General features: G+C 43.9%; 1 protein-coding gene across 2 annotated transcripts; it reads left to right on the top strand.

The window, feature by feature from the left end:
- Nucleotides 1–38399: 38399 nt before the first annotated feature.
- Nucleotides 38400–125734, top strand: LOC140726661 (ferroxidase HEPHL1-like). 2 transcript variants are annotated; one of them, XM_073043330.1, is made up of 21 exons: nucleotides 38401–38678; nucleotides 53831–54075; nucleotides 56582–56794; nucleotides 60873–61052; nucleotides 62752–63006; nucleotides 64227–64395; nucleotides 66906–67045; nucleotides 67128–67259; nucleotides 69994–70205; nucleotides 78416–78566; nucleotides 79708–79920; nucleotides 82312–82519; nucleotides 91997–92136; nucleotides 93618–93758; nucleotides 94740–94846; nucleotides 96125–96347; nucleotides 96432–96571; nucleotides 98236–98398; nucleotides 102324–102374; nucleotides 103942–104042; nucleotides 124176–125734. In XM_073043330.1, exons 1-21 carry the CDS (start codon nucleotides 38527–38529, stop codon nucleotides 124176–124178), a joined length of 3339 nt encoding a protein of 1112 aa, XP_072899431.1. In that variant the 5' UTR covers nucleotides 38401–38526; the 3' UTR covers nucleotides 124179–125734. The 2 variants fall into 2 exon arrangements, with proteins under 2 accessions (XP_072899430.1, XP_072899431.1); XM_073043329.1 differs by lacking the exon at nucleotides 124176–125734 and having other exon boundaries at nucleotides 38400–38678; nucleotides 103942–104293.
- Nucleotides 125735–144179: the final 18445 nt, after the last annotated feature.

Genomic DNA, 144179 nt, shown 5'->3' with positions numbered 1-144179 from the left:
ATTACACACACACCAAATCCCGGGAGAGATTGTCAACAGCCCTTAGAGTTTCAATGAATAATGTCTGAGTGATTCAAGTAAAGACTGAGTCCAGAAAAAGTAATTTTACTACGAGAAGTACTTATCCACCGTTTTAGGAGGTCCAATCGGGTTCCGAAGATGACTGGATAGCCCGAAGACTTGCCACAAACGCTTCAGCTTCCTTCACTGATTTGAACCACTTGTATTTTCCGGTATTAAGCTTGATTCGTAGATCGGCAGGATTGCGAAGAGAGGGTTTGAAACCATGATCAAAAAGCACTTTCATAGCACCTTTAAACTCAGCGTGCATCTTTAAGGTCTGGGGTGCAAAATCTTCCACAAAGCAAATGGTTGTATCCTGGAAAGGAAAAGAACCCCTGCGACGTGCCTCTACAATCAGACTGTGTTTTACCTGGTATTGATGGAAGCACAAGATTACTGGTCGCGGACGGGAGCCCAGAATTCCGGGGGGAACGTAGACTCTGTGTGCCCGTTCGAGCTCAGGCGGGTTCGGAAGCAAATCTTTCCCGAATATCTCACAGAGAAACTTGGCGAAAAACTTCACTGTTGATCCCTGTTCGGTGGTCTCTGGTAATCCAAGAATTCTAAGATTGCAGCGTCTGCTGTGATTTTCGAGATCCACCATTTTGGAAAGGAGTTTGTTACATTTTTCCTCTAAGCTGGAACAGAGAGTCTCCAAGTATCGAACACGACTTTCTAAATCTTCAGAAGTCGAATCGATGCGAGATAGGTGTTCGGCATGCTTGTCCACTTTATCGTTGATCCGATCCAGTTTGTCTTCCAACTGTTTGAAAGCGGTTTTAAATTCCTTTAAAATTTCGTCTCGGAGCTTTCCGAGCGCAGCCAGGGTCTTGTCTGAAAGAGACGGAACTTCCTTTCTCCCGGATTTAGAACTCTTGCTAGACGTGGTAAGTTAGATATGTTCACAGGCAAGTAAGAGATACCGAAAAAATTCCTAACTAAGGTTTAAAAAATGGAGACATTTAGTGCAAAGATAGCGACAGTAACGGAACAAAAGTTCGGAGCAGCTAAACAATCGCCATCTTACCGGAAGTCCGGCAGCTTCTTTGGAAAACAGTACAGTTGATATTTCGGGCCGAGACCTTTCATCAGGAGGGTACTCTTTTACATAGATGCTGCCTGGCCTGCTGAGCTCCTCCAGCAATTTGTGAGTGTATGACTATCCTATCCAACTTTTCCTCCAAAGACAACCTGTCCATTTTATCTGCCAAGCTTAGATCACATTTATTCCTGTAATGACTGCACTGGTCCTACCCCTTAATACCCCACCTCCTTTCCCCTTGACAATCATTGCTAAATATCTAATCATCCTGAACATTCATCCTGTGCCATGTTTCTAATTATTTGTGCTGTGAAATTTTTCATCTTGTAGGGCATTAGCTTTTGTACCTTTAATTTTGCCCATTTACTATTTGTCAGAACTTTGACCTCATTTGCTGAGTGTCTTTGTTCTGGCTACCTATTTAATTTACACATAAAGTGCCTCGCAAGAATGGAAAAAAATAGGAGGCTGCAATGCACTGAGAAGCTAAGTCAGAGCCTACAAACTCCCAGAGAGTGCTTGAGTGATTTCTGACTCAAAGACTGCTTGAACATTTGCAACATCACCACTGAACCTTGGGAATTCCTAGCTCAAAATAAAGGAGTATGGAGAGGGAACGGAGAACCTCGAGTTCAAGGGGGAGCATTCAGAGCTCTTCATAAAGGTGGAGAAGAAAGCACCATCACACAAACACCAATCCATTTGCCCCATTGTGTATCGCCTGCCTTATCTTGAAAGTCTGCAGTTTGCATTAATCATAACTGAATCCACAAAACCAACATGCAAACAAGTCCTTGATCCCAAGTCACTCTAAATACACTGCATTTACGGCAAAGAGATACAACAGCTCCCCCTGGTGTCCAGGGACTCCAACTGCATGCATACGCAAAGCAGTCAATGAGGCTCCCAAGGTTACAATCCAATTAGGATATATCCGTGATACTGATGAAAATCACAGCCAAAATACTAACATATTGCTTCTCCCAAGAATCTTCTGGTAATCAATGTATGCTTATACAATGCACATGCATTTCATTTTTATCAGTCACTGGGTGAATAAAATATGAAGAATGTATGAGCTAGATTTCAGAGTACCAAATTTGATGGGATTTTCTCAAATACCCAATGTATCAATAGATGATTGATGGAAATTTTGGAGGAACAGCAGAGAATATCAGATCATGGGGTTGAATGTGATTCACTTGTCTTCAAGATTTTTGTGCCAGCCTGTTGCGTCCAGGTGGGCTGGATCAGTAAGCACTTCCTTTATAGTTACTGGGCCCTCTCTAAACTGAACAGCGGAAGGAGATCTGGATGCAGTGTCGATGGGTGAGACTCCAGTGAATTGTGCATCTGTTAGGTGGCACGTATGATTGATATTATTGCGAGGAGGATGAAGAGGGTGCTTTGCGTGCAGGGCGGTGTGAGTTAGTGGTGTGATTGGGAGAGAATCAAAGGTGTGTTGACACACAATAGGGAGAGGAATAGAAACTTCTGCCATATATAGGGACCATGAAGCAATAAGCCGCAGGAGAAAGGGGTTGCTTTCAAGGTCAACTCCTGGCCTTAATTCACCTGTGGGCTGATGTTGCAAGCTAATCTGATCGATTACCAAATCTTCTTAATTATCAAGTTTTATTTGAGTTTAATGTCATTATAGCTAGGGGTGGTAGTTAGGATAAGCTCCCACTATTTATTAAATGCTCCCAACAGTGTGCGCCTCAAATAGCCTCTGCCTACCAAGTCCAGCTCCTGGCCTTCACGTGTGGCTTAGCTTCTAAGCCTGATGGAACTGTTTCTACTGACAGGAGAAGGGGCAAAGGCAGGTTACTGGTGCCTTGAAACCTGTCACTTTGGGCAGATGGGGCTCATCAGCCATGGTTGGCAGTTCACCTAGGAGAAGGAAAACTCTGATCTCAGCTGCCTAGAGGTTATACCCACTCAAGGGGAAGGGGTATACCCACTCAAAAGGAAAAATCCAGAGCTGGGGTGCCTGAGGTAGAGTGGAGCACATTGATATTCTGGGGAATGTTGATATTAAAAAAATAGTTGTATAGAGTGTCTTAAAATATACTGTGGATAAATCCCCAGGGCTTGATGGAATTAATCTCAGGATACTGAGGGAACCAAGAGATAAGCCTTGAGAGTGATTGTAGTGTCCTCTTTAGCCACAAGAGAGGTCCCAGCAGACTGGAGAATGGTCAATGTTGTTTAAGAAGGGTTATAAGGAAAAGCCAAATAATTAAAGGCCAACAACCCTTGCATCAATGATAGGGAAATTACCAGGGAAGATTCTAAGGGAGAGGATTTACAGACCCTTGAAGGGTTAAGAACACTCAACTTGAGTAGAGCCGTGCTCATTCAAAGGGGTGGACTTGCTGGTTGGTGCAGGGCTGCAGGTATTTTGTACACTGGGGGTACTCTGCTTGCAGTAATAGCTGAGTGGTTGGGTTAAATGCCCTGGTCTAACTAAGTTTCCCTTGGTCGTGCCTTGCTTTTATTTAAATATATTGTTAGGTGACCGCATTTCTGTCGAGCAATCTGTTCAAGTTATGAACAGTTTTTAGGAGAAGAACCCTGACAAAGCCTGGGTACCACCTGTACTCGCATTTGGAAATAAAAATACATTAGGTGGGAAGGTCCTGCCTCACAAATTTGATCAAAGTCTTTAAGTGACAAAGATGATTGACAAAGGTCAAGCAGTGGATGATGTCTACGTGGACTTCAGTTACGCATTTGAAGAGGTCCCTCATGGTGAATTGGTCCAGAAGATTAAGTCACATGCCATCCATGGTGAGCTGATAAATTGGATACAAAATTGTATCCGAATTGTCATAGAAGACAGAAGATAGTGGTGGTGGGGGTTGGTGTAGTTCTCTGTGACCTGTAGGGTACAGCAAGGAAATGTGCTGGGACCATTGTTGTTTGTAAAATGAAGAAATAGTCCGGATGAAGATGTTTGTGGTCTGATTGGTAAATCTGCAGATGACACAATTGGTGTTGATTACTGTGATGAAGCAGGATGCAGATCAGTAGGGAAGTTTGGAACAGAATGGGCAGACAGAGCTGGATCTGGACATGTGGGAGGTGATGCATTTTGATATGTGAAATACAGTAAATGGCAGGACCCTCACGAACATTGACATACAGATGGATCTTGGGTTGGGAGTCCATAACGTCCTGAAAAGCATGATGGAAAGAATAGGATGGTAAAGAAGAGATCCGTACATTGTCTTCTATGGTTGGGGCATCAGGGAGTAAAGTTTGGAAGTTGGTTAAGCCTCATTTGGGAATGCTATACACTGTTCTGGTTTCCACACTACTGGAAGGATGCGGAGGTTTTGGAGAGAGTGCAGAACAGGTTCAGCAGGACATTACCTAGATTAGAGGGTATGAGAGGCAGGGACGACTGCCGCGGGGTGGGAGCTAGAAGCAGATGTGATAGCAATGGTTAAGAGGCATTTAGGCAAGCACACGAATAGGCAGGGAATGCAGGGATATAGTTCATGTTCGTGCAGATGGTATTAGAAACATAGAAAACCTACAGTACGATAGGCCTTTGGCCCACAAAGTTGTGCCGAACATGTCCCTACCTTAGAAATTACCGAAGGTTACCCATAGCCCTCTATTTTTCTAATCTCCATGTACTTATCCAAAAATCTCCTAAAAGACCCTATTGTATCCACCTCCACCACTGTTGCCGGCAGCCCATTCCAAGCACTCACCACTCTCTGAGTAAAAAACTTACCCTTGACATCTCCTCTGTACCTACTCCCCAGCACCTTAAACCTGTGCCCTCTCATGCTAGCCATTTCAGCCCTGGCAAAAAGTCTCTGACTCTCCACATGATCAAAGCCTCTCATCATCTTATACACCTCTGTCAGATCACCTCTCATCCTCCGTCGCTCCAAGGAGAAAAGGCCGAGTTCACTCAACCTGTCTTCATAAGGCATGCTCCCCAATCCAGGCAACATCCTTGTAAATCTCCTCTCCTTGTAATCAGAGTCAATCTCCTCTGATTAGTTTAGATTGGCATATGGTTAATGAGACAGGGCTTGTTGAATTGCCTGTTTCTCTGTTGTACTGTTCTAGTAAAATTCTCAAAATTCTTTTCTAGGTCAACAACGATGAAGTAATGAAAATCAATTAATCTTTTACTGAAACTTCACCTGCCCCAAGGCTCACATATGATTTTCACTCACTTGCTGAGTACTTGCCTCGGGCAGTTTCCTTCACTGATAAGACAGCTCAGAGATTTTGGTTTTGGAATCATGTATACAAGATTTTTTAACTGAAATAGAATCCAACCACAAAAATAATTAAAGGCACACAAAAGGAAGCCGAAAATTTTCATTTAGTAGTTTGTACTTTAGTATTTCATTGTTGCAGTAATGTTAAGTTTGTTGACATAGTAGCAGGGCATTGTGAAGAGATGTTCAGCCTCCTAGGGCAATGTTGTTGTATTAAGGAGATACAAGCGCCCACTGGAATCTGGAGCAAAGAACAAACCTCTGGAAGAACTCACAGTTCAAGCAGCACAGGGGATAGTCGATATTTCGGTTAAGAATTTGCAATATTACCTGCATTTGTACTAAACCATAAAGAAAATGGAAGACAAAAGGTAATGTGACAGATACATTGCTCAGAAGGTTGTGGTGGCAATTCTGGCCAAGTTCATTGCTCTTTGAAGTGCCAATAACTTTGGGATTCACGCAATCAGTCATTTAATACAGAAATTCATAATCGTTGTCAGTGATGCAGACATTTTGGGTTGACTGTATTATTTGCATCATTATGGAAAATCAGTTAAATTGGCATCAGAAAAGGAGGGAAGTTCCACCACAGAGATCACCAGATATTTGTTAAGAGTTTTTATTATATATCAGATCAACAAATGTCACTATTAATTTGTGACCTATGTATTTCTAGACATTGTTTCAAACTTAATGTGTTCATTAGGCTTCCAGGAAGATAGCTTATTTACTTTGTCCACCTGACAGTGGTATGCAGGAATTTACCAAAAGGAGCACTGCCAGTTGCAAACTTTTGCTCCTTTTAATTATCATGGAAGTTACCATCCTTTTCTCTGAGATGTTCCATCTCCACTGTGGTGAACTAGATATACCTGTCTGACTGCTCCTGTGGCTCCTCCCACAGACCCCTGTATAAAGGCGACTGTGGGCTGCTGCTCTCCCTCATTTTCCCCAGGATGTAGTGCTGTTTATTCTTCCAGTCAATAAAAGCCAATATCTCACTTCCTAAATCTCAGCGTGAGTTATTGATGGTGCATCATCCACCAAGTCTGTTTTCAAGATGAGGCTTTCCATTCCAGGACATTGGACATGTCTTCCTTCAGGCAACGTGGCTTCCCCTCTACTCTGGTTGAAGGACCTGCCTTTGCCCCATCTCTCAGACATCTGCTCTCTCCCCACCCCAGACAGAATAGGGACAAATTTCCCTTGGTTCTTACTTTTCAACCTACCAGCCTCCACATCCACCACATCAACCTCTGTACTTTCCATCAGCTGCAATGAGATTCCATCACCAGTCACATCTTCCACCCACCCCGCTCTGCTTTCAGCAGGGATCACTGACACCACGGCACCCTGGTTCACTCATCCCCACCCATTCTCTGGTACTTTGTTCGGCAGTCACAGGACATGTAACAGTTACCCCAAAACCCACTCGCTCACTACCAAGGGGCCGGATCAACGGATTTTCCTTCTATATCCTGCAAAAGATTCAAGTACATTTCCTCCAACCGCATCTACTGCATCCGTGCTTTTGAAGAAGCCCCCTCTGCATTGGCGAGATCTAGCGTAGAATAAGTCGGCAGTGGTAAATGTGACAACCATCTGCGTTGCGGTGTTGCTTGGTCCCCTTGTGTTCAATGTCATGCATGTGATCTCCTAAGAACAGAGACCATCGCTGCAGCCTTTGTGCTGTCATCACTGGAATGCCTTTTCTTGGGTTGAAGATTGACATGAGCAGCTGATGGTCAGTCAACAGGGTAAATTTTTGACCATACAGGTAATGATTGAATTTCTTGACTCCCCACACGAGGCTTAGGGCCTCTCTGTCAATCCGTGCATAGTTGCCCTCAGCTGAAGTTCGCATTCTTGAGGCAAAGGTTATTGGTCTTTCTGAGCCACCTGGAAACTTGTGCGATAACACAGTTCCTATCCCACGGGGTGAGGCATCACAAGCCAGCCGGATTGGTAAGGAGGGGTCAAAGTGGGCGAACACCCCTTCTGAAGTTATGAGTCTTTTATTTTCTTGAAACGCTTTCTCACAGCTCTTAGTCCACTTCCATTATATCCCTGTCTGTAATAGTGCACTTAGTGGGTGTAGGACTGTGGATAGGTTAAGCAAGAACTTGTGGTAACAGTTCACTAGACCAAGATATGCTGTCAGCTGAGACACATTTTCAGGTGGTGGTGCCTTAAGCACTGCTTCTGTCTTGTCTTGAGGCAAGTGTAAGCCATCCTTGTTGATCACATGCCCGCAGTATGAGATTTCCTTTTTGAAAAACTCACATTTCTGTTGATTAGATTTGAGCCCATATTCTCATAACCTGGTGAGCACTTGTTCAAGGTTAGAAAGATGCTCGCCGTCATCTTTGCCGGTGACGATGATGTCATCCAGGTAACAGTGAGTCCCTGGAATCCCCTGCAGGACCTGGTCCATTGCCCTTTGCCAGATTGCAGGAGCTGCTGCTATCCCAAACACCAACCTGTTGTACTGGTAAAGTCCTTTGTGTGTATTTATTGTCAGGTATTTCTTGGATGCTTCCTCGATTTCCATTTGGAGATAAGCCTGGGCCAAATTGATTTTTGTAAAATGTTCCCCTCCTGACAGGGAACCAAAGACGTAGAGGATACCGTACTGTGCAGAGAACTGGATTAACAGTCACTTTAATGTCTCCACATATGCGCACCTTGCTTGGTTTTCCTGGTTTTGTGCTGGAGGTTTTCTTCATCACTGGAACAATAGGTGTGGCCCATTCACTCCAATCCACCTTTGACAGGACCCCAGTCTGCACCAGGTTTTTCAGTTCTGCCTCTACTGTAGGACGGATTGCATATGGCACTGGTCTGGCTTTGTGAGATTTTGGACATGCATTTTCCTCAACCTCAGACTTTGCCTTCATGCCCTGAAGTGTTCCTATTCCTTTCATGAATGCTTCCTCAGAGTCAGCAAGTGTTTGTGACAGTCTCTCAGATGTGGCCTTGCTGCCCTCCTTTGCTGACGCATCTAGTGCCTTGATGGTGTTCTAATCCAACTGGATTTTCCTGAGCCATTCACGTCCCAGCAATGGTGGTCCTCCATTTTTCAGTACATAGAGGTTCAACTGCTGTGTTTTGTCTCTGTAGGTCACTATCACTTTAATTTTACCTTTGAGACGCACTTTCTGTCCTGTGTAAGTCTTTAGCAGTAGTTTAGTTCATTTCAGAGGTATGTGGAAAAACAGTTGTTTGTAGTCGTGTACAGAGATCACTGTTAAAGCTGAGCCTGTGTCCACTCCATTTTCAGTCACACGCCTGCCACTTGTGGAGTGATCCATATTACTCTTCGATCATCTGTCTATTTCACGCTGTGAAGTTGCAGACAAGACAATTCACTTTTGTCTGAGTTGTTTTCATCAGAATTGCTTTCTTTCATTTAGTGTACATTGTTATATTTTCCTTTCTGGGATGTCTGGTTTCTCTGTATTTTGTCCTTTTTCTGCTGTTTGCTAGTTTTGCATACTCTGCCAATGTGGCCCTGTTTGCCACAGTTTCTGCATTCTTTGTCTTTAAACCAACAGTCCTCAGGGTCATGTGACATGTTCCCACAACAGTAACATTTCTTTCCTTCATTTCTGTTCAGTGACATTTTATTTGTAGCATATTCCCGAGACTTTTGTTGTATCTCTGAAGCACCCAGTGCTGCTGTTTCCGTTGATATTACAATGTTCAGCACCTTCTCTAATGTAAGGTCTTTTTCACCCAGGAGCTTCTTCTGTGTGGTTTCACAGCGCGTGCCACACACTAATCTGTCCCTCAATGCATCCGAAAGACCCACTCCAAATAATAATCTGATAATTTGCACAATTCAGCACAATATTCAGAAATGCTTTCATTTTTGCTCTGATTCCATTTGTGACATTTAAATCTTTCAGCAATGACCAGTGGTTTGGGGTTTAAATGCTGTTGGAGAGTGTCTACTGTTTGCTTTAATGTTTTGTCAGCTGGCATTTCAGGGGTTAACAGCTCCGTAGCAGCCCATATATTTTTGCTTCCATAACACTGATTAAGGCTGATTTATACCTGTGCATTACATCTACACCATAGGTACCGCGTACCCTATGCCATACCTATGCAGTACCCTATGCCATAGGGTGACGTGCACCTCCCCAAAAAAGTTAACTCACGCGTCACGGCGACGCAGACCACAACAACTGTGATTGTCCCACTTGGCAGCATCGCATTTCCTCCTACACATTTCCAGTTGCTTCTTCTCCGCCATGTCTGTACACCGATGCGAAATAGATGAACCAAAATCGTCAAATCTACCTGCCGACATGTGAAAATGGTTGAAATGCATTTCCTCATCCATGTCTGTCACGAAGAAACTCAACACAGTGGCATAGAAACCCCACCACCAACTGCGTTTTGGTGCACACCAACGCATGCTGGCTATGGCATAGAGCAACACAGAAGTGAAAATCAGGGCTAAAGCATAGGCTGCGGTGTAGCCTGAATGCAAAGTATAAATCAGCCTTAAGACATAGGCTTTCTTTTCATTATTAACACCGTTAGCATCACAATATAACTCCATTCTTTCAATGTAAGTTACCCAGTTTTCAATGCTACAATAAAATGCTGTAATGGTTCCAATCATCACCATCTTTGTTATGTTAATTTAGTCCCATTCTTTCCCTTGTTTTCCTTCACGTGTCCTTTTTGCTAGCGCTACGAGCACACTCCATCTAGATGCATGTGTCGCTCCTTTTCATCTCTCTTCTCTCTAAAACATAAAGTAGTCCCTCATTATAATGTAGGCTGTACTGCCAATATCGGAGCCAAAGACTTCCATGTAGAGACAGATACAAGAGCTTTTACAGAGTTAGCTCAGTCAAGTGACTTGGTGAGACAGATCATTCTTAAAATGATTACCCACTGATTGGAGCTAATCGGGCATCTGATTCAACAATAAAACTAACATGGAATCCCTGAGCCTATCAAAATACAGTCGGCCCTTCTTATCCACGAGTACTGCATCCGCGAATTCAACGAACCGCGAATCAAGAAAACCCGGAAGTCTCTACCAGCACTTGTTGTTCGAGCACGTACAGACTTTTTTTCTTGTCACTATTCCCTAAACAATGCAGTAGAACAACCATTTTACATAGCATTTACATTGTATTAGGTATTATAAGTAATCTAGAGATGATTTAAAGTATACGGGAGGATGTGCGTAGGTTATCATGGATCAGGATTGAAAAAAATCAGAAGTTCTCTTAGTAAGTAAGTCGGAACAGGTACATCTGGTATTATTTAGCGTCAGTTAGTCAAAAGTTTGTCTTAGTATACAGTATACATTTTACCTTTCTATGTATATAAAACACTTAAAAACGTATGTTTCAGCGCCGGGCTCAGGAACGGAAGTTCCTAAGTTCAATCCAGTGACAGATCGCTATCGAGTGTGCTCGCCATTCGTGCCGGGTTGATGTGGAGGATCAAAAGCTCAAAACCCCAAAACCCAATAATTAAACCACTGTGCTGCTTAGTAATAATTGTAGCTTTCATCGGGGCAGGGCCTTTCTCACTTTATCCTTTAAAATTGTTTCGATCGTTGACCGACGTAGCCTAACGCTTTTACAATGACCGATGGCGTTTCACCTCTTTCTGATCACTTTATTATTTCCACTTTATTTTCAATCGTGATTGTGATTATTTTTGTGAACAGAAACACTGCTGCCGGGTCCTAATGTCCACTGCACTGAGACAGGTTAAATAAGGACTTGGGTTCCGCTGGGTCCCAAGGTCCACCACAAAGAGACAGGTTGAATAAGGGACTTGAGCATCCGCGTTTTTTGGTATCCGCGAGGAGTCCCGGAACCAATCCCTCGCGGATAAGGAGGAACGACTGTAAAATTAAACTTAAACCGAAAGCACCAGGACAGTGCATTACAAAAAGCGAGTTGCTCAAGAAAAACAGAAGAAGCTCTAAAACCATCAAGAACCATTAAGCAACAATTAACCAATTCAGGTACTCTAAAAATACCTCAGAGCCCAAAGCTCTCTGTTGCCCTGCACGGGCCTGAAGTCACTACAGGACCCCTTCCCTATAGATGGTACCTAATGGCCCAGGAAGACCTGAAAACTTGAGAGACCTGGGTAACTTGGGAGAGAGGCATGGGAATCCCAACAGACAGAGACTGGGGAATCCTGAGGGGCCTGGGAACCCCAACAGACAGAGACTGGGGAATCCTGAGGGGCATGGGAACCCCAACAGACAGAGACCGGGGAATCCTGAGGGGCCTGGGAACCCCAAGACTGAGAGACCAGGGAATCCTGAGAGACTGGGAACCCCAGCAGACTGAGAGACTGGGGAACTTGAGAGGCATGGAAACCCCAGCAGACAGAGACTGGGGAATCCTGAGGGGCATGGGAACCCCAAACAGACTGAGAGACCGGGGAATCCTGAGAGACTGGGAACCACAACAGACAGAGAGACCGGGGAATCCTGAGGGGCCTGGAAACCCCAACAGACAGAGACTGGGGAATCCTGAGAGACAGGGAACCCCAACACACTGAGAGACCGGGGAATCCTGAGGGGCCTGGGAATCCCAAACAGACTGAGAGACCGGGGAACTTGAGAGACTGGGAACCCCAACAGACTGAGAGACTGGGGAACTTGAGAGGCATGGAAACCCCAGCAGACAGAGACTGGGGAATCCTGAGGGGCATGGGAACCCCAAACAGACTGAGAGACCGGGGAACCCTGAGAGACTGGGAACCACAACAGACAGAGACTGGGGAATCCTGAGGGGCCTGGGAACCCCAAACAGACTGAGAGACCGGGGAATCCTGAGAGACTGGGAACCACAACAGACAGAGAGACCGGGGAATCCTGAGGGGCCTGGAAACCCCAACAGACAGAGACTGGGGAATCCTGAGAGACTGGGAAACACAACAGACAGAGAGACCGGGGAATCCTGAGGGGCCTGGAAACCCCAGCAGACAGAGACTGGGGAATCCTGAGAGACAGGGAACCCCAACACACTGAGAGACTGGGGAATCCTGAGGGGCCTGGGAACCCCAAACAGACTGAGAGACCGGGGAACTTGAGAGACTGGGAACCCCAACAGACTGAGAGACTGGGGAATCCTGAGGGGCATGGGAACCCCAACAGACAGAGACTGGGGAATCCTGAGGGGCATGGGAACCCCAACAGACAGAGACTGGGGAATCCTGAGGGACTGGGAACCACAACAGACAGAGAGACCGGGGAATCCTGAGGGGCCTGGAAACCCCAGCAGACAGAGACTGGGGAATCCTGAGAGACAGGAAACCCCAACACACTGAGAGACCGGGGAATCCTGAGGGGCCTGGGAATCCCAAACAGACTGAGAGACCGGGGAACTTGAGAGACTGGGAACCCCAACAGACTGAGACCGGGGAATCCTGAGGGGCATGGGAACCCCAACACACAGAGACTGGGGAATCCTGAGGGGCATGGGAACCCCAACAGACAGAGACTGGGGAATCCTGAGGGGCATGGGAACTCCAACAGACAGAGACCGGGGAATCCTGAGGGGCCTGGGAACCCCAAGACTGAGAGACCAGGGAATCCTGAGAGACTGGGAACCCCAGCAGACTGAGAGACTGGGGAACTTGAGAGACTGGGAACCCCAACAGACTGAGACCGGGGAATCCTGAGGGGCATGGGAACCCCAACAGACAGAGACCGGGGAATCCTGAGGGGCATGGGAACCCCAACAGACAGAGACTGGGGAATCCTGAGGGGCATGGGAACCCCAACAGACAGAGACTGGGGAATCCTGAGGGGCATGGGAACCCCAACAGACAGAGACCGGGGAATCCTGAGGGGCCTGGGAACCCCAAGACTGAGAGACCAGGGAATCCTGAGAGACTGGGAACCCCAACAGACTGAGACCGGGGAATCCTGAGGGGCATGGGAACCCCAACAGACAGAGACCGGGGAATCCTGAGGGGCATGGGAACCCCAACAGACAGAGACTGGGGAATCCTGAGGGGCATGGGAACCCCAACAGACAGAGACTGGGGAATCCTGAGGGGCATGGGAACCCCAACAGACAGAGACCGGGGAATCCTGAGGGGCCTGGGAACCCCAAGACTGAGAGACCAGGGAATCCTGAGAGACTGGGAACCCCAGCAGACTGAGAGACTGGGGAACTTGAGAGGCATGGAAACCCCAGCAGACAGAGACTGGGGAATCCTGAGGGGCATGGGAACCCCAAACAGACTGAGAGACCGGGGAATCCTGAGAGACTGGGAACCACAACAGACAGAGAGACCGGGGAATCCTGAGGGGCCTGGAAACCCCAGCAGACAGAGACTGGGGAATCCTGAGAGACAGGGAACCCCAACACACTGAGAGACCGGGGAATCCTGAGGGGCCTGGAAACCCCAAGACTGAGAGACCAGGGAATCCTGAGAGACTGGGAACCCCAGCAGACTGAGAGACTGGGAAACTTGAGAGGCATGGAAACCCCAGCAGACAGAGACTGGGGAATCCTGAGGGGCATGGGAACCCCAAACAGACTGAGAGACCGGGGAATCCTGAGAGACTGGGAACCACAACAGACAGAGAGACCGGGGAATCCTGAGGGGCCTGGAAACCCCAGCAGACAGAGACTGGGGAATCCTGAGAGACAGGGAACCCCAACACACTGAGAGACCGGGGAATCCTGAGGGGCCTGGGAATCCCAAACAGACTGAGAGACCGGGGAACTTGAGAGACTGGGAACCCCAACAGACTGAGAGACTGGGGAACTTGAGAGGCATGGAAACCCCAGCAGACAGAGACTGGGGAATCCTGAGGGGCCTGGGAACCCCAACAGACAGAGAGACCGGGGAATCCTGAGAGACTGGGAACCACAACAGACAGAGAGACCGGGGAATCCTGAGGGGCCTGGAAACCCCAACAGACAGAGACTGGGGAATCCTGAGAGACAGGGAACCCCAACACACTGAGAGACCGGGGAATCCTGAGGGGCCTGGGAATCCCAAACAGACTGAGAGACCGGGGAACTTGAGAGACTGGGAACCCCAACAGACTGAGACCGGGGAATCCTGAGGGGTATGGGAATCCCAACAGACAGAGACCAGGGAATCCTGAGGGGCATGGGAACCCCAACAGACAGAGACCGGGGAATCCTGAGGGGCCTGGGAACCCCAACAGACTGAGAGACCGGGGAATCCTGAGAGACAGGGAACCACAACAGACAGAGAGACCGGGGAATCCTGAGGGGCCTGGGAACCCCAACAGACTGAGAGACCGGGGAATCCTGAGGGGCCTGGGAACCCCAAACAGACTGAGATCAAGATACCTTGGGCGGAGCCGAGGGGGAGGTTTGGGTGTCTGAGATGGGGAGTACATTGAAAACCCCTAAACACATTAAGCCTTGGAAATGGTTGAAAACGAAAACCCTGGGAACATTGAGAAATATCCTTGGGAAACCCTGAAACCATGAAACTTGAAACCTAGAGAAGGAACCTCTTCAAATCTTGTTCAGTGTTTTATCTTCCACAATTTTGTCCAGAGACAGTTAGGATATACTCTCAATTTTACAGATCAAGCCAGCATAGCCAGGCTTCTTTCATCACTAAGATAGGTGATTCTCTGTAGATCTGTTTAATTTGCTACATGAAAGTTCAATTTTTCCAGTCTGTACCATGACTTTCCTCAAGGGGTTAAAAATACTCTTGATAGGGTTACTTTATTTGTGTATTCGCATATCCCAGACAGGGATCAGCTTTCAGAGTAGGGCTCTTCCAGAATTTACACTTGACTTGAATGTTGAATCAATTCATAAGCTTGCTTGAAGCACTCAATTGTTATGCAGACCTGAGTCACAGGACCACAAAGCTGGGAACCTGGATACTTGTGACTTGAAAAGCTTGGAATGGATACCGGAGAAACTCAATGTAGACTAGAGAAGCTCGGAAAGCAGACTCGGGACTTTCAGAATGCAGAGTCAGGACATGCACTCAGAATAAAGGCACCCTCTCCTCAAGCCACCAATGTCAAAACATCACTGTTCAAACTTTGCTGGGTCCATCACTTGGCAAGATCTGTCTGTCACGATGAAGACAGGAACAGTTTATACATAGAATGGAACTTTGTTGCCTCAATGAATCATTCTGACCAATGGATCTCATGGCCGAGGTCAGCTGCTCTCTCTCTGCTGGGTCCGTCTTTGTGCTTGTCGAGACTTGCTGTCACCAGGTTCGGATTATGGCCCAAGTTCAGAGTGAGAGACACTGAAGTGGGTCGATCATTCACGGACTTTAATGCTCAGTGTGTTAAAGGGAAAACAAAACAATAAATGCTAGACCAAACAGAGCCATTAACTAAAACACTCAAAATGGAAAACGAAGCCTACACTGCGGCTGAAGAGAACAACTAAATGTAAAACGAATACCGCTAGTCTTCAGAGTCAGTTGACTCGACAGTCCAATTTCTCAGGCAAGGCGGAATGGAGATAACGAAGCGTGGCTATGTCCAAATCTCGACAATACTACGCCAGAATGAGTGGAGTTAAATACTATCACAATTAAGTAATAATCAGTTAACACGTGCATATTCAGAAGCGCAATTTCCGTATCTGGTGCGCTGCTGAATCCGTGGTTGTGACAGGCGCTGAACCGAGCACCGCTGGTTTAATGTTTGATATTCTACGTGCTCTTCACTTGCTTTTCACCGTTTGCACAATTTGTTCTTTTCTTTTCCGTGTTGGTCGTTTGATGTCACCATAGTACCTTGTGATTCATTTTCTTGCAGATATTAACAGAAAATTAAAGAAATACAAAAGCACTTCTGAAAAACTATACATAAGCAAAGACTGACAAATAATGTTCAAAAGACGATAAGCTGCACAAATAATAATAACAAATAAGTAAATAAATGACGCTGAGAACAGGAGATGTAGTGTCCTTGAAAGTGAGTTTATGGGTTGTGGAGTTAGTTCATCATTGAATGAGAAGTTAGAAACATAGAAACAGAGAAAACCTACAACACAATACAGGCCCTTCGGCCCACAATGCCGTGTCAAGTATGTACTTACTTTAGAAATTACCTAGAGTTACCCACAGCCCTCTATTTTTATAAGCTCCATGTAACTATCCAGGTACTTACCCCTGACATCTCCACTGTACCTACTTCGAAGCACCTTAAAACTGTGCCCTCTCGTGTTAGCCATTTCAGCCCTGGGAAAAAGCCTCTGACTATCCACACGATCAGTGCCTCAAGTTATTCACTCTGGTTCAAGGGCCTGAGGATTGTAGGGTAACAACTGGCCCTGAACATGGTGGTGTGTGGCCTAAAGCTCCTGGAGTTCCTGCCCAATGGTAGAAGCAAGAAGCGAGCATGGCCTGGATAATGGGGGTCCTTGTTGCTTTCTGTTGGCAACACTCCTTGTACTTGTGCTCAGTGGTGGGGAGGGCTTTGCCTGTGATGGACTGGGCAAAATCTACTACTTTTTGTAGGCTTTTCCATTCCTCTGCATTGGTGGTTCCATGCCAGGCTGTAATGCAGCCAGTCAGGATACTCTTTGCTGTGCATTTATGCAAGTTTATCAAAGTTTTAGATGACATGCAGAAATTCCTAAACTTCTACAAAAATAAAGGCGCTGAAGTTGTTTCTTTGTGATGAAGACTAGCTTATGGGCTTCTAGCTTCCTCCTCCTGTAGACCATAATCAGCTGTTTGGTTTTGCGGATGTTGAGTAAGAGGTTATTGTTGTGGAACCATTCAATCAGATTTTCAATCTCCTTCCTATATTCCAATTTGCCACCACCTTTGATTCAGCTAATAACAGTGGTGTGGTCAACGAACTTAAATGTGGCATTGGAGTGGTACTTGGCTACACAATCATAGGTGTAACTGGAGTAGAACAGGGTGCTAAGCAAACAGCCTTGCGGTGCACCTGTGCTGATGCAATTGTGGAGGAGATGTTGTTGCCAGTCTGAATGGATATCGCATTGAAATTAATCCTATTTGCCAGTGTTTGGCCCATAAGTTTTTAAACCTTTCCAGTTGACGGACCTGTCCAACTGTCCTTTAAAAGTTGTTATTCTACGTGCTTCAGCCACTTCTTGTGGAAGCTGATCCTACATAGATATCATCCTTAGTGTGTGAAAAATGATTTCCTGAAATTCCTCTTAACTCTTTTCACTTTCACCTTATACCACTGCCCACTTGTTCTTGACATCCCAACTACAGGGAAAGAGATTGAATACAATCCCTCATGATATTATACACTTCTATAAGATCACCTCTCAGTCTTCTACCTTCTAAGGAATAAAGTCCTAGCCTGTCCAACCATTCTCTATAACTCAGTCTCTATAACCACTGTGTTGCTTAGTAATAATTGTAGCTTTCATTGGGGCAGGGCCTTTCTCACTTTATCCTTTAAAATTGTTTCAATCGTTGACCGACGTAGCCTAACGCTTTTACAATGACCGATGGCGTTTCACCTCTTTCTGATCACTTTATTATTTCCACTTTATTTTCAATCGTGATTGTGATTATTTTTGTGAACAGAAACACTGCTGCCGGGTCCTAATGTCCACTGCACTGAGACAGGTTAAATAAGCTCTTGGGTTCCACTGGGTCCCAAGGTCCACCACATAGAGACAGGTTGAATAAGGGACTTGAGCATCCGCGTTTTTTGGTATCCGCGAGGAGTCCCGGAACCAATCCCTCGCAGATAAGGAGGGCCGACTGTGGACAGTGCATTACAAAGAGCGAGTTGCTCAAGAAAAACACAATAAGCTCTAAAACCATCAAGAACCATTAAGCAACAATTAACCAATTCAGGTACTCTAAAAATACCTCAGAGCCCAAAGCTCTCTGTTGCCCTGCATGGGCCAGAAGTCACTACAGGACCCCTTCCCTATAGATGGTACCTAATGGCTCAGGAAGACCTGAAAACTTGAGAGACCTGGGTAACTTGGGAGAGAGGCATGGGAATCCCAACAGACAGAGACTGGGGAATCCTGAGGGGCCTGGGAACCCCAACAGACTGAGAGACCGGGTAACTTGAGAGAGAGGCATGGGAATCCCAACAGACAGAGTCCGGGGAATCCTGAGGGGCATGGGAACCCCAGCAGACAGAGACCGGGGAAGTTGAAAGACTGGGAACCCCAAACAGACTGAGAAACAGGGGATCCTGAGGGGCCTGGGAACCCCAACAGACAGAGACCGGGGAATCCTGAGGGGCCTGGGAACCCCAACACACTGAGAGACCGGGGAATCCTGAGGGGCCTGGGAACCCCAAACAGACTGAGACTGGGGAACATGAGAGATTGGGAACCCCAAACAGACTGAGAGACCGGGGAATCCTGAGGGGCCTGGGAACCCCAACACACTGAGAGTCTGGTGAATCCTGAGGGGCCTGAGAACCCCAAACAGACTGAGATCAAGATACCTCAGGCAGAGCCGAGGGGGTGGTTTGGGTGTCTGAGATGGGGAGTACATTGAAAACCCCTAAATACATTAAGCCTTGGAAATGGTTGAAAACGAAAACCCTGGGAACATAGAGAAATATCCTTGGGAAACCCTGAAACCATTAAACTTGAAACCTAGAGAAGGAACCACTTCAAATATTGTTCAGTGTTTTATCTTCCACAATTTTTTCCAGAGACAACTAGGATATACTCTCAATTTTACAGATCAAGCCAGCATAGCCAGGCTTCTTTCATCACTAAGATAGGTGATTCTCTGTAGATCTGTTTAATTTGCTACATGAAAGTTCAATTTTTCCAGTCTGTACCATGACTTTCCTCAAGGGGTTAAAAATACTCTTGATAGGGTTACTTTATTTGTGTATTCGCATATCCCAGACAGGGATCAGCTTTCAGAGTAGGGCTCTTCCAGAATTTACACTTGACTTGAATGTTGAATCAATTCATAAGCTTGCTTGAAGCACTCAATTGTTATGCAGACCTGAGTCACAGGACCACAAAGCTGGGAACCTGGATACTTGTGACTTGGAAAGCTTGGAATGGATACCGGAGAAACTCAATGTAGACTAGAGAAGCTCGGAAAGCAGACTCGGGACTTTCAGAATGCAGAGTCAGGACATGCACTCAGAATAAAGGCACCCTCTCCTCAAGCCACCAATGTCAAAACATCACTGTTCAAACTTTGCTGGGTCCATCACTTGGCAAGATCTGTCTGTCACGATGAAGACAGGAACTGTTTATACATAGAATGGAACTTTGTTGCCTCAACGAATCATTCTGACCAATGGATCTCATGGCCGAGGTCAGCTGCTCTCTCTCTGCTGGGTCCGTCTTTGTGCTTGTCGAGACTTGCTGTCACCAGGTTCGGATTATGGCCCAAGTTCAGAGTGAGAGACACTGAAGTGGGTCGATCATTCACGGACTTTAATGCTCAGTGTATTAAAGGGAAAACAAAACAATAAATGCTAGACCAAACAGAGCCATTAACTAAAACACTCAAAATGGAAAACGAAGCCTACACTGCGGCTGAAGAGAACAACTAAATGTAAAACGAATACCGCTAGTCTTCAGAGTCAGTTGACTCGACAGTCCAATTTCTCAGGCAAGGCGGAATGGAGATAACGAAGCGTGGCTATGTCCAAATCTCGACAATACTACGCCAGAATGAGTGGAGTTAAATACTATCACAATTAAGTAATAATCAGTTAACACGTGCATATTCAGAAGCGCAATTTCCGTATCTGGTGCGCTGCTGAATCCGTGGTTGTGACAGGCGCTGAACCGAGCACCGCTGGTTTAATGTTTGATATTCTACGTGCTCTTCACTTGCTTTTCACTGTTTGCACAATTTGTTCTTTTCTTTTCCGTGTTGGCCGTTTGATGTCACCATAGTACCTTGTGATTCATTTTCTTGCAGATATTAACAGAAAATTAAAGAAATACAAAAGCACTTCTGAAAAACTATACATTAGCAAAGACTGACAAATAATGTTCAAAAGACGATAAACTGCACAAATAATAATAACAAAAAAGTAAATAAATGACGCTGAGAACAGGAGATGTAGTGTCCTTGAAAGTGAGTTTATGGGTTGTGGAGTTCATCATTGAATGAGAAGTTAGAAACATAGAAACGGAGAAAACCTACAACACAATACAGGCCCTTCGGCCCACAATGCTGTGCCAAATATGTACTTACTTTAGAAATTACCTAGAGTTACCCACAGCCCTCTATTTTTATAAGCTCCGTGTAACTATCCAGGTACTTACCCCTGACATCTCCACTGTACCTACTTCGAAGCACTTTAAAACTGTGCCCTCTCGTGTTAGCCATTTCAGCCCTGGGAAAAAGCCTCTGACTATCCACACGATCAATGCCTCAAGTTATCCACTCTGGTTCAAGGGCCTGAGGATTGTAGGGTAACAACTGGCCCTGAACATGGTGGTGTGTGGCCTAAAGCTCCTGGAGTTCCTGCCCAATGGTAGAAGCAAGAAGCGAGCATGGCCTGGATAATGGGGGTCCTTGTTGCTTTCTGTTGGCAACACTCCTTGTATGTGTGCTCAGTGGTGGGGAGGGCTTTGCCTGTGATGGACTGGGCAGAATCTACTACTTTTTGTAGGCTTTTCCATTCCTCTGCATTGGTGGTTCCATGCCAGGCTGTAATGCAGCCAGTCAGGATACTCTTTGCTGTGCATTTATGCAAGTTTATCAAAGTTTTAGATGACATGCAGAAATTCCTAAACTTCTACAAAAATAAAGGCGCTGAAGTTGTTTCTTTGTGATGAAGACTAGCTTATGGGCTTCTAGCTTCCTCCTCCTGTAGACCATAATCAGCTGTTTGGTTTTGCGGATGTTGAGTAAGAGGTTATTGTTGTGGAACCATTCAATCAGATTTTCAATCTCCTTCCTATATGCCAATTTGCCACCACCTTTGATTCAGCTAATAACAGTGGTGTGGTCAACGAACTTAAATGTGGCATTGGAGTAGTACTTGGCTACACAATCATAGGTGTAACTGGAGTAGAACAGGGTGCTAAGCAAACAGCCCTGCGGTGCACCTGTGCTGATGTGATTGTGGAGGAGATGTTGTTGCCAGTCTGAATGGATGTCGCATTGAAATTAATCCTATTTGCCAGTGTTTGGCCCATAAGTTTTTAAACCTTTCCAGTTGACGGACCTGTCCAACTATCCTGTAAAAGTTGTTATTTTTACGTGCTTCAGCCACTTCTTGTGGAAGCTGATCCTACATAGATACCATCCTTAGTGTGTGAAAAATGATTTCCTGAAATTCCTCTTAACTCTTTTCACTTTCACCGTATACCACTGCCCACTTGTTCTTGACATCCCAACTACAGGGAAAGAGATTGAGTACAATCCCTCATGATATTATACACTTCTATAAGATCACCTCTCAGTCTCCTACCCTCTAAGGAATAAAGTCCTAGCCTGTCCAACCATTCTCTATAACTCAGTCTCTCAAGTCCAGGCAGCACCCTTCAAATCTTTCCTGCATTCCTTCCAGCTTAATAACATCTTTCCTAATGCAGGGTAAACAAAACTAAACACAGTACTCCAAGTGAGGCCTCAGCAGAGTCCAGTGCAGCATCCACAACCTCCCAACTTCTATACTCAAGGTCAGTGTGTCAAATGCCCTCTTCACCATCCTGGCTACCTGTGACTCCACTTTCAGGGAGCTCTGTACTTAAACTCCAAGGTTCCTCTGTTCTACAGAACTCTCCAAGTCGTTGCCATTCACTGTGAAAGTCCTACCTTGATTTGACTTCCCAAAATGCATTACCTCACACTTATCTGAATTAAACTCCATTTGCCATTCCTTGGCCCACTTACACAGCTGATCAAGGTCCCTCTGAATTTTCCACTATACCATTTATTTTAGTGTCATCTACAAAATTATTAACCATGCCTTGCATGCTCCTCTTCAGGTTGTTGATATACTGTAGATGACAAACAACAATGGGCCCTGAGGTACACCACTGGTCATGGACCTTCAGTCTGAGAAGATGCTGATTGACCTCTTGAGTTGTTTCAACAGTTTCTTTTTGCTCCATGTTATAGCATCTGCAGTCTCCTATGCCTCCATTAGAATATTCAAAATGGGTCTTGTAACCCAGGATGAGGTCCCTGCATGCATCCAGTTGTCCACCCATAAAAACTCTAAGCTGAGCTATGCATAGTAATAATTGAAATTGTATTTTACCACCCGCTATTGTGTTTTTTTACCAAAAATATATTAATAGATTTGAATTTCAGGAGGTTCCTTCATCCTCCCCCCCCCCCCCCCCCCCGCCCCACCACATGTTTGTTGAATAAAGATCTTTTCTATCTATGGCTCCAGATTTTGAGTTATTTCCAAATTAGTGGTAGGATCAGAGGGATGGACCAAGCAAGATCCTCTTTTACTGGTGAATAGTTATGAAAATGCAATTGCAAGGCACAGTAGGAGCTTACCAGAGTAAGCTAGTGATTAATGAATAGTGCAGCTAATAAGTAAACTATGTATGCACTGATGTTTACTGTGATAAAGAATTTTGGTTTAGTAATTACCTGAGTAGATGTTTCAGAGATTGTAGACTGGATGCCAGCACGAAGAATATGTAAGGATGGGATATGGATGATCGGTGAGGAAGATAATGGAAAATGTTAGCTTAACTGCTGACTTTGGAATATGTAACAGCTGTGGGATTTCAAACACTGAAAGCCAAATAAATCAGGTTGAACATTGATTGACCTTTGTCTGAGAATTGAGAGATAGAGATGACTACATGGTTGAAAGTTCACAAAGGCTAAAGGGAACAACAGGAAAGTGGAGAACAGATGCAAAAGGATGGCAGCTGTGTCTGAGGGCTCCAGAGATTCAGGATTGAGGACTGCTTGTCATTTGTCACAAAATTAAGTATAGAAGGTTGTACCTTCAATATACTGTATTACCAAGCTCACTTTGCCTTGCACAAAAACATTTTCCTGATTTGTTCTCGATTCTGAACGAACAGTCAGAAACTCAGCCAGATGGAGCTGCACAACTCCTGAGTTCAGCTATCAGCTATAGAACTGTCCTTGTGGAATTTGCACGCTTCCCCTGTGGCCTATTCCAAACTAAACACCAGAAATAGACAAAAACACAGGCAGCACACTGCCGGAAGCATTCGGCCACATCATTACGTCTGGCTGACCACTGGCTTTGCCGCAAATGACATGAAACTTCATTTGTCTGAGTTATAAGATCAGATGAACTGGCAACCCCACACTCAGGAGCATCCAGTGAGACTTCATGTGGTGTACTACCCCAGTGAGTTACTGGTAGGTTTGGACAGGAGGCAAAGTTGAGGTGGAGCTTAGCCTGCTCTCAAAGCTGTGTTTGACTTTAAATTTTTAAAACTCTAAGCTGTTTGGAGACATTTAAATCTACTAACATTAAAATGAAAAGCATACAAACAATTAAAATCACATTAATTACTAAGAATGCTTTTAAATATTAGATTGAAATAAAAGAGTAAAAGATCTCACCTTTGTCATTATCTAAAAGTCTTGGTCATGCATCTGTATTCAAATGAATGGGACCTCAAGTAGTACACCAGGTCTGACTGATCTGGGATTAAATTTGAGGATCCCCAACATAATCTATCACTTATTAGATTAAAGTGGATCCACAAAAGTCTGGGACTTAACTGGTAGTAATTGAATGTCAATAGAATGCCAATAACTGGAGCTGTCAGACACAGTTAGCATGATTTGGTCCATTAAGTAGCATGAAGATATCCAGCAACTTTATTGCTGGACTGTATCTAGAACTGTAACATAAAACCATTACATTTTACAGCACAAAAATTGGACTTCTTGCCCACCGCGTTCATTTGCCTGCATTAGGCTCACATCCTTTCCTGTCCCAGGTATCTGTCCAAATGCCTTATATAGAAACTGGGAGGTGGGAAAGTGAAGTGAGATTTTGGTATGCTAATTATGGGCTTTCCAATCCACGAGCCTCATTAAAACTATTTCTGTCTCTAACCATAAATGTTATGGAGGAGCCAACAGAGGTGGTTGCTTCCTATTAATTATCTTAAATGGACTGCAGTGGATTCTAAGGCCATATGCATATAGCTGGTTCCTCACTGAATATCAATGTTCAAAAGTTTAAAGTGCTTTTAATATCAAAGTATGTAAACACTATACAACCTCGAGATTTGTCTCCTAACAGGCAGCCAGAAAACAAAGAAACCCAAAAGAACCCATAAAAATGAAGTCTGTGTAGAGAAAAGAAAGAAAGAAAAACAAATCATGCAAACAACAACCGCAAGCAAATAGCGTTTTCTGAACTGAAGCCCCTGATGAGAACTGGCTCATGGACCTCTGGTCTCTTTCTGCAATTAATAATCAGCTCCTTGGTTTTGCTGACATTGAATAAGAGGTTGTTGTTGTGGCAGCACTCAGTCAGATTTTCTAACCCCCTCCTACATGTTGATTCGTTACCTCCTTTGATTCAGCCAACGACAGAGGTGTCATCAGCAGACTTAAATATATTTTTAGCTTAGATCACATTTCTTCCCATTTCTGACATTTACTCGTAACAACAATTGACAACTCAACCTATTGACCATGTCTGTATGCTCTCCTGTATACATTGAATACCTGCCACATGATTGGCTGTTTAAATATTTGCATTAATGAGGAGGTGTACTTAATAAAGTGGCCACTGAGAGTACATTTACAATTCTTAAAAAGGAAATGAACTTATGTAATAATTAAACTGTCTACCAGTTTTATGCAATGAGTTATCTACCGTACTTACATTTATAAATGATAATATGAGAGATAAGTCAAATCTAAGGATGGGTGGTACATTGAAGCCCAATTTCCAAACACTGTCCCAAAGAGTTTCAAAGATGATTTGTACAGTAAGGCCATAAAACATAGGAACAGAATTAGGCCATTTGGCCCATCAAATCTGTTCTGCTATTCAATCATGGCTGATTTATTATCTCTCACAACCCCATTCACCTGCCTTCTCCCCAAATGCCCTTATTAATCAAGAACCTCCACTTTAAATAAACCCTATGACTTGGCCTCCACAGCACGTGTGGAAATGAATTCCACAGGCTAAAGAATTCCTTATCTCTGTTCTAAAGGGATGTCCTTCTGTTCTGAGGCTGTTCTCTCTGGTCCCAGGCAACCCCACTATTGGAAACATCCCTTCAATGTTCACACTCTCTTGGTCTTTCAATATTTAATAGGTTTCAGTGAAATCCCCCACGTTCTTCTAAACTTCCATCAAGTACAGGTTCAGAGCCTCAGATGCTCCTCATATGTTAACCCTTTCATTCCTGCGATCGTTCTTGTGAGCCTCCTCAAGATCCTTTCCAATGTTAGCACATCCTTTCTTAGATAAGGGGCCCACAAGTGCTCACAATACTGCAAATGTGGTCTGGCCAATGCCTTATAAAACCTTAGGATTGCATTTTACTTTTATACACGAGTCCTCTCAAAATGAATGCTTTACTTACAATTGACTCAACCTGTAAATTAACCTTCAGGGAATCCTGCACTGGTGTTCCAAGTCCTTTTATATCTCCAATTTCTGAATTTGCTCCCCGCGGTAGAAAACATCCTACACCATTATTCCTTCTACGAAAGTGCATGACCATACAGTTCCCTACACTGCATTTTGCCTATCCTGCCGACTCCCTACTTCCTCAACACTACCTGCCCATCCACTTATTTTTGTATCATCTGCAAACTTAGCCACAAGGTCATCAATTCTGTCACCCAGTTATTGACCTATAATGTGAAAAGAAACAGCCTCAACACCAAGCCCTGCAGGACAGCACTAGTCTCTGGCAGCCAACCAGAAAAGGCCCCCTTAAAGCCCACTCTTTGCCTTCTGTCAGTCAGCCAATTCTCCATCCATGCTAGCATCTTTCCTGTAATACCAGAGGCTCTTATCTTGTTTAGGAGCCTCATGCATGGTACTTTGACAAAGCCTTCTGAAATTCAAGTAAACATCATACTCTGACTCTCCTTTGTCTATTGTACTTGTTATTTCCTCAAGGAATTCCAACAGATTTGTCAGGCAAAATTTCCCCTTAAAGAAACCATGCTGACTTCCGCCTATTTCATTATGTGCCTCCAATAACCTGAAACCTCATCCTTAACATCCTGTCAACCACTGAATTCAGACTAACATACCTACAGTATAACTTATTGTCTTTTGCTCCCACTCTTCTTAAAGAATAGAGTAACATTTGCAATTTTCCAGTTCTCCAGAACCACACCAGAATCTTGTGATTCTTGAAAGATCACTACTAATGCCTCCAGAATCTCTTCAGCAGCCTCCTTCAGCTCCCTCGGATGTAGTCCCTCTGGTCCAGGTGACTCATTTACCTTCAGACCTGTCATCTTCCAAAGCACCTTCTCCTTAGTAATAGCAACGGCAATCACTTCTGCCCTCTGACACTCCTGAATTTCTGGCATACTGCTGGTGTCTTCCACTGTGTCGACTGATGTAAAATACTTAGTAAATTCGCCTGCCATTTCTTTGTCCCCCATTACTGCCTCCTTAGCATCATTTTCCAGCAGTTAAATATCCACCTACCCCTCTTTTACCCCTTTAATAGCTGAGAAAAAATGTTGGTATCATCTTTCATATTATTGGTTGGTTTTCACTATCGTGTAAGTCCTCTCTTTCGCTTTTAAGCTTTCTTTGACTTCTTTTGTCAGCCATGGCTACTTCCTTGTCCCTTTAGAATGCTTCTACTTTTTTGGAGATGAACCATTTATGCACCTTTTGAATTACTCCCAGAAACTCCAGTCACTGCTGCTCTCCCATCATCCCTGCAAAATCTAGGGAGTTACAAAGCAATCAAGTTAAAAACTACATGTACATGCCTGTAGCCTGATACTATGCGAACCCTTTCACCTGTATCTTCCAATACTAATCCCGTCCCCACCTCCTGCTCTCAGTGTCTCTCTGGCCTTTCATACAATGTGGCGCTCAGTGGATCCTGTAGTGATTGATTCCCAGGCGGCACAGCCTGTGAGTTTACCATACTTAAGTGTAAATGGTTTGTTAGTCCTGTGTCTCAGCATGATAAAGAAATATTAGCAATGGACCCCCTTCTGGCACACACCTACTCCCCACTGGATGTCCTCCAATCACCATGCAGCTTTCAAATGTTCATTTCACAGCACCACATGATGAAACCATTTCTCACATGTGAAATTTCATGCCATTGGTACATCTCACAGCTGGTCATTCTTCGTTGTTCCCTCAATTTACAGTCTATATTTTACACATCCAATTATCCAAATTCCTCTGAGTGTAGTTGCTTGTTTACTGTTACTCTGGAAATGTATTCACATAGTTAAATTGTTCCTGCCCAACCTATCCTTTCGGGTGGGACCAATGTTTCCACTTAAGCTCTTTGTTCGTCTCCACCAGGTCATGGTTAAGAATTTGATTAGAAATAGGCCAAAGGATACCCCCATTTTATTATCTGGGACAGATGTGGAGCTATGCCATCTTTCAGAAATTGTAAGAAGATGTCATTGACCTGTTTAGGTGCACTATGTTGCTCATACGCCTAATATTTTTACTCAGCATAACCCTCAACTTCCTCCCCTGCTCCTGCTCAAGCAATGAAATCATAGTCTAATTTGCTTGTTCTTCATCTATCACATCCCTAACTGCCTCACTAAAGTACCCAATTTGTCCAGTGGGGATTTGTTTCTCCCTTTGAGACAATTTTTATTCTGGATTTGTTCAGGCAATACAGATCAGACCTGCCTGAATATTTTAGCCTTTAAAAGGATGTGGGTATCATCAAGAATCACATGGTCATCCTCCCTCCAGCCTTTTGCCAAGGTTTTGCACATTGTCATTATTATGGCTGATAGTGGACATTCTATTTAGCAACATCTGTTTTTCTGTTGCTGCATAAGGTTCTTCCTCCCTGGACTCTGTGATGTTATTTTCTGCGGTCTTTCCAGATGACCCAGAAGGGTGCACCTTCTGCTGCCTTGTTATGAGGTAGAAGGCGTGAATCTTTACTTTGAGTCCCATATTCATCAGCCTAATCATCACAATCTATACTAGTTTCTACGGGAGTGCTTGGAGCTAAAGCACCTACCATTCATCCCAGATCAGAGACTTCTGTGCTTGTTTGGCAATTGCAACTCTGAAGTGATTGCACAATAATGCTGTTACTATTACTGTGGCCATTTTAGATTTGCCCTAGTCTTCTTTCTTTCACCAGGCAATTTGCTCAGGGTTTGTTCCGTCCAGTCAGTAACCTTCCTTTACCATTTTCTGTATCAGTTACAGTACACTACTATCTGGAGGAGCGACCCTTCCAATTCTCACACCACTTCCCTGGTTTCCTCTGGCTTCCCTTTTCTCCTCCATTGCCTTTGCTTTGAGTGTCTGCAAATCCAGCTCCCTAAGCCTGTCTCTCAAATGAAGTTGGTTAGTCAATAGATTTTGTAAATCAATTGCAACCTGTAACCACCCAGACCCCATCCACAAGCTACTCAGATACCCCACTCCCCTGTTCTCCTCACACTCCATGGTCTCTTTTTACCACAACTTAAAGTTGCGGCCAACTATGATGTTATTCCCTCACCTAACAGGATGTTATCACAAACACACTCAACGAACCAGGAGCCTCATAGTCAGCTGTGACCTATTGAGGCATCCTGCCGACTACACCAATTGTAGGAACAAACTGAAAGGCCACACAGAGTTGTTGTTTAAAATTATAGACTATTTATTAAACTTGGTTCACAGTATGAAACCAGTCAAAGCTGATCCATCTGAGCATGAATTAGAACAGCTTTTATATTCTCAGTTGACAAGATTAACAGTAAAACTATACTTTAATAACAGAATAGTGGTTACAGGAAAACTTAATTAAGTTTCAGACTAGGTTTTAATTACAGAATAAAAGGATTATCCACAGGTCTAATTGTAACATATTTAGAGAATTTCCTGAAGTCTCGGGTGTCATCATGCTGCGTTTCATGTCTTTATTAATCCAGTTTCTATTACAACAGGTGCATCCTATAACAATACGAGTGAAGTTTCCTGAAGTCTTGGTGTCATCACTGTTGAATTTCATGTCTCTATTTTCAGACTTTGTTTGTGCTGCCCTTTTACCACATTAGCACAATCCACAACTCTGGTTACTTGTTAATAGCCCTCACTATTCTTCACCTGCAAGACTGACTACTCTGTCTGTGATTTTCTTTTGTGTCAGTCCACATATGAGCAGGTAAAGTCAGAAATTCAGGCTCTAACATTGAAGACAGTTACTTTCAAATGGACAGTTGTATCTTGGTACAATGATGTTTCCTGTGATACATGCCATTAAAATTTACACACACTCACAACCTGCTTCTTCTTTAAAAAGGAAATACACCCATGCAATAATTAAACTATTTACCAATTTTATGCAATGAGTTATCCACTTTCACTGAACATAGAATAATACAGCACAGGAACAGCTCACGATAATATGCCAAACCAGCTAAAAAAGTAAATCAAAAACTCTCAAAAAATGAATCCTTTCTACCCACACAATGTCTATATCCCTTGATCTTTCTCACATTCATGTGCCTATCTAAACGTCTTTTAAAAGCCTCTAATGAATTTGCCTCTACCACCATACGAGACAGTACATTCCAGGCATCCACCACTCTCTGAGTAAAAACCCCTCTCATCGCCTTTGAACCTACCCCTTCTCACCTTCAACGCATGCCCTCTGGTATTAGACATTTCAACCCTGGGAAAAAGGATACTCTCTGTCTACTCTATCCATGCCTCTCATAATCTTATATGAGGGGTGATTGATATGTTCATGGCTGAAGGTAGAAGGAGTCAATTTTAGAAAACCTAGCACATTTATTTTTCAACATAGTCCCTTCCTACATTTACACACTTAGTCCAGTGGTTGTGGAGCATACGGATCTTGGACCTCCAAAAAGTGTCCACAGATGGGTGATTGATAAGTTTGTGGCCTAAGGTAGAAGGAGATGAGTTATACAGCTCTCGTTACATGCACATGCAGGTCAACTTTTTGAGTGATTATCCAGAAAGTTTGAAATTAATAACTCATCTCCTTCAGGCCACAAACTTATCAATCACCCCTGATGAGTTATTAACTGATGTTATTAACTTCAAACTTTCTGCATAATCACTCAAAGAGTTGAACTGCACGTGCATGTAACAAGAGCTGTATAAAAGAGCTGTATTAAAAGAATAAACCAGGGAAGGTAGTGCACCCGTGGCTGACAAGGGAAATTAGGGATAGTATCAAGTTCAAAGAAGAAACATAGAAATTAGCAAAAAAAAGCGGCACACCTGAGGACTGGGAGAAATTCAGAGACCAGCAGAGGAGGACAAAGGGCTTAATTAGGAAAGAGAAAAAAAATTATGAGAGAAAGCTGGCAGGGAACATAAAAACTGACTGTAAAAGCTTTTATAGATACGTGAAAAGAAAAAGATTGGTCAAGACAAATGTTGGTCCTTTACAGTCAGAAACAGGTGAATTGATCATAGGGAACAAAGACATGGCAGACCAATTGAATAACTACTTTGGTTCTGTCTTCACTAAGGAGGACATAAATAATCTTCCGGAAATAGTAAGGGACCGAGGGTCTAGTGAGATGGAGGAACTGAGGGAAATACATGTTAGTAAGGAAGTGGTGTTACGTAAATTGAAGGGATTAAAGGCAGATAAATCCCCAGGGCCAGATGGTCTGCATCCCAGAGTGCTTAAGGAAGTAGCCCAAGAAATAGTGGATGCATTAGTGTTAATTTTTCAAAACTCCTTAGATTCTGGATTAGTTCCTGAGGATTGGAGGGTGGCTAATGTAACCCCACTTTTTAAAAAAGGAGGGAGAGAGAAACCGGGGAATTATAGACCAGATAGTCTGACATCGGTGGTGGGGAAAATGCTAGAGTCGGTTATCAAAGATGTGCTAACAGCACATTTGGAAAGAGGTGAAATCATCGGACAAAGTCAGCATGGATTTGTGAAAGGAAAATCATGTCTGACGAATCTTATAGAATTTTTTGAAGATATAACTAGTAGAGTGGATAGGGGAGAACCAGTGGATGTGGTATATTTAGATTTTCAAAGGGCTTTTGACAAGGTCCCACACAGGAGGTTAGTGTGCAAACTTAAAGCACACGGTATTGGGGGTATGGTATTGATGTGGATAGAGAATTGGTTGGCAGACAGGAAGCAAAGAGTGGGAGTAAATGGGACCTTTTCAGAATGGCAGGCAGTGACTAGTGGGGTACCACAAGGCTCAGTGCTGGGACCCCAGTTGTTTACAATATATATTAATGATTTAGACGAGGGAATTAAATGTAGCATCTCCAAGTTTGCGGATGACACGAAGCTGGGTGGCGGTGTTAGCTGTGAGGAGGATGCTAAGAGGATGCAGGGTGACTTGGATAGGTTAGGTGAGTGGGCAAATTCATGGCAGATGCAATTTAATGTAGATAAATGTGAGGTTATCCACTTTGGTTGCAAGAACAGGAAAACAGATTATTATCTAAATGGTGGCCGATTAGGAAAAGGGGAGATGCAACGAGTCCTGGGTGTCATTGTACACCAGTCATTGAAGGTGGGCATGCAGGTACAGCAGGCGGTGAAAAAGGCAAATGGTATGTTGGCATTCATAGCAAGAGGATTTGAGTACAGGAGCAGAGAGGTTCTACTGCAGTTGTACAAGGCCTTGGTGAGACCACACCTAGAATATTGTGTGCAGTTTTGGTCCCCTAATCTGAGGAAAGACATTCTTGCCATAGAGGGAGTACAGAGAAGTTTCACTAGATTGATTCCTGGGATGGTAGGACTTTCATATGAAGAAAGACTGGATCGACTAGGCTTATACTCACTGGAATTCAGAAGATTGAGGGGGGATCTTATTGAAATGTATAAAATTCTAAAGGGATTGGACAGGCTAGATGCAGGAAGATTGTTTCCGATGTTGGGGAAGTCCAGAACGAGGGGGTCACAGTTTAAGGATAAAGGGGAAGCCTTTTAGGACCGAGATGAGGAAAAACTTCTTCACACAGAGAGTGGTGAATCTGTGGAATTCTCTGCCACAGGAAACAGTTGAGGCCGGTTCATTGGCTATATTTAAGAGGAAGTTAGATATGGCCCTTGTGGATAAAGGGATCGGGGGTATGGAGAGAAAGCAGGTACAGGGTTCTGAGTTGGATGATCAGCCATGATCATACTGAATGGTGGTGCAGGCTCGAAGGGCCAAATGGCCTACTCCTGCACCTATTTTCTATGTTTCTATGCTTCTATAACTCATCTCCTACCTTAGGCCACAAACTTATTAATCACCCCTGCTGTGGGCACTTTCTGGAAGTCCAAGATCCATATGCTCCATGACCACTGGACTAAGTGTGTAAATGTAGGAGGGGACTATGCTGAAAAATAAATATGCTAGGTTTTCTAAAATTGACTCCTTCCACCTTAGGCCATGAACTTATCAATCACCCCTCGTAAACCTCTATCAGATCTTCCCTTGCCCTCCGCTGCTCTGAAGAAAACAACTTAAGATTGTCCAGCCTCTCATGATGGCCCACTTTTTGCAATTCTCCAGACTGGCCTAGCTAGAGTTTTATAACATCCCTGACTTCTGAACTCAGTGCCTCGACTAATAAAAGCAGGCATTCCATAAGCCCTGACGACCACCCTATGGACCTGTGTAGGCACTTTCATGGAGCAATGAACCTGGACCCCAAGATCTCTCTGCTCAGCAACACCGTTAAGGGTCTTGCCCTTAACAGTGCACTGTCCCCTTGTGTTTGCCCTACCGAGGTGAAACACCTCACATTTATCTGATTGAAAGTCCATCTGCCTTTTCGCTGCCCATATCCGCAACTGTGTTCTTTGTCAGTCTTCTACACTATCCACAACTCCAGTCTTGGTATCATCTGCAAAATTACTAACCCATGCATCTACATTTTCATTCAGGTCATTTATATACATCACAAACAGCAGAGGTCCTAGAACAGATCCCTGTGGAACACCAGTAATTACAGACCTCCAGCCTGAATAAGTCCCGTTAACCTCTACCGTCTGTCTTCTATGTGCAAGCCGGTTCTGAATCCAAGCAGCCAATTCAGCACAGAGCCCATGCATCATAACTTTCTGGATTAGCCCCCCAGGAGGAACTTCATCAAACACCTTACTAAAATCCATGGAGGCAACATCCATGTTGTACCTTCATCAATTTTGCTTACTGTTATGTCTGTGTACAACTACATATGTATTAAATAAAATCACACATGCAGGTGACGGCTTTAACTGGTGTATTCACATTGCAGTGAGAGAGAGAACAACGTGTGTGCGTAGACAACAGTGTATGCACACAAACAACAGATCAGTACATAGAGCTGGCAGGGGGGTGGTGGTCATTGCTCTAAAAGAAATAGCTCCATACATTACAATTCCTTCCCCTTTAGATTACATGGAAACATAGAAAACCTACAGCACAATACAGGCCCTTTGGCCCACAAAGTTGTGCCGAACATGTCCCTACCTTAGAAATTACTAGGCTTACCCATAGCCCTCTATTTTTCTAAGCTCCATGTACCTATCCAAAAGTCTCCTAAAAGACCTTATTGTTTCTACCTCCACCACCGCCAACAACCCATTCCACGCTCTCACCACTCTCTGCGCAAAATACTTACCCCTGACATCTCCTCTGTACCTACTCCCCAGCACCATAAACCTGTGTCCTCTTGTGGCAGCCATTTCAGCCCTGGAAAAAAGCCTCTGACTATCCACACGATCAATACCTCTCATCATCTTATACACCTCTATCAGGTCACCTCTCATCCTCCTTCGCTCCAAGGAGAAAAGGTTGAGTTCACTCAACCTGATTTCACAAGGCATGCTCCAAAATCCAGGCAACACCCTTGTAACTCTCCTCTGCACCCTTTCTATGGTTTCCACATCCTTCCTGTAGTGAGGCGACCGGATCTGAGCACAGTACTCCAAGTGGGGTCTGACCAGGGTCCTATATAGCTGCAACATTAACTCGCGGCTCCTAAATTCAATTCTATGATTAATGAAGGCCAAAACACTGTATGCCTTCTTAACCACAGGGTCAACCTGCATAACTGCTTTGAGCGTCCTATGGACTCGGACCCCAAGATCCCTCTGATCCTCCACAGTGCCAAGAATGTTACCATTAATACTATATTCTGCTATCATAGTTGACCTACCAAATTGAGCCACCTCACACTTATCTGGGTTGAACTCCATCTGCCACTTCTCAGCCCAGTTTTCCATCCTAACAATGTCCTGCTGTAACCTCTGACTGCCCTTAACACAATTCACAAAATCGCCAACCTTTGCGTCATCGACAAACTTACTAACCTATCCCTCCACTTCCTATCCAGGTCATTTATAAAAATCCAGAACAGTAAGAGTCCCAGAACAGATCCCTGAGCCACACCACTGGTCACCGACCTCCATGACCCGTCTACAACCACTCTTTGCCTTCTGTGGGCAAGCCAGTTCTGGATCCACAAAGGAATGTCCCCTTGGATTCCATGCCTCCTTACTTTCTTAATCAGCCTTGCATGGGGTACCTTATCAAATGCCTTGCTGAAATCCATATACATTAAATCTACTGCTCTTCCTTCATCAATGTGCTTAGTCACATCCTCAAAAAGTTCAATTAGGCTCGTAAGGCACGACCTGCCCTTGACAAAGCCATGCTGACTATTCCTAATCATATTATACCTCGCCAAATGTTCATAAATCCTGCCTCTCAGGATCTTCTCCATCAACTTACCAACCACTGAAGTAAGACTCACTGGTCTATAATTTCCTGGGCTATCGCTACTCCCTTTCATGAATAAGGGGACAATGTCCACAACTGTCCAATCATCCGGAACCTCTGCCATCCCCACTGATGAGGCAAAGATCATCGCCAGAGGCTCAGCAATCTCCTCCCTTGGTTCCCATAGTACCCTGGGATACATCTCATCCGGTCCCAGCGACTTATCCAACTTGATGCTTTCCAAAAACTCCAGCACATCCTCTTTCTTAATATCTACATGCTCAAGCTTTTTAGTCCATTGCAAGTCATCACTACAATCACCAAGATTCTTTTCCATAGTGAATACTGAAGTAAAGTATTTGTTAAGAACTTCTGTTCTTTCCTCCGGTTCCATGCACACTTTCCCACTGTCACTCTCAATAGGTCCTATTCGTTCACGTCTTATCCTTTTGCTCTTCACATACTTGTAGAATGCCTTGGGGTTTTCCTTAATCCTACCTGCCAAGGCCTTCTCATGGCCCTTTCTGGCTCTCCTAATTTCCTTCTTAAGCTCCTTCCTGTTAGCCTTATAATCTTCTAGATCTCTAACATTATCTAGCTTGCTGAACCTTTCGTAAGCTTTTCTTTTCTTCTTGACTAGATTTATTACAACCTTTGTACACTGCGGTTCCTGTACCTTACCATAATTTCCCTGTCTCATTGGAACGTACCTATGCAGAACTCCACACAAATATCCCCTGAACATTTTCCGCATTTCTTCTGTATCTTTCCCTGAGAACATCTGTTCCCAATTTAATCTTCCAAGTTCCTGCCTGTTAGTCTCATAATTCCCCTTACTCCAATCAAACGTTTTCCTAACTTGTCTGTTCCTATCCCTCTCCAATGCAATGGTAAAGGAGATAGAATTGTGATTACTATCTCCAAAATGCTCTCCCACTGAGAGATCTGACACCTGACCAGGTTCATTTCCCAATACCAGATCAAGTACAGTCTCTCCTCTTGTAGGCTTATCTACATATTGTGTCAAGAAACCTTCCTGAACACACCTAGCAAACTCCACCCCATCTAAACCCCTTGCTCTAGGGAAATGCCAATCTATATTTGGAAACATTCTCTCCACATCCATTCTATCAAGGCCCAATTAAGCCAACATCAAGGCCAACGATGATAGGTTTCAATTAGGTCATCCCTCATTCTTCTAAATTCTAGTGAATACAGGCCCGGAGTCATCAAATGCTCTTCAAATGTCAAGCCATTCAATCCTGGAATCTTTCTTGTGAATCTCCTTTGAACCTTCTCCAGTTTCAGTTCATATTTCTTACAATAAGGGGCCCAAAACTGCTCACAATACTCCAGGTGAGGTCTCATCATAAAGCCCCAACAGCGCGCCCTCGCTCTTGTATTCTAGTCCTCTTGAAATGAATGCTGACATGGCATTTGCCTTCCTCAGGACCATCTCAACCTAAAAAGTAACATCTCTGGAATCCTGCATAGGACACCCAAATCCCTTTGTGCCTCAGATTATTGCATTTTCTCTCCATTTAGGAAATAGTCAGCCCGTTCATTTCTTCTACCAAAGTGCATGATCATACAATGCCCGACACTGTATTCCATCTGCCATTTCTTTGCCCATTCTCCTAATCTAAATCCTTCTGTAGCCTCTCTACTTCCTCAGAACTACCCGCCCCATCCATTTTCTATCATCTGCAAATATTGTTACAACGCCAACAATTCCATCATCCAAATCATTGACATATAATGTAAAAAGAATTTGTCCTAACACAAATCCATGTGGAAAACCACTAGTCACCAGCAGCCAATGAGAAAGGGTCCCCTTTATTCCCATTCTTTGCCTCCTACCAATTAGCCACTACTTTAACCGTGCTAGAATCTTTCCTGTAATACCATGGGTGCATAGCTTATTAAGCAGCTTCATGTGAAGGTCTTGTTAAAGGCCTTCTGAAAATCCAAGTCTATCTCTTTTGTCTATCTTGCTTGTTATTTCTTCAAAGAATTCTAACAGATTTGTCAGCAAGATTTTCCCTGGGGAAACTATGCCGACTATGGCCTATTTTATCATGTGTCTCTAAGTACCCCAAACACATCCTTAACAATCAACTCCAACATCCTCAAACAACTGACTAACTGGCCTATAACTTTCCTTCCTTCTGCCTCTCTCCTTTCTCGAAGAATGGAATGATATTTGCAATTTTCCAGCCTTTCAGGACCATTCCAAAATCTAGTGATTCTTGAAAGATCATCACTAATACCTCTACAGTCTCTCCAGCCACCTCTTTCAAAACCCTGGGGTCTACTCCATGTGGTCCAGGGTGACTTAACTACCTTCAGATCTTTCAGTTTCCCAAGAACCTTCTTCCTAGTAATGGTAACTTCACACACTTCATGACCCCTGACACCTGGAACTTCCACCATACTGCTAGTGTCTTCCGCAGTGAAGACTGATGCAAAATATTATTCAGTTTGTCTGCCATTTCCTTGTCCCCATTACTACCTCTCCAGCATCACTTTCCAGTGGTCTGATACCCACTCTCACCTCTCTTTTACACTTTATGTATCTGAAGAAACTTCTGCTATACTCTTTAATAGTATTAGCTAGCTTACTTTTGTATCCCATCCTTACCTTATTAAGGACTCTTTTACTTACATTCTGTTGGTATTTAAAAGCTTCCCAATTTGGTAACTTCCCACAAATTTTTGCTCTCTTATCTGCCCTCTCTTTGGCTTTATGTTTTGGAGTTGACTTCGCTTTTTAGCCACAGATGTGACATCTTGCCTTTAGAATACTTTGTGCTCTTTGAAAGGTACTGTATATATCCTGTGCCTTCCGAATTTAATCCAGAAATTCCAGCCAGTGCTGCTCTGCCATCATTCCTGAGGGTCTGTTGCCTCTAGAAGTTGCCCTACAGCTGCTTTGGTACACAGGCAGGGGCACTACTGGAATGGCAGATATATCCATTTTACAATTGGATAACTTTTCACAATTAATATACTTTCAAAAAGAAAATGATAATAATTTATAATGACTAAAGCCACATCTAATCCTGTATGAACATGTTTAGTTGGCGACATTACATGCAAGAAGATGAATCACGGCGCTATTTTGAACAAATTAAAGCCATTGCATGATGGTCAAACAGGAAATTGACAACACATTGAAATAACCCAGTTTAGCACATTCCGTACTCCACAGACAGGAGGATTGGCTGACCCTTCCAAGTGGCAGTCAATGCCTCACTATTTCAGACAGCCACATGACTCACTGACGCGAGGAAAGGGGACGAGCTTTTAGTGAGAGTTGGTTGACTGTCGCTCTGGCTAAAGAAAGGTGTACAATGTTTAAGCGCCAGTGACAGTATGGGTCCTGTCCGTGTTCTTCTGTTCGTCAGTCTTTACGAGCTGGCAGATTCTCTCACCCGAGTTTATTACCTCGCAGTCAAAGAAGAGATCTGGGACTACGCGCCCGCAGGAAAAAACAATCTTCCAAACCAGAACCTGGAACAGGATGAGTATGTAGAAGATGCCGCGGGAAGGCAGCAGCCCTTGTAAATCCTTAGCCTTTTGCATTATTGTCTTTTCAAATCAGGAAACTGCTTTGTGTTTTTTTTCGGGTGAGCGTGTTTGCGGGATGGTCGTCACCCCCTCCCCACTATAATAGTTTGCTGCTCGTTTTGCTTACAAAAGCACGGCTAATCTTTGAGAAGTTAAAGCGCCTATCGGGTGTACGTGAAAGCACGTTCCTTGAAAAGGTGTACCGTTATAAATGCTGCAGTGTGTATGTTTAAAGTTCTAGAACTTTATCCCCTTGCAAATTTGCTTTAAATGTTAACCCCCTACATGCCAATCATTTTATCACCTATCGTTTAAGCTGCCATACACATGTTAATACCTAATGCCTTACAAATTCATCCCGTCCACGCATTTTACCATGCACCTCCCCCGAGCTTTGCCAGAGAAATCCAAAGCATGTCCCGGGTTATATGTACCATCATTTAGGAACTTTTTGTAAATGAGAGCATCTATAATTTTTTAAAAAAGTTAATTAAAATACAGTCCAATTCTATGACAATTGTATAATGGTCCAGCAGTGAAAAATCTGTTACTGTTAGGATGCCTATAAAGCTGTTGTTTTGAAGAACGTCCTAACAAAGGACAATACTGTCCAGAAATTTAATCATATGACACTCTCTCCAACTGCACAATGCTGGGGAAAGCAGAACTTTAGTTTCTGGAGTGAAACATGATTTCAGCTGGTGTTAAGTTACACCAGCCATGAGTCATGCTTGTATTCCTACTTTCTGAGATGGGTTAATCCTATGGGAAATTCCCCTTGGAGCTCTGAAGGGAAGTTGGACCATGTTGTCCAGTAAACGTCCTTAGATGGTTGATGCTGGAACAACCTGGATTTGTCAGTGCAGTGCAGAGTGGGAACCCCTACCAGACAAGTCCATTATACTTTGAGATCTACCACCAGTTCACATCTCCAATTGGCCCTGTCCTGGCGTTCAATTTGCTCACGATTCGACAATTTCCCGAGGCCCAGTCTCCTCCGTGCCGCACCCACCGCCCATGATCTCCTTAATATAACCCGTCACATTGCTGGCGTAGTGCTTCACGAGCCCACTCTTGACTTAAGCTGGCCACCCTCACAACAAAGCCCTGGTATTCAGCCACCATCACATTGCAGATCATTAGTACCAGCACAGTTTTCAGAGGCTACCAACCCCTTCCCCCAAACTTTCAAGGCACAGATCTTCAATGCTGCCTCACTATCCCTTGGTCATGACGCAAATCCCAACTGGATCTATAGATGTCAGTCATTTCATCCCTGAAACGGGCTCAGAATGGGTTACTATTCCATGTGGCATATTTTCAACTGAGTAACAGTACACTTGCTGTGTAGGTGCAGGATCAGTTGAAGTTTGCAGTCACAGCCAACAATAGAAACTCAATGGTGCTCTGCTGCACCATAATTACTTACCCCAGCTTCAGTGCATCAGAATTTCTTGGTCAGCTTCCTAAATGTTTTGTATTTTGAAACAAAGTAATCATGAACGGGAGTTGTACAAAAACATTTGACATTCAATTCTGTTTCTGAAACTGATCTGCAGTTTAGGACTTCTGAGATTACTCAATCGGTTTGTTCTAGTATGTTCTTGCAACACACTTCACCATATTTGCACAATCTGTTGAGTCTAACTCATTTTGAAAACAGATAGCTTTGCATTTACAGATACATTTTGTTGTATTCACTCCAGTTCTGTTTGCTAGTAAATCACATTTTTTTTTGTATTTCGAAAATCTGATATGCAAATATAGGAAAAAAAAGACTATAGAAATGGAGATTTAGATTTTTGCAATAGAAAGATTGTATAGGATCAGTAGCTCATTAGCCATCACGGTGCTGACTGAAATGCCTTTTGGAAATTTAAAATATTCCAAAATGGCTAGTATTTTTCAAAAGTTAAAGTTAGCTATTGCCTCAAAAATTATTTTAGAGAAATAGTTTGTTTTCTTCTTGCAAGCCTTCAGATATCAATCAGGTGCACTGCGGGGAATTATCTGTAAAAGATATCCCTCTGAGACAATGAGGGACTTGTTCAATGTGTGCCGCAAGGCAAGTTTACAGTTGTTCTCATTGAACCAGTCACACACTGTTTTCTGCAGTTCATAACATAAATTCAATTTTACATGGTTCTTTTCCACAATTATACAGAGTTTTGATGAGACCATACTTGGAGTATTTTGTCTCACTTTGGTCACCTTCCCTAAGAAATAATATACTTGCCATTGAGGGAATGCAATGGTGGGATTCACATCTGAAGAGAAATTGGGTTGACTAGACTTGCATTAATAAAAATGAGATCTAATTGAAATGTAACGAATTTTTGGAGACTGTGAACTGGATACAGGGAGGACAGTTCCCCTGGCTGGGGGTCTAGAGCTACAGGTAACAGTTTTTGGATATACTAACAGAAATGTCTTCATCCAGAGAACATTGGACCCGTGGGTGAAGACAATGGGAGCCAAGTCACTAAATACATTCAGTGGCCTTTATATTAGGTACACCTGTACACTTGCTTGTTAATGCAAATGTCCAATCAGTCAACCGTGGCAGCAACTCAATGCATCAAGGCATGCAGATGTGATCAAGATATCGTCACCACCCTTAATGATGGATGTCACCTTCTTGAGACGCTGCCTTTTGAAGATATTCTCGATAGTGGGAGGGAGCTGGCTGAGTCGGTGACCCTTTTCTTGGCTTTATCACACTTGCACAGATATGGATTGTCTATCTCCTAGATAGATAGTTGGCAGCTTTTCTGTTGTTGAAAATGAAGCTCTCCTGTAGTATCGTAAGAAGCAAACGAAGTTATTATTTGTCATTTGGCTTTGGCATGAACACAGAAAACTTTCTTTAGTATTAACCTCTGCACTTCATCATGGTGCACGCCCAGCAAAGTGTGGTTTTGCGACGTGTGAGACCTACGTATGTCTCAAATTTCCTGAAATCATCACTGTTGAGCTGGTTCTTGCAAGTTTGTCATTGTATTTGACTGCCATTGTTAAACTTTGTTGATTGCGTTCAGTCACAGAAAGTGTTTCTGAGAACCACACCTTTCCCTTTAACAGTGGTATAATTTTCACAATTCCTTGATGGGCTCTGTGTGTATTTTCTATAAGAGTATCTGTTGGTGACTGTGGGATGATAAAATGATTATCACAACGTACAAGGTTTGCCATAAGTGGGTGAACTCTGTACAAATCTTGTAAAGAATGTGCAGAATTCTAGGAGGGTGATGCTGCCCTGGCCTGTTTCTACTTCTACAGCTGATCTGTTGCCATGCACTGTAACAGCAATTTTAAAACTGCACGAAACAAGGTATTCCAGTTATGCACATCTGCTGATAGGATGAATAACTGTTCATGTAGATGAATAATGTTCATGAATAATGTAGATAATGAATAACTGTTCAGCCCTTGATGCAAATGTGCTGCTTCATGCTAAGTTTATTGAGCAATGACCAAGCATCTCATAGTCACAATTATAAAGCTGCAGATAAAAAAGTGCAATCCCAAGTCACGGCCTCCTCAGGCACTAGTAATCTTCTTTAGATTGTTTTTCTACAGCCATCGTCAGTGTTCCGCCTGAACCCATTCAGTGGGGCAAAATAAGTGAACACTCACAGGGTAACACTTTTACAAAGTTTATTAAAATCAAATAACTGCCATAAATCGAGCCACAACTGCGCAGGCATGTGGACGTCAGCGAGTTAGACTGGTGGGAAGAATTTAAAACAGAAGACAGCTTTGTAGAGCGGGCACCAGAGGAGTGGGCAACGGAGTAGGAGGGCTTTGGCGATAACGGGTCAAGGTGAGGTAAGTTACTTGTGAAGAATAGGAATAGGAAGCATTTATCCTCCATCTCACTCTATTCCTATACTCACTGTCACCTGGCACAGGCAGTAATCCCGAGATGACTACCTTTGAGGTCCTGCTTCTCAACTTCCTTCCTAATTCCCTGTAGTCTGTTTTCAGGACCTCCACCCTTTTCCTACCTATGTCATAGTTACCAATATGTACTACGACCTCTGGCTGTTCACCTTCCTACTTCAAGATATCATGGACACGATCAGAAACAACCCGGACCCTGGCACCTGGGAGGCAAACTACCATCCACATTTCTTTCCTGCATCCACAGAGTCGCCTGTCTGACCCCCTAACTACAGAGTCCCCTATCACTGCTGCCATCCTCTTACTTTTCCTACCAATCTGAGCCAAAGGGCCAGACTCTGTGCCAGAGGCACGACCACTGTTGCTTCCCCCAGGTAGCTCGTTCCCCTGACAGTACTCAAACAGGAGCACTTATTGTTAAGGGGGACAGCCACTGGGGTACTCTCTAGTATCTGACTCCTGCCCTTCCCTTTCCTGACTGTTGCCCACTTATCTGTCCCCAGGCCCCGGTGTGACTACTTGCCTATAGCTCCTCTCTATCACCTCCTCACTCTCCCTGACCAGACGAAGGTCATCGAGCTGCATCTCCAGTTCCCTAATACGGTCCCTAAGGAGCTGCAGTTCGACACACCTGGCGCAGATGTGACTGCCCGGGAGGCTGCGAGTCTCCTGGACATCCCACATCTGACACCTAGTACAGCTGCAGTTGGGGCAGTTGGCTCACAAATAGAGAAAGCTTGTAGACTGTGTGAGAGGGAGGATAGGCAGGTGATAGAGAAGGAATACATTCAGACTGATGGTTTGAGATGTGTCTATTTTAATGCAGGAAACACCATGAACAAAGCAGATGAGCTTAGAGCATGGATCAGTACTTGGAGTTATGATGTTGTGGCCATTACAGAGACTTGGATGGTTCAGGGGCAGGAATGGCTTCTTAGAGTGCCAGGCTTTAGATGTTTCAGAAAGGACAGGGAGGAAGGCAAAAGAGGTGGGGGCGTGGCACTGTTGATCAGAGATAGTGTCATGACTGTGGAAAAGGAGGAAGTCATGGAGGGATTGTCTACTGAGTCTCTGTGGGTGGAAGTTAGAAACAGGAAGGGGTCAATAACTTTACTGGGTGTTTTTATAGACCACCCAATAGTAACAGGGACATCAAGGAGCAAATTCGGAGACAGATTCTGGAAAAGTGCAATAATAACAGAGTTGTCGTGATGGGAGATTTTAATTTCCCAAATATTGATTGGCATCTCCCTAGAGCAAAGGGTTTAGATGGGGTGGAGTTTGTTAGGTGTGTGCAGGAAGGTTTCTTGACACAATATGTAGATAAGCCTACAAGAGGAGAGGCTGTACTTGATCTGGTATTGGGAAATGAACCTGGTCAGGTGTCAGGTCTCTCAGTGGGAGAGTATTTTGGAGATAGTGATCACAATTCTATCTCCTTTACCATAGCAGTGGAGAGGGATAGGAACAGACAAGTTAGGAAAGCGTTTAATTGGAGTAAGGGGAAATATGAAGCTATCAGGCAGGAACTTGGATGCATAAATTGGTTCCCAATAGATGTTCCCAAGGAAATGTACGGTAGAAAGTGGCAAATGTTCAGGGGATATTTATGTTGAGTTCTGCATAGGTATGTTCCAATGAGACAGGGAAAGGACGTAGGGTACGGGAACCGTGGTGTAGAAAGTCTGTTGAAAATCTAGTCAAGAAGAAAAGAAAAGCTTTCGAAAGGTTCAAAAAACTAGGTAATGATAGAGATCTAGAAAATTATAAGGCTAGCAGGATGGAGCTTAAGAATGAAATTAGGAGAGCCAGAAGGGGCCCCTGTGGCTGCCCCCCTCAGCAACAAATATATCATTTTGGATGCTGTTGAGGGGGATGACCTGACAGGGGACGGCCATGGTGACTGGGTCTCTGGCACTGAGCCTGGCGCTGCTGTGCAGGAGGGAAGGAGGGAGACGAGGAATGCGGTAGTCATAGGGGATTCCATAGTCAGGGGAACAGAGAGGAGATTTTGTGAGCCTGACAGAAATACCCGCATGGTGTGTTGCCTCCCAGGTGCCAGGGTACGGGATGTCTCGGATTGGGTCCAGAATATTCTGAAGGGAGAGGGCGAGCAGCCAGCTGTCTTGGTACATGTTGGTACCAATGACATAGATAGGAAAAGGGAGGAGATCCTGAAGAGAGATTTCCAGGAGTTAGCAAGGATGCTGAGAAGCAGGACCTCCAGGGCAGTAATCTCAGGATTGCTACCTGTACCACATGCTTGCGAGGGTAAGAATAGTAGGATCAGGCAGATGAATGTGCGGCTGAGAGACTAGTGCAGGGGACAGGGCTTCAGATTCTTGGATCATTGGGATCAGTTCTGGGGGAAGTATGACCTGCTCAAAAAGGACAGGTTACACTTGAAACCTAAGGGGACCAATATCTTGGCGGGAAGGTTCAATAGAGCTGTTAGGGAGGGTTTAAACTAATTTGGCAGGGGAATGGGAACCAGAATGATAGAGCGGAGGAGGGGGAAAACAGAAATAGATCTAAGATAGTGAGCAGTAAGGATGTCAGGAAGGACAAGCAGGTGATGGGGCAATTTTGCAGCGATTGGGATGAGTTGCAGTGCAATAAAGCTGCAGTGCAATCAATGCAAAAAGTACCAAATACTGGACTTAAGCTGTTATACTTAAATGCACGCAGCATAAGGAATAAGGTGGATGATCTTGTTGTACAGTTACAGATTAGCAGGTATGATATTGTGGCCATCACTGAGACGTGGCTAAAGGATGCACGTCTCTGGGAGCTGAACGTCCAAGGATACACAGTGTATCGGAAGGATAGGCAGCTAGGTAGAGTGGGTGGCGTGGCTTTATTGGTAAGAAATGATATTAAATCATTAGGAAGAGTTGACATAGGATCAGAAGGTACAGAATCTTTATGGGCTGAACTAAGAAATCACAGGGGTAAAAGGACCCTGATGGCAGTTATATACAGGCCTCCGAACAGCTGCAGTGATGTGGACTACAACAGGAAATAGAAAAGGCTTGCCAGAAGGGCAGTGTAATGATAATTGTGGAGGATTTTAATATGCGAGTGGATTGGGAAAATGGGGTCAGCACTGGATCTCAGGAGAGAGAATTTGTAGAATGTCTACAAGATGGCTTTTTAGGACAGCTTGTTGTTGAACCCACTAGGGGATCGGCTGTACTGGATTGGGTATTGTGTAATGGATCAGAGGTGATTAGAGAGATGAAGGTGAAGGAACCCTTAGGAGGCAGTGATCATAACATGATTGAGTTCACTGTGAAATTTGAGAAAGAGAAGCTGAAATCCGATGTGTCGGTATTTCAGTGGAGTAAAGGAAATTACAGTGGCATGAGAGAGGAACTGGCCAAGGTTGACTGGAAAGGGACACTAGCGGGAAGGACGGCAGAGCAGCAATGGCTGGAGTTTAAGTGAGAAGTGAGGAAGGTGTAAGACAGATATATTCCAAAAAAGAAGAAAGTTTTGAATGGAAAAAGGATGCAACTGTGGCTGACAAGAGAAGTCAAAGCCAAAGTAAAAGCAAAGGAGAGGGCATACAAGGAAGCAAAAATTAGTGGGAAGACAGAGGATTGGGAAGTTTTTAAAAGCCTACAAAAGGAGACTAAGAAGGTCATTAAGAGGGAAAAGATGAACTATGAAAGGAAACTAGCAAATAATATCAAAGAGGATACTAAAAGCTTTTTCAAGTATATAAAGAGTAAAAGACAGGTGAGAGTAGATATAGGACCGATAGAAAATGAGGCTGGAGAAATTGTAATGGGAGATAAGGAGATGAAGGAGGAACTGAATGAGTATTTTGCATAAGTCTTCACTGAGCAGTATACCGACACTCAAGGATGTCAGGGAAGAGAAATATGCGCAATCACAATTACAACAGAGAAAGTATTCAGGAAACTGAATAGTCTAAAGGTAGGTAAATCTCCTGGACCAGATGGAATGCACCTTCATGTTCTGAAGGAAGTAGCAGTGGAGATTGCGGAGGCATTGGCAATGATCTTTCAAGAGTCGATAGATTCTGGCTTGGTTCCGGAGGACTGAAAGATTGAAAATGTCACTCCGCTATTTAAGAAGGGGGCAAGGAAGCAAAAGGGAAATTATAGACCTGTTAGCTTGACATTGGTGGTTGGGAAGTTGTTGGAGTCAATTGTCAAGGATGAGCTTATGGAGTACGTGGAGGCATATGACAAGATAGGCAGAACTCAGCATGGTTTCCTTAAAGGAAAATCCTGCCTGACAAACCTAGTGCAATCTTTGAGGAAATTACAAGTAGGCTAGACAAGGGAGATGCAGTGGATGTTGTGTATTTGGATTTTCAGAAGGCCTTTGACAAAGTGCCACACATGAGGCTGCTGAACAAGATAAGAGCCCATGGAATTATGGGAAAATTACATAAAATTACATACGTGGATAGAGAGTTGGCAGATTGGCAGGAAACAGAGTGGGAATAAAGGGATCCATTCTGGTTGGCTGCTGGTTACCAGTGCTGTTCCACAGGGGTCCGTGTTAGGGCCGCTTCTTTTTATGTTGCATATCAACAATTTGGATTATGGAATAGATGGCTTTGTGGCTAAGTTTGCTGATGATACAAAGATAGGTGGAGGGGCCGGTAGTGCTGAGGAAACAGACAGTCTGCAGAGGGAATTGGGTAGATTGGGAGAATGGGCAAAGAGGTGGCAAATGAAATACAATGTTGGAAAGCGTATGGTCATGCACTTTGGTAGAAGAAATAAACAGGCAGACTATTATTTAAATTATTTGAATTCTCATTCAAAGTTCTGAGATGCAACGGGACTTGGGAGTCCTCGTGCAGGATACCCTTAAGGTTAATCTCCAGGTTGAGTTGGTGGTGAAGAAGGCGAATGCAATGTTAGCATTCATTTCTAGAGGAATAGAGTATAGGAGCAGGGATGTGATGTTGAGGCTCTATAAGGCACTGGTAAGACCTCACTTGGAATACTGTGTTCAGTTTTGGGCACCATATTTAAGAAAGGATGTGCTGACATTGGAGAGGATTCAGAGAAGATTCACTAGAATGATTCTGGAAATGAGAGGGTTAACAAATGAGGAACGCTTGACTGCTCTTGGACTGTACTCCTTGGAGTTCAGAAGAATGGGGGGGGACCTCATAGAAACATTTCGAATGTTGAAAGGCATGGACAGAGTGGATGTGGCAAAGTTGTTTCCCATGGTGGAGGAGTCTAGTACGAGAGGGCATGACTTAAGGATTGAAGGGCGCCCATTCAGAACAGAGATGTGAAGAAATTTTTTTTAGCCAGAGGGTGATGAATCTGTGGAATTTGTTGCCACGGGCAGCAGTGGAGGCCAAGTCATTGGGTGTATTAAAGGCAGAGATTGATCGGTATCTGAGTAGTCAGGGCATCAAAGGTTATGGTGAGAAGGCGGGGGAGTGGGACTAAAGGGGAGATTGGATCAGCTCATGATGAAATGGCGGAGCAGACTTGATGGGCCAAATGGCCGACTTCTGCTCCTTTGTCTTATGGTCTTATGAAAAGGCCTTGGTGAGCAGGACTAAAAAAAACCCAAGGCATTCTATAAGTATGTGAAGAGCAAAAGGATAAGATGTGAAAGAATAGGACCTATTGAGTGTGACAGTGAGAAAGTGTGCTTGGAACTGGAGGAGGTGTCGGAGGTACCTAATGAATACTTTGCTTCAGTATTCACTATGGAAAAGGACCTTGGCGTTTGTAGGGATGACGTATAGTGGACTGAAAAGCTTGAGCATATAGACATTAAGAAAGAGGATGTGCTGGAGCTTTTGGAAAGCCTCAAGTTGGATAAGTCACCGGGACCGGATGTGATGTACCCCAGGCTACTGTGGAAGGTGAGGGAGGAGATTGCTGAGCCTCTGGCGATGATCTTTCCATCATCAATGGGGACGAGAGAGGTTCTGGAGAATTGGAGGGTTGCAGATGTTGTTCCCTTATTCAAGAAAGGGAGTAGAGATAGCCCAAGAAATTATAGACCAGTGAGTCTTACTTCAGTGCTTGGTAAGTTGATGGAGAAGATCCTAAGAGGCAGGATTTATGAACATTTGGAGAGGCATAATATGATTAGGAATAGCCAGCATGGCTTTGTCAAAGGCAGGTCATGCCTTACGAACCTGATTGAATTTTTTGCGGATGTGGCTAAACGCATTGATGAAGGTAGAGCAGTAGATGTAGTGTATATGGATTTCAGCAAGGCATTTGATAAAGTACCCCATGCAAGGCTTATTGAGAAAGTAGGGTGGCATGGGATCCAAGGGGAAATTGCTTTGTGGATCCAGAATTGGCTTGCACACAGAAGGCAAAGAGTGGTTGTGGAAGGGTGATATTCTGCATGGAGGTTGGTGACCAGTGGTGTGTCTCAGGGATTTGTTCTGGGACCCTTACTCTTCGTGATTTTTATAAATTACTTGAATGAGGAAGTGGAGGGATAGGTTAGTAAATTTGCTGATGACAGAAAGTTTGGGGGTGTTGTGGATAGTGTGGAGGGCTGTCAGAGGTTACAACGGGACAGTGATAGGATGCAAAACTGGGCTGAGAAGTGGCAGATGGAATTCAACCCAGATAAATGTGAGGTGGTTCATTTTGGTAGGTCATATATGATGGCAGAATATAGTATTAATAGTCAGACTCTTGGCAGTGTGGAGGATCAGAGGGATCTTGGGGTCCGTAGGACACTCAAAGCTGCTGCGCAGGTTACCTGTGTAGTTAAGCAGGCATACGATGTATTGGCTTTCAGCAAACTTGGGATTGAGTTTAAGAGCTGAGAGGTAATGTTGCAGCTATACAGGACCCTAGTCAGACCGTTCTAGGAGTACTGTGCTCTGTTCTGGATATAGAAACTATAGAAAGGGTGCAGAGGAGATTTACAAGGATGTTGCCTGGATTGGGGAGCATGCCTTATGAGAATAGGTTGAGTGAACTTGGCCTTTTCTCTTTGGAGCGACAGAGGATGAGAGGTGACCTGATAGAGGTGTACAAGATAATGAGAGGCATTGATCGTGTGGATAGTCAGAGGCTTTTTCCTAGGGCTGAAATGGCCGGCACAAGAGGGTACAGATGTAAGGTGCTTGGAAGTAGGTACAGAGGAGATGTCAGGGGTAAGTTTTTTATGTAGAGAGTGGTGAGTGCGTGGAATGGGCTGCTGGTGACAGTGGTGGAGGTGGGTACAACAGGGTCTTTTAAGAGACTTTTGGATAGGTACATGGAGCTTAGAAAAATAGAGGACTATGGGTAAGCCTTGGTAATTTCTAAGGTAAGGACATGTTCGGCACAGCATTGTGGGCTGAAGGGCCTGTATTGTGCTGTATGTTTTCCATGTTTCTATGTTTTTTTAAATACAATCACTACAAATCAAATTACTTGAGGTACTGTATGAAGTTTTTAATGGAATAAAATACTACAAATACAACTTATGTATTCTGTAAAAGGACTATTGCCTTGATGCTGTTAAGTATAACAGCCCTTTATACTCAACAGTGTCATGTGAATTCTCTGTGTGGATCTCTTGGAAGATGTCCATTTAGCTTCAAATTGTTTTTTCTCCATATATGGGAGCTGAAGTTTCCATGGGATCAATTGTTGAATCAGTTCTAATGTGCCCATTAACTGTTGAGTTTGTTCTGATCCTCTGCTGGCCAGACGGGAACTGCACCTTTTGCACACAGTGCTGTAAACAGCATTATTGTTAAATAGGGGGAAATTCAGTGGCACAATTAAACCATGAATAGTATTCCAGCAGTTTACAGGCATTCTCTACATGCCTTGAATTAGGTAAAATACTAATTAAACATCTGTCCTTGGCAAGAAGGCAAAGTATTAACAAAATTCTGCTAAGTTATTAGACAAGTATCACTCAGTTGATTAAATAAGGATTATTTAATTAGAGATACAGCACAGAATAGGCCCTCACCGGTGAGCATCTCACCGATTTAACTCTAGCCTAATCATGGGACAAATTATAGCAAGCAGTTAACCTACTAACCGGTACTTCTTTGGACTGTGGGCGAAACCAGAGCACCCAGAGGAAATTCTCACATTCACGGGGAGGATGTACTAAGTCCTTAAAGATGACGTCAGAATCAAACTCCGAAGTCTGACGCCCCTTGCAGCTGCTACACTACTGTGCCCAATATGTTGATGCTGTGAGGGTGAGTTATGCTTGCATTCTGCTGGCCCTGGGATTTCCACCTGTACTGGATCTGGAGGACTGATCTTGCTGAGCCTTGGCATCTTCAAATCAATAGTCAGACCTTGGATGGCGAAGTGCCCAGAACCAACTCTGAAAGTGCCCTCTTACATTTCCAGAAAAGAAGGGGAGTTGTGAGATGCCACTATGAGGGTATCATGAATTTAGAACTTTTATAAATCTTTGACTTCCAGAAATAATTAAAATCTATTAAAAGTGAAGAAAATAATTTTAAAAGCTTGCAATGAAAACAGAGTTAATTAAAAACAATAGCAGCTCATGGAAGTTATTGAAAGCATTAAAATGAAGCATGATAATTAAAAACATCGTAAGTTACCTCCCCTTTGGAATCCTTTGCAACACACACAAAATGCTGGAGGAACTCGGCAGGTCAGACAGCATCTATAGAAAGGAGTAAACAGTCGACATTTCGGTCTGAGACCCTTTATCAGGACTAATAGTCTTTCTCACATCCTAGAATCCTTTGATCTCTCCCTATTTTCAAAGTACTTTTCAAGACCGACTTTTCCACTGCTACCCAGGGTCAGACTTCAATTTCTGTTTGAGTCTGGGAAATACTTTTAAAATGTGCTATTTAAATGAAATGGAGAAAATGCTGTATTCTGTTTGAGTTTGACCTCAAGTACTTACTGTAAGGCCTGAAGAAGGGTTTCAGCCCAACACATTGACTGTTTATTCATTTCCATAGATGCAGCCTGGCCTGCTGAGTTCCTCCAGCATTCTGTGTGTGTTGCTCTGGATTTCCTGCATCTGTAGATTTTCTCATGTTTATTACTTCCTATAGATATTTTATAAAGAATCCTTTCAATATTTAAAACTCTTGACTTACGGTAAGTATTAATAAATCTGTTGCATAAACTAAGTATATGGTGTCAGAGAGACAGTTGAACTGGGGCGTAAGATTACATTCCTTGACTTCTCTAGTGCCTTTAACACCATCCAGCCCAAGATCTTAAGGCACAAACTAACGGAGATGGGAGTAGACTCTCACATGGTGGATTGGATAGTGGACTACTTGACAGATAGATCTCAGTATGTGCGGTTGGGAGACTGTAGGTCTGACACGGTGGTCAGCAGCACAGGGGCGCCGCAGGGAACCGTACTCTCTCCGGTCCTGTTCACCCTGTACACATCAGACTTCCAATATAACTCAGAGTCCTGCCATGTGCAGAAGTTCGCTGATGACACGGCCATAGTGGGGTGTGTCAGGAATGGACAGGAGGAGGAGTATAGGAAACTGATACAGGACTTTGTGATATGGTGCAACTCAAACTACCTGCGTCTCAATATCACCAAGACCAAGGAGATGGTGGTGGACTTTAGGAGATCTAGGCCCCATATGGAGCCAGTGATCATTAATGGAGAACGTGTGGAGCAGGTTAAGACCTACAAGTATCTGGGAGTACAGTTAGACGAGAAGCTTGACTGGACTGCCAACACAGATGCCTTGTGCAGGAAGGCACAGAGTCGAATGTACTTCCTAAGAAGGTTGGCGTCATTCAATGTCTGTAGTGAGATGCTGAAGATGTTCTATAGGTCAGTTGTGGAGAGCGCCCTCTTCTTTGTGGTGGCGTGTTGGGGAGGAAGCATTAAGAAGAGGGACGCCTCACGTCTTAATAAGCTGGTAAGGAAGGCGGGCTCTGTCGTGGGCAAAGTACTGGAGAGTTTAACATCGGTAGCTGAGCGAAGGGCGCTGAGTAGGCTACGGTCAATTATGGATAACTCTGAACATCCTCTACATAGCACCATCCAGAGACAGAGAAGCAGTTTCAGCGACAGGTTACTATCGATGCAATGCTCCTCAGACAGGATGAAGAGGTCAATACTCCCCAATGCCATTAGGCTTTACAATTCTACCGCCAGGACTTAAGAACTTTTTAAAAGCTATTATTAATGCTTTTTGAGACGGTGATTTAGATGCATATCATATTTTTTTTACTGAGTTAAGTATTGTATGTAATTAGTTTTGCTACAACAAGTGTATGGGACATTGGAAAAAAAGTTGAATTTCCCCATGGGGATGAATAAAGTATCTATCTATCTATCTATCTAAGAATTTCCCCAGCAGTATCTCTTCCAGACCGCAACTTTATGTGATGTGTTACGGATATTCATTTGCAAGCCTTCTCAGATCAATCTCCAATTGCATTGACCCTAACAATTGTTTTTATCTGAGGCTTAAGAAAAGAATGACACTATAGCATGGTGTGAAAGAGGAAGGGAAGAGGTGCATGTTTGGAATGAACTCCAGAAATGTAATTTAAGCTTGTATAATTGGATAGTGAAGGAAGTGATGGCAAGAATCATAAGAATGGTGTTGCTGTGGCACGTTATCAGGCACTCTAGAGAAAGCATGTGATACATTTGTGGTCATAATTTTTTTATTGGAACTCGAGCCTGAGTTTTCCTTTGAATTGATGGTACCCTTTTGGGTATTGAGATGAAGCTAATTCTTCCCTCTATCAGAACTTCCCGGGACATCATAGGAAGGTAGGCAACCTTATCATAGGTCTCTGCAGAATCTGGAAATGTGCTAAAATTGGGGCGAGCTCCCAGTCTGTTTTACAAATGTTTATTAATTTAAGGAGCTAAGTATTGCAGGCTTTGAACTGACCAAGTGGAGTGTCAGGACTGAAGCTTCTGCCTGATTGTCAAACTCGAGATTCCTTTCAATCCTTTAACCAGAGTATCTCATTTTATTTTATAGTCAGTGGAGCATCAGGGCTGGCATTTCAACTTCAGTAAAGTTCCAGGTAAAACTAAGGCGATAACACAAAAAGACATTTTCAAGGTTTCTAATTTGAAATTCTTCACAGCCTCTTCATTTCTTTGACTTATATGATGAGAAATTATAACTTAAGAGAAGTATTTCAACAGCCAGTATAAGAATGAATGTTTTGATTGTATGCACATAATTAACAATTTTTCTTTTAAACTTACTCTTTTTGTTTCTATATAGACATGCATCAGTGTATCTAAAGAGTGGAAAAGACAGGATTGGGCAATTGTACAAGAAGGCTGTGTATAAGCAATTTACTGATGGAACATACTTGACTGAGATTCCTAAACCTAGTTGGCTGGGATTTCTAGGCCCAGTGCTCAGGGCCGAAGTGGAAGATGTGATTATTATTCACTTCAAAAACTTTGCATCTCGCCCCTACTCTGTGCATCCACATGGAGTCTTCTATGAAAAAGATTCTGAAGGTAATTTTGCTTCATAAAATTAAAATAATGTTCATTTATGTAGCACCTTTTCTAACCCAGGAGATCCCAGTACATGACAACCAACATCGTACTCTTGACCCTAGCAATAATCATTGCTACGAGGGGTGATTAATAAGTTCATGGCCTAAGGTAGAAGGAGTCAATTTTAGAAAACCAAGCACATTTATTTTTCAACATAGACCCCTCCTACATTTACACACTTAGTCCAGCAGTTATGGAGTATACAGATCTTGGACCTCCAGAAAGTGTCCACAGCAGGGGTGATTGATAAGTTTGTGGCCTAAGGTAGAAGGAGATGAGTTATCAACTTCAAACTTCAAATTCATTGCGGGTTATATGTAAAAGTGTGTGAATGGCATATGTCATCACGCCACTACGTCATATGTGCGTGCCTCACTGAACACACACGAGTTATCCCCAGCTCCATGGTTTTTCTTTCAATTACTTTTATGTTTTGGAGGTTACATGGAAATTTAAAGTCCACTGCCATACTTCCATATAACCATATAACAATGACAGCACGGAAACAGGCCATTTTGGCCCTTCTAGTCCGTGCCGAACGCTTACTCTCACCTAGTCCCACTGACCCGCACTCAGCCCATAACCCTCCATTCCTTTCCTGTCCCTATACCTATCCAATTTTACTTTAAATGACAATACCGAACTTGCCTCTACCACTTCTACTGGAAGCTCGTTCCACACAGCCACCACTCTCTGAGAAAAGAAATTCCCCCTCGTGCTACCTTTAAACTTTTGCCCCCAACTCTCAACTCATGTCCTCTTGTTTGAATCTCCCCTACTGTCAATGGAAAAAGCCTATCCACGTCAACTGAATCTATCCCCCTCATTATTTTAAATACCTCTATCAAGTCCCCCCTCAACCTTCTATGCTCCAAAGAATAAAGACCTAAGTTGTCCAGCCTTTCCCTGTAACTTAGGTGCTGAAACCCAGTTAACATTCTGGTAAACTTCAATGAAATAATGAAGTGCTGTAGCAAAGCAGACCTACGGCAATACTGTACAGTTCTGTACATGCATAGCTCTGATTATATCTGACACACCAGGAATACATGAAATCAATCTCTATGCATTTAATTCAGATGCTTATGAAAATGTAAAACTTCTTTAACCTTTTTGACTGTCTTATGGTTTTAAGTGAAATTGGCAACTAATATCTGTAACAGAAAGATACTCTTTTAATGATTTCTGTAACTCTGGTAGGATGCCCGAGTTTGCAAAGAGGTAATTTACAATTGGATGTGCACTAATTTTTTTCCAACAACACCTGATTTGGATTTATTATATCTTGGTAAATTTAAATCTGCCCTAAGAGCATACATGTCAGAGGTCGAAATGTATATGAAATAACATGGAAATGGACAGTTTAAAATTCTAAATGGTATCTTTTTCTGTTGAAGAACTAATTCTTAATACCTCTGGACATTAATGTAAAAGAATATTGTTGAAAAATGTGAAGTGAACTGTTAATAACTTCTCAGCAGGTGAAATTGCTGCTGTCTTTGCCATTGGGACATCTTTCATTTCAATCTTTGTTCACCATTGTTGTGTATTTAATATTTAAGCAATGTTTGAATGATCTCGTGTACATGTATATTGGTTGTTTAAGCATTCTTGATCATTTAAATAGTTAGATGTATGAATACGTGAATTGCATACATTATCATGCTACCACGTGATACATGCACGCCTCATTTAAACTAAATACAAACTAGAGCTCACATTTTGGACTCGCATTTCAAAGTGAATGGCAAATTAATTAAAATGGTATTGGACGCTGTTTCAGACATTCCTCAAAATTAGTTTGAATGGCATTTCAAAGCTACTGAACTAAAGCCTGCAGATATCCAACTAAAAACTTGTACTGGGGAAAAGGTAACTCCTGTGGGAATGATATTCGTAACGGTGAAATACAACAACTAAAAAGTCACATTGAGCTTGCATGTGGTAAAAACAGGAGTCCCTGCATTGTAGAGATGTGATTGGCTGAAAAAGCTACAAGTTGATTGGACATCCATCCACTATTTGCATGCCACATCGCCTGCAATGTGGCCAACCGAAAATGAATTAAGAAAGGTACTGGATGATGCTACAGCTGTCAGAACCACTTTGTGGCAGTCCCAGAGTCAACTCCTAAAACCAGCACAGAGGGCGCCCTAGAACCTGAGATTGTTTCACCGCCACAAATCTCACCTGGTTAAGCTTTCTTGTTTGTTTAAATAATTTATCACGATTTATATTTATAAATATGTGGATTTCATACATCATCGCACCTTGCTTCATGTAAACTCGAAGACTGACCTGCATTTTGGACTCCCTTATCTTCCTTTGGATTAGTTTAATGTTTTGAAGTTACAGAAGATAAGAATCACCTTAGTTAATGAAGATTTACTGTGTTCGGAGATTAAACTTGGTTGTTAACTAAGACCATTCCAGTTTTTGTAGTTTGAGAGATTCTTTCTTGCAGGTGCCTTTTATCCTGATGGTACATCTGGTAAGCACAAGGTGGACAACGCTGTCCCACCAGGGGGAAACCACACTTACAGATGGATAGTGAAGGCACAGTATGCACCGACAGATGCTGATCCAAACTGCTTAACATGGATTTACCACTCCCACGTGGATGCTCCCAAGGACATTTCAGCAGGTTTGATTGGAGCACTGTTAACATGTAAAAAAGGTACAGTCACTCATTGGTTGTTCAACCTTCTTAAAAACTAAGTTCCTGGGTGTGGGAGGTTACAATGGTTTTCATTTGACTAATGTGAATTGGAGAAGATTGTCAAGGTGGAAAATGTCTAATTTTACATAGCTAGCCATACAATACCACTGTTCCAGAGGTTCTTTTACACACCAATATAAACAAAGTCCTCTACCCTGACAGCTCAGCAGTGGGCAGGTCAGACATGATCCCAGAGACCACCAACTGAAAATTGGGAGTGAAAGGGATAGGGTCTTTGGGATCCGGCTGAGGCATCTGAGGGGGTGGGTTGTGATGCAGGAATGCTATAGGACACTGGGCATCAGATGAGCCTTCAGGATTGGGGTGGGTGTGCTAGAGATCAATGTTGGGTTTAAGAGTGGAGCTGTATGAAGATTTACAACAAGGCGGGTGGAGTTAGTATGAGATATTAGGCTAAATCTTCAGGGAGGCTTATTTGGGATTCTCAAGATGAACGGTGTTGGGGCTGGGTAAAGCAAGTTACAGATAACAGGCACAGAAGTATGTGCTGTGAAGATCTGCTTCAGTATGCATGGGCTGTGTCATTTGCAGGACAGGCTTGTCCAGATTAATTAGCTGTAAGTGCTGTTGATGGCTTCCCTGTACTTACATGTTATCTGCGTTTTCAGTATGGTCCAAAAAATGGTAACAAACTCAATTTCTATGCTAAGATAAATGCAACAGAATTTTAGCTTAAATTTGATTGTATAAAATCTAAAAATGTTCTGCTATATAATAGAATTTCTAAGCTGGCATCTTTGTATTGTAACACAGTACCACCAGAGAGTTTGCTGGTTTGGTGAAATTGTATATGCTAAATCAACTCTGTAAGTTGTAGAGTTTCTCCTGGACAGTTCAACAGATCCTTCAGAATTGTAGATTCATTCTGTGAAGGTTCCCCTGCACTATAAATGTGACCAAATCCATCAATAGCTTCAATTTATTTTTAACCTGGTACTGAACTATTCCAGAAAAAAAAACTTCCACTGTCCAATGATAAATTAATCTATTGTTTGACTCTGATACCAGTTAAGTGGCTTGATCAGTGGATTTTAAATGTTGCTGACGCCAATTATTTGTGACATTTCTTTCATTACCGCCAACATCAGAAAAGGACAGGAGAGGCTCAAATGGAGTGTAGGTGGCAGGGTGGGGCAGTTGGGATGAATGTCAGTGATTTACATTTGATGTACATTTCAGAGTTGCAGACTTTCACTGCCTGTGGATTTCTTCCTCCAGAGAAGATTAATTAGTCAAATGAAGATGAAATTGGACCACATCACTTCTCTAATAGGAAACTGCTATTAGCAAATTAGCTATGTTACAATATACTCCACATACTTCATTTGAATCCAATGGAGGGGAAACTTTGGCCCAAGATGCACATCAACGTGAAGTCATTTTTTTTTTTATTAATCAGCTATTGCACCTACTGCTACTTCACAGTAGCCGGGTCCTGGTGCAAGGTATGAGCTGTTGTTTAGACAGTTTAAACGCCAGCCCAGATCGGAGGTGAGAGCGAATTTCTCTCCCTCTCTGTGCTGTTTGCTCCTCTCTCCAGGGCGCTGGAGCCTTTTGCTGACCTGTTGTTAGGTCAACTTAAATGCTGGCACAGGTAGACTAAAAAGGCAGGGTGTCGGGATCTGAGGCGAGAGCCCATTTCACTCACTCTCCGTGATGTTCACTCCTCTCTCCATGGCGCTGAGGCTATGAAGACTGCCCTGACTGCTGTGCTCTGTGCCAGCTAATATGGTGAATTGATAAGTGAGGCTTTGGGCCTACTCCAGGGTTTGGATCTGAGGACTGAATTTGGTTCGGAATGTTGTTGTTTGCTTGTCTTGTTTCTTTTCTTTGTGCATCAGGTGGTGGTCTTTTATTTTATTTATTTATTTTTTCCCTTAATTGGCTTCTTTTGGGTTTCTTGCTTTGTGGCTGCCTGTAAGCAAATAAATCTCCAGGTTGTATAATTTATACATTCTTTGATAATAAGTGTACTTTGAATCTTTGGATCTTGTTGCAATGATGTGTCCAAAGCAATCAACAAGCATGTAGTGATGGCTTATGAATTAGAACATCAGAATGTTTTAGAACTCAAAAGAGGAATCCTGACTCTATGAAACTCACAAGGAATTGTGGAATTTTCTCCACAATAAGCAGAATTGTGAAAGCTGTGCTCCGTGACATGATTCAAGGTGAAAGGATTTTTCACAAAGACATGGAAACAAGCTGTTTTCAGTTGTAGTTTGTAGAAATTTTTTTTTAAAAACCCCTCAGGACTTGATGAAAGCATCTCAAAATGTTGTAAGACATGTTATTGAGATAATGGAGACACTGTTATCATTTTCTAAAATTACAATCATTTTACAATGGTTCCTATAGATTGGAAGGTGCAAATGAATGCCCATTCTTTAAGAAAGGCGTGAAAGAGAAACTACAGGTCAGAGAGTTTGTTATCAATAGAAGACAAAATACTTGACTATTATTAGAAAATAATAATAGGATTGTCAGAATTAATATTTAGAGAAATTATATCTGATAAACCTGTTAAGAGTTTTTTTGAGGTGACAACTCTCAAGCTAAGGTATCTGGAACTAGGAATGATGAGTTAACAATTCAGGACTGAGGTGAGAAGTAACTCTTCTTCAGTTAAAGAGTAGTGAATATTTGGGATTGCGGGACTGTGGAGGATCAGTCACTGTGTTCAAGGCAGAGAATGGTGTTTTTCAAATATCACGGATATGAAGGGATGAACGAGAGGAGAAAGCGTTAATTAAATATAAGATTTGCAATGATCTTATTGAACAGGAGTGTGAGCGCAGAAGGCTAAATGGTGTGTATCTTATCTCTGACATATGCTGGAGGTAGCTGGAATGTTTTAATAGATTAGTCCACATTTTAGGTTAATCAGACTGAACTGATTTTTCCTGAACTTTGACATCTCCTCATTGACAATCAATACAGGCATACCTCAGGAGTGCCTGCTTACCCTGCTGCTCCAGCCTCTGTACCTAAGCTCATGACTTTGTAGCTTGGCACAGCCCAGACGCCATCAATAGTCACTGATAATGGCATTGTTGTTGGTAGAATCTCAGATGGTGACGGGGAGGCATACCAGAGTGAGATAGATCAGCTGTTTGAGTGGTGTCACAACAACCACCTTTCACTCAGTGTCAGTAAGACGAGGGAATTGATTGTGGACTTCAGCAAGGGGAAGTCACCAGTACTCCTTGAGGGGATCGGCAGTGGAAAGGGTGAGCAGTTTCAAGTTCCTGGGTGTTGACATTTCTGAATCTGAGCCTAACATATTAATGCAATTAGGAAGGCACACTAGCAGCTATGTTTCATGAGGAATTTGAGGAGAATTAGTATTTAGGAGATCTAGCAAACTTCTACAGATGTACTTTGGAGAGCCCCCTGGCTGGTTACATCACTGCCTTTTAAGGAAACACCAAAGCACAGGATCAGGAAAAAGCTGCTGAGGATTGTCGACTCACCTAGTTCCATCACGGGCGCTCGCCATCCCACTATCGAGGACATCTTCAAAAGGCAACACATCAAGATGGCGGCATCCATTATAAAGGATCTTCACCACTCAGGACATGCTCTCTTATTACTGCCATCATAAAGGAAGTACAGGAGCCTGAAGTCAAACATTCAACGTTTTAGGAACAGCTTCTTTCTTCCACCATTCGTTTTAAGAATGGTCCATGAACCCATAAACACTACCTCACTATTTCACACTACTTTTTTATATTTCTTTTGTAGCTTATAGAAATTTTTTAAAGCATTTGCACTGTATTGCTGTAAAATAACATATTTAATGACGTATGTCAGTGATAATTCTGACTGGCAGGTTAAAGTATGTTCCCTTCAGGACAATGGAGTGCTGATTAATGTTAATGATACAAGCTGAAAAATGATCTAATACATGGGTGAACGTCTTTGATGTGTATAATCTGCATTACAAACAGTCTGTAAATGGATTGGGTCTGCGACAGATAACACTAACTGCACTGTTCTGCTTACACTTTTCCAGGGACCTTTGATGGGGTGACACTGAAACGGAAAGATGTCGACCAGGATTTTGTTTTAATGTTCACTGTTGTGGATGAAAATATAAGTTGGTATCTAGATGAAAACATTAATAAGTATTGCAGCATGCCATCCGCCGTTGACAAAGATGATGGAGACTTTCAAGAAAGCAACATGATGCACTGTGTGTATTTTTATCAGAATTTCTGCTTCATGTTTACACACTTGTATGCAGATGTTTGATTCACTTAATTCAACGATGAATATCTAGTGACTTGACTTGAGTGGTTTTTCATTAATATGATCTTAATTTATTTCATTAAAAATGCAATAATGTAAGTGCCGAGTGCAATACACAACCAATTAGTGACTCTTGCAACGTAACTATACCCTCTGTGGAAATAATTTCATTGTATCATGGAATCCATAGACTAGGAGTTTTCTTATTGGCTGTTGTTCTTTTTCTGTGTCCAGCCATTGAATCCCTCCCAATTAGCCATATCCACTTTAGGGTGGAGTTGTACCTATACTATGAACGATTTTGGACCACTTCTTGTCCGTGCCCCTTCCACTCCCTTGTTAATGCTCTCTCTCCTCATCAATATGAACCTCCTCAACTCCCACCCCAAAATGGTCACCTTTCTATTATTAGTGTTCTGTGTTCCTGCCTGATTTTGCAGCTCAGTTTTAAAATTCTATTTAAGAATGTAACAAAAATGTATTGAAAATCAGATGCTTCTTGAGCTCTGCCTTTCAGTGTGGGCATTGCTGATCTAATCTTTGGCCTGAACCCCTAGCGTTTGCCCCTTTGACTCCATGTAACTTTGAATATATTTAACGGCATAATATCTGTAGCTCAAAGATTCACAGGAGACAACATTCTCTCTTATTTCAGAGGGGAGTGGTTTAACCTTTTAACCCGAGATTTGGCTCTCTGGTTCCAGATTGTCCCGCTTTCACCAACTCTGGATCCCTCCAGATCTGGCCTCTGATCTACTTCTTTCACCATCAGAGGCTGTACCTTAACCTTTGCAGGCCATTAACTCTGCAATTACTTTACCAAGCTGCTACTGCTCTCCCCTTACCTCCACAGAGTTAACCTTTTCAGTTAATTTTTGTCTGAATTGCATTCTTAAGTGAATTTTTACTATGTCGATTGTTATAACATGAGATTTAAGTCCATGGTACGACTCATCTTCCTCTGCTGCCACTCTCCCAGTTTTGAAGCCTCGTTCAAATGGGCTACCGCTGCCTTAAATTCCTCTGTCAGCACTCACCAGGGGTCTATCGAGTTACCCACTATTGCCCTTTTTTCAGTCACCCACTCACCAGGGGTCTATCGAGTTACCCACTATTGCCCTTTTTTCAGTCAACACCTTAACTCTTCCAGTCTCCTCATTCACAAATCTTTTTGCAGAGTTCTTCTGAATACTTTTTAGACCTGGTATTTGAATTAAATCCTATACAACTTTAACGTGATTATTAAGGGAAAGCAAAATGTTTGGGTTTGAAATTGCCCTTGACTGTTGTGTTAGACACAAAATCCAGTAGCAGTCTGCTTATGCATTTTTACTCTGTTGAATTTCGAATGCAGGCTGTCTATAGTGCAGGATGCCATGTGAAAAATGTCTGCTCTCATATGGTCTCAAGATCCTTCTGCAGAACAGATCGTCATTGCAGTAATATGTGCCTGCAGATAAATTCCTGCTGCATTTTCTGATCTGGGCTTTATGTTCTAATCTTCACCTCTGCTATTATGTGCTCTTATCCAACTTCGTACACCCTAAAATCATAGCACAAAGATGGTGTTTGAATCAATGAAGAAGTGCTGTCATTAATATTTTCACTAGTAATTACTTTACATTTCTGCGTTGACTCCTCAGCGATCAATGGCTATGTGTTTGGGAAGTTGCCTGGCCTGAACATGTGCAGTGGCCAGTCCATTTCCTGGCACTTGTATTCAATTGGAACTGAAGTTGACGTACACTCGGTGTATTTCCACGGACAGACTCTCATTAACAAAGGACATAAAGTGGATGTTGTTAGTCTCTTCCCAGCTTCCTTTGTCACAGTGCAAATGTCTCCTAGAAATGTTGGAACGTGGTTACTAAGGTGCCAAGTCAATGACCATATTAAAGGTGAGAAAGTGACTTTCTGAATTACTTTAACTATTATTCACCAGGGATGCTGGGCAGAATTTAATGGTTGAATTTAAAATTACTTTAAGGTTATATTATAATTTATTTTCTTCACACTGAGACCTAGTGACATCTTGTGTGTTTAATACAAAATCTTTCACTAGAATTGTGTCCCTTTTAATTTGAACTAAATAGGTATAAAATTGGCTTTAGATGTCCACTCACAGTCTTGATGTAATATAACGCAAATTGAATGGTAGTTGACAGAGGATTTTCTCGACTTTATTTCTAAAGAAGTCAACAAAAATACAATGGAGGAGCAATATAAAATGAGCTGCTAACGTGCAGTCGTTCATTTGACCCATTCTCACAAATCAAAATCTACACCGATGACTTCTTTTGAACACTTCCAACGATACATGCTACTGAAACTGATTTTGGCTCCTGGACTGTTAAAAGAATATTTAAAGTAATTTACAACTGGTTTTAATCTCAGATTTTCTGTTGGATTTCAAGTATTTATGTCTATATTGGAATTGTAGAAAATGCTAACCCTAACCCTAAGTGGTTCTGCAAACATTACTTTTATGGATGTTCTGCTACAAGAAGGGAATAAAGATTTGGAGCCGGAGAGGGTATAAAACAATTTTATAAAGGGAAGGACAGTGAATATGACCCAAACTCCACTCCATTGTGAATAGATTGTAAGCTGAATCTTTAGGCTGCTCCAAGACATTTCTGGGACTTCTTTTTGACTTGCAAAGTCAGTGACCGTAAACTTTTACTGGTGTAAGATGGATAATCCTGGTTGACTTTTTTCCCCTGTAGAAAAGACCTCAGTAAGAGCCAGAGAGTTTAAAAAAACTTTTTTCCTGTTAGTTCTGTGGAGACTTGGCACTGCTTTAGGTTGAGTGGGTACGGATGGTTCTTGGCACAGACCACCTCGATTGAATGCTCTGAACAGTTTGAAAAGATGGGTTGGTAGGTTGGCTTTAGGTTTCAAGGCGTTGCTATGGTACATTATTTCATTGAATCATTTCTGACACTTGATAAAAAACAATAATTTGGTTGCAGAGCCATTATACCAGCAAGAAAAGAAGTTCTTTAGGAGGGGAAGCAAGAACGTTAAACTGTTCAATATTTTTTATCTTGAATTGCTGTGCCCTCATAAATTTAACTTTCACTTCCTAGCCTTATTCTGTTTTTTTTAAATCTTCCAGCTGGTATGCATGCATTGTTTGTGGTTCAGGATTGTAACCACAATGATTCAGAGACTATACTAACTGGCAAAGAGAGAAGGTACTTCATTGCGGCTGAGCTGGAGAGGTGGAAGTATGCCCCCACAAACAAGAACTCATTTAATGGTCAACCACTAGATGCAGAAGGAAGGTAATTTTAAAAGCAACCAACTTATGATTAATAATCCTAGCTAAAAATCTATCTTCAATTTTGACTTCATAATTCACCCCCTTGTAAAGAAACAGATTAGCTTTGCCTTTTACAGACCTTTGATGATAAGTATGAATTTATTTATCTTCATTTGAAGGCTTACGTATCTCATCTTTATGATCAGAATAGATCTGCCTTTTTTTTTTGGTGCTTAAGTACTCTTAACAGAAAAATGTTTCTCTTATGGCTTTCTAGTGTTGTCCAGCTACCAACTCCTTTAATACTATGAAAAAAGACCCAGGATCTTATTTTGCTGACATTTGTGCATTAAATAATTACATAATAACAGTAAATCTATCTGTTATTGGCTGATGACATATACAGCCCATTCTTTTTATAATTTCTCTACAGAAGTTAAGTAAATCTTTTTTTATTTCCTTAAATTCTGCTTTGTATACTAAATTATTTATCCTTGTTTCTTTCTCTTTTTGAGCTTGATTTTGTTTCAGTTATCCCATCAGCGTTGATAGATTAATAGGGTTGAACAGGGTCAGCATAGGATTAGAGAAAATGATGTTGGATTAATCTAAAGGATTTCTTTGAAGATGTGACTAATAGAATTGGTAAGTGTGAAGCACTGGATGTCTTGTATTTGAATTTTCAGAAGGTTTGGGATAGGACAGAGGTGTTACACTGACAAGGACTGAAAACTGGTGCTGAGGTACATCCAGGATGTGCTGGGATACATCATCGGTGATGTAAGCTAGGGTCATCGGGTGTTTCGGGTCTTTCAACATCAGACACTCTCACCCAGGTGACCCAGCCGGGGTTGACCAGGCCCCAGCTTGTGTCCCAGCATCACTGATGCACGGGTCAGGCCTCTTTGTCCATAGTCAACTGGGGGCCTTGCTCAGCAGCCCTCTTTGATGGTCCTGATTCCTCTTTACAACCCCCGTTGTGCCATGAGGTTCTGCAGAGCGAGCAGCCAGCAAAACCTCTACACCCCACCTCTAAAGGCTGGCATCATGCCCCCCACCCCATCTCTGGCACTTCTCTACCAGCTCCTGGCATTTAATTATAGGACAGAAATAAATAAATGGGAGTGAACAGATCCTTTCCAGGCTGGCAGATAGTGAGCTTCTGCATGGGTCCGTGCCTGGTGCCCAACCACCAATTTGTCTGAGTGGGACCAAATACCGTGTTTCCAACTCTGTTACTCAGAGTAAGCATGCAGGGTTGATCGTGAATACAAAGAGGAATGTAATAAACTTCAACAGGATGTGAACAAGCTCAGTGAATGAAAGGAATAGGTCAACCCCTTTGGCTCATAAACCAAGTGAGCAAAGAAATTTGAAAACAGTGAGTGATTGGGTTAATGGTCAAAGGATTTGTGCACAGTCGCTGAAGCCAACGTGCAGGCCCTGCGGGTGAGTAAGAGAGATGGCCACCAGTTGGACTTTATTACAAGAGGGCTGAACACAGGAATAAGGAAAATTCACTGAAATGATACCAGGTCTTAGAGAGACTGCAGTTGTAATACTGAGAATAATTTGTGTCTCCTTTCCTCATAATTGTTGAACTTGCCACATTGGGAATGCAACAATGGTTTCCAAAGCTTGGTTCCACTGATAGTGGGTTTGTCACATTATGGGGGATTGATTAGACTATACCTTCATTGTGGCCAAAACCTTTTGAAAATTCAAATACAACACATTTAATTGAACTCTGGTCTCTAGAGTTTAGGGAAGAAACAAGTGATTTCTTTCAAATTTACAACATATGTTCAGGGCTGGATATAAGGGAGGTGTTTCAAGTTTCAAAGGCAAGCCAACAAAAATAATTTAGTATTAAAATACGCACATATCACAACGAAACTCAGGAGATTTGATCCAGAGGTTTCAGTCTTGCAATAATCTCTGTAGGAGGTTGGAATGAAATGGCGATAAATTGTTTGACCTAGAAGGTGGTGACAATCCCAAGGGGCTGTAGAAATGTAGTTAGTGATTAATTCAATGCAGAGATCAATAGATTTGAGGGATGTGGGCACTGAACAGGAAAATGACGTTGAGCTAGAAGATCACGAATAGCAGAGCAGGCTTGAAGGGTCTGGCTTGTACTCCCCCTCCCCTTTGTCTTCCTGTGTTCCTCTGACGATCCAACAGATTTGCTGAATGTCTAACCTTTATAATGGGGAGAGGTCAGTTTCAAGGGCAAAGAGTGATTTTCAGTCTTGTAATTTTATATCTGTATGCCATAGATTTTTTCTTATTTTTTGATTGAAGGACATTTGTAAATATTAATATACACTCATAGAACTCTCCAACCTAAAAGCCTGTGTCAATGATTTAAGGTTGGACGAATATATGTATTTGTCCAACCTTAGATTTTATTTAGCTGAGCCAGGACCGATAACATTGTCATTATTTTGGGGCTCTGTGAGTAAATTGTGCTTATCAAACCTGTCTTCAGATTTTTGGTACTTATTTAATATTATAAATATTTTCTTCTAGTCATTCTGAGATCTTCTTCAAGAAGAGTGCCAGTCGAATAGGGGGAGAATACTGGAAAGTACGATATGTTGAATATATTGATGGAACATTTAACACCAGAAAAAATCGATTACCAGATGAGAACCATCTTGGAATACTTGGTACAACACATGATTTACATTTGGAATCTTGTTTTTACTAGTTGAAAACAATCAAGGTTACAATATTTTTATTCATTTTTAGGCCCAGTGATTAAAGCTGAAGTTGGAGACACCATTATTGTTACTTTTAAGAATAATGCAGATCGGGCCTACAGCATTCAGCCTCACGGGGTGTATTTTACAAAGGAGTTTGATGCAGCAAACTATGCTGATGGTAAGGCAATGTGTCACTTTCTGTTGCAGGGTTTCTAACTTGAAATGTTCCAGTTTGATTTTCAAATACTAAACATTTGAACAGTTTAGAAAAAATATTTGATATCAATTCCTTTTCTATCCTTTCAATCATAAATTCAAAATGGATCTTCATTGTTTTACTCCTCTCTCCCCGTCATCTGCCCTTGCATCCCCCCCTCACTATACACCTCCCTCTCTCCCACCTCCTCTCTCCCACCCCCTCCATTTCCACCATCCCCTCCCCCTCATGCCCCCTCCCTCTCCCCAATATCCCTCACCCCCTCTCACCCAACATCCCTCACTGCCTCTCACCCAACATCCCCTCTACCCTATCTCCCTCTCACCGCACCCCCCCCCCCACACCACTCCCCAACACCCCCACTCTCTTCCCCCCCCCCGCCCCCCCCCCCTTGAGCTGTGCCACCCAGTAACCCACCTATTTAAGAGCTTAATCACCGGACAATTTACAGTGACCAATCCACCTACTAACTGGTACGTCTTGGGACTGTTGAAGGAGACCCACGCAGTCACGGGGAGAACGTCCAAACTCATTTCAGGCGGCTGCTACGGTGAGGGGTGGTGCTGACCGCTGTGCTACCACGCAGGTTAGGGAGGGGCTGAAGGTTTCCCTCATGATGGAATTGGGAAACCATACACAAGTTTATTACAACTGATCTCTGTTACTTTTATGCATCACTCTATTGTTGGCCATTGGTTATTTTCCAGACTAAATTTGGTCACGTATGGGCAGAAAATGTCAAATACACAAAATGAGGGAAAGGTTTTTGAGCAGCCAAACTTAACTATTGCTCAAATGTTTTAAATGCAAAATGTGTGTCTGTAGTGAAGATGGATGTGACAGTGTACTGCTGACGTGAATTCAGGCGGTGGTTTCTCATTAAACAATATTACTGATCGGACTGGCAGCACTGGCATGTCGGGAGCCCACCGTCTCTCTCACCTCAGTCTGTGATGTACTCTTTCACATTGGCTTTACCCAGGAGCATATGCGATTGCTGTACCGGGTGCACGTGTCGCTCAGTGGGGTACTGCAGGAAAATTGGAGTGCAAAGGATGACGCGCAGGTTTCCTTGGCAATTTTAAGTTGGAACTGGATACCTTTCTCGAGCCAGCATTGATTCAGCTACACAGTTCTTGGAGGACATTACTGTACTGAGCTCTCCTCCGGGAGTTTCATAAATAGGGGGACCGCTGTGGAGTTTATTATTTACAGTAACTCATCGGGGTGTTGTCTCTGACTAAAGGGGGTATGCAGTCTGATGCACCATCAATAACTCACTCTGAGACGTAAAAGTGAGGTATCGGCTTTTATTGACTGGAAGAAGGAACAAGCAGTGAGTGACCACTATACTACATCCTGGAGACTGAGAGGCCGGGCTCAGACCTCCATCACCTTTATACAGGGGTCTGTGGGTGGAGCCACAGGAGCAGTCATCAGGGGGCGTGTCCAGACAGGTATATGTAGTTCACCACACAGTCAACCTGTTGTAATATAGTCAGGCCTGGTATAGGTTTTGGAAGCTGATGCTTGGAACTACCCAGGTAAAGGCTGGGAGGAAAGGAGCCATGCTCCAAGGCCCAAGGAATGGTTGGACAAAGATTGGAGCATGAGGCCCTCAGACTAGTCTACAAATTAGAATTCTTTATGAAGTTGACTCACTTTAAGAGTAGTTATGTTAGTAGTTTAGGCTTCTCCAAGCCTTACTTCTTCCCTAGCCCTATAAAACACATCTCATGTCACTTGTAGGCCAAATCTCATTTGACTGGGTAAAGCAGAGAGAGCCTGCTTGTAGTCTGTTATAGCATCATAGCCCCTGAGAGCCAGCACGGGATGTGTATTGTGCAGTGAAGTTTCTAATTGCTGCACACCAGCTATAACGGTCTACCTAGCAGTTTGCTTTCAGAAGGTAAGTCAGAGTTAGCCTGTGCTTGAGCTGCTGGAGGCATTGTCCCGCAAGGAAACTGTGAAGCAGGAGAGGATGGAGCCCAGGGTTTCCAGTTGCTATGCTCGAGACCTTGCAGAAGGAGATCGAACACGGGAGGAAGTCTTTGCATGTGCAGAGTATCGTTACTGAGAGCAATGGGTCTAGACATCTTTGAAACGAATATAGTCTCGAGATCCAGGGTGGTGTATTATGTAAGAAGGCAAATGGGTAAAGTTAGTTGGTGGCCGTGAACTGACGGGGATAGAATGGCGCGGTTGCCCTGGTTGATTTGCATATGAATTAAACGTGTGTTTAAGTGGTAAGAAGGGCGAGCGCTCCATTCTACCTCTTAACACCTATGTTTAATTCATAAATATTTCAACAAGATCGTTAGTTGGGGCATTGAGTTTCAAATAGTGATGGATGAGATCAGCGTTGCTTATTGATTGCGGTGGCAATGGAACAGGCATTGGTTAGTGCGTGGTAAAGCGATTCACCTGACAAAGGGAAGTACAGTACTTTCCTCCTCCTCCTCAGCCTCTCCCACGACATCTAACAGACAAGCAACACTGACTTGAATTTCCTGCTGCTCGTCTTTTTTGTAAGGGATTATCTCAAGTGAAAGTATTTCTTGGAGTAAAGTGCACCAGCTATATAGAACTTAACAGAAGACTAATTAAAAGCTTGCTGATTCAAACTGCTAATAATAATTTTAAAATAATTGTGGTTAAAGGCTATTCTTTTTTCTGTTTAAATTGAAATGTTAAGATTTTGCAAGAAATGGTTCATCCGTTGAGCCGGGAACATCCTTCACCTATAAGTGGACTGTACCACAGAACGCTGGACCGACGGACGACGACCCACCCTGCCTGACATGGATGTACTACTCAGCCAGCAATACAGTGGAGGACACCAGTTCTGGCCTCGTCGGCCCATTGCTTGTCTGCAAGCAGAACACATTAAATCCAGACGGTTCACAGGTATGTATTAGACTTTGTTTTTGTAACTCTTTTTTATATAGGTATATTCTGTGACTCTCTTTTAAGAGGGTTTATTTACTTTTCATCAGGTTTATTGGTATAGCCTTTTCTTTCACCTGTAAAATGCTGTTGTAAATTTGTCTTTGTCATTTTTGACATATGTAATACAAATTGTTTTAAATGGCTTTCAATAGATCTATTAGCACAAACAGCATCTCATTTATGCACTAAATGAGCATGGGGAAATCTGAAAATGTAATTATACTGTGCTTGGTATACAGCCTTACACTTTTTAAAAAAACTTTAAACAGTAACCTTGCTGTTAACTGTGCAAGTCTCCACAAGGAGCAGAGACCCCAAGTGCAAGGTCAACAGGAAATCATACCTCACAAATTAGATTGAGTTTTTTGACTAGGTGACCAAGAGGATGATTGGCCAGCAGTAGATGGTGTCTCCGTTGACTTCAGCAAGTTCTTGCATGATAGGCTGGCCCAGAAAAGTAGATCATAGGGATCCAGTGTGAGCTAGCCAATTGGCTACAAGATTTCTTTGCTGGTAGGAGTCAGAGGATTTTTTTTCAGCTTAGAGTTGAGCCAGAGGTTTCAACACTATGTCCACTGTTTTTTGTCTTCTATATTGTTATAAGAGAATGCAGTTGGTCTGGATAGATGATATCAAAATTTGTGGTGTAGCGGACAGTGAAGAAGGATATGTAAGGTTATAACAGGATGTAGATCAACTGGGGAATTGGACCATGAATGATAGTTGGAATTTAAGCTAGACAAGATTGAAGTGTTTCATTTTGGTAAATTAAAATGGGGCAGCAATGCACAGTGATTGATGGGGCCTGGAGAGTGTTGTAGAATGGGGGTACCAGTACACAGTTCCTTGTAGGTGGCCACACTGCTAGACAGGGCAGTAAAAGAAGGTGGATGGCACTGAGTGTAAAAATTGTGTCATCACGTTCCAACTGTACAAGATGTTGGCAAAACCGCACTTGGAGTTCATGCAGTTCGGGATTGCTTGCTATTGGGAAGATGCGATCTAGGTCGAGAGGGTGCAGAACAGGAGTCACAAGGATTCTGCGGGGACTGGTGGGTTGAGTTATAAAGAGAGGCTGGAGATCAGGGGCTCGTCTCCCTGAAGCGCGGGATGTTGAGAGTGGACCTCGTATGGATGTATAAAATCATTAGAGCCGTAGATAACATGAATGCTTAGTCTCTTCTTCAGAGTAAAGCTGGAGGGTTTAGATTTAAGGTCAGAGGGGACCTGAGGGGAAACATTTTCACTGGGAGGTTGGTGAAGTACCAGCTGTTGGGAAGCAGTAGAGGCAGATGTAATTTCAACATCCAAAAGACATTTGGACAGATACTCGGGCTGAAAAGGTTCAGAGGAATACGGGACAAGCAGGCACGTTTTCAGTATGGATGAGTTGGGCCGAGGGGCCTGTTTTTCTGTGCTTATATCTCTGTGACTCTGAGCCAGGCAGCAGCAGCAAGCTGGAATTATCCTGGGTAGGAGTGTGTGATGCACCATCAATAACTCACTCTGAGACGTAAAGGCGAGATATCAGCTTTTATTGACTGGAAGAAGGAACAAGCAGTGGTTGACCACCATACTACATCCTGGAGACAGAGAGGCCGGGCTCAGACCTCAATCGCCTTTATACTGGGGTCTGTGGGAGGAGCCACAGGAGCAGTCAGCAGGGGGCGTGTCCAGACAGGTATATGTAGTTCACCACAGTGTGATCCTGATTTCCATGTGGAGAGAATACCCAAGATGCACACGGGTGAATTTGAGGCCTTCAGATGTCAGAGGTCTCAATGAGGACAAGGGATACGTATGAGTGCCATCCCTTTTAAGTGGGGTCAGTTAAGCCTGTTATGATACCAGCCCCCTCCTTTGTGAGAATCGCAAGAGCCCTAGTGAAGGGGGGGGGGTCAATGACCCAAGAGAGAGAGAGACGTGCTGAATACTGCGTTCCACCAGGATGCAGAATAAGGCGACCTTGACTATTGTCTCATGAAGACCACGTGTAAAGCCCTCGGGCAAAATGGGCTGGTGGAGAGAGAGATTGACACTTGCGATCCCGTGAGGAAGTATAAAGGAGGGTCTGGGGGGGGGAACGACCCCTTCAGACGCACCAAGGAGACACGATAGCGATCCCGTCATAGCGGGAAGCCATTTTGAAGGAAGCCACGTGCGTTAGATTCCGAATCGGGAATCTGTGGCTGGAATTACGGAAAATCGCTTTTAACTAACAACAGGAAAGCCTGCTCCCCTGATTCCATGGCTTTGCTTCGTAAGGACCCAGGCAAGTGTTCCTTTTCTCACCAATCTCTCTCTCTCTCTCTCTCTCTCTCTCTCTCTCTCCAACACGGGAAACCCAGCGGTTCCCAAAAGGCTGAAGCCTGCAGACTTTTGAATGACTGTTATATTTCCAAATGGACAAGATATTATTCCCTAGACAACGATAGAGCTTATTTCTGATTGATTATTACTATACCTGCGCTTTAGATTGAGTATTGACGACGTATGTTATCAAAATGTTTGTATTAACCTTCCTTTTGTGCCCCTTTATAAATAAAAACGTTTAAAAATGGTACCATCAGACTTCAGCGGACCTCTCTATCTTTGCTGGTAAGTGATCCAGTTACGGGATACGTAACAAGCCTCATTGTTCTATGTTCAAATAAGAAGCACCAGTTTTCAGACAAGTCAAGCTGAAAATATCACAGCAGATGAATTTTGCACGTTGTATTTGTGCTTGGGCAAGTGTAAATCCCGAAGAATGGTGCTAATGAAAATTAAAATCTCATGAAGCAACCAGCAATGTCTGCAGAACTGCTCTAATCCAGGATAACCTGACTTTCAACTGCACAGCTGTACTGTTTTTGGAATTGTGAGAATGAATTTGTGGCTCCACCTCAAAAGCAAAGCCATCACTCAACTATTCTTTCAAACATCTGACTTGACTTTAAACTGTGTCGACTCCTCTCTGTCTAAGCATTTTCTGTATACTGATATCATAAACCTGACCACACATGTCTGAGTGGAGTGAGAGTGAAGACACAAGAGTCCATCGGATCATTTACCTCAGCACAGTGACGAACACACTGCACGAGACTCTTTCTGCATTTTCCACAGACACGTGGCCATTGGTAATTCAGTAGAGAGAAGAGTTGTTTTCGAGGGGATGCTGCAGAGATTTCCCAAATAGTCTGGAAAAGTTAACTGCAGGACGCCTTTTAAATGTTCTCAGCATGTTCAATAGCCGTTTCATCAGGAAACATAGCCAAGAATTAGTCATGCAGCTAAGAATGAAGGCACATGTGAATGAAGGCAGAGTCAGCATTTATGAAGATTGATTTACTTTAGTACCCAGCACAGTGAGCACACTTGGGTCTAATGATTGCCCTGTGACGTAGTGACTTTGTGCCTTCAGGTTTTGACTGTAAGAACCACATGCTGCCGATTTACTCAACAGGTTTGGCAATGGCGGAGCTACTGGGAAGACCTTTGTTTGCACTGAGTGTGCGTGGCCTGTTCTGATGACGTAGAGTCATTGGGATGTACAGCACAGAAACAGGCCCTTTGGCCCATCTAGTCTATGCTGAAACAATTTAAACTGCCTATTCCCATCGACCTGCTCTGGGACCATTGCCCTCCATATCCCTACCATCCATGTACCTATCTAAACTTCTCTTAAACATTGAAATCGAGCTTGCGTGCACCACTTGTGCTGGTGGCTCGCTCCACACTCTCAGAGCCCTCTGAGTGAAGAAGTTTCCCGTGTTCACCTTTCACCCTTACCCCATGACCTCAGGTTGTAGTCCCACCCAATGTCAGTGGTAAAAGTCTGCTTGCATTTACCCTACCTATACCCCTCATAATTTTGTATTCCTCCATCAAATCTCCTCTCATGAGTCCTTGGGCCCTGTGCTTGATAAACCTCTACTGTGGGTTCCCTGCACAAAGGTGCTCGGACTTTCCTGGAGCGCCAGCTTTCTGGACACTGGAGGAACAGAAACGAGCAAAAGCTGGAACTGCTGGAGGATTTCAGCTTCAATGCCATGTTGAATTACTCTGAGCCAATGTTATAAATTACCATTAGATTAGATAAAGTTGTGATGCAAAATGTTTGACATCAGGTAGACTGGTAATTTAGTTAGAAAAGGGAGGAAAGTTGGGATTGGAATGAGCGAAGAGGAAATTGATGATTGATTACTACAAAGATGACCTGGAGTTGACTCTCGTGCAGAACTTGCTGTTTCAGTTCCCCGCGTACATGTGGAGAATACGGCAGAATATTTAATATTGTTACTTAAACTGACCATGGTGCAATTGGCAAATTCGGCCGGTTGTTATAGGTGTAGGGGGTTTGGTTACTGCATTTCTCAAAAGGGATTTAATGCCTTATCCAATGCTGACAATTTGCCACTAACCTGCCCAAAGTACTTCAGCATGTAGTTTTTCTGTGTGCTTCCCTTGGCTAGTTTGATGTGAGCTGAAAGTTTCTGAGCAAAGCGGCTTTCAAACCCAGCTCCTTATCATTCCTTAAATGACGTTCAGTGACAGTGGCCACTATTTTTTTATTGCCCTGGGCAGTTTGCAATCAGTTTTTATGTTTTACAAACTTTAGTACTTTTCTGTAACCTTTTACCTTTAAATCAGACACTGTACAGCTCAGCTTAGAATTCCTTTTTGTGAACCGATGCGTTTTCTGGTCACTCTCTACCTGTTCCACCAGCAACTTTAAAACTGGCTCACAGAGAGGTAACCTTGAAATTCACTTTTGTATAGTTTCCCGAGGCATGGGTAAAACGGTAGAAGTACAGCTACAAGTAACGGGAATGCTCTTTTTTTGGCTCCTTGGGAATGTCTTTGGCCTCCCCTCTAAATGCTGGTTTCCTTCATGATCGGTGACCACCTCCCAATTCCCCGTTGCCAGTGCCCTCTGCTGGAGGCCTCTACAATTCTTCTCCTCTGGCTGTTTGCTGGATGGGCACAAAATCAAAAAAAACAATAGAAATTTGCTTAGGTTTTCTGCTTCATCCCCCTTCTGCATCTAAACTTCATGTAATTTGTCAATTAATAAAATGATTCAACTTGGAACAAGCAGTTCTTCAAATCTGTGCAGTTAGGCAATTATTAAACTTTGTCAGTTAGCTTTGGCAAGATCCCTGTTTTTCACGGGAATGGATTGTGAATTATTGTCACAACAGCAAATTGGGACTGGGTTCTATCCATTATTGTGTAAAGGAGATGTGAAACACAGACATTAATTATTTTGGATGGAGATAGCAATCTTGTTTAAGTTGGTAGATATGAACAATAATCTTTATTTAGTGTTGAGCATTGCAGTTTATTGGAGAAGCTACAAAAGTTGTTGCAATCTGAAAAGAATACTGTCTTGTTAAAAATATTGCCAAGGTCAGGGAGTTTGATCGTTTGGCATAGAAGATTCATAGTTTGTACTGTCTTGGATAGGGCCAAGTCATATTTTTGTCCTTTTTACAATAGGATGTTTTGGGTAGAGCATGTTGCACTGTAAATTTTTCAGGCATATTTTAATTGAATTGACTTTATTTTTTACATATACATGAGGAGTAAAAATCTTTACGTTATGTCTCTGTCTAAATGTGCCTTATAGCAGTTTATAATAAAAAGTATGTACAACAGGACAGTCAATACACCAGAAATACAATTGTATCAGCGTGAATTAATCAGTCTGTTAATTAATCAATTATGTTTAATTGACTCTTTTTAAATTATTTTTTTATTAGTTTTTCTATACATTTTACAAATTAAAAACCCCAAATCCCAGTGAGGAACATTAATACAGTGCAAAATTAAGCATACAATGACAATATGCTACAAAGGAAAATAATTTGACAAAAAAGCACCTAAATTGAAGACAAGTAAACTTAGTATCCTCCCCAAGCCCCACAACACAAAAAAAAACAACTCCAGACCAACCACAACACAATATAGAGAGTATAAATCAGGACAATCAAACTCGCAGACTGTGAATACACTTAGCAACAGAGGATAATAATGCCTACTACCAGAAAAAAAAGGGAGCTGAAAGCAAGGGATCGAAAAGAAAAAAAAACCCCTAGTCAAGAGGAAGGTTATGAAAGTACTCGATAAAAGGTCCCCAGACCTTATGGAACTTTAGATCCGAATTAAGAACTGAATAATGAATTTTTTTGAGGTCCAAGCAGGCCATAATGTCGTTAAGCCATTGCGCATGAGTGGGCGGGGCAACATCTCTCCATCTAAGGAGGATCAAGCCTCTAGCCAGGAGAGAGGCAAAGGATAATAGTCGGCATTTGGTCGGACTCAGACGTAAATCTGTCTCGCCCCAGAAACCGAACAGAGCAATTAAGGGGTTTGGTTCTAGGTGCTGATTCAGAATACACGATAACGTAGTGAAGACATCTTTCCAAAATTTCTCCAAGCTAGGACAGAACCAGTACATATGGATGAGAGAGGCCACGCCCCTCTTGCATTTATCACAGAGCAAACTAATGTTAGGGTAGAATCGAGATAGTTTAGATTTAGACATATGGGCTCTATGAACAATCTTAAACTGTAAAAGGCAATGGCGAGCACAAAGAGAGGTTGAGTTAACCGATTTGAGAATCGAGTCCCAGCTCTCATCGGATAAGGAGGTATTTAAATCCTGCTCCCAGGCCATTTTAATTTTATCCACAGGGGCCCGTCATAAGGCTGCTAATTTATCTCAAATAATTGATACTAAACCTTTACCTAGTGGATTAATGGAAAGAAATAAGTCCATAGCATTTTTTGCAGGCATTTCAGGAAAGTTAGGAATTAAAGGAGCAATAAAGTGTCTAATTTGGAGGTATCTAAAAAAATGAGCATTGGGCAGATTGAACTTAACAGAGAGCTGCTGAAAAGAAGCGAAGCGATTATCAATGAAAAGATCTTCAAAATGTCTAATGCCCTTCCTATACCAAACATGGAATGCTGAATCGTACGTAGTAGGTAAAAAAAGGTGATTATGTGCGACAGGGCTGGAAACGGAAAAACCATGGAAACCATAGCATTTCCTAAACTGAGCCCATATACGCAAAGTGTGTCTAACAAGAGGATTAGCTATTAATCTGGACAGACTACTAGGGAGTGCAGAGCCAAGAAGTGCAGAGATAGATAAATATTTAGTGGAGCTCAACTCCATTGCCACCCAATTAGGGCACTCGGGTTGGCCGTGGAAGAAAGACCAAAAGGTAGCGCAACGTATATTAGCTGCCCAATAATATAAACGAAAGTTAGGTAAAGCCATGCCACCCTCTTTTTTAGATTTTTGGAGATGGATTTTATTCTAGAGCGCTTATTCTGCCACAGATATGACAAAATAATAGAGTCCAAGGAATCAAAAAAAGATTTAGGAATAAAAATTGGGATAGATTGAAATAAGTATAAAAATTTGGGGAGAACATACATTTTAACAACATTAATACGACCTACCAAAGACATAGATAGAGGTGACCTTTGTACCAGACTCTGTTTTATAGTATATGAAAGATTGGCAAAGTTTTCACGAAAGAGATCTTTAAACTTCCTTGTGACTGTAATTCCAAGATAAGTAAATTGATTATGGACTACTTTAAAAGGGAGATCACGAAATGTTAGTTCTTGTGCTTCTTTATTAATTGGGAAAAGTTCACTCTTATGTAAATTAAGTTTATAGCCAGAGATCTGGCTAAACTGGTTAATTGACTCTTAAATATAGATCAGTTTCTAAATCCTCTTAGCAGGAGGGAATTTTGTAAAAATGCTGTTCTTGATTTTCCAGAGTTTTGATTACTCACTCTGGTCTGGCCGCTATGAAGTTATTGTTTCAAACAATAATTGAATAAATCAGCTGGAGTGAGACCTTTTATTTCAGATTTCACATTTTCTTAATCCCACATAGTAGAGGCTAGTTAGAATCCTGCTTATTACCGTGATGAATTAGATTTTTGGGCAGAAATTTTCAGCTTCCATAATTGAACGCATTAATACTTGAGGTGCCTTTGCCTGAAAGTCAGCACACATCTTCAATCATTTTTAGGTTAATATGTGAAACTGTAACTTTTGTTCCTCACTTAGATAATTAAAATTTTTGGTTGTTTACAATTTTCTATAAATTTCAGCTTGAAAGTATTCTTTCAAAAATTGAAATGTTTTCTCTTTTGTAGAAAAATATTGACAAGGAATTTTACCTGCTGTATACAGTATTTGATGAGAATCTTAGTTGGTATCTCTCAAAGAATTTGGATACGTTTATTCAGAATACTTCTAATGTTGACTTGGAGGATGAAGAATTTCAAGAATCAAACCAAATGCATGGTGTGTGGTTATCATAAGCTTATTATTGTCATATTTGCATACATATTGGGCTTTGGCATTGAGTAACTCCTGTTTTAAGGATATTTTCACTGACAATGATTATTATTTCTTAAATGTGTGGATCTCATTAGCCTCTTGCATCTGGAAAAGATGTAACATATTTTGGTATGGTTTCATCTTGATACCTCAGTAGCTTAATGTTCTAATGGTGTGCTATCACCTCTTGTAGATTCCAAGTGCTTGGTTGTTTCCCTTATTGTTTTGAGAGAGTCCCTGATGAAATACTTGAGAATTTCCAGAGTCCTCTCTTCATATGAGAGGGGTAAATCTGAGATGGCTAACCGGTGCCCTCTGGTGGATACTGTGGGCATAACTACTTGGTTGTCATGCTTCTTGAACCTACAGTAGAGTTATAGTTACAGGTGTACAACTGTGCACCTTGCTAGCTTGCATATGAGAAAAGGACACAGTACTGGAGGGCTGGCATTAGTCTGCCCAAATGTAGAATTGAGGAGACTGGAGAGGCAGAGGGGAGGCTGGTAAATATTGCCATGTTATCTCACTATCACAGATTGATGTGTGTGATCTGTCACTTGTGTTTAAACAATTGGGTCAACTTTTCAAAATTGTTAGTTCAGGAAACATCAAACCAGATAAACATTCATTTACATTGATAGTGACGTTAATTTATCATTTTAGTTCTAGTAAGAAACAGTCCTTTGTAATCAAGTGTTTTGATTCAATCCTATCACGTTTGTTTACAATGCACCCTTAATTTAGCTATGTTTCTCTGAGGCTGACTGATCAAATACAAGATACTGTAATTGAACCGAAGAATTGAACAAACTGCAGAAACTCGTATGAAATCTCACGTCACATGCCACTGATATTAAATCTTGTTCTGAAATTTAATAGAACTTATTTTAATACTTGTTCAATAACACTGCAAAAAAAACTGAACCACAGTCACCAGATACATTTTTGGGAATGAAGTTAGTGGGTTATGACATGGATTTCCAAATCAGTTGTATTAGCTTTGGGCAACAAATGGGCACCCATCGTAAAGTAGCAAACATGATGGACTTTTTCACTGTGTTGTATTGTTTAATATCCCTAATGTACGATTATGACATTTCTCTAGCTATTAATGGCTACATGTTCGGTAATCTGCCTGGACTGGTGATGTGCAAGGGTGACAAAGTTTCATGGCATTTGATTGGACTGGGCAGTGAAATCGACATGCATGGCGTTTACTTTCAAGGCAACACCATCCAAGTGAGAGGGACCAACCGTGACGTGTACAATCTGTTTCCTCACACTTCTGCAACAGTCTTCATGCAACCTGATGATGTTGGTAAGAGTTTGCAGCTCTCCATCCTCCACACTCCACTAAGCCAAAAGTTTTAAAATACTGTCTACATTTTTAATGAATAAATTTTCAAGCTAATGATTTGCCAATTTGATGGTAAAGTGAAGAGGACATAGATTAGCTCTGTATTTCCCCAGCAAAAATCTAGGAGATACTTCTGTGCAATAAATATAAAATGGGATGCAAACCTTTTTGAGAGCATCTGCTCAAATTAGTGATAATCTTTAAAAAAAAAATGCTTTCTCACATGCTATGGTAATTTTGAACAGAGATTATCATTGATTAATGAATTAGTAATTACAGACCTTTTTTTAAAAAAAAGATGAGTCCTGTTTATTATTCATGTGTATTCATTGTTTTACTATTAATAAAAGCATAACAGAGATAGTTTGAAATAAATGAAGCATTTTAGAAAATCTGTTCAAAAATTAATAATAATCTTTTAAAAAGAAAACTGAAAAATAATGTAAAAAAATAATCTCGTACTACACAGGGAAAGTCTGTCAGTGGATGTCAACATGTTTGCAACCAGAATGACAAAGCCTGTCTCTGTACCAATCATCACACACAAACTGCTGGAGGAGATCAGCAGGCCAGGCAGCATCTATGGAAAAACCACTCTGCTTTTCTCCGGAGATGCTGCCTGACCTGCTGAGTTCCTCCAGCAGTTTGTGTGTTTTGCTTGGATTTCCAGCATCTGCAGATTTTCTCTCATTTGTTCTTTACCAGTCATGCTGGGTGCACCATCATTTGTCATGGAAACTATTTTTGAAAGGCTAACTTGTCGATCAGATAATAAAAAATCTCACTGCTCTTGGGCTGTGAAAAAACACATTTGCTGCTTCAATTGGCAGTAATGATAACCATTAGGTATATTTTTATACTGGGTAGGGTTTAAAAAAATTAAGGGGGCGGCCCTGCATGCTGTGTGCCAACAAAATTTTGCACGGGCCATCTTGGGCACGAGTGCCATAGGTTCACCATCCATACATTGAGCTGGATAACTGATCTCAACTGGGAGTCACACAAGTCAACTCTGCACCCCTGAAACTTGTCTGGGAAGCTGTAGCAGAGCTTCTCGGAATATATTGTGAAGCTCGACACGAGAACATACAAGGATTCTGCCAGGTCAGTTCGACCAGAGTTATAAGGAAAGATTGAACAGGTTAGGACTATATTCTTCAGAATGGAGAAGATTGAGAGGAGATTTGATAGGGGTATACAAAATCACGAGGAGTATAGATAGTGGAAAAAGCCTGCTTGCATTTACCCTGAGGCACGGGTTAAGGATGAAAGGTGAGAAGTTTAAGGGGAACATGAGGGGAAACTACTTCACTCAGGGTGGTGAGAGTGTGGAATGAACTGCCAGCACAAGTGGTGCATGCCAGCTCGATTTCAAGGTTTAAGGCAAGTTTGGATAGGTACATGAGATGGCAGGGATATGGAGGGCTGTGGTGCAGGTCAATGGGAGGAGGCAGGTTAAATATTTTAGAAACATAGAATAATAGAAGACCCACAGCACAATACAGGTCCTTTGGCCCACAATGCTGTGCCAAACATGCACTTAGTTTAGAAATTACCTATTTTTCTAAGCTCCATGTACCTATCCAAGAGTCTCTTAAAAGACCCTATTGTATCCACAAAAGACCCTATTGTAGCTAGCTAGTTTGGTTTTGGCATGGACTAGATGGGCTGAAGGGCCTGTTTCTGTGCTGTACTTCTCAGTGGCTCTATAACACTCTGACAGAGGCAAGGCTGGCATTGGAGCTTCATCTCAGAGACATTTATGAGTTTTTAAAATTTCACTGATATTGAAAGATGTTTAAAAAAACCATTTTAAAAATCTTCAAATAAATACGATTGTTAAAAATAGGAAGAATAAAGACACATTTATCTTCTTATTGGGGCTGTGATTCTACATTGGCTCTGGCTGGCTCAGGTCACAGAGACAGATTTATTGTGGCAGTGCCAAGGAATCCCAGAAAATATTGGCTGCACTGTCAGATTCCTCATGGAATCCAGCGACCAGGAGAAGTGACGGATTTGCTGTTATCAGTTACCTAATAGTTCTCTGTAAGCTGGGGACTTACTCAGCTGAGAGCAGCTGAATATCAGTGAGTCCTTTAGAGTGGATACACAGCACGGTTTCTATTTGGGGAATAAACTGGCAGCTTCTGAATCAAAATGTGATCAGCAGGATAGACATTTTGGGAATTTAGCTAGTGAGTGTGAATATAGGGAAATGGGAAAATTGATCAAAATGACACCTCCCGTACCCAAGTTCTAGCTTAGAAGCCATTACAAAATCTCACTTTTCAAATCATTTACTGTTTCTTTTCACTTATAATTATCATTAACCTACAAATTTTAATTTAGGCACCTTTAAGGTCATCTGCCGAACAGCTGATCACTACATGGCTGGAATGAAACAGCTTTATCAGGTTAATAACTGCAATAAAAGTATCCCAGCCCAGACGTTTGGGATAATCCGAACGTATTACATCGCAGCAGTGGAGACAGAATGGGACTACTCGCCTGACAGGAGCTGGGAGCTGGAAAGGTTCAATACAACTGAAGAAGAAAGGTGAACCCTTTCATTTAGTTCTTTCACAAAAGTCAGGGAACTCAAGTATTTACATTGAAGGCAGAATGTTCCCTTTTTTCCCCAATATAAAAGTAGGCTTTATAGAAATGTACTTAGCATCACTTCTCAGTGTATGCTCCAATTAGTGAAGCTCTACACTAGTAAAATCTGTAAAGCTTGTTCTTCCTGTTGTTCTTAAATTGATATCATTTTGGCTATTATTTCAGATCTCATGTGTAACTTGGCTGTCCTTCTGAACCCTGGAGAAATACCCAAAGCCACCTTGCTCTTGAGTTAGTCTTCCTACTCCATCCTTTTCCACAACAAAAAAGGGGAGCCCACCCCAGCTGGTTTGACCTCTTAACCCCTCTCAATCTTACTGGCAAATGTATCTGGGCCATCGTGCCCCAGGTTGATCATGAGCCCAGCTTGTTATTCTCTGGGTTCTTTGTTTCCTTTTCTCGTTCCTTCCCTGGTAGATCTTGTTTATAAAGCCAGCCTCTTTCTTCCTGCACACCAAACCCAATGATTTGGAGGCAAGGCAGTTTGACCCAAAACATCAGCAACCCCTTTTTGCCCATGGATGTTGCTCGACTCAAAGTTCCTCTAGCAGTTTGATTTTTTTTCCTCCAACTGCTGTTTTTAAACTCATCTGACTACCTCTCTCTACTCTCCCTTTTCATTCTGTAGTGCTTGAAAGTTTTGTTGTTTTGTGAGTTTGTTGCTGTTTTCACCTTCAGTTTAACATTATGAATCTATACAATCAATTTCATTCCTGTTGCGCCTCCAAAGTTACCCTAATTATAATCATAAATTGCTTCTTCTGTGTTTGTGGGACATTAAGCTCCATCAAGCCCTCTGCAAACCTTGACATATAAACCAGGCCGTTCTACAACACTCATCCTTCATTATACAATTTGATACGAATATTGTCACTTGATGCAACTCGTGATCATAGAAAATCTTTAGCAATCTGCGCGTTTCTTATCACCGGGGACTGGCAAACGGTCTACGGAAATGAGAAGAAGGGTAGTTGAGCTGAGACTATCCTGGCTGTCTGAGGAAATGGCACTTTAAAACATGAATATTCTGACAGCGCCTAAAGATGTCAGGAAATGTTCTCCAGCCTGCTCACTATCCCAGCACTTTCTACTTCTGTTTCAGATTTCCTGTATCTATATGTTTCTCTTATTCTTTTTTAAAAAAAAGTGTTATTTGTGCACAATCCACTGAAGGGGATGGGACACACCAGCACAGGAGCTCACATGGCCAATTGAACCATGGTCTTCATAAACTGAAGCTTAGAGTACAAAAGCCATTTTACACCCCTATAAGTAATATTTGGTCCGAGCTGGAGATTTATGTTCAGCTCTGGGCCCCACACTTCGCAGAAGATTACTGACTGGAGAGGGCTGGGTGAGATTTTCTGGAATGGCTTTACTGTTTAATGGACAGGCTGAAGAAGCAAGAATTGCTATCCTTCAAGCAGGAAAGGCTAAGAGAAGCTTTGAGGAAAGTGTTTAAAATCGTGAATTATTAAGAAAAGTGAAGGGAAATTAACTTAGAAATGTATCACTGGTAATGCTGAGCTGGCTTATTGTGTTCACTTCCACTAGAATTTGCCCAGTAACAGCAGGAGACATGCAGAGAAAAGTGGATTGGAATATAATGCAGATTTAAAGTCCTGGTATTATTTTGAAACTTCACACTCTAGCACCTCATGTTGATCAGCCAAACATGATGTTAGATAGCAAGAACAACCACCTACCGATGGTTCCCGCTGTGTTTGGAAGTTCATCACTAGATCAACGTTTCTGAGTATTGGTAAAGTTTCAGACATTTTAAAATCTTTCCCATACTATTACTCTACAGCATTGATCTTGGTCAAAATACTCTGGTCATTGAATGTTTACCTAGAGGTAAATATCCTGGTGGGACTTCCTCAGGGAAGAGGTGCTGAGACAGTGGGGGGGGGGGGGGGCGAGACCATGTGGGCAAGGAAAGCAAGGGAGAAGGATTCTCAGTGAGAAGCTGCGTCTTTTGAGGTTTTCCAGTGAGCAATTCTATACTGCAAGTTCAGTAAGGACTCACACGTGATGCGTATTCTCTTCACAAAGTCACTGGAGTGTGTCCACCACTATGGCCTCAGGACATGACAAGTCAAGCACCGGCTGATTAACCTGTTGCTTAAATACCTGACATTCCTTCACGTGTTTTTCCTTTCCCTGCAGAGCTTCACTCAACTTCACTTGCCCCATCACCAAAATGTTCCCATAACCTATGAACTCATCGTCAAGGACTCTTCATCTCGTGCTCTCGATATTTATTATTTATTGCTTGTTGTCTTTGCACACTGGTTGGATGGCCAAGTCTGTGCGGTCTTCCATTGATTCTATTATAGTTATTGGATTTATTGAGTATGTTTGCAAGAAAATGAATCCCAGGGCTGTATATAGTGACTTGCATGTATTTTGATAATAAATTTATTTTGAACTTTGGAGATAGAAGCAGTATGTCACCATTTCAAATTGTACAGCAAAAGAACCACTTTCACAATCCGTTCTCAGGTCAGAGAAGGAATGTACTTATTCTGTCAGTTTGGAGAAGGGAGACAGACCAGCTGAACATTGAATGTAGAAAGCATGACATTTTCAAAGTACATTTAGAAATAATGTACAGCATTTTCACCAGTGAACCGACAGTTATCACTTCATGACCAACCCAAAATGAGAAGGCATGTGATTAGTTGCTCCCAACAAAACCCTCCAGCTTGATCATGAAATGTCTCAAAAATGTGTGCCTGTTGCCAGTGTCTAGCAGTCCCTTCTATTTGCTCAGTTAAAACTGTGGTTATTGTAGTGACAACACCAGAGTAGACATCTCCACCTAATGCTCCAAGGGACTTGTGATATCTCGTATCTCATGCCTGCACGTGAGAGATCTGTCGTTACCTTAGCAATAGGTCATTACTGTATGCATCCAGACAGTGGGTTCTGTTCTAAATCAGTTAACGCAGAGATGGCCTAGACATGGCACTGGCATTATCCTCACCATCATTGACACGATCCTGGAGCTAGCTCCATTATTTTTCAATCGATTGCTTACCTGCTGGAGGAAAAGATTGACACATTGTCCTTCCCAGTGCGGTCCACTCCCCGGGATCGTCCTTCGCAGTGCGGTCCACTCCCCGGGATCGTCATTCGCAGAGCGGTCCGCTCCCCGGGATCGTCCTTCCCAGTGCGGTCCGCTCCCCGGGATCGTCCTTCCCAGTGCGGTCCGCTCCCCGGGATCGTCCTTCCCAGTGCGGTCCGCTCCCCGGGATCGTCCTTCGCAGTGCGGTCCACTCCCCGGGATCGTCCTTCGCAGTGCGGTCCACTCCCCGGGATCGTCCTTCCCAGTGCGGTCCACTCCCCGGGATCGTCCTTCCTAGTGCGGTCCACTCCCCGGGATGGTCCTTCCCAGTGCGGTCCACTCCCCGGGATGGTCCTTCCCAGTGCGGTCCACTCCCTCTCGGATCGTCCTTCCCAGTGCGGTCCACTCCCTCTCGGATCGTCCTTCCCAGTGCGGTCCACTCCCCGGGATTGTCCTTCCCAGTGCGGTCCACTGCCCGGGATCGTCCTTCCCAGTGCGGTCCACTGCCCGGGATCGTCCTTCCCAGTGCGGTCCACTGCCCGGGATCGTCCTTCCCAGTGCGGTCCACTCCCCGGGATCGTCCTTCCCAGTGCGGTCCACTCCTCGGGATCGTCCTTCCCAGTGCGCTCCACTCCCCGGGATCGTCCTTCCCAGTGCGGTCCACTCCCCGGGATGGTCCTTCCCAGTGCGCTCCACTCCCCGGGATGGTCCTTCCCAGTGCGGTCCACTCCCCGGGATGGTCCTTCCCAGTGCGGTCCACTCCCCGGGATGGTCCTTCCCAGTGCGCTCCACTCCCCGGGATGGTCCTTCCCAGTGCGGTCCACTCCCCGGGATGGTCCTTCCCAGTGCGCTCCACTCCCCGGGATGGTCCTTCCCAGTGCGGTCCACTCCCCGGGATGGTCCTTCCCAGTGCGGTCCACTCCCCGGGATGGTCCTTCCCAGTGCGGTCCACTCCCCGGGATGGTCCTTCCCAGTGCGGTCCACTCCCCGGGATGGTCCTTCCCAGTGCGGTCCACTCCCCGGGATGGTCCTTCCCAGTGCGGTCCACTCCCCGGGATGGTCCTTCCCAGTGCGGTCCACTCTCTCTCGGATCGTCCTTCCCAGTGCGGTCCACTCCCCGGATTCGTCCTTCCCAGTGCGGTCCACTCCCCGGGATCGTCCTTCCCAGCGCGCTCCACTCCCCGGGATCGTCCTTCCCAGCGCGCTCCACTCCCCGGGATCGTCCTTCCCAGCGCGCTCCACTCCCCGGGATCGTCCTTCCCAGCGCGCTCCACTCCCCGGGATCGTCCTTCCCAGCGCGCTCCACTCCCCGGGATCGTCCTTCCCAGCGCGCTCCACTCCCCGGGATCGTCCTTCCCAGCGCGCTCCACTCCCCGGGATCGTCCTTCCCAGCGCGCTCCACTCCCCGGGATCGTCCTTCCCAGCGCGCTCCACTCCCCGGGATCGTCCTTCCCAGCGCGCTCCACCCCCCCGGGATCGTCCTTCCCAGGGCGCTCCACCCCCCGGGATCGTCCTTCCCAGCGCGGTCCACTCCCCGGGATCGTCCTTCCCAGTGCGCTCCACCCCCCGGGATCGTCCTTCCCAGTGCGGTCCACCCCCCGGGATCGTCCTTCCCAGTGCGCTCCACCCCCCGGGATCGTCCTTCCCAGTGCGCTCCACCGCCCGGGATCGTCCTTCCCAGTGCGCTCCACCGCCCGGGATCGTCCTTCCCAGTGCGCTCCACTCCCCGGGATCGTCCTTCCCAGTGCGCTCCACTCCCCGGGATCGTCCTTCCCAGTGCGCTCCACTCCCCGGGATCGTCCTTCCCAGTGCGCTCCACTCCCCGGGATCGTCCTTCCCAGTGCGCTCCACTCCCCGGGATCGTCCTTCCCAGTGCGCTCCACTCCCCGGGATCGTCCTTCCCAGTGCGCTCCACTCCCCGGGATGGTCCTTCCCAGTGCGCTCCACTCCCCGGGATGGTCCTTCCCAGTGCGCTCCACTCCCCGGGATCGTCCTTCCCAGTGCGCTCCACTCCCCGGGATCGTCCTTCCCAGTGCGGTCCACTCCCCGGGATGGTCCTTCCCAGTGCGGTCCACTCCCCGGGATGGTCCTTCCCAGTGCGGTCCACTCCCCGGGATGGTCCTTCCCAGTGCGGTCCACTCCCCGGGATGGTCCTTCCCAGTGCGGTCCACTCCCCGGGATGGTCCTTCCCAGTGCGGTCCACTCCCCGGGATGGTCCTTCCCAGTGCGGTCCACTCCCGGGGATGGTCCTTCCCAGTGCGGTCCACTCCCGGGGATGGTCCTTCCCAGTGCGGTCCACTCCCGGGGATGGTCCTTCCCAGTGCGGTCCACTCCCGGGGATGGTCCTTCCCAGTGCGGTCCACTCCCCGGGATGGTCCTTCCCAGTGCGGTCCACTCCCCGGGATGGTCCTTCCCAGTGCGGTCCACTCCCCGGGATGGTCCTTCCCAGTGCGGTCCACTCCCCGGGATGGTCCTTCCCAGTGCGGTCCACTCCCCGGGATGGTCCTTCCCAGTGCGGTCCACTCCCCGGGATGGTCCTTCCCAGTGCGGTCCACTCCCCGGGATGGTCCTTCCCAGTGCGGTCCACTCCCCGGGATGGTCCTTCCCAGTGCGGTCCACTCTCTCTCGGATCGTCCTTCCCAGTGCGGTCCACTCCCCGGGATCGTCCTTCCCAGTGCGGTCCACTCCCCGGGATCGTCCTTCCCAGTGCGGTCCACTCCCCGGGATCGTCCTTCCCAGTGCGCTCCACTCCCCGGGATCGTCCTTCCCAGTGCGCTCCACTCCCCGGGATCGTCCTTCCCAGTGCGCTCCACTCCCCGGGATCGTCCTTCCCAGTGCGCTCCACTCCCCGGGATCGTCCTTCCCAGTGCGCTCCACTCCCCGGGATGGTCCTTCCCAGTGCGCTCCACTCCCCGGGATCGTCCTTCCCAGTGCGCTCCACTCCCCGGGATGGTCCTTCCCAGTGCGCTCCACTCCCCGGGATGGTCCTTCCCAGTGCGGTCCACCCCCCGGGATCGTCCTTCACAGTGCGCTCCACCCCCCGGGATCGTCCTTCCCAGTGCGCTCCACCCCCCGGGATCGTCCTTCCCAGTGCGCTCCACCCCCCGGGATGGTCCTTCCCAGTGCGCTCCACCCCCCGGGATGGTCCTTCCCAGTGCGCTCCACCCCCCGGGATGGTCCTTCCCAGTGCGGTCCACTCCCGGGGATGGTCCTTCCCAGTGCGGTCCACTCCCCGGGATGGTCCTTCCCAGTGCGGTCCACTCCCCGGGATGGTCCTTCCCAGTGCGGTCCACTCCCCGGGATGGTCCTTCCCAGTGCGGTCCACTCCCCGGGATGGTCCTTCCCAGTGAGGTCCACTCCCCGGGATGGTCCTTCCCAGTGCGGTCCACTCCCCGGGATGGTCCTTCCCAGTGCAGTCCACTCTCTCTCGGATCGTCCTTCCCAGTGCGGTCCACTCCCCGGGATCGTCCTTCCCAGTGCGGGCCCAAAACATAAGGTGCCCAATACTGTTGATAATACTCCATGTGCAGCCTGACTAGTGTTTTATAAAGGCTCAGCATTATCTCCTTGCTTTTATATTCTATTCCCGTTGAAATAATGCCAACATTTCATTTGCGTTCTTTGCCACAGTCTCAACCTGTAAATTAACCTTCTGGGAGTCTTGCACGAGGACCCCCAAGTCCCTCTGCACCCCTGATGTTTGAACTTTCCCTCCATTTATGTAATTGTCTGTACTATTGTTCCTTTTACCAAAATGCATTATTACACATTTTCCAACACTGTATTCCATCTGGCACTTTTTTGCCCATTCTTTCAATTTGTCTAAGTTCTGCTACAATTGCATTATTTCCTCAGCACTACCTACCCCTCCACCTACCTTTGTAATATCTGCAAACTTTGCCACAAAGCCATCAATTCTGTTATCCAAATCATTGACAATGTGAAAAGTAGCAGTCCCAATACTGACTCCTGAAGAACACCAATAATCCCTGACAGCCAACAAGAAAAGGTTCCCTTTATTTTCACTTACTGCCTCCTGCCTGTCAGCCACTCCCCTATCCATGCCAGTATCTTTCATGTAATGCCATAGGATTTTATCTTGTTAAGCAGCCTCCTGTGTGGCACCTTATCAAATGCCTTCTGAAAATCCAAGTAAATGACATCCACTGCTTCTCCTTTGTCCACCCTGCTTGTTACTTCTCGAAGAACTCTAACAGATTTGTCAAGCAAGTTTTCCCTTCACAGGGAAATCCGAGCAGATTTGACTGACTTTGACTTATTTTCTCATTAGTCTCCAAATACCCAGAATAATATCCTGAATAATAGACTCCAACACTTTCCCAAGCACTCAGGTCAAGCTAAGTGGCCTATAATTTCCTTTCTTTTCCCTTCTTCCCTTCTTAGAGAGTGCAGTGACATTTGTAATCTTCCAGTCCTCTGGGAGCATGCCAGAATCAAGTGATTTTTGAAATGTCATGACCAATGCATCTGTTATCTCTTCAGCATCCTCTCACAGGACTCTGGGATGGAGTCCATCTGGTCCAGGTGACTTACCCACCTTAAGACCTTTGAGTTTGCCTGGCACTCTTTCACTTGTAATAGCTGTGGCACTCACTCCTATTTCCTGACACTCATGGACCTGAAAAATCCCCTTCTTCAGTGAATGGTAGTCAGTCTGTAATCTCCAATTACCATTATTTTTCCAGAAGCTCTCTGCCTTCCGGTCTGTCTTCCTCTGTCAGGCGTTATCTGCACTGACTTCATTCATTTGAGACAAATGATGCAATCATGACTTCCCAGTGTCTTTACTGCGTACAAAGGCTTTGTCGTCTTTTCGGAGGACTTGGGCTTCTGGATGCCACAGGGTTGCTCACACTGATGGAGGTGGCTTCATTACTTCTCAATACGTTAACACAAAGACTGCTACACTCTTGTGGCCTCCCAGGTTTATCTCTAAGTGAGCAACTTGGTTCTCAGCTTGTCGGTTCAGTTGATTTCTCTGATGGGGTTGAAATCTCCCGAGTAACACATGCAAAATGCAAGAGGAACTCGGAAGGATGGGCAGCACCTCTGGAGAGGAATATTCCAGGGCGAGGCTTCTTGTGTTTGTGATGAGATATACTTCTGTATTACACTGTGCGTAATATGTGAGAAACATGTATTTCATTCACATTTACTGGAACAACATGAGGAGTGAGTGCGAGGTTTTGTGGCTTTCAGGTTCCTTATTATTTCCCGACTTGTTACCTTGTGTGACCCTCAGCTAAACTTTGCAGCTCGTGTCAATAGAAACGGATTTCCCTTGCATGATATTCTTGTGCATAACAGTTGTTGTGACATTTGGCTTGTTGCCTTTATAATATTGCAGTCATTTGAGCAAATTATATTCCGTTGAACATGGTCAACGTCTGGATGGACTAGGGCTACACTCACAAAGCTTGGCCTATCACCTAAGTCTAGAACACATACAATGGAGATGGTGGTTTGCAATGAGGGCCACATTACCACCAGGAAAATCACGGTGAAGACCATCAGTATTGTTGAGTTACTTGGCTTGCACCGGAAGGCCTTGCAGTTCTCAACCATGTAAATACTGAATGTTGTGCTGGGAAATAGTGCGACAGAATCATTACCATCACTGAGATCATGCTGGAGACACTTGGCCATTGGTGTAGCGGCATTTTGCACCGTACTTTGAGGCGAGTGGTCCCAGTTTCGAATCCAGCTGGCTCCTTTCATGCTCTCCGTCCGCGCTGGGTTGAGTGTTGAGCTGGCAACTCTGTCTCGTAAACAAATGCCAAAGAAAAGCAAGGTTGCCGCCCAATTCACCACCAGGTACAGAGAGGTCAAGTGGAATTACTTCTGAGAGAAAGGGAGACAATATTATGTGTTCATTATGAACTGTAAGCAAACTGGGGAGGTGGGTGAAGGGAGACCAAAGAAACGTTTCTGATCGGATGCAGATTAAAGTTATCAAGGTAACAATTACTTCAATAAACAAATATTAAAGACAAAAAATTAAGTGATAGGTGATTGGATGCTTAGTTTTGTAGACTGATTGTGTCTGCAAAGGAATTGCCCAGAGTATGTTTGCTTTCTTCTGTGCTGAGGGATCATCATTATTAAATCAATTAGCTTGCAGTTTTTTTTACCATAATGTATTCAGACTGCCTATCAGAAGTTTGAATGTTTATGGAAAAAGTTTAAGTGCAATTCTCAATAAAGTTTTATGAAGTTAATTAAAAAGTCCATTTATAGCTTTCTTGAAATAAAACTGCTTTGCAGATGAAATTTTGAAAATAACCAAAAAGAGATTTACTAATTATTTATTTCTGTTTCTTTCAGTCCTGGCCACGTGTATGTTAGTGTAGGGGAAGATAAAATTGGGTCAAAGTACAGAAAGGTTGTTTATAGGGAGTTTACAGATGGAACATTTACCAGACAGAAAAGAAGATTACCAGAAGAACAACATTTGGAAATATTAGGTATTGAATATTACACATTTAACTTCTCCCAATGTGATGTTATGTTTTCTTTTCAATGTCAATTAGAAAGTGTTTTCTAATAATCTGTAATCTGGATGTTGCACACACATTCTGCAAAACTCAGGCTTAAAATGAATATAGTTTTAGAGCCTTATTACTTTCTACTTTATAGCTGGACTATCTTCAATTAAAATTGATGGGTAGTGTTTAGGAACAATCCAAAGGTTGTTTCTGATAATCATTAATCTGAATGCTACACTAACATTCTTCACATCTTAGATTTTAAATTAATTTTTGTTTACAGGCTAAGCACATCTTGCTTTGTGGTTTCAGTAACCTGATCAACTATTGTAACAAAATTGAACAATGAATTGTCCTGTGACTGCCCTATTTCCACAGAGTGGGAGCGATGGGCACAAGTCCAACTCTCCCTTTGGCTTGCGTTTTCTCCCTTTGGCCCCTCACTGCTGAAGTGGAGACATACTTCCAGTTTGACCAGACAGTCATCAGAAAGGGCACAAACCTTCCCGCAGCAGATGAACCAGCTCTTCTTCACCCTGTCCCAGTCGGTCAGAAGGTGGGCCTTGTCAGTGAGGTGAGGTGAGGCTATTATGGTAGCAGTTCTGGTCTCAAAACCAAGTCGTACCTTGCTCCATCACTGATTTAGGTTTCCTCTTCTTCATAGAGCATTTTATCCTCTTCTGCAGTATTCCTAATTTAACACCTCCTTTCTCTCCAGTCCTCATTATTCTCACTGAGATATTGGCACTACTCTCACTCGTACTCTGCATCGACTGGTTTTGCATTCTCAATTATTTAGTTTACTTTATTAAGAAATACAGCATGGAATAGGCCCTTCTGACCCTTTGAGGTGCACTGCCCAGCAACCTGAGATTCAACCCTAGCCTAATCACAGGTCAATTTATAATGACCAATTAACCTACTAACCAGTACCTCTTCGTACTGTGGGAGGACAGTGGGGCACCCCCGTGCATTCCACGGGGAGGACGTACAGTCTCCTTATAGATGGCATTGGAACTGAACTTGGAGCTCCGGTGCCCCGACCTGTAATAGTGTCGTGCTAACCACTGGGCTTCTGTGGTTCCTGCTTACGAGCTCTACCTTGGTTCGACCTTGCTCTCTGTTCTTTGTGTTTATTGATCAGCCAGGCTGAATTAAGCATAAAGCTGCATTAAAGTAACAAAACGGTGGCTTGGATACTAACCAATATTGGCAGAGTTGCTAGGTTCACCTTCAGAGAAGTGTACTTTCCAATAACCCAATGTGTTTGTGGTACTTTGGAGTAAGGTGAACCATTAAAGTCCAAAAGGATCCATGATTGTTTTAGGGAAAGAAACCTCTCAAGTCAAATGCCAAAGCAGGAATATAAAAGGAGATTATTGAACATCTGTCATGGAAATAGATCTTGCAGAGGCCTGAGAGTGTGAAACAGTTTTTTTTGTATAATCTAATGCACTTAGGTCCAATCATCCGTGCAGAAGTTGGCGATAGTATCCTGATAATATTTAAGAACTTGGCATCGAGGCCTTACTGTATACACCCACATGGTGTTGAAGAGGTAGACAGTGGTAAACATCTCAAAGTACCTGTTACTATGCCAGGTGAGTGCTCGCGTATTCCCCATATTGATTCATTTTAAATGTTTTCTTTTCTTTTCAAATTTACACACACACACACACACACACACACACACACTCACACTCACACTCACACTCACACTCACACTCACTCCATGTTTAGAAATATGATTACCAAACTTCCAATTGTTATTTTTGTGATGAAAGGATCTGTCAACCTGTGACACAATTTGCAGAAAGCTCCTGAAACATAAAATAACACCAGCGTTCTCATTTTATTATCAGTGTTCTCCCCAAGGGTTTGATGTTCCACTGCACTGATGTTTCCGACAGATCAATGTACAAATTACTTTGCTGAAATGGGAGCACTCAGAAAGCTGTCAACACACAACCAAGACAAAGATAGATGAAGTTATTTCTTCTAGTATCATCCATCATTATTAGAGAGGGTATTTGTTTATAAAGCCACAATGAAGAAACATATTTGATCATTTTCATCTATTTGCTGCTGAGTGATGTCATTTAAGACAATAAAGTTTTATAAATTGAATAGTAAAATTACTTCATTTATTAGAGATTAGTGAGATGACCTGGAAAGCGATGATTTCAAAATGTAATTTTGAATATATTTTATCCATTAAAAATATATGATCTTTCAGAAATAGATAAGAATCATTCAGCCAAAGGAAGCTTTTTATGTTAAACTGCACCACAAATGTCTTTTACTCTTAAAAAAAAGACTTCCCCTGCTACACTATGCGAAAAGACTATCAGTATTTATGTGAAAATTCTCAGCTTTCTTTCTCCCATGTTTGCCCAAGGAATTTTACTAGTATTTACATCGTAAACATGATGGGATTGTCCTCTATTGCCACAGTTATGGCCATAAAATGGAATTAATACATTCTGTCCAGCAATGGCCATTTAGTTTCTATTATATTTTCCTTTTTGTCATTATCAGCTTGTACTTCATGCTTTAATGAAATATATCTGATATTATTTTAGGTGAAATCAAGACCTACAGATGGAATGTTCCAGAAAGATCAGGCCCTGGTAAAGGCGACTCAAATTGTAATACCTGGATCTATTATTCTGCAGTAAATTTTGTGAAGGTAGCATTCAATTAAAAATGGTAATACATTATGGAACTAGGTTCTCTGAAGGATTGGTAACCTGAGGATAGTATGTCTGGGCAGTAAAGATATTTGACCGTAATAGTATTTGCAGTTTATATTGTATGTATGTATGTGTAGGCCTCCGTTAGTCTCGATAGACCATGGATTTGCGTCTTGGAAAGTTTCCAGAGCGCAAGCCTGGGCAAGGTTTTTTTTTAAGGAAGACCGGCAGTTGCCCAAGCTGCAAGTCTCCCCTCTCCACACCACTGATGTTGTCCAAGGGAAGGGCATTAGGACCCATACAGCTTGGCACCGGTGTCGCCGCAGAGCAATGTGTGGTTAAGTGCCTTGCTCAAGGACACACAGTTTATATTACCAGTTATTGGAGCATTCTCAAAAGGTGTTTGTTTTTTGTTGGATAATTGTGTTTATTTTCTTGTCTTAACATAATAATTAATGCAAAGGCAATGTGCTATGAGATTTTGGAATGTTAATGCTTTAAGTAGTTTTGGAGTACACAATTATTTGTAATTTAGTGTAGAGGTGATAATGTAATTTATTCTGATCAGTTCAACTAATCCGAAGAGGGTGGAGAAAAGAGAAAATCACACTATACCATTGTGTGATTCAATAAACCATCCATTTAATAAAAGGGCTAGGAAAGATGCCAATATCTTATTTTTAATCATATTTTTACTTACTGCTTTATATCAGTGCGTTTCCACAGCTAGCAGTGCAGCTGACACTGTGTAGGAGCTCTGTCTCTCTCTTTATCAAACTGCAGTGGAGTTAAGCTATTATAACTGGTTTTGAGTGCTGAGTTATCATCCCAGTGCTTTCTGCTTAAACAAAGCAAAGCTTTGCTTACGTAAATTCCCAGAGCTCTGCTGACTGCATTTAGTTACTGCTTAAAATTTAAATGATGAACAGCTGCCAAGATACTCAGCACTTTGCTCAAATATAAATTTAAAAGAAAATATTTTGAGAACTCATTGGTGTCCAGCAGTATCGAGCCGAAGCAGAAAGAGGCTATCTACTTGGAACTTTATTAATTAAAGTAAATTTAAAATCTAATGTGTGCCAAATCCAGAACAGCTGCACTGTCACGTGTGTTGTATTGATGGGAAATGTGAGCGCAGCTCACCACATTGCCAATCAGTTCACCTTCCAAAGTTTAGTCCTTCCTCAATCTTGTAATTACTAACTTGTATAATTTATTGCAAAGAATTGAGCAAAGAAATAAAATGTGCCAAGTACTCGAATGTTTTATTTCAGGATCTGTACAGTGGGTTGGTTGGCCCTCTGATTACCTGTCGTAAGGGAACACTTGATCATAATGGTAGGAGGAAGGATGTTGATCGGGAGTTTGCCTTGTTGTTCCTGATTTATGATGAGAATGAATCCTGGTACCTGAATTACAACATCCAGGCGTACCTCCATGTGGATCCAACAAAGTTCAAGAAAACCCATGAATTTATAAGAGGCAATAAAATCCATGGTATGTCAGCATAATAACTCTGATGTTTTTGGAGCTGTGCATTGAAGCTAGCATGTTGTATTTCACAAAAACAATTTATTTCAGCAATTAATGGGAAGATCTATGGAAACCTTCATGGACTGACTATGTATAATGGAGAAAAGGTTGACTGGTATTTGTTGGCAATAGGGAATGAAGTAGACATGCACACCGTTCATTTCCACGCCCAGAGCTTTCTCTATAAGGTAAGCAACTTCAGAGTGATGGAATTTTATATATTTTTTTCATGGCAGTTGTCTCTACACCAACAGCTCTAGTTTTACCTTACATGAATTTCAGAATATTAACTTTAAATCCACAATTATTTTTCTGAGGATATAATTTGGTTACAAAAGACGGCAGTCAAACATCCATGCAGAGATGTTTGGCTGGAATTTGAAAAAATGTCAACTGTTCCAAATAATTTTCAAGAATGTGCTCTGATATGAAAAGCTCCAAGGCATTCAGCATGGAAATACAACATTGCGGAGGTACCCACAGTTATGATGGGTTCCTGCTTAGCATTTTAACACTGAAACCAGCTACTTGACTCACAGCTTCACAGATTTAGACATTGGACCAAATCTTGTACATATTTGGTGCAAACTATCTGACCCTATTACTAAATTATTTTGCGTCTGTTTTAAATATTAATACACACTAATCTCTGTCTAGGAAAGCTGAAGCAGCAATACCACATTGCTGACATTGCTCACATGACATATGTGTCATGTAGCTGTTTAAATGTTGAATCAGTAATAAGGTGCTGGAAGGAGTGGCAGTGGAAGGTCAGCTAGTTATTTCCCAAGTCCATGGCAAATCCATGGATTCGGGATGGACTAAAGACAAAGTGGATTGTGAATTAAAGATGAAGTGAGCAGCCAAAGTTGTAATGGTTTTGGGGAGTGAATGAGCACTAATAATAAACAGTTAAATTAATTGTATCTAGTAGGCTATTAAAATAATGAGGAAATAGTGACGGAATTCAGCCGATGTGCCAGGGAGATGAGAGCTATGGGAAAAGTTGCATTTAATGAAAGGGAGATCAGAATGATTGGACAAATTAATTAAATAAATAAATAGGCATCCGTTAGTCTCGTGAGACCATGAATTTGGAAGGTTTCCAGGGCGCAGGCCTGGGCAGGGTTGTATGGGAGACCGGCAGTTGCCCAAGCTGCAAGCCTTCCCCTCTCCAATGTTGTCCAAGGGAAGGGCACTAGGACCCAAGCAGCTTGGCACCAGTGTCGTCGCAGAGCAATGTGGTGTTAAGTGTCTTGCTCAAGGACACAACATGCTGCCTCATCTGAGGCTCGAACCAGTGACCTTCAGATCACTAGACCAATGCCTTATCCACTAGGCCACGCGCCAACACAGTCATTGGACAACGGAATAGAAAAGTTAGAAATTTAATATAGCATAAAGTATTGAAATTTTTGTGCTCAATAATTTGGATTACTGCAGAGATTTAAAATGTAGTGTGGGGAAAAAGAACATAAACAGGAAATGCTAGAAGGGAAACTTCATCTGAATGATGACGTCAAAGAAAACACATCTGCAGAGATGCTGGAATTGCAGACAATAGAAAAATTCAGGATCAATAAAGAATGTTTCTGGACCACTAAAGGAATGGAAGATTTTGTGACAAACTGAACTACAGATGGCAAAGATGCTGTGTTATGTGAAGCAGAGTGGAAGGCAATAGCTTTTAAAATAATGAACAGAGAGTACCAGTAGTTTCTGAGAGCTAATTGTTCAAATTATGCACCTGATTAACAATAATTTTGTGCTGTAAAACTTTATCCATTAGAAGCATATTCAGATAATTCATTGGATATATTTTTATAGAATATTGGGTGTTTTGTTCTTATAGGTGAAAAATAACCACAGAGCAGACGTGTATGACCTCTTCCCTGGAACATTCCAGACAATTGAAATGGTTGCATCAAACCCTGGGACCTGGCTGTTACATTGCCATGTCACTGATCACATCCATGCTGGCATGGAAACTGTTTATACCATCCTGAACCAGATAGGTAAACTCAAGACATATTAGAAAAAAATGTTCCTTTCAATTTTAAATAAAGTATCTTGTACTCATTTGAACTCGACACTATTATGTGTGCAGCTGATCAGTTTGGTCCAGATCACAATAAATCAAACAATCATCTGTATTTCTGGGACAAATATGTATTGAACCTTCACTTGGAAGGAATAATCTTTCTAGTGTCTTGATTCCATTTCTACTGATTAGCATTTTAGCAATCTCACTTTTCATGAGGAGGTACCAACATTATGACAATAAAGCATCTTCTTTAGCGTGTTGATTTTGGAGAATCTTGTTTTGATATAGATAGAAATAGCATTAACCATTTATCAGTGGTTCTGCGTTTTCTGAAATGTATTATCTAGTTTAAATACTTCTGAAGAAGATGATAAAATGAGTTTAAGAATTTCCTTCTTTATTTTGTTAATTTATGTGGATCACCATTGATTACTGCTTTACTTTGAACTGTGTTACAGATGTTGATGGTTGTTTGGCATTAGTTTAAAGCAGGGGTTCCCAACCTTTTCTATGCCACAGTCCCCTACCCCACCATTAACCAAGGTGTCTGTAGACCCCAGCTTGGGAACCGCTGGTTTAAAGCATGATTTTAACCATGATTAGCCAATTTGAGAATAGGCCAGGGCTCCCAATTTAAACTTTAAAGGAGACCAAAGCTACTATCTATGGTTGGGTTAGAAATATATTGCTTTAATCTTGTAAAGTTATGCATTCTTCAAAGCTATTTCTCACGAAGAGCTGTTTTAAAGAGGGTGTATTCTAGTATTGATTATTATCTAAATCAAACTTTATAAGTATTCTGTACAACATTTTCCTTCTTGGAAGTTTTATATACTTCTAATGGGCTAAATCAGAAACATATGAATTGCTCATGCATGCAAAGCAAAGGTTGTCACGCATGAGCAAGTTACCAAGCCACTCTCCATTAAGTAAAATCACGTGATCTTTAGTGATTAGAGATAAGAAAAATAAGCAGAAACATGCTAATCCCCAAGTCTCAATAAGACTCAATTCCCAACACCCCCCCCCAACCAATCCCCCAAGTCTCAATAATTCTCAATTCCCAACACCCCCCCCAAGTCTCAATAAGACTCAATTCCCAACAACCCCCCCCAAGTCTCAATAAGACTCAATTCCCAACACCCCCCCAACCAATCCCCCAAGTCTCAATAATTCTCAATTCCCAACACCCCCCCAACCAATCCCCCAAGTCTCAATAAGACTCAATTCCCAACAACCCCCCCAACCAATCCCCCAAGTCTCAATAATTCTCAATTCCCAACACCCCCCCCCCCAAGTCTCAATAAGACTCAATTCCCAACAACCCCCCCCAAGTCTCAATAAGACTCAATTCCCAACACCCCCCCAACCAATCCCCCAAGTCTCAATAGTTCTCAATTCCCAACACCCCCCCAACCAATCCCCCGTCTCAATAAGACTCAATTCCCAACAACCCCCCCAACCAATCCCCCAAGTCTCAATAATTCTCAATTCCCAACACCCCCCAACCAATCCCCCAAGTCTCAATAAGACTCAATTCCCAACACCCCCCCCAACCAATCCCCCAAGTCTCAATAATTCTCAATTCCCAACACCCCCCCAACCAATCCCCCAAGTCTCAATAATTCTCAATTCCCAACACCCCCCCAACCAATCCCCCAAGTCTCAATAATTCTCAATTCCCAACAACCCCCAACCAATCCCCCGTCTCAATAAGACTCAATTCCCAACAACCCCCCCAACCAATCCCCCAAGTCTCAATAATTCTCAATTCCCAACACCCCCCCAACCAATCCCCCAAGTCTCAATAAGACTCAATTCCTAACAACCCCCCCAACCAATCCCCCAAGTCTCAATAAGACTCAATTCCCAACAACCCCCCCAACCAATCCCCCAAGTCTCAATAAGACTCAATTCCTAACAACCCCCCCAACCAATCCCCCAAGTCTCAATAAGACTCAATTCCCAACAACCCCCCCAACCAATCCCCCGTCTCAATAAGACTCAATTCCCAACACCCCCCAACCAATCCCCCAAGTCTCAATAAGACTCAATTCCCAACAACCCCCCCAACCAATCCCCCGTCTCAATAAGACTCAATTCCCAACAACCCCCCCAACCAATCCCCCGTCTCAATAAGACTCAATTCCCAACAACCCCCCCAACCAATCCCCCGTCTCAATAAGACTCAATTCCCAACAACCCCCCCTCCCCCGTCTCAATAAGACTCAATTCCCAACAACCCCCCCAACCAATCCCCCAAGTCTCAATAAGACTCAATTCCCAACACCCCCCCAACCAATCCCCCAAGTCTCAATAAGACTCAATTCCCAACACCCCCCCCAACCAATCCCCCAAGTCTCAATAATTCTCAATTCCCAACACCCCCCCAACCAATCCCCCAAGTCTCAATAATTCTCAATTCCCAACACCCCCCCCAACCAATCCCCCAAGTCTCAATAAGACTCAATTCCCAACACCCCCCCAACCAATCCCCCAAGTCTCAATAAGACTCAATTCCCAACAACCCCCCCAACCAATCCCCCGTCTCAATAATTCTCAATTCCCAACACCCCCCCCAACCAATCCCCCGTCTCAATAAGACTCAATTCCCAACAACCTCCCCCCTCCCCCAAGTCTCAATAAGACTCAATTCCCAACAACCCCCCCCTCCCCCAAGTCTCAATAAGACTCAATTCCCAACACCCCCCAACCAATCCCCCAAGTCTCAATAAGACTCAATTCCCAACAACCCCCCCCCCAACCAATCCCCCGTCTCAATAAGACTCAATTCCCAACACCCCCCCCAACCAATCCCCCAAGTCTCAATAATTCTCAATTCCCAACACCCCCCAACCAATCCCCCAAGTCTCAATAAGACTCAATTCCCAACACCCCCCCCAACCAATCCCCCAAGTCTCAATAATTCTCAATTCCCAACACCCCCCCCAACCAATCCCCCAAGTCTCAATAAGACTCAATTCCCAACACCCCCCAACCAATCCCCCAAGTCTCAATAAGACTCAATTCCCAACACCCCCCCAACCAATCCCCCAAGTCTCAATAATTCTCAATTCCCAACAACCCCCCCCCCAACCAATCCCCCAAGTCTCAATAATTCTCAATTCCCAACAACCCCCCCAACCAATCCCCCAAGTCTCAATAATTCTCAATTCCCAACAACCCCCCAACCAATCGCCCAAGTCTCAATTTCCAAACCATCCCCAAGTTTCAGTAAGTCTCAATTCCTCCACCCCCCAACCAATCCCCCGTCTCAATTTCCAAACCATCCCCAAGTACCAGTAAGTCTCAATTCCTCCACTCCCCCCCCCAACCAATCCCCCATCTCAATTTCCAAACCATCCTCAAGTTCCAGTAAGTCTCAATTCCTCCACCCCCCAACCAATCCCCCGTCTCAATTCCCAAATCATCCCCAAGATTCAATAAGTCTCAATTCTCTTTATGGCATGCAACTTTTGGCATAGGAGCAAAAATGCCATTCTGAAATTATCTGGAGTTTGACAAACCCACAGCAATTACTTCAACAAAGAAAAAGAATACCAGTTGCTGTATTAATTGTTGCTGTATCAGCATATTAACTTTCAGTAATAATATTTTGAAATGGTACCCTATAGTGGAATTATTTAAGTAGTTCCAAGAGTCAACTTTAAAGTCTTAATTGTCAGTTTGTAGTCTTCATTGTCACATTGTAGTTTTCATTGCTCATGGACAGTAAATTGAATTTTCTATGTTGTCAGGTTGACTGTTCTTTGCTTGCTTATGACAATAATGTTTTTACACAATGTTTAAATGTAATCCTTTTCTAATATACTTTTAGATCTTTGAGAGTAATGTAACAAAGTATTCACTCATTGATACTTTCATGTTTTTAATAGATGATGTAAGGACTACTGTGAAACAGCTGTCTACAGATTCTGCAGGAAATGGTGTGTTCTTGAAATTGAATGGAGACAAATTATGGTTACATTTTTACAGATTTTAAGAAGTGCATGTTCTTCTGGTAGCATTCCTGCCTTTGAGCTAATTATGCAGTTTTGGGACCCATAGTCTTCAATAGGTTTCTTGAGAACTAGGAATGGGATAGTTCATGCTAGTAAACTCCATCAGTATTAGCAGTTTGCCTCAGGCTTGGCTGTAAATGGATTGATGAGATGGCAATAACAACCTTGAATATGGGCAGAATTACATAGGATGATAGTGGGGGTGAGTGGGATGCCTTACTTAAGGCAAGGAATTCCCTGATTGTAAACAATGAAGCAGGAAACACAAAATATCCTTGTCTGGGAAATAGCTGTACAGTAGAATTATCTGTGAAATTTAAGTTGGAACTTGTCCGCAAACACACTGGACAAAAAGATTATGTGCATCCATCTATCAGTGACCTGTAAAACAGCAGATAGTACTGTTAGGTGTTATTTTGACCATTTATGTAACCCTCCAAGGTCAATTTCTCTTTTGTAATTGACTACTTGCTGTGATTAAGGTTTAGAGAATGTTTAAATCTACCATTAATCTGACAGGGTAGTGATCGGATAGCAGAGCCTCTGACTGTGGAAGTAGGAGGAAGGGCACTGCATTACCCAGAGCTCTGGTTACTCATTTTCACCCTTTGGACTTCGGTGAAACTGTTTCTACAAGAACATCATTTGGGGATGAGGTCAACTTTTTCTCTGATGTCCATCACTGTGGACATCAGGAATTGCCTGATATCCTTTAAAAATGCTGTAGACTTTGAAAGATCCTTAACTGGAAGAAGGTATTTGAAGACGTGCCTTCAAGTTGAAAAATAAGAATGACATTGAAATGCGTTCTAAATCTGTATTTGCATATCTTAAACCACATTGTTCCTGTGAAACCTAAGTCACTTTCCTAGATCTTAATCAAGGGCAGCACAATGGCTTATCTAGTGGAGATGGCACTAGAGATCAGGGCTCAGTTCTGACCTTGGGTCCTGTCTGTTCGGAGTTTGCACATTCTCCGCGTGAATCCAGGGATTTCCTGCGGATGCTCTAGTTTTCTTCCACATCTCTGGGGAAGTTGCTGAGGATGGGAGCAGAACAAAAAGAAGAGGATAGCATAGGATTAGTGTAAACGAGTGGATGATGGTTTACGAGCTGATCGGTCTTTTTACATGTATCTCTGTATGACCCTATGGCTTTGGAATTAAGTAAAACAAGTTTAAGTATTCATACTAAAAATATGAACCAAGTCTATTTGTAATATATACATCTGTGTAATATAATATGTCAAATATTTAGTAAAATCAAGGTGGAGTGTTGCATAAATATTATAGATTGGGTTAATGTTATGAGAATACTTTAGCTAAGATTCACACTGGCTTTTAAAAAATGGGTGAAAAACTTGGCCGAAAATTTTTATTTTGTAATTTGGGAAACAACTTATCATTTTGAATTATCTATAGTCCCTTTTTTTGTGGTTAATTTGGATAAAAGACAGACATGTACAATAAAATACTCTTGTTTATTTTTACAGGTGGTACTGCATTAACATTAGACCTCTTTGGAAACAAGCTTGATAAAAAAGAAATCAAATTAATGCTGGCATTGCTTCTTATTACCGGGGGCCTTCTATTGGTAATGGCTTTGGTATTTCTCAGTGTTATTATTTACTTGTGCAGAACGAAGTCCTATAAACCAGTGACCCATGCTTCATTTCCCATGAATAGAATTTGATTTATTGTTATAGTTGTCACTGTTTATTCAGTGTATTCAAAAATACATTATTTTGTAATTGTATTGATATGAATGAATGTACCTGTATGTTATCTGATAAAGATCTCTCTGATATAAGGTTTATTTGACTCAATACAATAATTAAAATCAGACTTCTGGATTTGGGAGAAAATTCTAAAATATAGTCATATTCAACATAAATGAAAACCCAGGGTAAAATTCTGTTAAAGAGTATTGTGTGAGAAGCTTCTTCTCAAAGTAAACTCATGAGGGTCAATTTTAATCATGCAACCACCTAATAATCTAACCATGAGGTCACAGAGTAAGCTGCTCAAGTAAATGTTAAATTATTATAATTCTGCTCTTTTTGCACACTCTCTGCCTTCAAGCACGATGAATGGAACTTGCCCATCACAGGGCCTGGCACTTCCTTTGGCCACTCTCATCCACTAACCTTAATGCCATCCTTGATGTGAGGCAGATGTGATATATTACGGTCATGCCCAATGGTTGAAATTGCAAGACCCCAGCTCTTTAGTGTTTGCTAAACACTTCAAAATTGATACTATTGAATCAACTGAAGGACCTTTACTACAGGTTCACCGTTTCTCCATGTCCAGTGTAATTCCCCATTAATCCCAAACTCTTTTGAGGACTGGAGTATTTTAAATCTGAGGATTGATCGAAGTAGTTCAGATTTGCTTCCTACCTCAGAACATCAGGGGAAGGTGTCCTAAAGAATCGATGGAGGAGCAGGAATTGTGGTAGGAAACAAGGAAATGGCCTCTGCCAAGGAAATCAGGCTGGCTAGATATAGCTATCTGATGACTACAGCTGGGAGAGTGGTATGTGGGAAGCAGTAGGGTGGTGGTGTGGAGGAAGCCCCTTCTTAGGCTTAATTTGCACCCAACAAAACACATCTTTGCTAGTAGCCTTTTCAATAGGTTTTAAGATAATAGGTGTGGGGAAAGATTGGCACAGATTGCAGCCCCCCCCCCCCCCCCACCCCATCAGGAACTACTGTAATATCCATGTGGTATCGCAGAGCCCTGCAGAGGCACTGGCATAAGATCACAGCAATGACTTGTGCTTCACTCTCTGTGCTTCTGATTGTGTCTTTGTTACCACTCAGGGTTGACAACAGTCAATCCTCTATAAAAACAGTGATACACTGTTGGACATCTTTTGCTTTCCTTTCTCCAGCTGGAGTTGACAAGATTAGATTTTTCCTGCCACTGGTAAGTGGGGCACTGGGAGAGTGGAGGAAAAGCAGCACCGAGACAAGCAGGTATGGACGAGGCTGAGTTGCTGGCTGTTGGCAGAGATGGGGGTCGTCACCAGAATGGATCAGAATGTGATTCCATTAGCTAACACATTTCTCTGTCCACCTTCTGCACTTCAACGGAACCATCTCCTCCACAACTCCCTGGTTTGCTGTTTCATTTCCATCAACACCTCCTCCCCTTTTCACTGTGTCTTTCCTTGGAGATGCAGGAGACGCAACAACGGCCTTGCACTCCTTCCTGAGCGATCAGCAATTTGGTGTCTTCCACTTGGTGTGTCTGTTGTGGTCTCTGTGTTGAGTGATCCCTTTGCACAACAGCTCCCATTTAATTTGCAAGGGTGACGCTGATCTTCTAACTGCCTGTCATTTTAATTCTCTATCCCTCCAACTCCTGGCCTGGCCTCTCTCTGGTTGACTTCTTGCCCCATTCCAATCAAGCTTAAAGTAAGCTTGAGGAACAGCGTTCCATTTTCCAACAATGCGCACTACTGCCTTCCGGTCCTGATATTGAATTCAGCAATTTCAGATAAACTGCCTTCCCAGTTTGTATCTGAGGTTGGCCAATCCAATAAAAGGTCATCAAGTTCAAAGTTAATTCAGCTTAACTATATCTGCAGATGCTGCACAACCTGGTGGACACCTGGATGTATTCTTTTTGATTTCAGATTTCACCGCCAGAGCAGCGGGCAGAAAACAATGTTATTTATTTGTTCTGTCCTCTGTCCTCACTCTACTTGCATCTCCTCCAGACAGATCAGTTGTGATTAGCCAACCCCTTCCACTCGCTCTCAGGTCGGACCTCCACTTGTGCCATTCAACCTCTTGATCTCTACCCTGTCACCGGCGTCCCCTTCGTTCTCACCATCCTTCTTCTCTGAGCTTATCAGGTACTTGATTTCTAAATGTTCCTACTGTCGATGAACAATCACAGTCCTGCTTCTTTATCCACAAATCCACAAACCACAAATCTTTTGGGCATTTTGTGGTTTCTTTTATATCAAATTAACCAACCAGACCAATATACTTAATAGTCCCTGCTACTCTTTTACAGGGGCGGCTGCTGATCGCTTGACTGGAAATCTGCGCTTTTAAATTTACCTGACAATTACCTCTAATTACATTTGCACAGTGAAAGAGCAGTCAAACCACCCCACTTGTGTATGCAGTTGACTCAAGAAACACACCTACATTGGGCTGTTCGCAGCCTTACATTTGCAGGACTGAGAAGGGAGCAACAGGAGATGGCAATGGAGAGCAGTCAACTTTTCTTAGACTGGCATGGCTGCCCATTAAGATAGCAATAAATACTGGCTCTATTTTATGAAGTCAAAAACATACATAAATCTAAAAATCAGGAGGGACTTTTTAAACAAATGAGACCATTCCAGAGTAATCAGGCTGGTAATTTTAACTTGATTAGATCAAGAATAGCATCAAAGTGTCCATGTTCCTCTTAAAGAGCAAACACGAGGAAATCTGCAGATGCTGGAAATTCAAACAACACACACAAAATGCTGGTGGAACACAGCAGGCCAGGCAGCATCTATAGAGAGAAGCACTGTCGACATTTCGGGCCGAGACCCTTCATCAGGACTAACTGAAAGGAAAATACTAAGAGATTTGAAAGTAGTGGGGGGAGGGGGAAATGCGAAATGATAGAAGACCGGAAGGGGTGGGATGAAGCTAAGAGCTGGAAAGGTGATTGGCGAAAGCAATACAGAGCTGGAGAAGGGAAAGGATCATGGGACGGGAGGCCTCGGGAGAAGGAAAGTGGGGGGGGGGGGGGAGCACCAGAGGGAGATGGAGAAAAGTTCCTCTTAACTTTACTTCTTCATATAAAAGAGATGAATTCAATGTACAGACGGTGTAACCCTCCATTCCATTCCGATCCTTACTAGATGGATAGATACTTTATTGGTCCCAATGGAAATTACAGTGTTAAAGTAGTATTACAAGTGCACAGATATACAAATATTAGAAGAGAAATAAAGAATAAAAAAATGTAAGTTACCTCAAACAGTCTAACAGGAAGAGGGGATCATCACTTCCCCGGCGAAAGGTTGGCTCATTATAGAGCCTAATGGCCGAGGGTTAGAATGACCTTATACAGCGCTCTTTGGAGCAGTGCAGTTGCCTTAGTCTATTACTATGTGTTCCTCTATGCAGCAGAGGGTGAGAAGGGCATGCATTGTCCAGGATTTTCCAAAGGGTCCTTTGTACCACCACAGCCTCCACTGTATCCAGTTTGACTCCTATAACAGAGCCAGCCTTTCTAAACAGTTTATTGAACCTGTTGGCATCACCTGTATTGATGTCATTGCCCCAGCACACCACCGCATAGAAGATTCTACTGTCGACAACAGATTGGTAGAACATGTGAAGGAGAGGCCTGCGAATTCCAAAACACCTCAGTCTCCTCAGGAAGTAGAAGTGACTCTGGCCTTCCTTGTACACAGCCCTGTATTGGTGCTCCACTCAAGTCTGTCATCCAGGTGCAGCCCCAGGTATATGTAGATCCTCACCCCATCCACGTCCTCACCATCAATAGTAACAGGGAGCAGTGCAGGCTTAGTCTTCCTGAAGTCCATCACCATCTCCTCTGTCTTCCTTTGTATTACGCTAGAGAACAATGATAATATCATTGTCTTCTAAGCTGTTATTTGCTACCTTTCTTTATCACTGGAGTCAACACATTGTTCTGCTCCTGAAAGAGTGTATTTCCCTAAACCTTGTCTATGTTCCATGCCTACTTCTCCACCCCACACCGACGACCACTTCTCCCATCTTCAACCTTTCTCCTTCTCCTCTTCCTGACACCCTGCTCTGGATCTTTACTTTGCTAACCGCCGACGGAAAATCAACCTTCTCAACATCACCGCACCTCTCCAATTCCAACCTCACTCCTACCAAACGCTCTGCTCTCCACTCCCTCTGCACTAATCCTTACCTCACCATCAAACCTGCAGTTAAGGGAGGTGTTGTAGAAGTCTAGTGGACTGAACTCTACCTTGCTGAGGCCCAGTGACAACTATCAGACACCTCCTCTTACTTACTCCTTGAACAGGATCCCACTAAAGAGTCCTGTCTTATCAGATCCCTCCTTCTCCAGGCCATTGTCTCCCACACCATCACTGACCTTATTAGTTCTGGGGATCTCCCATCCACTGCCACCAACCTCATAATTCCTTCACCCCGCACCTCCCGAACCTACCTCCTACCCAAGATCCGCAAATCTACCTTTCCAGGTAGACCCATTGTTTCTGCTTGTTCCTGCCCCACTGAACATATCATCATACCTCGACTCTGTTTTATCTTGTTCTGTCCCTTCCTACCTACATCCGTGACATTTCACATGCTCTTGATCTTTTCAATGATTTCAAGTTCCCTGGCCCCGAGCCACAATGGATGTCCAGTCCCTATACACCTCCACCCCCCACCAGGAAGGCCTCAAAGCTTACTGTTTCTCTCTGGACACCAGACCCAACTAGTTCCCCTCCACCACCACTCTCCTCCATCTAGCGGAATTTGTCCTCACTCTTAATAATTTCTTCTTTGGCTCCTCCCACTTCCTTCAAACAAAGGGTGTAGCCACGGGCACTCGCATGGGTCCCAGCTATGCCTGTCTTTTGGTCAGCTACGTGGAATCGACTAAGCCTAGACTAGTGTCACTCCCCAACTTTTCCTACGCTACATCGCGATGGCATTGGCGCTGCTCCTGCTCCCATGCTGAATTTGTCAAATTCATCAACTTTGCCTCCAACTTCCACCCTGCCCTCAAATTTACCTGGTCCATTTCAGACACCCCACTCCCCTTTTTGGATCCCTCTGTCTGTAACTCTGATATCTATTATACTCCCACAGACTCTCATAGCTACCTGGACTATACCTTGTCCCACCCTGGTACTTGTAAAAACATCATTCCCTTCTCTCAATTCCTTCATCTCCTTCGACTCTTCATTCCAGAACAAAGGAGATGTCCTCCTTGAAAGAAAGGAGCTTTACTTCCTCCACGATCAATGCTGCTCTCAACCGCATCTCTTCCGTTTCGTGCATGTCTGCCCTCACCATCCTCCCGCCACCCCATCAGGGATAGGGTTTCTCTTGACCTCACCTACCACCCCACCAGTCTCTGCGTCTGGCACATAATCCTCCATAACTTCTGCCACCTCCAATGGGATCCCACCACCAAGCACATCCTTCTCTCCCCTCCACATTCTGCTTTCTGAAGGGATCATTCCCTTGTCCATACATCCTTCCCCACTGATCTCCCTCCTGGCACTTATTCTTGCAAGCGGAACTAGTGCTATACCCGCCCCTACACCTTCTCCCTCACTACCATACATGACACCAAACAGTCCTTGCAGGTGAGGCGACACTTAAACTGTGAGCAGGTTGGGTCATCTGTGCCCAGTGCTCCTGGTGTGGCCTCCTGTATATCGGTGAGATTGTATATCTCCACGTCTATTGGGAGACCACTTAGCTGAGCACCTGTGCTCTGCCAGAAAAAGTGGAACTTCCCGGTGGCCACCCATTTATAATTCCATTTCCTGTTCCCATTTCGATATGGCAGTCCGTGGTCTCCTCCAGTGTCGCGATGAGGCCACACTCAGGTTGGAGGAGCAACACCTTGTATTCCATCTGGGTAACCTCCAACGTGATGGCATGAACATTGATTTCTCGAACTTCTGGTAATGTCCCCCACCCATCTCTTTCACCATGTCTCATTCCCATTTCCCTCTCTCACATTATCTCCTTACCTGCCCATCAGCTCCCTCTGGTGCTCCTACCCCCCTTTTCTTTCTTCCATGGTCTTCTGTCCTGTCCTATCAAATTCTTCCTTCTCCAGCCCTACATCTCTTTCCCCAATCAACTTCCCAGCTCTTTACTTCACCCCTCCCCCCTCTGTCAGTTTCACCTACCACTCTGTGTTTCTTCCTCCCCTCCTGCCACCTTCTTACTCGAACTCCTCGTCTTTTTTTCTCCAGTCCTGATGAAGGGTCTCAGCCCAAACCGTGGACTGTACTTTTTCCCATAGGTGCTGCCTGGCCTGCTGAGTTCCTCCAGCATTTTGTGTGTGTTGCTCGAATTTCTAGCATCTGCAAATTGTCTGCAGTCTGTATTCAGAGAATAGACTGAGGGATTCATAATCTGAAGCAGACAGTAATCTATCCAATTCCTTGGTAAGTGAGGCCTGGGCCTGAGCCTTGTTCACATGCCTGCTCGCTGGCAGGAATGATGACACATCTGGCTAGAAGGAATTAGAAGACACCAGTACCACACAAAGGCAGGCTCTTAACAATAAGTACTCCTGTCTCAGTGCTGTTGGGGGGGCAGAGCCTACCTGGGGGAAGCAACAGTGCCTCTGGCACTGAGTCTAGCCCTGTGGCTTAGAGGGGTAGAGTACTGAAGAGGATAGCAGCAGTAATAGGGGATTCTATAGTCAGGGGACAGACAGATGATTCTGCGGGTGTGATAAAGAAACACAGATGGTAATTTGCCTCCCAGGTGCCAGGGTCCGCGATGTTTCTGGTTGCATCCACGATATCCTGAAATAGGAGGGTGAGCAGCCAGAGGTCGTGGTACATATTGGTACCAATGACATTGGTAGGAACAGGGAGGAGGTTCTGAAAGCAGAATGCAGGGAGTTAGGAAGGAAGCTGAGAAGCAGGACCTCAAAGGTAGTAATATCGGGATTGCTGCCTGTGCCACCCAACAGTGAGAATAGGAATAGAGTGAGGTGGAGGATAAATGCGTGGCTGAGGGATTGGAGCAGGGGGCAGGGATTCAGAGTTCTGGATTATTGGGACTTCTTCTGGAGCAAGTGTGACATGTACAAAAAGGACAGGTTGCACCTGAACTGGAGGGGAACCAATATCCTAGGAGGGAGGGAGGTTTGCTAAGGCTATTGGGGAGAGTTTAAATTAGATTTACAGGGGGATGGGAACAGAAGTGAAGAGGCAGAGGATGGGGTGGTTGGCACACAAGTAGAGACAGCTTGTAGGGAGTTTGTGAGGAAGGATAGGCAGATTTTAGAGCAAAGGTGCACTCAGATGGTTTGAAATGTGTCTATTTTAATGCAAGGAATATCATAAACAAGGCAGATGAACTCAGAACGTAGATCAATACATGGAACTATGATGTCGTGGCCATAACAGAGACTTGGATGTCTCAGGAGCAGAAATGGCTGCTGAGTGTGTTGGGCTTTAGATGTTTCAAAAAGGACAGGGAGGCAAAAGAGGTAGGGGAGCAACATTGCTAATCAGGGATAGTATCGTGACTGCAGAAAAGGAGGAAGTCTTAGAGGGATTGTCTACTGGATTAGTGTAGATGGAAGTCAGAAACAGGAAAGGGGCAAGAACTCTACTGGGTGTTTTCATAGACCAATGCCCCAATAGTAACAGGGTTATCAAGGAACAGATAGGGAGGCAGATTCTGGAACAGTGCAGTAATAATAGGGTTGTTGTGATGGGTGATTTTAGCTTTCCTAATATTGACTGGCATCTCCTTAGACCAATGGGTTTGGATGTGGTGGACTTTCTTAAGAGTGCTCAGGATGGTTTCCGGACACAATATGTAGATAAGCCAACTAGAGGAGAGGCTGTACTTGATCTGGTATTGGGAAATGAAACTGATCAGGTGTCAGATCTCTTAGTGGGAGAGCATTTTGAAGGTAGTGATCACAACTCTATCTCCTTTACCCTAGCGCTGGAGAAGGATAGGAGCAGACAATTTCCGAAAACATTTAACTGGGGTGGGGGAAGTATGATGCTTTTAGGCAGGAACCTGGGAGCAGATGTTCTCAGGGGAATGCGCGGCAGAAAGGTGGCAAATGTTCAGTAGCATTCTGCATAGGTATGTTCCATTGAGGCAGGGAAAGAATGGTAGGGTAAAAGAACTATGTGCATAAAGCATGTAGAAAATCTAGTTAAGAAGAAAAGCAATGCTTACAAAAGGTTCAAGAAACTAGGTAGTGATAGAGTTCTAGGAAATTACAAGGTTGACAGGAAGGAGTTTAAGAATGAAATTAGGAGAGCGAGAAGGGGCCTTGAGAAGGCTTTGGCGAGCAGGATTAAGGAAAACCACAAGGCATTCTTCAACTATGTGAAGAGCAAGAGGATGAGCTGTGTGGGAATTGGACTAATCAGATGTGATAGTGGAAATGTGTGCATGGAATCGGAGGAGGTAGTGGAGGCACTTAATGAATACTTTGCTTCAGTATTCACCAGTGAAAATGGCCTTGGCAATTGTGGGAATGACTAACAGTGAACTGAAATGCTTGAGTGTATAGACATTAAGGAAGAGGATGTCCTGTAGCTGTTGAAAAATATTACATTAGATAAGTCACCGGGACCGGACATGATGTACCCCAGCCTACTGTGGGAAGTGAGGGAGGAGATTGCTGAGCCTCTGGTGATGACTTGGCATCATCAATAGGGACGGGAGAAGTATCGGAGGATTGGCGATTTGCAAATGTTGTTCCCTTGTTCAAGAAAGGGAGTAGAGATAACCCAGGAAATTATAGACCCCCCCCAAAAAAAAAATTGTTGGAGGAGATACCGAGAGGCAGGATTTATGAACATTTGGAGAGACATATTCTGATTAGGAATAATCAGCATAGCTTTGTCAAGGGCAGGTCATACCTTAAGAGCCTGATTGAATTCTTTGAGGATGTAACATAACACATTGAAGTTAGAGCAGTGGATGAAGTGCATATGGATTTCAGCAAGGCATTTGATAAGGTTCCACTTGCAAGCCTCATTCAGAGAGTAAGGAGGCATGGGATCCAAGGGGACTTTGCTTTGTGGATCCAGAATTGGTTTGCCCACAGAAGACAAAAGGTGGTTGTAGATGGTTTGTACTCTGCATGGAGGTCGGTGACCAGTGGTGTTCCGCAGGGATCTGTTCTGGGGTCCCTCCTCTTTGTGATCTTTATAAATTACCTGGATGAGCAATTAGAAGGGTGGGTTAATAAGTCTGCTGATGACACAAAGGTTGGGGTCATTGTGGAGGGTTGTTAAAGGTTACAGCAGAATATCGATAGGATGCAGAACTGTGCTGAGAAGTAGCAGATGGATTTCAACCCAGGTAAGTGTGAAGTGGTTCATTTTGGTAGGTCAGATTTGAAGACAGAAAACAGTATTAATGGTAAGACTCTTGGCAGTGTGGATGACCAAAGAGTTCCTGGGGTCCGTGTCCATAGGACACTCAAAGCTGCTGCACAGATTGAGAGTGTTGTTCAGAAGGCGCATGGTGTGTTGGGATTCATCAACCAATGGATTGAGTTCAAGAGCCGTGAAGTAATGTTACAGCTATATAAGACCTTAGCTAGACCCCACTTGGAGTACTGTGCTCTGTTCTGGTTGTCTCACTACAGGAAGGATGTGGAAAGCATAGAAAGCGTGCAGAGGAGATTTACAAGGATGTTGCCTGAAGAGTGTACCTTACAAGAATAGGTTGAGTGTACTTGGCCTTTTCTTCTTGGAGCGACGGAGGATGAGAGGTGACCTGACAGAGGTGTATAAGATGATGAGGGGCATTGATCATGTGGATAGCCAGAGGCTTTTTCCCAGGGCTGAAATGGCTAACATAAGGGGGCATAGTTTGGGGCATAGTTAAGGTGCTTGGAAATAGGCACCAAGGGGATGTCAGGGGTAAGTTTTTCACACAGAGAGTGGTGGGTGTGTGGATTGCACTGCTGGCGGCCATGGTGGAGGCAGATACAATAGGATCTTTTAAGAGCCTCTTAGATAGGTACATGGAGCTTAGAAAAACAGAGGGCTATGTGCTATGGAAATTCAAGGCAGTTTCTGGAGTCGATTATATGGTCAGCACAATATTGTGGGCCAAAGGGCCTGAACTGTGCTGTAGATTTCTATGTTCTATGTTTAGGCTTAATGCTGAAATTCTGTCTATATCCTTCCCTTCCCCTCCTTAAGGTTGTCATAACCAGGGGTGGTAGTGTGGACAAGCTCCCACTACTTACTAAATACTCCCAATGGCGTGCGCCTCAAATAGCCTCTGACAACCAAGTTCAGCTCCTGGCCTTCACGTGGCTTAGCTATTGAGCCCGGCGGAACCATTTCTACTGACAGGAGAAGGGGCAAAGGCGGGTTACTGGCGCCTTAAAACCCGTCGCTTTGGGCAGACGTCAGCCGGGGTCAGCAGCTTATCTAGGAGAAGGGAAACTGATCCATTGCCGTGCGGTTTTAACCACTCATGGGGAAGGCCTCAAGACTAAACCTTGAGGAAACTTTCCAGAGCAGGAGCCCCAAAGGACAACTCCTGCGACACTGCTGGTACCAATCTCTGCTGTTCTTTGGGTTCATCAAATGCGTGGAAAGGGAGTGCTTACTACATGGGTAACAGCTTTCTCCGTATCGTACTGCCCATGCTTGTGTTTGTAGGCAATAGCTATGGTCTGATGGAGGTCTCACTTGTCCTTCCATTCCCTGCTTGTTAGTCTGTCTAAAATGCCTCTTTCATCTCTGCTTACACCACCACCACCACTGACTGCCTCACCCAGACATCTACTATTCTTTAAGAAAAAAAAATTGCTGCCCACATCTATTTTAAACCTCCCCACTCTCACCTTAAGTGCATGCCCTCTTGTATTTAACATTTCTACTTTGGGGGGGAGGGAACACTTTTATTTGAAGTAAATTGCAGTAAGCTTTCACTGCAAAGCAATGAAGAAGCGCCTGATGGCAAAGTGAATTCAGGAGATTCACCCTGCTGGTGCGCTGCAAAATAGATGTGCTTGGAGTTGGAGCTGTGCTGGTTGGAGTAGACGATTCACAGAGGAGTTCCAATGCCCGTTCAGCTAACCCGGGTATGAGGGTGGATCGTTCTAAGTGCGGAGCCAATTTGGAAAGGTTGAGAATGGTTCCTTTGGCAGCGAATCCAGGTCTGAAGCAAGTCGCTGGGTGGTGTGTTCGAGGCCTAGAGTGATTCGCTGACAGTGGTGTGGGTCCTAGTGCAAGGTCCAGACAATTTAAACACCAGCCCAGATAGTCTAGGGGGCTTCTCTCTACACGACGCTAGGGCCCTGGCTGCAGTGCTTTGTGTCTGTGAACTTTGTGGTGATTTGCCCAGTTAATAAGATGAACGGAATACCAAGGACTCCATTTGGTTCAGAATGCTGCTGTTATTGTTTGCTTCCATTGTTTGCATGTTTTGTTTTTTTTCTTTTTCTCTCTGGACACTGGGGGGTTGGTCTTATTCTTAATTGGGCTCTTTTGGGTTTCTTGCTTTGCGACTGCCTGTAAGCAAACAAATCTCAACGTTGTATAATTTATGCATTCTTTGATAATAAATACACTTTAAAACTTTTGAAATTCTGACTATCTCTCCTATCTATACTACAGTTTAAAAACTTCTATCAGGTTTCCACTCAGCCTCCAATGCTTAATGTTTGTGCAGCCTCTAAATGGATAAAATAAGGGTAATGACACAATTGTAATGGGGGACTTCATGATTGGGAAAATCAGATTGCTGTTGGATCACAAGAGGGAATTTGTTGAATGCCTACGTGATGGCTTTTTAGAGCACCTTGTGCTTGAGCCAACTTGGAAAAAGGCCATCCTAGATTGGATGTTGTGTAATAACCCAGATCTTAATAGGGAGCTTAATGTAAGGAAATCCTTGGGGGACAGTGATCATAATATGATTGAATTCGTACTACAGTTTGAGAGGGAGAAGCATAAGTCACATGTATCAGTATCGCGACGGAATAAAGGGAATTACAAAGGCGTCAGAGAGGAGCTTGCCCGGTGGATTAGAGGAGGATACTGGCGGGGATGATGGCAGAACATAGATGGCTAAAGTCTCTGAATAGTTCACAAGGGGCAGGATGGCTATGTCCTGCAAGAAGTTGTTCTGGTATGGCAGGGATAGGCAACCATTGCTGACAAGGGAAGTTAAGAACTGCATAAAAGACGAGGAAAGGGCATATAAGGTAGCAAAAGTGAGTGCAAAGATGGATAATTGAGAAGCTTTGAAAATCTGACAAAAGGCAACTATAAAAGCTATAAGAAGGGAAAAGATGAAATATGTGGGCTGTTACGTATCCCGTAACTGGATCACTTACCAGCAAAGATAGAGAGGTCCGCTGAAGTCTGATGGTACCATTTTTAAACGTTTTTATTTATAAAGGGGCACAAAAGGAAGGTTAATACAAACATTTTGATAACATACGTCGTCAATACTCAATCTAAAGCGCAGGTATAGTAATGATCAATCAGAAATAAGCTCTATCGTTGTCTAGGGGATAATATCTTGTCCATTTGGAAATATAACAGTCATTCAAAAGTTGGCAGGCTTCAGCCTTTTGGGAACCGTTGGGTTTCCCGTGTTGGAGAGAGAGAGAGAGATTGGTGAGAAAAGGAACACTTGCCCGGGTCCTTACGAAGCAAAACCGTGGAATCAGGGGAGCCGGCTTTCCTGTTGTTAGTTAAAAGCGATTTTCCGTGATTCCAGCCACAGACTCCCGATTCGGAATCTAACGCATGTGGCTTCCCTCAAAATGGCTTCCCGCTACGATGGGATTGCTATCGTGTCACCTTGGTGCGTCTGGAGGGGTCCCCCCCCCAGACCCTCCTTTATACTTCCTCACGGGATCGCAGGTGTCAATCTCTCTCTCAACCAGCCCACTTTGCCCGAGGGCTTTACACGTGGTCTTCATGAGACAATAGTCAAGGTCGCCTTATTCTGCATCCCGGTGGATTCAGCACATCTCTCTCTCTCTTGGGTCATTGACCCCCCCCCCCCTTCACTAGGGCTCTTGCGATTCTCACAAAGGAGGGGGCTGGTATCATAACACCTCCCCTCTTAAACGTTTTTTACCAGCGGTTAAAAACAGTGGTATAGAGTCTTGCAGAATTTTTGAATCTACCGCAATACACAAGCTTTTCTTTTCACAGAGTACTACTGTTATACATTCAAGTCAGTATCTAAACAGTTAACGATTACAGTGTCCCTTTCTTTAATATCTTAACATTGCGTACCGTACTAAAAATCTTGTAGCATCAGACTTCAATTCAATAACCACCTATTTTTTTTTTTTTCTTCAACACAAAACTAAGGATCTTAGCTTAGGTGCATCTACAAAAGTTTATGTGAATACTAATCGTTTCGGTCATTTCACTTCACCGGCAGGTCTCCAAAGTGGCTGTCTTTATTATTCACAGGCTTTGGCGCAACCCCGTACAACCTGCTTTGCTGTTTTAAAAAAAATGGCATCCGCATTAACCGTCGCCTCTTTTCCGGTGAGTCCCCCTGTGGGGAACTTGAGTAATTTGGCGTGGTGAACTCCCACCCGTCTCGTTCATCGGAGTCATCTTATCAACACCACTTAGACCATTTCCACCCAATTCTGTAATTTTACCCAGGCGGCTAGCCCTTTTGTCAGGACCATGCAGGCTGATGGGTTTCAGTTCGAACCTTTCCCTCAGGCCACATTTGAATTTCGGCTTTTTCACAGTGCTCTCCAGAATAACAACAGCGTGTGGGGCACCTCTACATTCCAAATCAACCTGTAATCGATGCGCAGGCACTGCGTTCCCAAGCCCTCGTTTCTGTAGCTTGGTTGCTTCTTCTGACACCAATCTAAACTTTAAATTTTCTTCATTCGATTTAGGAACTACAAACTTCCCGTTCCCTTCAATAACAATGTTTATTCCCCCATGGTCGAGTTACACTTTAAGGTTCACCACCCCTTCGTGTACCAACACCTGGGAACCCTCCTTTCCCCCAATTACCAGGGTTAACCCTGTCTTCACTGAACCCAGTCCATCTGACCCACAAGGACTGCATTCCTTTTCAACTGAATCAAATACCTCAGACTTTTTCTGAGCTCCATTACTAGGTTCAGTACCACGTGCATCCACATCTTGGACACACTCAAACGGGACATCTGCCTCTTCCAGGCTTTCAATACCCGTACCCTTTTCAAATTCTAAATTCCCCTGATCCTTCCAGTTCCTCTCTGGGCAACTCCCTTCCGGAGTAAACTCAACCCCGTGGGCTGAAACAACCTCGTGTGCCAACCCAGCAGACCTCTCCAAGGTAATAGCATCCTTTTCATCTAGGACTGCCTTCATCTCATTATCGGGAACATCTTGATAACACTCAACTTCTTCAAACAGGGCTGCAACCCCCGACAGATCATCCATGTCCAACTCTGGACCTTTTAACAGCTTTTTCCGTTTCTCATCTTTATTTCCTACCTCTAGGACCTTTCTCTTCACTAAGGGCAGATCTCGCTCCTCTCCCTTAACCCCTTTCACTTTACTACTCTTCGGTTTACCACCCTCAGAACCCTCGTGGTACAGGGTCGGTAGGACCATCTCGGCCAAATCAATACTGGCCGGATTTAAACTGCTCGCTTTCTCAGCTGCCTTTCTCGACAGGCTGCGAATGCTCGCGCCTGTGGTACAGACTGGAGATGCGAGGGGCGGGGCTGCAATCCTCACAGGCTGTTTGGGCCGTGTCATCCTTGTCCAAACCTGCCCCCCGGCTAAATCATTTCCGAGGAGGACGTCCACGTCAGTTCTCGGGAATTCTGATGGCACCCCTATTTCGACTGGTCCAGATACCAGCTCACAATCCATAATTACCTGATGTAGGGGCACCATTTCTATTCTTGTACCTATCCCCTTCACGGCGACCATTCCCCTTCTCCGACTGAAATCTAGTATCTCACGGCGGATCAACGACAGCTCCGCCCCGGTGTCTCGCCAGATTCGGATGGGAATGGGTGGGTCTCCCCCCTTCACGGACACGGTTCCGGGTGACAGCCAGGTCTCTGACCCTTCTCGTACTCTGTCTACTCGGGGCTCTCTCATCAATTTACTGATTACCACGGCACACCCGATAGGGACCGCTGCTCTCCCTTTTTCTGGCTCCTTTCTCAGAGCAAAGCACCTAGAAGCAATATGTCCTCCCTTCCCACAATTAAAACAGGTCAAGCCCAGAAATCTCGGGCCGCCTGGCCTTTCCCCCTCAACCTTACCACTAGCTCCCGGGGGGACCTCTGCCTCAGCCGGCGGACTTTCCCTACCGTTCCGACGGTCTCGCGGGTAACCTTTTGGTGAGGAAATCTTTATCCTGTGGGTTAGGGCATATTCATCTGCGAACCTAGCAATTTCTGAGATGGACTTATTCGCCTTCTCATTCAAATACATCCGGATCTCCTCCGGAACACACCCTTTTAATTCTTCAATCAGAAATAACTCCCTGATACGCCCATAATCCCCGTCCACCTGTTCCGCGGTGCACCAGCGGTCCAAGAGCACACCCTTTTCATAGGCTAGCTCGGTGTACGTTTGATTCCACCCTTTCCGTAAATTTCTGAACCTTTGTCTATACGCTTCAGGTACTAACTCGTAACTCCGGAGAATGGCCTCTTTTACTTTGGCATAATTCTCCGCTTCCCCTTCCTCGACGGCCAAGGCCGCATATGCTTGTTGTGCCTTCACCTTTAACACACTTTGTAACAACGCCACCCACTGCTCTTTGGGCCACTTTTGATTTACTGCCACCTTTTCAAAAAGCAAGAAATAACTATCAACATCTGACTCTTCGTATGGAGGTACTACCCTCAACTCCCGACTAACATTAAACCTCTCCTCTCGTTCTAACCCTAGATCTCTTCGCTCTTTCTTTAACTTCTCCATCTCCAAGTCATGTTCCCTCTGTTCTCGTCTCTCCTCATACTCTCTTTGCTTTTCGGCTTGTTCTCTTTCGTTCTCGGCTACTTCTAGCTCTTTTAGCTGAATTTCATGCTGTCTTTGCTTTTCAGCTTGGTCCCACTCTTTTTCCACCTCTAACTCCTTTAGTTGGAGCTCCTGGTCCTTTTCTTTCTCTCTCTCAGCCCGTTCTTTCTCTCTCTCAGCCCCTTCCAGCTGCTTCATTTTAAATTCATGTTCCAATCTTAATTTCTCCAAATCTAGCTGATCCATTCCACTTGCTGGTACTTTTTCAGGGATATTTTCCAAGACCTCAGCTTCGAACACTTTCTTCCCAATGTAATACCGAGTTATGGCCCCTTGCACCTCCCGCTTTTTCATGGACAACCTCACTTCTGTGAGGTCCAATCCCTTCGCCAAATTTAACAAGTCTGATTTGGTGGCTGCCTCTAGCGCACAGTCGGGTTTTTCATAAATTCATCCACGTCCATCTTTGCTGGTTTCCCGTCTGGCTACCCGCGTACCAGATCCAATTTATTATTATTATTATTTTTTTGACTTACAAACCCAATTCACTGCCCTCCCAATTAGGTTTCAAATCTCGAGACGAGGCAGCCACGTTGTTACGTATCCCGTAACTGGATCACTTACCAGCAAAGATAGAGAGGTCTGCTGAAGTCTGATGGTACCATTTTTAAACGTTTTTATTTATAAAGGGGCACAAAAGGAAGGTTAATACAAACATTTTGATAACATACGTCGTCAATACTCAATCTAAAGCGCAGGTATAGTAATAATCAATCAGAAATAAGCTCTATCGTTGTCTAGGGGATAATATCTTGTCCATTTGGAAATATAACAGTCATTCAAAAGTCGGCAGGCTTCAGCCTTTTGGGAACCGCTGGGTTTCCCGTGTTGGAGAGAGAGAGAGAGATTGGTGAGAAAAGGAACACTTGCCCGGGTCCTTACGAAGCAAAACCGTGGAATCAGGGGAGCCGGCTTTCCTGTTGTTAGTTAAAAGCGATTTTCCGTGATTCCAGCCACAGACTCCCGATTCGGAATCTAACGCACGTGGCTTCCCTCAAAATGGCTTCCCGCTACGATGGGATTGCTATCGTGTCTCCTTGTTGCGTCTGGAGGGGTCGTCCCCCCCAGACCCTCCTTTATACTTCCTCACGGGATCGCAGGTGTCAATATCTCTCTCAACCAGCCCACTTTGCCCGAGGGCTTTACACGTGGTCTTTATAAGACAATAGTCAAGGTCGCCTTATTCTGCATCCCGGTGGAATGCGGTATTCAGCACGTCTCTCTCTCTCCCATTTCCTGTGTCTATTCAGCACGTCTCTCTCTCTCTCTTGGGTCATTGACTCCCCCCCTTCACTAAGGCTCTTGCGATTCTCACAAAGGAGGGGGCTGGTATCATAACAGGGCAGACTGGCTAATAATATAAAGCAGGATACCAGAAGTTTTTTCAGTTATATGAAGAGTAAAAGGGAGGTGCGATTTGATTTTGGACCACTGGAAAATGATGCTGGTGAGGTAGTACTGGAGGACAAAGAATGGCAGATGAACTTAATGGGTACTTTGCATTAGTCTTCACTTGTGAAGAACACTAGTAGTGTGTCAGAGGTCCGCGAGTGTCTGGGAGCAGGTGTGAGTGCCATTGCTATTACAAAGGAAAAAGTGCTAGGAAAACTGAAAAGTCTTAAGGTGGCTAAGTCACCTGGGCCAGATGGACTCCATCCTAGAGTCCTGTGAGAGGTTGCTGAAGAGATGACGGATGCATTGGTCACAGTCTTTCAAGAATCACTTGATTCTGGCATGGTACCGGAGAACTGGAAGATTACAAATGTTGCCCCACTCTTTAAGAAGGGAGGAAGATAAAGGAAGGAAATAGCGGGGCCATTTAGCCGTACCTCAGCAATTGGGGAGGTTTCAGGGAACTTGGAGACTAATGATAAAGGAAGTGGAAGTCAGCATGGTTTCTGTGAAAGGAAACCTTGCCTGGCAAATCTGTTAGAGGAAAGATACTGGCATGGATAATGGAGTGGCTGACAGGCAGGTGGGAATGAAGGGGGCCTTTACTGGATGGCTCAGGGGTCAGTATTAGGAATGCTACTTTTCACATTGTTTGTTGATGATTTGGATAAATGAATTGTTGGCTTTGCGACAAAGTTTGCAGATGATATGACGATAGGTGGAGGGGTAGGTAGTGCTGAGGAAGCAATGTGATTGCAGACAAATTGGAAGAATGGGCAAGAAAGTGGCAGATGGAATACAGTGTTGGGAAATGTATGATAATATGTTTTGGTAAATGGAACAACAGTGCAGACTATTATCTAAATGGGGAGAAGGTTCAAACATCAGTGGTGCAGAGGGACTTGGGAGTCCTCATGCAAACATCCCAGAAGGTTAATTTACATGTTAAGTCTGTGGTAAAGAAGGCAAATGCAATGTTGGCATTTATTTCAAGGGGAATAGAATATAAAAGCATGGAGATAATGCTGAGGCTTCATAAGAGATGAGTCAGGCTGCACTTGGGGTATTGTCAACAGTTTTGAGCCCCATATCTCAGAAAGGATGTGTTGTTGGAAAGAGTCCAGAGGAGGTTCACGTGGATGATTCCGGGAATGAAAGGGTTAACATATGAGGCGCATTTGGCAGCTTTGGACCTGTACTCACTGAAACCTACCAAATGTTGAAAGGACTGGGTAGGGTGGATATGGAGAGGATGTTTCGTATGGTGAGGGTATCCAGAAATAGAGGGTGCAGCCTCAAAATTGAGGGGTGACTTTTTAGAACCGAGGTAAGGAGGAATTTTTTTAGCCAGAGAGTAGTGAATCTGTAGAATGCTCTGCCACAGACTGCAGTGGAGGCCAAGTCCGTGGGTATGTTTAAGGCAGAAGTTGATAGTTTCCTGATTGGTCAGAGTATCAAAAGATAAGGCAAGAAGGCAGGTGGGATTGAGAAGGGGTTGAGTAGGATCTGGGATTAGACATGATGGAATGGTGGAGTAGTCTTGATGGGCTGAATGGCCTAGTTCTGCTCCTATATCTTATGGTTTTAAGACTGTTCCCCTCAAATTCAGGTATGTGTGCTGTTGAACCTCTTCTGCGTTCCTTTCAAAGCCTCCATGTCCTTCCTATATTGTGTTGATCAATATTGTACTCAATGCTCCAAGTACAACCTCACCAAAATTTTATACAGCTGCAATATGGCTCCTTTGCTCTTGTACTTAATGTTCCAACTGATGAAGACAAGCATGCATATAGCCTTCTTTAACACCCTGTCACTTCCAGGGAGTTATGGACTTGGACCCCAAGATCCCTCTTTACATCAGTACTGTTTTGGGACCCACCAATCAACTTTTTTTTTGGATTTCCCTTACATTTGGAATTGGTTCATCTTTATCAAATGTACCAAGTTACAGTGAGAAGCTTGTTTTGCACGCAGTTCATACAGAATAGATGATTATGCAGTGCATTGAAGTGGAACAAGGTAAACCAATATCAACGCAGAATAAACTGTAACAGCTATGGAGAAAGCTACATTTGACCTCCCAGAGAGCAACACTTCCCTATTGCTCAGATTAGCTACTACCCATCTCCTACTGTATAGCTCTCCATATTGTTTACACTGAAATCCCTTGTACAGTGAAAAAGACCAGGGACCTAGAGAGAATTCCCCTATGAGGTGGTTGAGTGATGAAAGGTGCTATGAATTCAGAAGGTTAGTAGATTGGGAATTAGGAAGTACTATTTGTGACTGTTTATACGGTGTGTAAGGAAAAGAAGTGACCCTGTGAGAGGACAAGGAAGACAAAGTGTAGCAGGTGAAGACTGATGGCTAGTGAGAAGGTGATGTGGCAATAATAACAATAGAAAGGAGGTGTTCGTCTAATTGGATACGGGAAGGACACCGTTTCACACTTGCTGTCGTGGCTGTGCACTGAACTAAAGCTACTAGCAATTAGAATAAGAACATTGCATTGGCATTTGGGAATTGTAATGTCATCTGTCCTAACCACTAGTATCTATTTTATTTCTCTCTCATGTTGCCCTCCAGTGATTGCGACAAACTGAAGGTGCTGCTCAGAGGGAAAGGTGCAACTCTGGCGTCTGTCCCAAATTTCCTCCTGTCTGCAATCAGTAACGTTAGAGGTAAAAGCCCGCAACATGCCAGACCGGCAACTGATTCCCAACTGATCGGTTATGGATTACAGCAAGTGAGCTTTTGCTTTTATGTGCAGAGCAACTTTCCATAGTACTCAATTACACAAACAACTGAGAATTCATCTTGTCAATAATCGGAATATATTGTCAATTTGCCCTCAGATTGGAGCACGAAATGCATCAAACAGTAGTCTCGAATGAATCACATCGGTAATTGTAGAAAAGATTAATATCTTCTCGAATTTAATGAAATTGCTTGATTCCTTTGCAAAGATAAAATAAACATTTTGCTTTTTTAAAATCTAAAAGTGGTCCATATAACCTTTTAGTTTAGTAATGCTGAACAAGGTAAGGAACTATTTGGACTTTTGGGTCCATCTCATCTTTCTTTTACAAGCAAGTTGATAGTTCCAGTCATCCTTTCTCCCTATTTCTGTAGTATTTATTTATCCATGTTTATTATTAGCAATGCAAACCCCTTTATGCCAAAAATATATTTCCCTGTGGTGTTATCATGGATTACCAAATCAATACATTCTTCTTATCAAAGCTTCTTCAGTATAGCCATGTAATCCCATCCTTCAAACTGTTTGAATAACTGTCTTCTGTGCCATTTCAAAGGCTTTACAAACTTCTTAAGGCGTGGTGCTTAGAACTGGACACAATTCTCCCTCTACAGTAGACTACTCACTACTTTATTGACACTTTTTACTCACAGGGAAGAAATTTGCCCTAAGTTAGTAACACTAAATTCAGAAGTTGCACCCTGCTTTCAAAACTCCGGCATCAAGTTGTGCATTTAATCTTAAAGACCAGGACCAGGTTTCTGGGCATACACCACGTTAACAAAGCTAGGAACTTCATCGACTCCTTTGCTAACCTGTCCTGCCAACTTTAATCATCTTTGTGCAAATGAGTCCTGATATCTTTTAGTTCAACTTCGTTTGCCTATTCCATCAGCTTGTTCATGTCCACTTGTAGTCTGTCTGTATTTTCCTCATTGTCTGTTACACCTCCAAGTTCCATGGAATCAGCAGATTTTACATTTGTGCCCTGAACCACCCCTCCCCCAACTTCCCTCAATGCCAAGTGATCAATGGATATCAAAAGACATTGTTTGTTCTGTAACTGAGTCTTGGGGAATACCAATGTATTCATTGTCCCAGTCTAACAAGCAGCTGTGCACCGTTTCTATCATGTAGCTCATTTTCTGTGTGTATTACTAATGCATATTTAAACCCATGGATTTCAAATGGATTAACAAGCCAACTAGTTCAATTTTATTGATGCCTTTTGTGTTTAAAAAAAATTGCATGTAATATTAATGTATCTTTTTTGGACAGATAATTCTCACTATAACTATCTACATGATTATATTTGCCATGTACTTGGCTATGGTACTTTAAAAATAGAACATATTCATCATTCCTTAAATAAATTTCTGTGCCACAATATTGGTTTCATTTCATTCTTTGCATTTTGGCAGCTTGTTTCTTGAGAGCCACTCTATGGAAAAAAATGTATGCGTTGAGCAGCTCTCCAATAATGGACAGTAATTATGACCGTCTGCTTGGGTTTATGCATTTTCCTCTTAAGCATACGTACATACAAATCAGTGAGGCTTTCAGTTTGTGGTTTCTGCTCAGTCTGATGGAAGCTGGGAACCACTGCGTTCGGTTTCTATCAATCACTTGGAACTGCAGTGCGGCAGATAAGAAACTATATTTGCAAATGGATAAAGCTGGTCATGGCCACCAGCTTCCCATGACTGTAACTTGTACTAGTATTCTGACTTGAACATTGTAAAAGGGCCTAAGTGTGGGAGCATTATGAAACACAATTTTATATTTAATCCTATAAGATCACACCCAAAGGGACAGGTTTGATGGTGTGCCATAAAGTAGTGAGTAGTCTACGCTAGAGGGAGAATTGTGTCCAATTCTAAGCACCACACTTTAAGAAGTTTGTAAAGCCTTTGAAGTGGCACAGAAGATAGTTATTCAAGGAGAGGTGAAGTCCAATGAGGACGACAGGAAATGACACAGAATTCCAGAAAACTCACGGAGGAAATTCAAATTAAATAGAACTTTAAAACAAAGCCATTCCTTCTCGGAGACCTGATGTAATTCACAAAGCACAGGGATGAATAAGAAATGACGTGCATTGAAATAGCCAATTCCACATGTAACGAAAGCATAAATGACATTTTCTGTGGAAGATGAGCAGAGGCAGGGCGAATGGTTTTAAAGAGATAAGACCTGATGGATCTACTGACGTGGTATTTGCAGTAGATGCGTGTGTAACTGTACCCATATTGGAGGAAGGATGGAAGATGGCTACAGACTAAGGAGTTTTCTTTGGCCCACACACACAAAAAATGATCAAATGTTAAGTCACAAAATATCTTAAATAACAAATGAGCATCCTGATGTGAAAAATGAACTGGGAAAGAAAGGAAATACAGGATGGGTTGTTGTAGATTTGCTGGAGTTTAACCATCTTTTCTGAACCTCACCTTCACCTATCCACAAGACTCCGAAACTCATAGAAAGTAACAATCTTAGCAGAAACACTTTAATCAAAACGCTCACCTTTTTATGATAAACAGAATGGTATACCTTAGTCACAATTGACTGGTAAGCTCAGTCCTGACTGGCAATACCATAAATAAACAGAATAAAGATGGTTCAAAGCACGAAGATGGGATGAGAAGGCTGGTGAGTGGGGTGAGTAGTGAATTCAGCTGCGTATCAGGAGACATCTGATGTAAATATTCAGCTGAAATGCCACTTAATTGTATATCAGTAAACTCTTGAAACTGTATCAAGGTAAATAGATGGCTAACACAATATAGGCAAAGATGAGATAACTGGGGCTGAATTTCTACTTACTTACCTACCCAAGACAAGTGCAAACCTTAGCTAAGATCAGAGGTGAACACTACACCATGAAAACAAAAGAACACACCAAGCAATTCCGTTGAAAGGTTATTGAAAAGTACAAGTCAGGAGAAGGATATAAGAGCATTTCCAAGACACTGAATATCCCTTGGATCAATCATCAAGTAATGGAAAGAATATGAAACAGTTGTAAATCTGCCAGAGCAGGCCACCCTCAGAGTGATCATGCAAAAAGGGGACTAGTGAGGGAGGCAACCAAGAAATCTATGACAAGTCTGGAGGAGTTACAAGCTTCAGTGGCTGAGACGAGGCATGCAACAACTATTGCCCAGCTGCTTCACCAGTCACAACTTTATGGGGGATTGGCAAAGAGAAAGCCACTGTTAAAAAAAACTTACATGAAATCTTGGTTATAGTTTGCCAGAAGGCATGTGGGAGACTCTGAAGTCAGCTGGAAGAAGGTTCTGTGGTCTGATGAACCCAAAATTGAGCTTTCTGGCCATCAGATTAAACGCTATGTGTGGTTTAAGCCAAACACCGCACATCATCAAAAACACACCATCCCTACCTTGAAGCATGGTGGTGGCTGCATCATGCTGTGGGGATGCTTCACTGCAGCAGGCCCTGGGAGGCTTGTGAAGGTAGAGGGTAAAATGAATGCAGCAAAATACAGGGAAATCCTGGAGGAAAATCTGATGCCGTCTGCAAGAGAACTGTGACTTGGGAGAAGATTTGTCTTCCAGCAAGTCAATGACCCCAAGCATAAAACCAAAGGTAAATGAAATGGCTTAAAAAAAAAACAAAATTAATGTTAAAGGAATGTTTTTATTGGAAGGAAAAATCTATATTCATGCCATTAGGTTGGAGGCTACCCAGATGGAATAGGTGTTGCTCTCCACCCTTGGGCTGGCTTCATCTTAGTACAAGAGGAGATCATGGACTGACATGTCAGAAATTACAATTAAAATGTTTGGCTACCGGGAAGTATGGCGGATGGAGCGGAGATGCTCGATGAAGCAGATGCCCAATTTATGACAGGGAAGGCCATATTGTAAGTACTGGACCCAATAGACAACCCCAAGAGATTTGCAGGTGAAGTGTTGCCTCACCTGGAAGGACTGTTTGGGGCTCAGAATGGAGGTGAGGGAGGAGGTGAATGGGCAGGTGCAACACTTTGGCTGCTTGCAGGAATTAGTGCTGAGAGGGAGATGAGTGAAGAGGGATGATCGGACGAGGGAATTGTGGAAGGAGTGATCCCTGTGGGAAGCGGAGAGGGGCAGGGAGGTAAAGGTATGTTTGGTGGTGGGATCTCTTTGGAGATGGCAGAAGTTGCGGAGGATGATGTGTTGGATGCAGAGGCTGATGTGGTGGTAGGTAAGGACAAGAGGAATTCTATCACTGTTCGGGCGGCAGGAAGATGGGGTGAGCACAGATGTTCAGGAAATGAAGGAGATACGGTTGAGGGCAGCATCAACAGTGGAGGGAGGGAAATCCCATTCTGTCAAGGAGGAGGACACCTCAGATGTCCTGGAACAGAAAGCAGCGTCCTGGGAACAGATGCAACAGAGGCAACGAAATTGAGAAAAGGGAAAAGCATTTTTACAGGAGATGGTGTGGGAAGAGGTATGGCTGAGATAACCATGGGAATTAGTAGGTTTATAAAAGATGTCAGTTGACAGCTTGTTTCCGGAAATGAAGACAGAGAGATTAAGAAGGAGGAGGGAGGTGTCAGAAATGCACCAAGTGAATTTAAGGGCAGGGTAGAAGTTGGAGGCAAAGTTGATGAAACTGACAAACTCAGCATGGGTTCATGAAGCAGAAACAATGCAGTTGTTAATGTAGCAGAGGGGGAGTTGGGGAGTATTGTCGGGAAAGGCTCGGAACGTGGACTGTTCTACTTAGCCAACGAAAAGGCAGGCACAGCTGGGACCCATTTGGGCCTGGAGAAAGTGGGAAGAGTCAAAGAAAAAATTGTTGAGGGTGTGCAACAGTTCTGACAGACGGAGGAGGGTGTGGTGGAGGGAAATTGGTTCTTTTGACAAGAAAGAAGCAGAGAGCTTTGACGCCTTTTTGATGGGGGATAGAAATGTATAGGGACTGAACATCTGCGGTGAAAATCAGCTGCTCAGGGCTAAGGAGCTGAAAGTTACTGAGGAGATCAATGACATAAGAAGTGTCATGGATGTAGGTGGAAAAGACGAAACCAGAGGGATAGAATGGAATCGAGGTATGAGAACACGAGCTCAGTGGGGAAGGAGAAGGCAGAGACAATAGGTCTACCCGGACAGCCTGGTTTATGGATCTTGGGCAGGAGGTAGAAGCAAGCAGTGTAGGGTAAGGGAACTATGAGTTTGGTGGCAGCGGATGGGAGTTCTCCAGAGTTGATGAGGTTAGTGATGGTGTCAGAGATGATAGACTGGAGTGGGGTCCTTTTTAAGGGGTAGGTAAGAGGAGGTGTCTGAGAGTTGCCACCTGGTCTCAGTAAGGTAGGAGTCAGTGTGCCACACTACAACAGCACCCCCTTTGTCTGCGGGTTTGATGGTAAGGTTGGGATTGGTGCGGAGAGCGCGGAGGGCAGTGTGAGGTGTTATGATCCCAGCCCCCTCCTTTGTGAGAATCGCAAGAGCCCTAGAGAAGGGGGGGGGGGGTCAATGACCCAAGAGAAGAGAGAGATACGTGCGGTGTCCCTCGTTTCACGGCGAGGCAAAAGCTGGTGACTGTGGTCATTGTCTCGTGGAGACACCTTTGTGAATTGGGAACTGTACTACGTGTATACTCTTGGGTCAACGGGTGTGGAGAGATGGAGAGATATTGCATCATCCCAACCTGATTGACATCTGAGACCCCGTGAGCTCAGATAAAAGAGGGGTTGTAAAGACGGCCCCCCAGACGCACCAGAAGACACGCTAGAAATCCTGTGACAGCGTTTAATAGCGACAGCCGGTGAGGAGGTTCGTGTGCGTCTTTTCCTTGCCTGGGATTGGCGACCTCACCACGAAATAACGGCTTTAGCTACAGGAGAGGCCACGAGTGAACGGCCACCCCCCAACGAGACTCCGACGGATCGAACTCCTAAAGGTTGGAAAAAACCCGCCGGGTAACTGTTTCATTCAAGCTCTATCTCTCTCTCTCTCTAACAAAAGTGCACCACCGCGACCCCCCCAAAAGACGGCAGCTGGTGGAACTGCAGTGAACACAAGAGACTTTTAGATATACAGCGGACAATATATATATTACCCCTAGACAACGATAGAGCTTATTTCTTATTGATTATTACTATACCTGCACTTTAGATTGAGTATTGACGACGTATGTTATCTGAATGTTTGTATTAACCTTACTTTTGTGCCCCTTTATAAATAAAAACGTTTAAAAATGGTACCATCAGACTTCAGCGGACCTCTCTATCTTTGCTGGTAAGTGATCCAGTTACGGGATACGTAACAACGTGGGGCCTCGTCTCGAGATTTGAAACCAAATTGGGAGGGCAGTGAATTGGGTTTGTAAGTCAAAAAAAAAAAAAAAATTTGGATCTGGTACGCGGGTAGCCAGATGGGAAACCAGCAAAGATGGACGTGGATGAATTTATGAAAAACCCGACTGTGGAGGCGCTAGAGGCGGCCTCCAAATCAGACTTGTTAAATTTGGCAAAGGGATTGGACCTCACAGAAGTGAGGTCATCCATGAAAAAGCGGGAGGTGCGAGGGGCCATAACTAGGTATTACATTGGGAAGAATGTGTTCGAAGCTGAGGTATTGGAAAATATCCCTGAAAAAGTACCGGCTAGTGGGATGGATCAGCTAGAGTTGGAGAAATTAAGGTTGGAACATGAATTTAAAATAAAGCAGCTGGAAGCGGCTGAGAGAGAGAAAGAAAGGGAGCAGGTGTTCCACATAAAGGAGTTAGAGGTGAAACAGGACCAGGAGCTCCAACTAAAGGGGTTAGAGGTGAAAAAAGAGCAGGACCAAACTGAAAAGCAAAGACAGCATGAAATTCAGCTAAAAGAGCTAGAAGTAGCCGAGAATGAGAGGGAACGAGCTGAAAAGCAAAGAGAGTATGAGGAGAAACGAGAACAGAGGGAACATGACTTGGAGATGGAGAAGTTAAAGAAAGAGCGAAGAGATCTAGGGTTAGATCGAGACGAGAGGTTTAATGTTAGTCGGGAGTTGAGGGTAGTACCTCCATTCGAAGAGTCGGATGTTGATAGTTATTTCTTGCTTTTTGAAAAGGAGGCAGTAAATCAAAAGTGGCCCAAAGAGCAGTGGGTGGCGTTGTTACAAAGTGTGTTAAAGGGGAAGGCACAACGAGCATATGCGGCATTGGCCGTCGAGGAAGGGTAAGCGGAGAATTATGCCAAAGAAAAGGAGGCCATTCTCCAGAGTTACGAGCTAGTACCTGAAGCTTATAGACAAAGGTTCAGAAATTTACAGAAAGGGTGGAATCAAACGTACACCGAGCTAGCCTATGAAAAGGGTGCGCTCTTGGACCGTTGGTGCACCACGGAACAGGTGGACGGGGATTATGGGCGTATCAGGGAGTTATTTTTGATTGAGGAATTAAAAGGGTGTGTTCCGGAGGAGATTTGGATGTATTTGAATGAGAAGCCGAATAAGTCCATCTCGGAAATTGCTAGATTCGCAGATGAATATGCCCTAACCCACAGGACAAAGTTTTCCTCGCCAAAAGGTTACCCGAGAGACCGTGGGAACGACCGAGGAAGTCCGCCGGCTGAGGCAGAGGTCCCGCCGGGAGCTAGTGGTAAGGTTGAGGGGGAAAGACCAGGCAGCCCGAGATTTCCGGGCTTGACCTGTTTTAATTGTGGGAAGGGAGGACATATTGCCTCTAGGTGCTTTGTTCCAAGAAAGGAGCCAGAAAAAGGGAAAGCAGCGGTCCCTATCGGGTGTGCCGTGGTAATCAGAAAATCGACGAGAGAGCCCCGAGTAGACAGAGTACGAGAAGGGTCAGAGACTTGGCTGTCACCCGGAACCGTGTCCGTGAAGGGGGGAGACCCACCCATTCCCATACGAATCTGGCGAGACACCGGGGCGGAGCTGTCGTTGATCCGCTGTGAGATACTAGATTTCGGTCGGAGAAGGGGAATGGTCACCGTGAAGGGGATAGGTACAAGAATAGAAATGGTGCCCCTACATCAGGTAATTATGGATTGTGAGCTAGTATCTGGACCAGTCGAAATAGGGGTGCCACCAGAATTCCCGAGAACTGACACGGACGTCCTCCTTGGAAATGATTTAGCCGGGGGGCAGGTTTGGACAAGGATGACACGGCCCAAACAGCCTGTGAGGATTGCAGCCCCGCCCCTCGCATCTCCAGTCTGTACCACAGGCGTGAGCATTCGCAGCCTGTCGAGAAAGGCAGCTGAGAAAGCGAGCAGTTTAAATTTGGCCAGTATTGATTTGGCCGAGACGGTCCTACCGACCCTGTACCACGAGGGTTCTGAGGGTGGTAAACCGAAGAGTAGTAAAGTGAAAGGGGTTAAGGGAGAGGAGCAAGATCTGCCCTTAGCAAAGAGAAAGGTCCTAGAGGTAGGAAATAAAGATGAGAAACGGAAAAAGCTGTTAGAAGGTCCAGAGTTGGACATGGATGATCTGTCGGGGGTGGCAGCCCTGTTTGAAGAAGTTGAGAGTTATCAAGGTGTTCCCGAGAATGAGATGAAGGCAGTCCTAGATGAAGAGGATGCCATTACCTTGGAGAGGTCTGCTGGGTTGGCAGACGAGATTGTTTCAGCCCGCGGGGTTGAGTTTACTCTGGAAGGGAGTTGCCCAGAAAGGAACTGGGAGGATCAGGGGAATTTAGAATTTGAAAAGGGTACGGGTATTGAAAGCCTGGAAGAGGCAGATGTCCCGATTAAGTGTGTCCCAGATGTGGATGCACGTGGTACTGAACCTAGTAAGGGAGCTCAGAAAAAGTCTGAGGTATTTGATTCAGTTGAAAAGGAATGCAGTCCCTGTGGGTCAGATGGACTGGGTTCAGTGAAGACAGGGTTAATCCTGGTAATTGGGGAAGGGAGGGTTCCCAGGTGTTGGTACACGAAGGGGTGGTAAACCTTAAAGTGGAACTCGACCATGGGGGGATAAACATTATTATTGAAGGGAACGGGAAGTTTGTAGTTCCCAAATCGAATGAAGAAAATTTAAAGTTTAGATTGGTGTCAGAAGAAGCAACCAAGCTACAGAAACGATGGCTTGGTAACGCAGTGCTGCGCATCGATTACAGGTTGATTTGGAATGTAAAGGTGCCCCACATGCTGTTGTTATTCAAGAGAGCGCTGTGAAAAAGCCGAAATTTAAATGCGGCCTGAGAGAAAAGTTCGAACTGAAACCCATCAGCCTGCATGGTCTTGACGAAAGGGTTAGCTACCTGTGTAACATTAAAGAATTGGGTGGAAATTCACACGATGATTTAAGTTTGGGACAAGGTGTTGAGAGAATAACCCTTATGGAACGGAAAGGCCGGAGAGTACCTTGCCAAATTACCCAGATCCCCCACGTAGGAACTCACCGGAAAAGAGGTGACGGCTAATGGGGGCGCCATTTTTAAATAGAAAAACCGGCTGTATGGGATTTTGACAAAGCATGTGAATAATAAAGACAACCCCCTTGGAACCCTGCCTGTTGAAATCTGATGCTACCAGCCTTTAGTCAGGGACAAGATGTTACCATATTAAAGGAAGTGCCACTGTAATCGTTTACTGTTTAGACGCTGAAAAATGTATGACGGTACAGCTCTGTAGTTAAAAGCAAAGCTTTTGTACTATGTTAAATCCCAAAACCCTGTAAGACTCTGTACCACTCCATTTTAACCGCTGGTAAAAACGTTTTTAAGAGGGGAGGTGTTATGATCCCAGCCCCCTCCTTTGTGAGAATCGCAAGAGCCCTAGTGAAGGGGGGGGGGGTCAATGACCCAAGAGAAGAGAGAGATACGTGCGGTGTCCCTCGTTTCACGGCGAGGCAAAAGCTGGCGACTGTGGTCATTGTCTCGTGGAGACACCTTTGTGAATTGGGAACTGTACTACATGTATACCCTCGGGGCAACGGGGGTGGAGAGATGGAGAGATATTGCATCATCCCAACCTGATTGACATCTGAGACCCCGTGAGCTCAGATAAAAGAGGGGTTGTAAAGACGGCCCCCCAGACGCACCAGAAGACACGCTAGAAATCCTGTGACAGCGTTTAATAGCGACAGCCGGTGAGGAGGTTCGTGTGCATCTTTTCCTTGCCTGGGATTGGCAACCTCACCACGAAATAACGGCTTTAGCTACAGGAGAGGCCACGAGTGAACGGCCACCCCCCAACGAGACTCCGACGGATCGAACTCCTAAAGGTTGGAAAAAACCCGCCGGGTAACTGTTTCATTCAAGCTCTATCTCTCTCTCTCTCTAACAAAAGTGCACCACCGCGACCCCCCCAAAAGACGGCAGCTGGTGGAACTGCAGTGAACGCAAGAGACTTTTAGATATACAGCGGACAATATATATATTACCCCTAGACAACGATAGAGCTTATTTCTTATTGATTATTACTATACCTGCGCTTTAGATTGAGTATTGACGATGTATGTTATCTGAATGTTTGTATTAACCTTACTTTTGTGCCCCTTTATAAATAAAAACGTTTAAAAATGGTACCATCAGACTTCAGCGGACCTCTCTATCTTTGCTGGTAAGTGATCCAGTTACGGGATACGTAACAACGTGGGGCCTCGTCTCAAGATTTGAAACCAAATTGGGAGGGCAGTGAATTGGGTTTGTAAGTCAAAAAAAAAAAAAAATTTGGATCTGGTACGCGGGTAGCCAGATGGGAAACCAGCAAAGATGGACGTGGATGAATTTATGAAAAACCCGACTGTGGAGGCGCTAGAGGCAGCCACCAAATCAGACTTGTTAAATTTGGCGAAGGGATTGGACCTCACAGAAGTGAGGTCATCCATGAAAAAGCGGGAGGTGCGAGGGGCCATAACTAGGTATTACATTGGGAAGAATGTGTTCGAAGCTGAGGTATTGGAAAATATCCCTGAAAAAGTACCGGCTAGTGGGATGGATCAGCTAGAGTTGGAGAAATTAAGGTTGGAACATGAATTTAAAATAAAGCAGCTGGAAGCGGCTGAGAGAGAGAAAGAAAGGGAGCAGGTGTTCCACATAAAGGAGTTAGAGGTGAAACAGGACCAGGAGCTCCAACTAAAGGGGTTAGAGGTGAAAAAAGAGCAGGACCAAACTGAAAAGCAAAGACAGCATGAAATTCAGCTAAAAGAGCTAGAAGTAGCCGAGAATGAGAGGGAACGAGCTGAAAAGCAAAGAGAGTATGAGGAGAAACGAGAACAGAGGGAACATGACTTGGAGATGGAGAAGTTAAAGAAAGAGCGAAGAGATCTAGGGTTAGATCGAGACGAGAGGTTTAATGTTAGTCGGGAGTTGAGGGTAGTACCTCCATTCGAAGAGTCGGATGTTGATAGTTATTTCTTGCTTTTTGAAAAGGAGGCAGTAAATCAAAAGTGGCCCAAAGAGCAGTGGGTGGCGTTGTTACAAAGTGTGTTAAAGGGGAAGGCACAACGAGCATATGCGGCATTGGCCGTCGAGGAAGGGTAAGCGGAGAATTATGCCAAAGAAAAGGAGGCCATTCTCCAGAGTTACGAGCTAGTACCTGAAGCTTATAGACAAAGGTTCAGAAATTTACAGAAAGGGTGGAATCAAACGTACACCGAGCTAGCCTATGAAAAGGGTGCGCTCTTGGACCGTTGGTGCACCGCGGAACAGGTGGACGGGGATTATGGGCGTATCAGGGAGTTATTTTTGATTGAGGAATTAAAAGGGTGTGTTCCGGAGGAGATTTGGATGTATTTGAATGAGAAGCCGAATAAGTCCATCTCGGAAATTGCTAGATTCGCAGATGAATATGCCCTAACCCACAGGACAAAGTTTTCCTCGCCAAAAGGTTACCCGAGAGACTGTGGGAACGACCGAGGAAGTCCGCCGGCTGAGGCAGAGGTCCCGCCGGGAGCTAGTGGTAAGGTCGAGGGGGAAAGACCAGGCAGCCCGAGATTTCCGGGCTTGACCTGTTTTAATTGTGGGAAGGGAGGACATATTGCCTCTAGGTGCTTTGTTCCAAGAAAGGAGCCAGAAAAAGGGAAAGCAGCGGTCCCTATCGGGTGTGCCGTGGTAATCAGAAAATCGACGAGAGAGCCCCGAGTAGACAGAGTACGAGAAGGGTCAGAGACTTGGCTGTCACCCGGAACCGTGTCTGTGAAGGGGGGAGACCCACCCATTCCCATCCAAATCTGGCGAGACACCGGGGCGGAGCTGTCGTTGATCCGCTGTGAGATACTAGATTTCGGTCGGAGAAGGGGAATGGTCGCCGTGAAGGGGATAGGTACAAGAATAGAAATGGTGCCCCTACATCAGGTAATTATGGATTGTGAGCTAGTATCTGGACCAGTCGAAATAGGGGTGCCACCAGAATTCCCGAGAACTGACACGGACGTCCTCCTCGGAAATGATTTAGCCGGGGGGCAGGTTTGGACAAGGATGACACGGCCCAAACAGCCTGTGAGGATTGCAGCCCCGCCCCTCGCATCTCCAGTCTGTACCACAGGCGCGAGCATTCGCAGCCTGTCGAGAAAGGCAGCTGAGAAAGCGAGCAGTTTAAATTTGGCCAGTATTGATTTGGCCGAGACGGTCCTACCGACCCTGTACCACGAGGGTTCTGAGGGTGGTAAACCGAAGAGTAGTAAAGTGAAAGGGGTTAAGGGAGAGGAGCGAGATCTGCCCTTAGCAAAGAGAAAGGTCCTAGAGGTAGGAAATAAAGATGAGAAACTGAAAAAGCTGTTAGAAGGTCCAGAGTTGGACATGGATGATCTGTCGGGGGTGGCAGCCCTGTTTGAAGAAGTTGAGAGTTATCAAGGTGTTCCCGAGAATGAGATGAAGGCAGTCCTAGATGAAGAGGATGCCATTACCTTGGAGAGGTCTGCTGGGTTGGCAGACGAGATTGTTTCAGCCCGCGGGGTTGAGTTTACTCTGGAAGGGAGTTGCCCAGAAAGGAACTGGGAGGATCAGGGGAATTTAGAATTTGAAAAGGGTACGGGTATTGAAAGCCTGGAAGAGGCAGATGTCCCGATTAAGTGTGTCCCAGATGTGGATGCACGTGGTACTGAACCTAGTAAGGGAGCTCAGAAAAAGTCTGAGGTATTTGATTCAGTTGAAAAGGAATGCAGTCCCTGTGGGTCAGATGGACTGGGTTCAGTGAAGACAGGGTTAATCCTGGTAATTGGGGAAGGGAGGGTTCCCAGGTGTTGGTACACGAAGGGGTGGTAAACCTTAAAGTGGAACTCGACCATGGGGAGATAAACATTATTATTGAAGGGAACGGGAAGTTTGTAGTTCCCAAATCGAATGAAGAAAATTTAAAGTTTAGATTGGTGTCAGAAGAAGCAACCAAGCTACAGAAACGATGGCTTGGTAACGCAGTGCTGCGCATCGATTACAGGTTGATTTGGAATGTAAAGGTGCCCCACATGCTGATGTTATTCAAGAGAGCGCTGTGAAAAAGCCGAAATTTAAATGCGGCCTGAGAGAAAGGTTCGAACTGAAACCCATCAGCCTGCATGGTCTTGACGAAAGGGTTAGCTACCTGTGTAACATTAAAGAATTGGGTGGAAATTCACACGATGATTTAAGTTTGGGACAAGGTGTTGAGAGAATAACCCTTATGGAACGGAAAGGCCGGAGAGTACCTCGCCAAATTACCCAGATCCCCCACGTAGGAACTCACCGGAAAAGAGGTGACGGCTAATGGGGGCGCCATTTTTAAATAGAAAAACCGGCTGTACGGGATTTTGACAAAGCATGTGAATAATAAAGACAACCCCCTTGGAACCCTGCCTGTTGAAATCTGATGCTACCAGCCTTTAGTCAAGGACAAGATGTTACCATATTAAAGGAAGTGCCACTGTAATCGTTTACTGTTTAGATGCTGAAAAATGTATGACGGTACAGCTCTGTAGTTAAAAGCAAAGCTTTTGTACTATGTTAAATCCCAAAACCCTGTAAGACTCTGTACCACTCCATTTTAACCGCTGGTAAAAACGTTTTTAAGAGGGGAGGTGTTATGATCCCAGCCCCCTCCTTTGTGAGAATCGCAAGAGCCCTAGTGAAGGGGGGGGGGGGTCAATGACCCAAGAGAAGAGCGAGATACGTGCGGTGTCCCTCGTTTCACGGCGAGGCAAAAGCTGGCGACTGTGGTCATTGTCTCGTGGAGACACCTTTGTGAATTGGGAACTGTACTACATGTATACCCTCGGGGCAACGGGGGTGGAGAGATGGAGAGATATTGCATCATCCCAACCTGATTGACATCTGAGACCCCGTGAGCTCAGATAAAAGAGGGGTTGTAAAGACGGCCCCCCAGACGCACCAGAAGACACGCTAGAAATCCTGTGACAGCGTTTAATAGCGACAGCCGGTGAGGAGGTTCGTGTGCATCTTTTCCTTGCCTGGGATTGGCAATCTCACCACGAAATAACGGCTTTAGCTACAGGAGAGGCCACGAGTGAACGGCCACCCCCCAACAAGACTCCGACGGATCGAACTCCTAAAGGTTGGAAAAAACCCGCCGGGTAACTGTTTCATTCAAGCTCTATCTCTCTCTCTCTCTAACAAAAGTGCACCACCGCGACCCCCCCAAAAGACGGCAGCTGGTGGAACTGCAGTGAACGCAAGAGACTTTTAGATATACAGCAGACAATATATATATTACCCCTAGACAACGATAGAGCTTATTTCTTATTGATTATTACTATACCTGCGCTTTAGATTGAGTATTGACGACGTATGTTATCTGAATGTTTGTATTAACCTTACTTTTGTGCCCCTTTATAAATAAAAACGTTTAAAAATGGTACCATCAGACTTCAGCGGACCTCTCTATCTTTGCTGGTAAGTGATCCAGTTATGGGATACGTAACAGAGTAAAGAGAAATACCGAAGTCAATATGATTGATGTCTCGTTGGTAATTCGAGATGAGAAGATTCAGAACAGGTAGAGAACCAGAGTGGGGTGTCCAATAAGAGGAGGAGGGTTGACAATGGGAGAAGAGAGTCATCAGTGCAGGATGTGCAATCCTTGCCAAAGAAGTGGGCTCAGAGATGGAGGCAATGGAAGAAGAGTTTGATGTCTTGGTGGATGGGGAGCTCACTGAGTTATAGGCAAAGGTGAAGACCTTGCTGAGCACAGAACATTCTGCCTCAGAGAGGGGAAGGTCAGAGGGAATAGTGAAGACACAGCAAGGACTAGAGCTAGGATCAGAGGGGGGAAGGGTGTTGGTGGTGCCAGAGGAGAGAAAACGGAGGCTCTGAGGACCCAAAAGGAGATGGTGGGGCTTGAGAGATACGGGGTTGGAGAATAGTGTTGAGGGAAAGGGAGACCAGAAGCCCAGCAGCAGTCCTGGCTGGGAGGTGACGGCGGTCAATGTCCAGGCTGGAGCCAGAGCTAGAGGCTGCACAATTTGCAAACTGAAGTAACAGTATTACTCAAATATTACTGAACCATTAGATACACAATACTCATCCCTGCTTAGCCGTAAACTCCAACTCAATATATAATGCATCTCAACTCAAATATTTAACATGTTGCTCCCTAGTCATCTTACATAGTATATACACAGTATACTGTAGAATATGACTACAATATAGACACCCACAGCATAGTAAATTCTAAACTGTCCCATTCAGACCTAAAGATTTAATTTAAATGCAGGATTTCTTACTCTCATGGGATAATGTCCGTCCTGACCAAAGAGGTCACTCTGCTTGGCTGGTGAGACTTGTGGCCGTGGAACAACCCCTGGTTCTGGGGCCTCCTCTGGGGTGGTTGTAGGAGATGACTTTGATTCCTGTCTCCCCCCCACCCCCCCAGTTTTACCAGCGGTGGGACGAACCTGCCTTTGTGGTGGTTGCTGTATGTGAGGGTTGAGAGTTGTACCATCCAAGCTGAGAACTAAAGTTTTGGAGGAGGTGAAGATCGGGATGATAGCAGTTGGTATGTGGAGGTGTGGATGGTAAGTGCAGGGTAAGGAGGGGATGTAGACAGAGGTAGCCTGTGTTGTTCATCCACCTGTTGAACTAGAGGGGAGGAGGGGAGAGGAGGGGTGGCATCGGGTGCCTCAGCATCTGGACTGGTGCAGAGATGGACTGCAGCAAGTGATTCTGACAGTTCTGACTACCTTTTTTTCTGGATGTGCTGGCATCTTGAATGGTGTGTGGCAAGCTGCTCGATCTGCTGGTCTGTCCCTGACCTCCAGTCAAAGCTTTGATCCAACACGCTCATTTTGACCACGTCTCACCTTCACTACTGAGCAGGCGAGAACGGCTCTGGGGAAACTCAGACACTGCAAAGCACTGGGACTGGATGGTGTGAACCCCAGGGTCCTGAAGGAGTGTGCCGAGCAGCTGTGTGGAGTTCTCCAGTGCATTTTCAATTTGAGCCTCAGCCTGGAAAGGGTCCCGACTGTGTGGAAAATATCATGTGTGGTCCCTGTACCCGAGAAGGACCAACATAAGTCTTGAATGAGTATAGTCCGGTGGCCCTGACTTCATACATTATGAAGACCCTAGAGAGGCTGGTCAGGTCAGCCCTCGACCCCCTGCAGTTTGCCTAACAGGAGCACAATGGAGTCGATGATTCTGTCATCTATCTGCTGAACAGAGCCTACTCCCATTTTGATAAGCAGGGCAGCACTGTGAGCATCATGTTTTTTGATTTCTCAAGTGCCTTCAATACCATACAACCCTCATTGCTGGGGGAAAAGCTCCATTCAATGTAGATTGGCACTTCCATTGTCTCCTGGCTAATGGACTACCTGACTGGCAGACCACAGTTTGTGCAGCTTCAGAGCTGTGTGTCAGACATGGCTGTAAGCAGCACAGTGGCCATACAGGGTCCTGGTGGAGGACTTTGTCAAATGGTGCAAGAAGAATCAGCTGTAGCTGAACATCAGTATGACATAGGGGATGGTGATGGACTTTAGGAAGACCAAGCCTGCACTGTTCCCTGTTCCTATTGATGGTGGATATCAGGTTGGACAAAGGAGACACAGTGGATGTCATTTACTTGGATTTTCAGAAGTTGTTTGATATGGTGCCACACACGAGGCTGCTTAACAAGGTAAAATCCTATGCAGTTATATGAAAGATATCAGCATGGATAATGGAATGGCTGACAGGCAGGGGGCAGCGAGTGCAAATAAAAGCGGCCTTTTTTGGTTGGCTGCCAGTGACTAGTGGTGTTCATTACAGCACAATATGGGCCCTTTGGCTCACAAAGCTGTGCAGAACATGTCCTTACCTTAGAACTACCTAGCCCTCTATTTTTCTAAGTTCCATGTACCTATCCAGGTATCTCTTAAAAGACCCTATTGTTTCCACCTCCACCACTATCGTTGGCAGCCCATTCCACTCAGTCACCACTCTCTGCATAAAAAACTCACCCCTGACATCTCCTCTGTACTTGCTTCCAAGCACCTTAAAACTGTGCCCTCTCATGTTAGCCATTTCAGCCCTGGGAAAAAGCCTCTGACTATCCACATGATCAATGCCTCTCATCATCTTGTACACCTCTATCAGGTCATCATTTATCCTCCATCGCTCCAAGGAGAAAAGGCTGAGTTCACTCAACCTATTCTCATAAGGCATGCTCCCCAATCCAGGCAACATCCTTGTAAATCTCCTCTGCACACTATCTATGGTTTCCACATCCTTTCTGTAGTGAGGCAACCAGAACTGAGCACAGTACTCCAAGTGGGGTCTGACCAAGTTCCTATATAGCTGCAACATTACCTCTCTGCTCCTAAATTCAATTCCACGATTGATGAATGCCAATGCACCATATGCCTTCTTAACCACAGAGTCAACCTGCATAGCAGTTTTGATTGTCGGACACGGACCCCAAGATCCCTCTGATCCTCCACACTGCTAAGAGTCTTACTATTAATGCTATATTCTGCCTTCATATTTGACCTACCAAAATGAACTACCTCACACTTATCTGGGTTGAACTCTATCTGCCACTTCTCAGCCCAGTTTTGCATCCTATCAATGTCCTGCTGTAACCTCTGACAACCCTCCACACTGTCCACAACACCCCCAACCTGTGTGTCATCAGCAAATTTACTAACCCATCCCTCCACTTCCTCATCCAGGTCATTTATAAAAATCACGAAGAGAAGTGGTCCCAGTACAGATCCCTGAGGCACACCACTGGTCACCAGCCGACATGCAGAATATGACCCGTCTACAACCACTCTTTGCCTTCTGTGGGCAAGCCAGTTCTGGATCCACAAAGCAAGATCCCTTTGGATCCCATGCCTCCTTACTTTCTTAATAAGCCTTGCATGGGGTACCTTATCAAATGCCTTGCTGAAATCCAGTAGGTACATCTACTGCTCTACCTTCATCAATGTGTTTAGTCACATCCTCAAAAAATTGAATCAGGCTCGTAAGGCACAACCTGCCTTTGACAAAGCCATGCTGTCAAGTGATTGGCTGAGTAGATATTTGCATTGACGAGCAGGTACGCAGGTGTACCTAAAAAGAAGTGACCACGGAATGGAGATGTGGGCTGTTTCAGAGGTGCCTATAGGGAAAATGTCAGCACAATTTGGAAGCAACTTTGAGGGGAATATAGGTTGGTGTTCAGCTGGTAGTTTGCACGAATGACAGGGTCAAGCCCTGTTTATAGAGAAAGTGTGATGATAGAAAATTGAGGAAGAGGATATCATATCAGGAGAGACAACTTTATGCAGCAGGTTGCTGCAAACACCAGTCAGAAATACAACCTTTCCAGGAGGAACTTTTTGAGAAACACTCAGTGTGATCCCATGGTAAGGCCATGCACATTGTAAACCCCATCCAGTAGCAGCAAACGTCAGAGCTAGAAAAGTTTGATGCAGGGGGTTTAGTGGAATAAGGTTGAGAAGCAGGCGGTGTGCCTAAGATCAGCAATTGCAGAACTAGCATTCTCTTGTCACTAAGTTTAGGGATTTAGGATCCACTCCAGAGAACTAAACACAACTCTCTGATCTGACTTCCTGTTGCACAACTAAGAAAACAGCTCTATGTCGGAGGTGCTGGAAAATTAAAAAGTCCATCTTCTCACAGGTGAGATTGCTGAAAACCATGCCACTATTTTCAGGAAGAGTTGGAAAGTTAGTAAATAGTGCCCTAATCATGTTTTATATCTCAACTTATCTAAATAAAGTAGATTATTGGGTCATTATTGCATTCTTTTTCTGAAGCTCGTATGCCTAAGTTGTCTGCTGCATGTCATGCATTACATCAGTGATGACACAATGTACTTCAGTGTCTCTGAAATGTCCTGGGCAGCAGTGCAATTCCTTGAAGTCATTCTTTCTCATGGAGAAGAGGGACTTGTTGAGGGCAGCCAGGGGAAAGTGGAGAAAATATGATTACAGGATCCGGTCCTGGGTAACATTAAAATATTAATATGAAATGAGAGGCAAAGGGGAAAGCATATTTGAATTTATAAAATTATTTTGTTTAGTTAATGGCTTTAATTATTTCTGTTCTTTTATTTCAAAATAAAATTATTCTAAATAAAGTTATTTACTTCCAGTTTAATAATATTTAAATGTTTCTGAATGTTAGAAACAAGTTTAAAAACTACAAGAGCTTTAACTATGGTTGTTCCAGGATGGTGTCTCTGCAAAATTTTACCCTGCCAAGAAGAATAAGAATTGAGATTAGGGAAGAAAGGAAGAAGACCCGTAATAGCAAGCTACACTTGGAAGAGACTGTAAATTTGTCTGGCTGTCTGATGGTAACATATTTTATGAAAACTGTTAACTAAGAGGGTGTACAGCAGTGGGATATACCATCTAGTTGAGTGGTGTCACAGCAACAACTTTGCCTCAACGTCAGTAAGACCAAAGAGCCGATTCTGGACTTCAGGAAGGGCAAGATGAGAGAATATG

The sequence above is a fragment of the Hemitrygon akajei genome, chromosome 4 (assembly GCF_048418815.1).
Source record: "Hemitrygon akajei chromosome 4, sHemAka1.3, whole genome shotgun sequence".
Classification (NCBI taxonomy): domain Eukaryota; kingdom Metazoa; phylum Chordata; class Chondrichthyes; order Myliobatiformes; family Dasyatidae; genus Hemitrygon; species Hemitrygon akajei.
Note: the sequence above shows the minus strand (reverse complement) of the source record. Positions and strands in the feature narration are given on the sequence as shown.

Coding starts and splice junctions, on each gene's coding strand:
- LOC140726661 (XM_073043329.1), top strand. CDS start 38,527: ATGGGTCCTGTCCGTGTTCTTCTGTTCGTCAGTCTTTACGAGCTGGCA. Junction 61,053..62,751: donor AGAAAGCAACATGATGCACT/GTGTGTATTTTT, acceptor TTGACTCCTCAG/CGATCAATGGCTATGTGTTT. Junction 64,396..66,905: donor CCACTAGATGCAGAAGGAAG/GTAATTTTAAAA, acceptor ATTTTCTTCTAG/TCATTCTGAGATCTTCTTCA.